General features: G+C 32.6%; 11 protein-coding genes and 2 long non-coding RNA genes across 16 annotated transcripts; 6 read left to right on the forward strand and 7 right to left on the reverse strand.

The window, feature by feature from the left end:
• Positions 1 to 3050: 3050 nt before the first annotated feature.
• LOC126669619 (uncharacterized) lies at positions 3051 to 6364 on the reverse strand. The gene is made up of 4 exons (XM_050363125.2): positions 6065 to 6364; positions 4789 to 5464; positions 3780 to 3851; positions 3051 to 3236 (listed from the first exon to the last, which is right to left on the reverse strand). The coding sequence occupies exons 2-3, from the start codon at positions 5453 to 5455 to the stop codon at positions 3811 to 3813; spliced, it is 708 nt and encodes a 235-aa protein (XP_050219082.1). The 5' UTR covers positions 5456 to 5464; positions 6065 to 6364; the 3' UTR covers positions 3051 to 3236; positions 3780 to 3810.
• Positions 6365 to 21856: 15492 nt separating this feature from the next.
• LOC126670787 (putative protease Do-like 14) lies at positions 21857 to 27061 on the reverse strand. Of its 2 annotated transcripts, none has more exons than XM_050364613.2 (11): positions 26756 to 27061; positions 26535 to 26675; positions 25645 to 25784; positions 25269 to 25570; positions 24871 to 24931; positions 24559 to 24689; positions 23690 to 23810; positions 22578 to 22670; positions 22375 to 22499; positions 22244 to 22294; positions 21857 to 21979 (listed from the first exon to the last, which is right to left on the reverse strand). In XM_050364613.2, exons 1-10 carry the CDS (start codon positions 26796 to 26798, stop codon positions 22261 to 22263), a joined length of 1191 nt encoding a protein of 396 aa, XP_050220570.1. In that variant the 5' UTR covers positions 26799 to 27061; the 3' UTR covers positions 21857 to 21979; positions 22244 to 22260. The 2 variants fall into 2 exon arrangements, with proteins under 2 accessions (XP_050220570.1, XP_050220571.1); XM_050364614.2 differs by having other exon boundaries at positions 22241 to 22294.
• Positions 27062 to 44289: 17228 nt separating this feature from the next.
• LOC126668923 (ubiquitin carboxyl-terminal hydrolase 25) lies at positions 44290 to 51516 on the forward strand. The gene is made up of 9 exons (XM_050362156.2): positions 44290 to 44785; positions 44866 to 45358; positions 45446 to 45521; positions 45627 to 45719; positions 47330 to 47416; positions 47517 to 48292; positions 49007 to 49135; positions 50847 to 50977; positions 51253 to 51516. Exons 1-8 carry the CDS (start codon positions 44605 to 44607, stop codon positions 50950 to 50952), a joined length of 1941 nt encoding a protein of 646 aa, XP_050218113.1. The 5' UTR covers positions 44290 to 44604; the 3' UTR covers positions 50953 to 50977; positions 51253 to 51516.
• Positions 51517 to 58936: 7420 nt separating this feature from the next.
• Positions 58937 to 64846, forward strand: LOC126670082 (protein OSB3, chloroplastic/mitochondrial-like). Its single transcript, XM_050363740.2, has 9 exons — positions 58937 to 59302; positions 59911 to 60049; positions 60327 to 60453; positions 61546 to 61634; positions 61723 to 61861; positions 61998 to 62101; positions 62495 to 62642; positions 64201 to 64265; positions 64336 to 64846. The coding sequence occupies exons 1-9, from the start codon at positions 59046 to 59048 to the stop codon at positions 64471 to 64473; spliced, it is 1206 nt and encodes a 401-aa protein (XP_050219697.1). The 5' UTR covers positions 58937 to 59045; the 3' UTR covers positions 64474 to 64846.
• A 1847-nt stretch (positions 64847 to 66693) lies between these two features.
• LOC126670700 (uncharacterized) lies at positions 66694 to 71076 on the reverse strand. The gene is made up of 4 exons (XM_050364509.2): positions 70833 to 71076; positions 69616 to 69823; positions 67764 to 68467; positions 66694 to 66968 (listed from the first exon to the last, which is right to left on the reverse strand). The coding sequence occupies exons 1-4, from the start codon at positions 70939 to 70941 to the stop codon at positions 66940 to 66942; spliced, it is 1050 nt and encodes a 349-aa protein (XP_050220466.1). The 5' UTR covers positions 70942 to 71076; the 3' UTR covers positions 66694 to 66939.
• Positions 71077 to 72280: 1204 nt separating this feature from the next.
• On the reverse strand, positions 72281 to 79563 carry LOC126668987 (plastid division protein CDP1, chloroplastic). Its single transcript, XM_050362259.2, has 12 exons — positions 79078 to 79563; positions 78878 to 78991; positions 78654 to 78791; positions 78107 to 78211; positions 77888 to 78010; positions 77184 to 77552; positions 76976 to 77071; positions 76701 to 76820; positions 75163 to 75228; positions 74295 to 75080; positions 73581 to 73771; positions 72281 to 72577 (listed from the first exon to the last, which is right to left on the reverse strand). Exons 1-12 carry the CDS (start codon positions 79342 to 79344, stop codon positions 72493 to 72495), a joined length of 2460 nt encoding a protein of 819 aa, XP_050218216.1. The 5' UTR covers positions 79345 to 79563; the 3' UTR covers positions 72281 to 72492.
• Positions 79564 to 94687: 15124 nt separating this feature from the next.
• On the forward strand, positions 94688 to 98173 carry LOC126670570 (ethylene-overproduction protein 1-like). The gene is made up of 3 exons (XM_050364328.2): positions 94688 to 96863; positions 97028 to 97629; positions 97731 to 98173. The coding sequence occupies exons 1-3, from the start codon at positions 95026 to 95028 to the stop codon at positions 97955 to 97957; spliced, it is 2667 nt and encodes an 888-aa protein (XP_050220285.1). The 5' UTR covers positions 94688 to 95025; the 3' UTR covers positions 97958 to 98173.
• Positions 98174 to 101465: 3292 nt separating this feature from the next.
• Positions 101466 to 102556, reverse strand: LOC126668550 (receptor-like protein 46). Its single transcript, XM_056104673.1, has 3 exons — positions 102337 to 102556; positions 102045 to 102293; positions 101466 to 101974 (listed from the first exon to the last, which is right to left on the reverse strand). Exons 1-3 carry the CDS (start codon positions 102554 to 102556, stop codon positions 101466 to 101468), a joined length of 978 nt encoding a protein of 325 aa, XP_055960648.1.
• Positions 102557 to 105920: 3364 nt separating this feature from the next.
• LOC126666637 (flavin mononucleotide hydrolase 1, chloroplatic) lies at positions 105921 to 111406 on the forward strand. The gene is made up of 7 exons (XM_050359467.1): positions 105921 to 106168; positions 106253 to 106328; positions 106782 to 106833; positions 107796 to 107910; positions 107989 to 108059; positions 108711 to 108798; positions 110718 to 111406. Exons 1-7 carry the CDS (start codon positions 105936 to 105938, stop codon positions 110818 to 110820), a joined length of 738 nt encoding a protein of 245 aa, XP_050215424.1. The 5' UTR covers positions 105921 to 105935; the 3' UTR covers positions 110821 to 111406.
• Positions 111407 to 113666: 2260 nt separating this feature from the next.
• Positions 113667 to 121110, reverse strand: LOC126669128 (DNA-binding protein RHL1). Of its 3 annotated transcripts, XM_050362474.2 has the most exons (12): positions 120705 to 121109; positions 120134 to 120244; positions 119965 to 120051; positions 119662 to 119885; positions 119003 to 119084; positions 118598 to 118828; positions 117642 to 117681; positions 117510 to 117550; positions 117313 to 117361; positions 116760 to 116794; positions 115005 to 115046; positions 113667 to 114211 (listed from the first exon to the last, which is right to left on the reverse strand). In XM_050362474.2, the coding sequence occupies exons 1-12, from the start codon at positions 121026 to 121028 to the stop codon at positions 114176 to 114178; spliced, it is 1302 nt and encodes a 433-aa protein (XP_050218431.1). In that variant the 5' UTR covers positions 121029 to 121109; the 3' UTR covers positions 113667 to 114175. The 3 variants fall into 3 exon arrangements, with proteins under 3 accessions (XP_050218431.1, XP_050218432.1, XP_050218433.1); XM_050362475.2 differs by lacking the exon at positions 116760 to 116794 and having other exon boundaries at positions 120705 to 121110; XM_050362476.2 differs by lacking the exons at positions 113667 to 114211; positions 115005 to 115046; positions 116760 to 116794; ... (1 more) ...; positions 117510 to 117550; positions 117642 to 117681 and adding an exon at positions 117717 to 117859 and having other exon boundaries at positions 120705 to 121110.
• Positions 121111 to 125525: 4415 nt separating this feature from the next.
• Positions 125526 to 127865, forward strand: LOC126669698 (F-box/kelch-repeat protein At5g42350-like). Its single transcript, XM_050363235.2, has one exon. The coding sequence runs from the start codon at positions 125884 to 125886 to the stop codon at positions 127621 to 127623; it is 1740 nt and encodes a 579-aa protein (XP_050219192.1). The 5' UTR covers positions 125526 to 125883; the 3' UTR covers positions 127624 to 127865.
• A 473-nt stretch (positions 127866 to 128338) lies between these two features.
• Positions 128339 to 130397, forward strand: LOC130015152 (uncharacterized). The gene is made up of 2 exons (XR_008790146.1): positions 128339 to 129884; positions 129987 to 130397. It is a non-coding gene; the product is annotated as an uncharacterized LOC130015152 (long non-coding RNA).
• A 10679-nt stretch (positions 130398 to 141076) lies between these two features.
• Positions 141077 to 143506, reverse strand: LOC126667546 (uncharacterized). The gene is made up of 3 exons (XR_007638214.2): positions 143460 to 143506; positions 141681 to 141753; positions 141077 to 141276 (listed from the first exon to the last, which is right to left on the reverse strand). It is a non-coding gene; the product is annotated as an uncharacterized LOC126667546 (long non-coding RNA).
• Between the last annotated feature and the right edge of the window lie 141 nt (positions 143507 to 143647).

The following is a 143647-nucleotide window of genomic DNA, read 5'->3' on the forward strand; positions in this document are numbered from 1 at the left end:
TTGCCGTGCAAGAGGATTGCCTTGTTCACCTGATCCTTAACAACAAAAATAAGAGGGCCAAAATTCAAAGAAATAGTTATTATCAGAAGCAAATTGTTGTACCGATAAAAGAGGTTTAGTAATGCTAGGAACATGAAGTACATTAGGCAAGGATAAAAGTTTTTGATTTGAGAGAGATGGATAAAAGGCTTTACCTATATTTCAAATGGACAAGTTTTGACCATTACCATTAACCTTTATATGATCATTACCATGATACGGATGAGAATTAGCGAGGGACAGCAAGTATGGAGTCATGTGATGAGTAGCTCCGTTATCTGGAAACCAACTGCCGTAGGATTATGCAGGTGGTGAAAAATCAGCAGGCAGAGCAGGTTGCAGCAGAGGGAAGTGTTGATGCAAGGGCTACCATGAAGGGTAAGGTCTTGCTTGTGGCATTTTCCATGCCAGATTTTCCAGAGGTGTATATCGGTTGGTGTTACGCGGAACATAATGTCTACGGCAACGGTGTGGTTATAATAGCCACAAATTTGGCACTTTCTTTTGTTGCCAGAGCCAGCAGGTCGGTATTGAGGTGAAGGAGCTGAAGAAGGGTGAGTTCGAGCGGTAGAGCCGTAGGCAATATTAGCCAAGGGTAATTCTTGTTGGCTTTTGAGCAATATTTCATGAGACACAAGCTGGCTATATAATTCCGAGAAAGGAACAGGATCTGGCCTTAAATTTTAACCAAAGATAATAGAGTTAAACTCCATTCCAACATTGCTATATATGATGGCATTAAATTCGGCGGCAGAGATTGGTCTACCTGCAGCTGTGAGTTCATCGGTGAGCGCCTTAGCACGATGAAGATATTGCGAAATAGCCAAATCGTTTTTCTTAAACTCTTGTAATTCAATATAGAGTTTCAGTTGACGATTCTGAGATACAGAACCAAAAGCACTTTCTAGTGCTTTCCATGTAGAAAAAGATGAATGAGATCCAATAATATACGAATAGACTTCCTCGGTGAGAGAAGATAGGATCCAAGATAATAAAATTTGGTCTTTTTGAAACCGGTTTTCATAGGCAGGATTTGAAATTAATTCAGCAGGATTGGTTGAAGAAGAAATTGTTGTGGGCGGTGGTGGTGTGCCATCAATGATATAGTTCATCTTTTGGTAATTTAGTAATGGAAGAAATTGAGTTCTCCAAGCCAAATAGTTGTGGAAGGTGAGTTTGATAGCGAAAGAATATGTGGTGGAAGGAATGGCTGCAGATGGGTTGTGTGTGGTAGGGATCATGGTTGGTGTGTCTTTTGTTTTAGAATGGCTCTATACCATGTAGAGATTATGGTTTGATGAGTAAAATTCTCAATCAATATATTTATAGTGTTAACTTACAAACAACTTATAAGTTGTGGTTTAAGACTCTAATTCTTCTTATATACCTATACAATTGATATATATATATCAGGTTCAATTTCGTATGTCTATATATAAATCTACGAAAAAAATTCATTCAAATATGTTTATATCCCTTAATTAGTAAACGTCTTTGAGAGAGAGAAAATCAGTACTATGTGTTTCTTTTTCTTTATTCGGCGATATGTCTCTCACACAGTCTTGACCTTTTTACATAAAATGTTTGATAAAATATGTTGATACTACATGCTCAATCATAGTTTCTTTGCGTTTTTGAATTCTAATCCTATTTTAAGAATAGGACGAATATAAAAGAAAAACAAAGATCGACATCAATCTTATATTTCATTTTTAATATTGTAATATTTCGATGGTTCCTTTATTGCTTATAATTTTTCCTTTGTTTAACAACTGTTACACTTTTTATGTTTATTTTGTTGCTTTTTACTATTAACTTTGAATTGAAAACTTATCTTTAATCAATTTAATCAAAGGAATTAGCTTTTTGCGAATTGGGTATTGTATATTTTTACTATGACATTATCGAATTTCAGTTCTTTCTAAATATATACCAGTTATTAAAAAAATTAATCTTTGTGAACTTTATCAACTTATGATGATTCTTTTTAAATGTGTGGTTGCATGAATCATATTGCTTTTTACTGTTACATTTAAATGGTTGATGATTTGTTTAATTGGTAGATTATATTTTGTATAAATAATTTCATTAGAATTTGAGTAATTGTTTTTATTATAATGATTAAAAGTTATATTTATAACTACGATATAATGAATTTAGGCAGTGAAAACTCTAACTTACTGTTCTAATAACTAATAAATTCAGTTATGTAACCAGATTCCAAAATCTAATCTATATTAATACATAGAACAATTTCAATAAATGTAATTTATAAAAATAAAAGATATTTTAAAAACAATAAATATATCTTATTTAATCCTATTTTATTACAACAAAATAATATATATAATTTAGGGTGTGTTTTAATTGAACATTATTTATATATAAAATAACATTACATAAAAAAAAGTCTAATTGTGAAATTTTAAAAGTTATTTTATATTTTTAATATTTTAAACTATATAATATGAATTTTTTTTAAGATTTAATTAATTAATTTAATTTATATTTACATAATTTTATAGTTATTAATTTTTTGAAGAGTTCTTGATATTTAAAAGTTATAAATATTATCAGTTTTAATATATTGATAATTTAATAAGTCATTGAGTATGAAGAGTTTTATAAAATTTAATTAACATTAATAAATTTTATTATAAGTTATAGAAATAAATTATGTTAAAAATAATCAATAAATTATATGTTCAATTTAAATTAATTATAAGAATTAATATTCAATTTTAAAGTACTTCTTATATTAATAATACTCCAAAAAAAATTAAAGTATTATTACATATAACAAAAAAAATTGAAAAACTGTAAAATTATTTAATCTTACCCGCGCAACGCGCGGGCATCGACCTAGTTGATATATATATCTATAACTAAACAAGAGATAATGACAACTATGCGGTAACTTAGCTGACAAGGTAGAAGAGTTATATTGAAACTCTTATACGTCTAACAGCAATAATATATAACATGCATGTCCACAGTGTAACATTAGTTAATTCCAGTTGAACATCTATAATCATACCCACTGAATTTCAAATGTATGCAAAATTCATTAATCGGATAAACTTCGAATACAAATGTAACTTAGCTAAGTTCTACAAACTACTACAATTCAAGAGTTAAAACATTTCATAACATACACTTATATTAAAAGATAGTTTCCAAGACATCTTCAACAACTCCTGAAAAGTGGGGAAAGCAACAAATTAGTCGAAATTGAGTGAGTTCATTTTATACCATCAACTAAAAAGTTAAAAATCAAAAACTGTTCAAAATTTTAGTTTAAAGAATTTTAGTGTTACAGCAACAAATAAAACTATAGTCCATAATTCCATTACTATAATCATGTATCAAATTGTGATCTATATCTAAAGATCGTGAAGCTCAAGAGATAAAGCTACACTAAGTAAACATACAGTCGAGAGCAAATGCTCCACCATGCAAACCATGAATACGAGAGAGTAAAGACTCCATCAAGCAAACCACAAGTACTCGAGAGCAAAGGCTCCACCAAACAATCCATATCTCATATTGTATAACAATCATATAACATACCTGAACCCAATCAATAATTGTGTTCACACAGTGTTATTACCACCCAACATGTAGCACGTTCTAATGATTCCATGACAATATTTAAAACATATTAGGAAACAAGTATCAAAAACAGTTTATGTATTTAAAACATTTCAAGTTAACAATTAAAAGTAATAATACAAACTCACAGTTGAAACGCTTATAAATCAACAATAGCAGCTACTGTTGTCTCGATCCCGAGGCTTGTGAACTCAACTGGTCTGAGAACAAATTATAAATTAAAATATGAACTATGAAATGAAACAATTAAGCCTAACTCTAGAATACATCTAGACTCAATATACAACAGCACAACCAGACAAGCATTTTACATGTTAAAAGATCAATATAATACTACAATCAACAAATTAATAAACTATTGGTATTTCAATGTTTACAAGTATCGATTATGTGTTCCAGATCTAAAACAATTTTCGGTTATAAACTATAAAATTAGTATATCTGATTCATTAAAATAGAACTTTACTAAATATGATTTTATTATCTGGAAAAACTAAATAATCACTGTATCGGTCGAATCTCCACTCAAACTCCAATAGAACAATTCACAAAATAAACAAAATATCGGAAATTGCTTAACTTCACCCTCTCAAAACATCAATTCTGAAATTTTAGAAGTTATCTTATGTTTAAAACGCACAATGTTCACATTTGTAGGAAAATCGACTTCTCTCTTCTTAGAATTTTCTTTATAGATTTTTCTTAGTTAACTGTCCACCATCATTTAAACCATTATAGTTTATAAATTATTATAATAGTCTAGAATTATATATGCCTTGTATAAATAAGGGCATGGTCATTTTATTTGTGTACTGAGTCATAAGAAGAGAGTTGTAGTGCGTCCATAAAAAGTGTGATTAGTATATTGTGAGCATTCAAAAGAGTGTGACTGGGGAATGCTATTGTTTAAAAGTTCTCATAAACATAATAAGAAAAGTCTTCTTAGTTCAGTCATCCGGTTAATCTGAAGGATTACCTAAATGAAATCTATAAATTGCATCAAAATGAAAGCATGTTAGTAAGTACAAACATAGTAGCAAAATCACCACATGAACCTCATTTATTCAAATCAATACTGATGATAAATTGCAGCAAAAAACTAATGATTTAAATAGACTATTAAGATAGTAAACTTACTTATCGAGTCCTTGATTCGACTCAACCAAACTGCAGGTACAACATAGTCCAATCCCTTATGGGAACTTACAATCATGCCGATCACCAATCCTTTTGAGTTAAAAACCGGACAACCTATTGAATGCAGATTTTCCAGGTCACTTTGAAACCCATTAATGCATAATAAATCAATAGCATCATGACAACTTCTTTTATATTGGCCTAAATGCCCTAAACCTTCCATGTTTTTGTTATAGCTTTCAAAACGGGTCGTCAATTTACCAGCCATAAAGGTAAAAGGGAGGTCGTCAGGATGAGTAATTCCAAAAACATCTAATCCGGCATGTAAACCTATATTGTCCCCAATATAAGCATAATCACACTGTCTATTTATTTTGAGAAGTGCAATTCTAGAATCACTACATATTTTTCTTAGCTGAGCCATAATGTAGCGATCATCATTTAAACCACGGACATACACTTTACTAGCCATATTTAGATGAAATGCAGAAGTAAGGATATAGCCGTTCTTTTCCACACAAAATCCTGTGAATATCTTCGTATCATCTCGTTTGACAACCTTGACCATATACACTACATGCCTCATGTTATTATAAATATTTTCATAATGGGGTGGTTGAATTTTCGCATTCACATCCAATTCAGAGTTGCAAGTTTTCAATGCCATTTTTCCGATCTGAAAATTAAAACCAAAAAAAAGAGAGATCAATTTGCTATCATATACTTGATAAACATAAAATAAGGCCCTAGCAAAGTGTTTTACTTTTTGGTACAAAATTCATTAAATTAGTTAGCATCAAAATCATTTTAAAAGTGAAATGAAAATTATATGCTCCAAAGCCATATATCTTAGGGGGGGAAATGATTAACTATAAAATTTTGCATGTTTGAGAGCATTTGGTTCTAACTTTATTTAGTCTATAATACGACGGTAAATTTATAAGTAACAAATATCAACAAGTGTCACATGATCAAAGTAAATTGAGAGACTTTTGGAATCAAGAACAAACACTTCGTGTCTGTTTTAAGCCAAGGATCTGAAACGAAACCTGATCTGTCATGTTTCTTAGTTCAATCCTCAAGCTCCAGTAGATAATATTCACATGCTTGTCAATGAAAACAATAACAAACAAACCTCATTTACATAAGAGCTCCCCTAGCCTAGGCCTTATTAAATCGTTTCAAAAATTGTATTTTAAAGTGACCTGAAAATTAGACTCAGCTTTAACAAACAATCAACGCAAATTTTTTTGACGAAAGAAAACAAAATTATTACCTTAACCAGATAGAGCAAGAGGCTGCCGACGTGTTCCAGAATTAGCACTCACAGGATCAAAGTAAACTGAGAGACTTAATTTGAAATGCAAACAAAAAACTAACAGTTCGCCATCAATAAGAGTTTTAGCAGCGAAGAGAAATTTGATAATGCAAAGTAAAACCCACTAAATTATAGAGATGGATAACAGTTATCAAAGTTCTTAAATTTACGTACAGATGTTTAAAAATATATTCTGCTTACCAGCTACTTAAACACACTGTACTTGTACTTGACATGGCTAGGGTTTTTTGTTTTTTAGACAATGAAAGAGATGGGAGTTTTCCTTGCAACGCAATAAATTTTGGATAAAAAGCTGCATGGTAGATGATAAGAGGAAAACGACAAATTTCCCTTTTTTCAGGAAAAAGACAAACTCTTCTTTTTTTTCTTTTGTGAACCATGTGTTTTATTTCATCCTCAGTTTTTAAGTTGTCTTTGTCATGTTTGCCTCCAATAATTACGTCACCTTTAATTGATGCGATTTTCATATTGTGATATAATTATTGTAATTTTATTAGACGAGACGGAAATTGGGTGGCGACGAGACTTTTTGTTATAATATTCTAGCCCAATCGGTGTGGCTAGAATCGAGACTTTTATAGTCGATTTTCATTAATGAAATCCTATCTTTCGGTAAAAAAAAATATAATTATTAAAATAATAATTAATAAAGTTAGTAATTTTAAAAGTATATATGATAAAATTAGAATTTTGTATAAAAACTATGAATTATACGAAATCAATCTTTGGATTATTTGCATATTAATTTTGGGCTTTTTACTCAAATATCCAATATTTATGTTTAATTTATTTTTATACCAACACATATTTGACATTTTAAAACTATCATGCAAAAGAGAAATTATTATTTTTATACCATCCATATAAATAGAACCCTAATAACACAAATGCTCATAATTACAATTATTTTCTCGCACCTCAAATTTCTCTCTCTTTGTTTTTCAATTCAACTTTCACACAAATCTCACATTTGTTCTTCGCACCAATATCTGCCTCCGCCGTTTCGCCGTTCCGCCTTCGTCTTGCTAACATCTTTCTTTTATCGTTTTGATTTTAGATCTGAAATTTTTAGTTCTTTTTTTTCATTTTCAGATCTGTAATATATTTATTTTTTACTGTTGTTCTCACCATTAAACATGTATAAAGATTATTTTTAAAGAATCTAATATTCATTTGATGTAATGTAGAATAATTTTGTGATTTTATGGAATAAAATTCTGTTATGTCTGTATTTTTCTTGTGTTTCTACGCTTTTTTTTATTCTGCAGAACGATTTATTGATGACGATTGATTGCTGAATTATTGTAATGTTACAATGTTGTTGATTTTATGTTGACTTTATGTTGATATCAACTGATTTTTTTTATTTTTACATTGACAAATAAGATAATATTGTCTGTGAAATAAATTAAAATAAATTAAATTGAGACTAGATAATGATATGCTAGTATAGGAGAAGAAGACATATAATGATGTTGAATTATTGTAATGTTACAATGTTGTTATGGTGTTGATTTTCGGTTGATATTTTGTTGATTTTAGCATCGATGAAGAAGACAATAATGATGTTAAATTATTATAATGTTACATTGTTGATCTTATGTTGATATAGTGTTGACATAGTGTTGATTTTGGTATTGGTGAAAAATATAAATAATGATTTTGAATTATTATAATATTATAAATTTGAATTTATGTTGATATTATGTTGATTTTGTGTTGGTATTTTAGATAGAAAAATGATGCATTAATCTTTGGTTAATTTAATGTTGATTTAATGTTGATATATATATATATATATATATATATATATATATATAATTAAATATATGATAAATAATAAATTTCGATTAATTATTAGAAAAAATAAAAGTAAATAAATATTACAAAGTATTAAAAAAGATTTATAAAATTAATAATATCCAGTTTATTAAATGTTGTTAATATTGTGTTGATATTAAAACTGACAAAAAATGTCAACAATAAATAATGTACACATATCTTACACATATTGATTTTATATTGATTCTGTGTTGATTTTGAGTTGATATTTGATTAATTTTAATGACAAATAGTATACACATGTTGATTTTATATTGATTTTGTGTTGATTTTCAATTAATTTTAGCGATATGCGCATGTTAATTTTAGGTTGACATCAAGTTGATTTTGCGTTGATTTTGATTAATATAGCTTAAATAATTGTACATCAATAAAATCCAATATTGATTTTATAATAAAGTTTGTACGTAGAATATAATATAAGGAGAAAAAAACCAACCAAATTCCAAAATGCCGAAATGAATTTAGCACCCGCAAATTGCAATTAGCGAGAAGAAATGTGAACATTCATGAGAGTATTTTCGGAATATTTTTAAATTAAAGATTGGAATTACATTATCTAATTCCTTCAAAATCCAAAATGTCAACTAGCAGCAAACTATAACTGTTATGTCCATGATAATATTTACAACAGAAAAATGCCATTGACATTCCAATGAAATTTACTATATTACAAAATACTCTTCAACTCTAAAACCAAGGATGCCATCTAGGATCCATCATACCCAAAACAGTTTAATGTCAAACTTTTACCATGAAGATAATCCTCAAAACCAAAACTATCCAAAGTTCCCGTAAGAGCTTCAAATCCAAGCATTGAAAATGGAATTGCTCCCGTTGGTCTCTGAAATCTGCAAAATTCTCAAAGAAAAGGAGAGAAATATAAGCATATCAATACATTCTAACAAATTAACACTCTAGAAAATGGAAGTTATAAAAAAAATGGCTGAATACCAATAGCATATATTTATGTAGGGAATGTTAGAAAGTTTATCGAGAAAAAAACACAAAGAGATCAATCATTGAAACAAACATGTGCACTACACATTCCATCCTGCTGCTTTTCAATAAACATCTATTCCGCAAACTTACAGGAGGTATTTATTTCACAGACGGTATTATCTTATTTGTCAATGTTAAAATAAAAAAAATCAGTTGATATAAACATAATATCAACAAAAAGTCAACATAAAATCAACAATATTGTAACATTATAATAATTCAACAATCAATCATCATCAACAAATCGTTCTGCAAAATAAAAGAAAACGCATAAATACAACAAAACACAAAAAAATGCAGAAATAACCGAATTTTATTACATAAAATCACAAAATTATTCTACATAACATGAAATGAGTATTAGATTCTTTAAAGATACCTTTTTATCCAAAGTTCCCGTAACATGAACCAAGCGTTTAAAAACGTTTAACTCTGAATTAAATTCAATAATCTTATACTTTTTTATCTCATCTACAACTTTCATTAAGACCAAATTTCATTTCGACATTTCTTTAATGTCCGAAATCGTCCTCAAAGTTGGCTACTAGCCATACTTTTACCCTTAGGTTAATGCATTTTTTCAGCTCGTAGTTGAGCTAGAAAAAAAAATTAGCTAATCCAATTGAATAATGCCATGATCAAATTATCCAAATTTGATCTATGTAATGTCATTTACTTATATCCATTAATTTCGATTAAATATCATCGGGTTTCGGGGTCCGAACTTCGCCCGAAACATAGCCTCGTGGGCTAATTTGGAACGATGTTCTATCGTCGCCAATTCCAATTTACCTTGCCTTGGATATTCCTTTTAACATCTCTACTTAATGTGCATTTATACTTTTCATATTAAGTATAAGGTTGATCCTTTATCTTATCTCGCGCATTATTCCTTGATATTCGAGTTACCATCTTTGTTTGAACAAAACAATACGTAACTTATTATCTTATACTCGATTAACGTTGTTCCTTTACTTTTCCTTCTTAATCTCGATTTACTTCTCAATATGTTATAACCACCATGTGCTCCTTCTTCCAAATTAATGTCTTTCTTTGTCCTTTTGTTGTTTGCGTTCTTTAATATCCCGTATTTTTTTGTGGCTTTTCCAATGAGATTTCGGTAATTATTTGAGTCGTTCGTGGTTTGATTCGTGTCCGATTTATACTGGGTCGGGTTGGTAATGTTTTGTTTAATTTCTTGGTTAGGCCAACGTATCCATGCATGGTTTGAATTCTTTTGGCCCATGAAATTATTAAGCACATGCAAGGGAATTAGCTTGTTGCCTATAACCTGCTCTATTTTTATTATTTCAGCGTGCTGCATATTTTGTTTTTCTTGTTTCCTTAATTGTAGGTCTCATAATTAAATCATATTTTTAACCCTAAATCATTCCCTCGTTCACTAAACCCTAGCCGCTTTGCACTCTAAAACGTCATGTGTATTCCCCTTCATCATTCCTTTCCGTTCTCTGCAAATAATTGTGTCATGGTGAGTTCGTTCTCATTCACAATCTATCCAAATAAATCTCTGGATTCGACAAGGCGTAATCGTTCATCGTTTGTTAATCGGTACGTCAAATTCTTTTGATTTCATTGTCACCATGGTTCTTATTGCGTGACTGTGTTCTTGCTGAAAGATTCTATTTTCTTATTACAGTAATTGAAGTGATTCGTTGAGATAGTTTCAATTGTTAGTTTTAATGCGTTCTCGATGTCGTTTCGGACCCGCTGTTATGATTTAATATCTCAGCTGCCATTAATGAGACTCTGTTTCTTGTTCATGTTTTTGATGTGTTGCTTATGATCTTGTTAATCTTTTGATTATGGTCACTGTTATGTTGATGCTAAAGAATCATGGAAGCTTGTTATTTGAAAGTTTGCTGTTCATGTTTCTGTTTTTGGCTTATGATCTTGTTAATCTTTTGGGTTATTTGTCTTGAATGTAAGTGATGGTTTAATGTCTAATATGGTCCTTAAATTGTTTTGTTTTAAATCAATTAATTACTTAAGTTAAATTGTAATTAATTACTTATATCTATTGTTAATTGATTTTGATTTTAATCTACGGAATTAGTTCCGACTTTTAATTTGGCAATTTAATCATTAATTGCGATTTTTAAATTACATTGGGCACCATTATTTTAAATTGGGAATTTATATTAATCTTATTATAATTTAAATAATTTTAGATTTATTTATTTATTTTGACTATATATAAAGGGAATTGGAGATTTCATTTTAGTTTGAAAGTTTATCAAATTATTAATATTATTTTTAAAACCTAAAAAAAATATTTGAGTTATTTAAAATTAAATTGATAATTATTAATAATTATTATTTAATTGATAAATTAAGATTTTTGGCTTTAAATACCAATGTGATTAAATTTATGTTTTTAACCTTTGGTTTCCGTTTCAAGTTATAAATTGACAAATTAAAATCGAGGATTATTTTATAATCTAAATTTATATAATATATAATTACTCGGGTAATTATATTTGGTTTTAAATATCTTTTGGTTGTAACTTGGGTTACTTGAAGTTAAAGCTATTGGGTTCCGTTTTAAATATTTGGTTATTATTTATCAAAGTTATTTCTTTGATTATAATCTATGGTTTATAATTGAATATAAATATATTTATTTTATCAAATTTATTTTTGGGAATTATAAACTCTGAATTATATTTTTGATAAAATATTTGGGTCGGGTTAGACTTGGGTCACCGACATGTGAGGTAGCTTGGTAGTTATTGATAACTCGGCTAACCTAATATCTAAGGAAATGGATTTAAGTTATTATTTAAAAATATTATTTAAGTAATATTTTCCAGAACGGATTTTAAAGCGGAAATCCAATAGACTTGGCTTATTTATTTATTTGAGTATTGTCTTACTCGATGTGGTTTGTTTTTGACTCGGGTCATTACGTGATTAATCGTTCATTCTATTCTGGCTTCATTTATACTTGACTCGGTATTGTGCTAGTCCTATGTGGTGTCTAGTACTTTCTAGAGTTAGGGGTCGATTTTAATATTGTTTTTACTCTGTTCTTAGACTCGTCGACTGTGCGTGCTTCGGAGTCGATTCAGGTTTTGTCGCTTGCCAGGTTTTCACGTGGATTAGCAAGCAGTGAGTTTGTAGTGCTATTTACCGCTTTATTAAGTACCGCATCATATTATATTAGTATAAAATGTTTTGATTTAAGGGTTTTAAACTTAATAAATGTAAATAGTATCGCGACCTCATCTCAGTATATCTGACCCCGTTGTTTTCCCAAATTTTTCAGGTTTATGATTTGAAAGCTGGTTCACTCCGATTCTTTTGTTTCTTCGGAGGTCTTTATGATATTTAAACTAGTCATTGTTTTCGAACTCTTAGACCGCAGTAGAACTAGTTTATATATTACATTTATTATTACACTTTGGGATTGTCGACTTGATCGATTATTTATTATTGGCATGATTACTCTGGGATTCCCTTCACATGAGCCGCGTCCATCTTTCATGGCGCAACTCTTATCTCTCGACCTTTACACTTCAATTGTCCACATCTGATTTGTAATACTTTTACCATTGTTCGATGTGATACTTTCCTTTCGTTATTATGTTTCTCGATTATTTCATCATTCATATTATAATACTTTTTTATCACTTTATCCATCTCATTTCAATGTACATGTTGTACATGATACGTTTTCGTTCTTACAAATATATGACTATTGATTCCCTTATCATCGTCCGTTGAAGTTATTGTCTTCGTCTTATCGTATATTTTGATCTTCTTGTACTTCTTGTTTCGATATCTCTAATAGCGTCTATAGATAGGATTACAAATTCCTAGTACTATTATTGGTATCCTAAACCATTAAAATAAAACTTGCAGTCAAAATTCACACCAACCAATCCATTCACAAAGGCAGGTAATCCAATTTTGCTTACCTTTGCCTGGAGGAGGAAAGGTAGATGGTATAGCAAAGGCATTAAAAGCTGGCTTTTGAGCCGCAAAATCAGAGAAGTTGGTGCCGGTAGTTACCAACTTAGGAGAGCCTACAAAAATCAAAACACAAGTACAGTCGACCCTCTGATAATTAATACACATGGTGGATCAAAAATTTATTAATTATTAGAATTATTAATTTATTTAATTTGTATAAAAAAATTATAAAAGATATTTTAAAGCATCTACATTAATAGACCTAATATTAATATTATATTATAAAAAAACAAACTAAATACACTTTACAATCACTCAATTTAAAAGAAACAATTTTATATTCAATTTAAAAAATATCAATTGATATCAAACCAAAAAATAATTATTAAAAAGTTGTATTTATAAAGAAAAATAATTTTTAATATTTTTTATACTAGAAATACTTTACTTACTTTCATTTATTTATCTAATAACTTCTTTTGAAATTTCTCAAAAGAATAAGAAAGTCATAATTTGATGGTATTTTAACTTCTACTTTATGAATTAAGGTTAGTATTGCCTCAAATAAATCATCAATTGTTATATATTTCTTTAAAAAAATATCTCTAATAATTAATATTCATGTAGAATATATTTTAAATTTTATTAATTATTAAATAATAGAATTATTAATTATCTGACGTGAAACGAAGTTGGTTCTCTCAATTTTCTATTAATTATTAGAATTATTAATTTATACGATATGAACTATTAGAGGGTCGACTGTATATTCAACCATTCAACAAACAAAATGTATCTGAAGTTTTAAAAATCAACCCTTACCTGTTGAGAGGGTTATAGTTTCTTTCAAAAGTTTAGTCACTACATTGGGTTGGCAAGGTGGTGAAAATAAGGTACCTAACAGAGAGGTAAAGGACCAATGGCTTTTTAGAAGCCGAAGCGAGGTCTGAAATTAATGCCAAAAATTGTTCTTGGAACTAAGTTAAATTTGAATAAATAAATTCAATTGTTTAACCTCGAATTAAACCATTAACAATTAAACTTAATTGTTTTAGCATCGAATTAAATGTTGAGCAATTTAATTCAATTGTTTAAGATTGAATTAAAATTTTTGAGAAAAAGTCACAATCTTACCTAATGAAAAAGTCAAAATCACACCACAACGGCTAAATTTTAATAGTTTGAAGTGAGAAATCATACCTGCCGCGGTTGTCGGACGTGGTACTGCTGCCAAAGACGTCTCAGAGATACTGAGTGTAGTAGTCGAGTTCGGAAGAATGGCCGAACCCGACGCCACCATAGGTGAGGAAGAGTTTGCTACTGACGAAGCCGCTGCCACGTTTGAAAGTATTGTCTTTGGAACCGTTGGTGGAGGCGAGTTGTGAACTGCTAGAGGCGAACCGCTGCTACTGAGAGAGATGCGCATTGCCGTTGCATCACTGTCGCCGCTAGATTGCCGCTGAAGAAGGACGTCACTGTTGTTGTTTGGCGATGGCCCGCTGCTGATAGCGTGAGATGTTGCAGCGGGTGAGGTGAAGGCTGACGGCGCTGAGATGCTCTCCACTGCCGCTGAGGATTGCAACTGCTGGAGAGAAGCGCCGAGTTGCTGCTACTGGGCACGCAGCGAGGTGGACGCTGGATCTGCCGAGCTGTTCGGCGGTGGCAAGGAGCTGTTGCACACTACCGTTGAAGATGGTTCCGCGGGCATAGAGACGAACGGCTGAGCGCGCAAGGAGGTTGCTGGGCTGCGGACTGTCGGAAGCGTGGTGGTGAGCGACAGTGGGCTGCTGGGCGCCGGTGATGGTGAGGTGGCCGGCCTTTACTTCTTTTCTTCAACTAAATTTTTGCTAATTGATAATGAAGAAGAAGGTGAATCAATTTTAATTTTGGAATTAGGGTTTTGTGTCATGATTTTTGGGGAAGAAGATGGACTTGGATTCTTTTGATTTTCTAAACCCCTTCACCTCTTGGACTTTTGTTTATTTTTGAAACTTTGAAATTCTTGTTTCTAATGGATTTTCATACCTCCAAAAAAAAATTATCAATTTCAATAAATAAAACTTTAGACTTAACCATGGTGAAAGCTAAAATTTTAATTTTGGCTAAAAGAATATATATAAATGGCTTTATTTCTAAAAAGCCAATTATACAGAGGGCATTGTTTGCACCAAAATTAAAAATATGGACCAAAGGGCCATAAAGCCCATTTTCTTTAAAAGGGGATTGGACTATGATTAATTGGTCAAAGGTTGACTCCAGAGGTTGATTTGACTTTAGAGGCTGACTCCAGAGGTTGATTTGACTCTAGAGGTTAACTTCAGAAGTTGATTTGACTCTAGAGGTTGACTCCAGAAGTTGAGGTCAGAGGTTGACGTCAAATGTTGACTCCAGAGGTTGATCAGTAACTCTAAGAAGATTCAGAAGGCCCAAGTCCATTATCAGAAGATTAAGCCCATATTTTATATGGCTATTAAATTGTGTTTTAAATGGTCCATAAGCCTAAGGATATTTTTGTCAGAAGAATAAAGCTAAAAAGCATGTTGATGCGGTTGCGGAGACGGATTTTGAGTTTATTGAGAAAAGGGAACGCAAAGTGACGTAGATTCTGCCGAACCTGAAAAGTGTGTGATATGGGCGGTTCCGGAGTCTAAGTTTATTAGAAACGGGCCAACGATCGATCTCCATGGGCTTTGCCCATGGGCTACGTCGCTTTTAGGCCGAATTCCATCATCTGGGCCTTCAGAATGGTGTTTTTGTGATTTCGACAGTTTTAAGACTTATTAGTTTATTTCATTTTACACCCAATTTAGGGTTTTTATTTTGTCTTAGTATTTAAACAACCTTATGAGTTGTTGTACGGTAGTTTTTGATGTTTTGAGATAATTTGATTCTTTTATTGAATTAACAGGTTTTAGAAGTTAATTGCTGGCATTATTTTATAATCAACAGCTTTTAAAGTTATCTTATTCTTTATTTTGACTTCCGCTACATCACACGTGCTTTTGAGAAGCAACAGTTCAAAGACCACAATTTGCAGTTTCTTAGAGGTGGGAAAGGTGTTTTCAAAACATGTGCAGTCGAAGATGACAAACGGTTTCTGCTAAAGCTAAATGCTATTTATAAGAGAGAAGTATGAAGAAAAAGCCCCCGATCAATCATCCAAAAAACAAGCCCGAAGACAAAAATCCTCAAACAACTCTGCAATTTAATTTTCTTCAATTAGTAAAGAACTTTACGATTGAACTTTTGCATTTTATACTCAAAACACTGTATTTCAATTTTCTTCAATCTGTAAACACTTTTACGGTTTAAATTTAGTATTTTTCATTCAAGTTCTCAGCATTACTTATTGGAGTACTTATTATAAGGTTAATCAAACCCCAATTGCTTGTTTAAAAAGTCAAGTTCACAAATTGGAATATGTTCCTGGCACGCCCGCATTCATACACACCACTTGTTACGGTTTTCACTACAATCGCAAAACGCCAGTTACAATTTTAAATTTAAACATGTCTATATTTTTTTAAAAAAATACATTGTACAAATGGATAAAAAAAATATTAGTTTCATTGTCCGATGGGAAAAAAATTTAATCAAAGAATATTATAGGTCAAAATAGTAAATTTAAGTGTCAAATTTGTTTTGTCTATTTCAGTTCGAGTGTCATTTACGCACGGTTTGATGGGTTAAATAGTACAAAATTGAAAGTCTAAAGATTCAATAAAACACAAAAATAGTTTATACGTCACAAAGAGCAATGTGATAAAATTTAGGAATTAAAAAATGTTTTAAGCATAGAAAAACTGACTATACTTAAAGTTATAAAACTGTAAAGCTTCAATGAAAGAAACATCATGAACATACGAAATGCTTAAACAATGATAACAGAAAGATACAATTAATAATTAAATAATAGTCATGGACCTTTGTCGATAATAGAACAACTTATCCCTCCCGAGATTGCTACAAGCTGTACGAAATGAAGAGAGTTATTGGGCCCAAAAATCAAGACAATCTTGGCTACGAGAAGGCAATCAAAATACTGTTTTTTTTTTTCATGCATGTACAGAACATAACATATAAGAAAAAACCGTAACATCTTGGTAATTGCATGTTTTTACAAGAAGAATCTAAGCTTCAGCCAAGCACATTTTTAATCACATAGCGCATAGTTGAATGTAAAGGCAACAAATTCACAAAATTTTACATATTTAACAGTGTGCTGCTAAAAAAACAGTAGTGTGCTGCAACAACAATATCTGACACAAACCACTAATTTTGCATGTTCTTATATGGCTTTGACAATAAAGCCTTTTGAAATTATTCAAAAAGAATATATAATGATGAAGAAGAAAGTCTTCTAGTACTAGACAGCAGAGTGGTGGTGGTAGCTACCAGTCGACACCCTCCCATTTCAAGAATAAGAAAAGGGGTGTCAAGAAGAGTTACCAGCCTTATACTTACAGTCCAAGCAACAGTGGTAGCAGCCGCAATTTGGACGTGGTAGCAACGGAGGTGCTAGTATTCCCTTCTGCCAGAATTACAGACATCGACATCCGGGTGAGTGTCGTTTATCACCAGGAGGTTGTCTCACTTGTGTCCAACCGGGTTACTTTGTTAGAGAGTGTCAGGCATCTAGGCAGCAGATGTCGACGACCAGTGCTCAGCCGTTTCATCATAATCAGAGACCATCTTTCTCTTCGTAGGTGGGGTTTTCCCAACCTGCCGCTTCTTTTGGTGGCCAGCGGGGCCGAGGTTTCAGGAGGGCGAGGTTTTGGTCGCCGTAGTAACGGCGGTAGAGGTTCTATGTCATAACCGTAACCTAATCTTATTTAGAATTCATTAAGTAATCTTATTTAGAATTCATTATACATTGCATATTATGTTTAATTATTATAAAGGAGAAATTGAAATAAGGACATAGGCATTATAGATGTCAAAATTTAAATTGAAAACAAAAGTTACGATTACTTTAATTGAATCGGTATAACTGAACAAATGAAAAGACTCAAGGATTAAAAGATATGGTAAATATATCATTAAGGGCCTAAAAGAACTTTATATTTGGAGTATATCTAGATAGTCTAAATGTCAATAATTCCCTTATGTTTTGATTATCTAGTAATTTGTTAATTAGTATATGTATACAAACTATGTAAGATATTCAAACAAAATTTCATTCATTCAGACCTAAATTAAACCCTAAAACATCCAATTCTCCAATTTATTGAAGTTTAAGAAGGAAATCAAGATCAATTGGTAAGTTATTCATCTTTTTAACTTGTTAATCTAGGGTTTACACAGGAAATAACATGTTCTGTTTTTGAATCCAGAAATTGCACCTTATTGCGACTGATGTATGTTGAGTTTTATAAATCCAAATTGAGTAATTCTTGATTCCTCAGACGCTTTAGAGTATCTTCTACAACTTCTGTTCTTTGAGTTTGATCTGATTCTGTCGTTTTGATACCTAAATTGACCTCGACATTTTATTGCTTCAACTGTGAAAGCAGTTTGCCCTAGCCTCACTAAAACTGGTATAATTCATCTATAAGTGTATATGATTTAGACATGTTATGATTGATTGATTTATATGTTATGAGATGCATGGTTTAGAATCGGTCAAGGTTCATGATAAAATGTATAAAATTTAAGAAATGAGTGTGATCGATTGATATGGAAAGTATAGTACCCGGTTGACAGTGCTATCGGAGTTCATATCAAGTGAGATGTATCGATTGGCGTTATTAACACTACCCCGAAACGTATATTGTGAGTTAAAGCGGCGATGCTTTGCTCTTGCAACTCAAAAATATTTTACTAAAAGTTTGTGTTGGCCTAATTTCCTCTTACATGAACTCTAATTTTAAACATAATAATGGCAAAATTAAACCTTTCAATTTACCTGTTTAAATTTTGAAAAGATGAAATATTTAAAATGTTAGATTAATTGCATATAAAATTATAATCTTTATACTAAATTACAATTTTATCACAAACTTGAAAATTATGAATTTTCATTCACCATCTTTTCTTTTACAGTTATATTACAATTTGAAAATTCAAAACGTTAGCTGATGTGGCACAAGAAATTTGGTGCTTCAAGTAATCAATGTAATTATAAAAAGTTATAGTTGCCTAACAAATTAAAGGCAGTGAATTTAAAACGGTGATATGATTATAAAAAAACTAAAAATCTTATGAATAAAATTAAGTTTTAAAGATGATAATAGAAACCATGAAGTGATGAAAACAAGTTCAGAGGTTAAATTATGTATTAAGCCAATTTATATATATAGATTAAAAGAGAACCCAAAACACTGTACATTGAATAGTGTTTTGTGTTCAATTACCAAAAAGGAATACTTTTTACAAATAATTTCAATAAGGCCAATATAGAACCAGTATCCTTTTTTCGTCTCTTTTCGTAATTTCAGAGCAACTTTCTTAAGAGAACCCAACATTTCTTATTTAATTGCTAAAAGACCTTCTACTTTTTTGTTTTGTCTTTACACATGTTTATTCCATTTACTATTAAAGCCCTTCTTCTCTTATTATTTTCAGAAAGAGCTGCATGAATATATATTTTAAAGTCCATTTCAGTAAAATTACTTTTGTTATCTAGCAAATATCCATACATGACATTTTATTTACAAGATAACCATTGAAAGCTCAAATTACATTGAGAAAAATTCTACATCATCTGCACAAAAGAAAATTTTTGCCACTTTAATTTTGAATTTGCAATAAACAGCGTTACCAGGATAGGCATTGTCATAAAGCTCACTTCAAAATTTAATTTGATAAATCACATAAAATAATTTCCAAATCAATTTAGATTCAAAAATTATAATGTAAAGACATTTTCCTAAAAATTAAAAAAAATAGTATACTAGAATATTTACATGACATAAGAAATATAATTAATATGTCGCAAACAAACTATAGTAAAAAATTGTATGATAGAAAATTGTTTTATAGCAAAAGTGTAGATATTAAATTCGTAATTTTCTATACTAAAAAAGCTAATCACAAATTAAGGAAAAAAGAATATTCATAAGCTTAAAAGCTCAATTAGTTATTACAAATTTTTTCTTCATCTTAGTTATTAACTTAGTTTCAAATCAATGTTTGATAGAGCACTTAAAACACGTTATATTTGTTCATTTAGTACGTTGCACAAATAAATTCTTTTATATTATAATTAGGAGTGTATATAGTTTGATTTGACCGATTTATAATTAATTTTTTAATTCAAACCAATAATACTGGTTCAAATTTTTTTAAAACCAAATCATATTGATGACGAACCGGCAAAAAGGTTTAATTTGGTTTGGTATTTTTTTCTTGAAAACCAGATCAAACCATCAGGAAATTATTATTTTATTTATCATATAAAATAAAAATTTAAATAATTTAAAATTATTTTTTCATCATAAAAATAAATCTTTTATTCATGTAACATTATAGACTAAATGAAAAAAAGTATTTCATAAAGTTTTTATATTAATTTTTTCACATTTTTAATATTATAACAATTTTTAAAATAATAAATATATTATTTTATCAAGTACAATTTTAAAAAATAGTGTTAAAAATATAATTTGTAAGTTATATATATATACTAGTTTCGCATACGTTCTACGAACGTGGCTCGTAATGTGACTCGTCCTATTAATATATGCATCAATTTTATTATAATTATAATTATATTAATTTATTTTATTGATAATCAATATTTGCTAGGAAAAAATATTATTTTTTTATATTTTTTACAATTAATGTACATTAATAAACTTTATTTATAATTATTATACTAATATAATTTATGCATAATTGTATTTAGTTGTTTTAGTTTTTGAATTAGAAAACTATACCGATTTTTAATGATAAATAAGTATATTTTAATTTGTTTAATTAGTAATAACTATTAGAATTTAAATTATATTATCAACAATTTCTAAATAGAAGTTAATTCCTTATTTAAATAGAACTTCGATCATGAAATAAGTATATTTTAAATTTTTCCTTAATTAGTAATAGCTATAAATTTATAAGTTATATTATCAGCTAATATTAAACGTAAAATATAATTAGGAAAAGTGATTATAAATTATGCAATCCGTAATCAATTTAGTCCCAGTTAATGAAGAAGAAGAGTTAATGAAGAACTCAAAACAAAAGTATTATGAACCCTAGATATGATTAATGAAGAAGAAGAGTTACCTAAAAAACTGGGTGATTAATAATTATGGAGTGTTTAAGGGTTATTGTTAGAGATTTGATATGAGAATGAAACCCTAAAAATAATGAGACGGAGAGAATCCAGAGAATTTTTTAAGAGATTGAGATTGAGAGATTTAAGGTTAAGCTCTACCTATAATTTAGCATCAGTATTAAATTGAACAATCAATTCCTATACAATAGAACTATATTCTAATTAGAAATCTAATTATAATACATATTGGATAATTAATTAATTAAAAGACTATAAAACCTTTATTTAATAGCAAATTAGAAAGGATTATTTGGTAAATTTGCCTGTCCCCTCCCCCCCCATCCGTGCTTTTATATATAGTATAGATATATAGTATAGATATAATATTTAATAAAAATGTGTATGTGTTTATATATATTGGTTGGTTTGGTTTATAATTTTTAAACCACAAACCAGACCAATAATTAAAATACTTCAATTTATTAAACCAATGCCAAACCAGTAGTCTTTGAAACCGTAATATTTGGTTTGATCTGGCTGAATTGGTTTGACTTGATTGGTTTGAATTATTTTTGTACAGCCCTAATTATAATGTCAATTTTACTGATAAAACAAAATACAAATCGTGCATATACTCTATTTTTAATTGAAATGTTCATAATGTCTGTATATATTTCATTTGAATTTAAATTTAATTAATTCCGAAGCGAAGCGAGGGTTATTTTACTAGTTAATAATGATAACAGAGAGATACAATTAATTAATAATTTAATAACAATCATGAACCTTTGTCGAAGATAGAACTTATCCCTCCCGAGATTTGGAGATACATAGCATTGACATATAAATATAAATAATACTACCTCCGTTCTTTTTTAGTTGTCCATTTAGTCAAAATTGCACATATTAAGATAGTGGGATTTTTGTCTTAAATAATAGAAATAATACTAATATAACCCTATTATATAATAAATGTTTTGTAAATTGAGTTATAGAGTCATTTATTAGGGAGGGTTAAATTTGGAAAATAATAGCTAATGTTATCTTGAAATTCTAAATGGACAACTAAATGTAAACAAATTCATTTGGCTAAATGGACAATTAAAAAAGAACGGAGGTAGTAATAATTAAAATTCATCTACCATAAGTCACGTTCTTCCGGAAGTGGCCAGCTATAAAATAAAGAAATAAGAATAAGGGGTGAAAACAGCAATGTATATGAACGTAAAGGAGAAATGTGGATGGTGTTTACCTATGTAATTGATCTGCGTGGACGGCACCAACTACCATAGATAAGCCCAAACGAGCACTATTGCTTGCTCTCAGCAAAACCAAGTCTACCCTTTTACCAGCCTTGTCCCAAATCATTTCAAATAACTGACAATCAGAACAAAAGAAAAAGAAATTAACCCAACATATCAGACCGCGTGCACTAGATGTGGTCATATACGATACCTCCAAGCAACTCCGGACATCCTTTCCACCAAGTTCAACTATTACATCATTCGGACATATGCCGGCAAGTGCAGCAGGCGATCCCGGTGTAACCTATGCGTAGTTTGAAACATAAACTAGATAAGCAATCATAATTCAATGCAACATTTGCTCAAGTGAAATTGTTATCATGAAAAGGTCCAACTATGTGCTGTGCTAGGAATGTGAAAGCATGGCTCTCTTTTCTTCTTCATTGAAGCTTAAAAGTTCTCATTTACATTCTCTTTGAAGCTTGTGCTTCAACTTTGCATTTTGTCTACTTCAAAACATTTTGGATGTTTGTATGAGATAAGCATGTCAATAAGGAGTCAGGATAGTTTCAATTTAACCCAAGATGTCCACCGTAAACAGATATGGTTCATTGATTCAAAACTTACGTAACAAATAAACATTGTTCAGTTTTTCTCAGTAAATTAACAATAATTTCTTCATACACAGCTTCCTTGAAGATTTACTAGCAAAACAAAAAGAGTCATACCATATGTATTTCTCTTATGCCTAGGCATTACACACCTAAATTGGATGGTGTGGTTGCACTGGTAGTTGAATCAAATAAGTCGAGATCATTTTGCAATAATAGAAAGTGGTGAAAAGATGATCACTATAAATGCATTGTAACTAGAGACGGGAAACTTTTCACCTAAAAATCTTATCAAGAGATCACTTAACTGAAATTATCACACTTAAAGACAATAAACTAGATGCAAATATTAATAAAAATCATAAGAAAATCCTAAATTATGACATCATGTGAACCTGACCTTTCTAAATCTAGTGAGTCATTTAAAACCTGAAAATAAGAAAAAACCGTAACATCTTGGTAATTGCCTCTTTTTTACAAGAAAAATCTGAGCTTCACTCAAGTACACTTTTAATCACATAGCGCATAGTTGAATGTAAAGGCAACAAATTCACAAAATTTTACATATTTAATAGTGTGCTGCTAAAAAAACAGTAGTGTGCTGCAACAACATCTGACACAAACCACTAATTTTCCATGTTCTTATATGGCTTGACAATAAAGCCTTTTGAAATTATTCAAAAAGAATATATAATGATGAAGAAGAAAATACCTTCTCAACAATAACGCCATTTGAAATATCCGGAAACTCCCGTACAATCTTTTCAACTTTATCCACCACAGCTGCAAAAAGCCTTTTTACTTGTATTCCTAGCAAAGGTGGATCATATTCCCTATGCAAATTCCACAATGAAAGCACCATAAAAATTTAGCACACACTAAAAAAATAGTCAAACGACATTCATTGTCTAAATGCAATAAAGAGGTTAGAACAACCCTAAATTTTAATCTCTTAACTAACCTATGTAAGCTAGAAAATAATAAATACTTTTTCTTCCATTTCACACGTCAGGAAAAAAAATTGAAATATTTAGCTGACAAACATAATACACAAAACGAGGGTAGCACTCGCGGAATCAAATTTCTGCTCTCATCCTTCTACAAACAATAACAAAAAGTTGAATACAATTAGCTAAGTAGTGAGCTAGTTATACCTTATGGCCTTATCTTTTAATGTTTCCGACTAAACTCATTCCAGTTGACAAATAGTGAAAATTTTCAAATTAGATTAGGATAAGAATTTCATATATCATAAGTTAGAAAATTTATTTATTAACAAATAAGTACACTTACTCATCAACTTGCATTTAAGAGAACATTCATCTATAATAAATGACTAAATTGATTCATAGATACTAATTTAAAAATACTTAATAAATATATTAAACTAAAGTTTCCAACCAAACACAATCAATTTCCCTTTCCTTTCCCTTTTCATTGTATCTTTGTATACAGATTATAAAAATATAAAAAACAAATTCAGTATCTAACAACTTTTATCTAAGCCAAGTGCAATCAATAGAACCAGGCAAACATGTAACAGATTCATTAGATAGTTAAAGGAAAACAATTGGCACATACCTGCATCTCTTAAGATGCTCCCACCACTTGCAGACCACATTTGTCGGTAGAAAAGGCGTACAGTTCTGAGCGTAAAAATTAATTCCCACAACTTCCCCATAAAGGTTAATCATTGGTCCCCCAATGCCGCACTATTAAGACATAGTCATGTCAAGATATTTTGGACCATATACAAAATTTATTAGAAGAGAACAGTTACAACCATTATGCATAACTAGACAGCATATATGGATATTATGTACTTTTTTGTTCATAGAAATGCATTCATTTCATAATTAGTACTAATGTAAAACAAATAGGGAAAACTTTTACCTTAGTAGTTATGCAATTTACTCTGAGGAGTTCTTCACAATCTAATCTGCAACTTTCAACGCTACAAAGATAGAAAACAAAAATTATTGACTGCAATGTTCAAATAAACTACAAATTGTATTATGATCGGAGACACTTAATGTGATTTCCAAGAGTTTGCATTCTCTTGACTTAACTAAATTGAAACACATATGACTAAATTCAATTATTTACTAGTGTAAAAACAAAAAAAGCATGTGACTTAAAAAGAAAACAGCAAAAAGAATTTATATTCCAATGGAAAACATTCTTTTCTATTTCAATTTATAATTCATTTTTTTTCTTTTGCCTCTAAGATTCAAATATTGAATATCATAATGGTAATTCTAAAAGATATTAAAGGCGGCACGTTATCTCACCTAAATTTACCAGGAGCAGTCATAATCTCAAAAGATTCACCATGAAATCGGCCCAAAGCTACCAATGTATCACCCGGAAACACTTTAAATAAGTTGGAATGTGGACGAAGCTCAAATGTTTTCTTCTCAAGAGAAGAATGTCCACTTGAACCATCAAAAGTGATAGAATCATCTAAACACCTTAGATTAGCAGTAGGTAATGGAGCAGTCGATTCAATCTCAATAGCACAAATATTAAAATGTTGATCATAAGCAATAATATCGCCGCAACATAAATCACCGCCAGGTAAAATGACTTCAACCTAAATAAAAGAGCTTGATCTTAAATTTAATCTCAAAGAGAAACAAAATCTACATCCAAATAAATTTAAAAAACCTTGAATTTTCCTGGAAGACAGTTTTTATAGGCATCAAGTCTAAGCGGACTTGCGGACGTCAATATAACACAGACAAATGCACCATTGACATTATCACATTCTATGACAACCCCTGAAGCCCAAAAGAATTTCTCCTCCCCTGGTAAAGAAGATTGAAAACAAAAAAAGCTGAAATTTATCAATGTAATATGATTGAAACACGATTTACACAAGTGAGGCAGTGTCACAGTTACTTTCATGATAATATGATGATGTTTTAAAATTTTCAAATTCATATTCAAATTAGAATCAAAATTCTCATTCAAACACTCAAAAAAGATATCCCAATGGTGCCACATATGAAAGTTGGTAAATAATGGCCTAACCTTTCCTTTTCTTTTAGCAGGTTCAAGCTGAATTCCATAATGCGGCATCATTTTGTTCATTATGAAATGGCCGGCAAGAACTTGCCAAAAAAAAATGAAAGCTTAAAGCGCTTAAATAAGAAAGGTGAGGCTTTTTGATGCAAGTATCCCTGAATTTAATAGTTAGAGAATAGAGGAATGGACAAACCATAGACATAGGTAGAAGAAAAAACTTCAATGGGCTCAATTAGATTAGGGAAACACAAACAAAAAGAAAACCCATAATTTTTTATGTAAGTTCAAAATTAGCAACCAGTTCAATAAAATCTATGATTGACCAACCAATCCTTACTCGCAAGCATGTTCACCGAGACAGTCTAATACAAACTAAATAACAGAACTTTGATAGTACCACTAAGAACAACAGCTTTATTGTTCATGAACAAGTATACACTACTGAATTCTGCTTTTAGAGAAAACAAAACTTTTCAAATAAGCAATGAATTCAATTTGCATAATAAAACTACAGCAATAATAGTATGTACCTGAAGAAAAGATAATGCTGACAACCGAAGGAGCAACCGCCAAAGCAGCATTTTTTACGCTTAAGTCCGTGTAAGTGTTGTACTCCAAAAAAGTAAACCTTGAGTGAAACGAATTTTGAGAGATGGAGTTTCCTGAAAGATCTGCAGACAGAGGCAAAAATGTAAAATCCAAATATACAAAGAAAAAAAGTAAAAAATAATATGTGATTTCTTCTTCTTACGCAGATAATCATCCGTCAGCCTCCATAAGTTGATCGGAGCCATTTATTAATAAGTAAGACCTAATGTCACTGATTGATTGAACTAAATAAAGCTCAATCTGCTTCTGAAATTTACCACTCCGTCACTAACTTCTTCGAACAACAAGCTGTGAAAATTCAAAATGATAACACAATTTTGATGTTGGTTTACAGGTTAAGCTTTCTATTAGGGTTAGCAGTTCCAGTTACAAAAAAATTGGATTAGCACTAGCAGTGTTGTGTGTAACTGTGTATGAACGGGGGAGCCGGAGCACTCCAAAATTTGAACAAATAGACTAATATATCCTTTTAGGCTTAATTCTGTAAAAAAACCTCCACCTTGTTTTTTTTCGTTTATACCCTGATTTTGTAAAATACTATTTGTACCCATTTTTGAGTTTTTATGTTTTATCTCTAGTCAAAAATATTAAATTGTAGGGGTGGGCAAAAAAACCGGTCAAACCGATTAACCGAACCGAAACCGAAAAACCGAACCGAAAAATATAGTTAACTGGTCCAACGGTTTAGGTTTAGGTTTTGATTTTTAGTTTTTATGGTTAATGGATTAAGTTTAGATTTTGGATTTCTAAAAACTGTGGTTAATCGGTTAACCGGTTTATATATATATTCATATATTTTTAATAATTAATAAGATATATTTTATGATCTATAAAATAATATGGATTTTATAATATACACAATAAAATCTAAATATAAAAATATATTGACAGATATTTTATTTAGGAATATTTATATATTTTAGGAGAATTTATATATGAAAATATTTTAAAAGAAAATTATTTTCCTTATTTAAATATTTACTTAACAGAAATAGGAATATTTAAGTCTATAAATAGTAGAAAGTGGACGTGAACAGTACCACAAACAATTCAAAAAATACAAACCTAACTTTAATGTTACTCGTAAATTTTATTTGCAAATAATAATAGTTTTAAATATTTGCATTGACTTAACTATTCATAAGATAGTTTCGATTTATATTTTTAATATAATTTAAATTTCTATAGTTTTTTTTTTGTTTGCTAAAAAATTAAATAAAATTAAAATTTTATCTTTTTTGTCTTTAACTTTTTTAATGGTTATATGGTTAAAAACCGCAAAACTAAAAAACCAAACCTTTTTTGATGGTTAACCGATTTACCGGTTAACCGTTTAAAATTTTAGGTTTAGCTTTTTAATTTTAAAAACCGTATTACAATGGACCGGTTTACAAATCACCCGCATGGACCGGTTAACCGGTCCATGCCCACCCCTATTAAATTGTACTCTTTTCATTTGAAAAAGAGTTTAAAACAATCTTTCATTTTTAACTTATGTATTAATTAGATATTAATGTTATTAATAGTACAAAAATACCGTCTTCTTCAAAAAAAAATTAATTTTTTTTTAAAATATTTCCGAATTCTGTTTTTAATTTTTTTAATTTTTTTTAGTTTTTTTTAAAATATTTCCGATAAAAAAATTAAAAATAATAATAATTTTTTTTTATAAAATTAAAAAAATTAATTAATTATTTGGATGTATTTGATTATTTTTTAAGTTTAAGGATTTATTTGTATTTTAAAAAATAGAAAAAAGTATGTTTTAAACTCTTTTTCAAATGAAAATAGTACAATTTAATGCTTTTGGGTAGGGATGAAACATAAAAACCCAAAATTAAGTACAAATGGTGTTTTTACAAGATCAGGGTATAAACGAAAAAAAATGAAAGGTGGGGGTTTTTTAAGAAATTAAGCCATTCTTTTATTATGGTGTCCACGCCTTTTTGTTCCATCCCCTTTTTTCCTTGTCAAATAATTTCATGAAATATGATGTGAGAAATGAATGAAGAATCACTTTATCCCTTGAATTTGATATAAAATATCAAAAACGATTAAATTAGCAAAATCGGATCATGTTTACTTTGAATTTGACAAAACCGGCTCAAAAACACTTTACTGATATAGCACCTTAATTAGAGAGTGAAATTTAAAAATTTAAAATTTTAAATAATTAACTCTAATTAACTTAATCTAATTAAACATTTAACTCTAATTAATCTAATTTAATTAAATATTTAATCTAAATTTTAAAAATAATAAATCCATCGGGTTTTTTACACCACCCAAAATCCATTAACCACCACCCAAAATCCATTAACCACCATCCAAAACCATCAACAAACACCAGCCGCGACTGATTCGTGTCCGTTGAGAGTTCGTCTCCGACGGAGACGAACTGAGAGACGGTTCGTCTCCATTTCTGGGTTCGTCTTCAACGGAGACGAAGCTCTTCGTCTCTGACAGAGACGACGATGAGCAGCCGCCGGGAAAGATTCCCGCAGCTACTCATCAGAATTAAAAAAAATAACTTTGTTTTGCAAAAAGTACAAAAAGATCCTTTATATTTTTAGTTAATATAAATATGATATGTAAAGTTTTAAAATTAAATTGTTTTTTTAATTATTATATATCAATTTATACAATGTTAAAAAAATTAGGATCATTTTAAATCTTTTGCCATCAAAAACCAATTAGAAAAAAAAACACCAACATAACCGAAGAGTGTATTTCACTCTCTTGAGTGAGAGGGGGGGTGCGGTTGTACCAATTTTGCCAAATTCAAGGTAAAAGTTGTCCACTTTTCTCAATTTGGACGTTTTTGATATTTTGTGCCAAGTTCAGGGGGTAATATTAGAAATACATAAATGAATGACTCCTCAACACATTTGAGTGACCAATTCATAACAGAATGATGAAAACTGCATAAATGAAGGCTAATCCCTTAAAAAAACCCACCTTTTTAACCCAAATTGAATTGCACCCTTACATTGCAAAACCACCAATTTTACCCAAATTACGACCTTTCGCTTTCAATTGCATTCTCAAGCATCAAATTGACCTTTTTTCACTGGAAAAATATTTAAATTAATAATTTATATTTTAACATGTATTCTAAATAGTGTTTAATGTTATATTTGAAGTAAAAAAATACTTCTTTTAAAAATTATAAAACTTAATACTGTTTTTTATTTAATATAAATAATATCATGTTAAAAAATATTAATTTTTTTTATTAATTATAAATTTCAGTATATTAAATCGGTTTTATCCCTAAATAAATAATTTCGAAACTTTTATTTTTACCATCGCTGTTTCGTAGTCACTCGTCTCAGAGAAGACAAACTTCTCCATTAGAAAAGATGAACATATCATCTTCTCTAATGGAGAAAACATTGTCTTCTCCATATGGAGAAGACGACCTTCTCCGATCGTCTTCTCCATGAAGAAGACGAACCCGTGTTCGAAATTAATTTTTTTAAAAAAAAGTGGATTTTAAATTAAATTTAAGTTAGTTTTACGGAAAAAGAACGTTGAGGTCTAACGAGAGCGGAGGTAAAAAAAATTCAATATAATATTATTACAAATTAATTAAATTACTATTAATTTTAATGTTTTTAGGAAAAATTGTATTTTTATTTTAATAATAACATTAAGGACTATTTAGAATATTTGCTAAACTTTGAAGTATTGGAAAAAAGGTCAAGTTGATGCTTCAAGGTGTAATTGAAATCAAAAGCTGAGAATTTTTATATTTGAGGGTGCAATTGAAAGTGAAAGGTCGTAATTTGGACAAAATTTATAGTTTTGCAACGTGAGAATGCAATTGAATTGGGGATAAAAGGTGAAGTTTTTTAATGCGATTAGCCATAAATGAATGACTCCTCAACACATTTCTGTATATTTTCTAAAAACTTTGTTTTTATAATTTTATAATATAATCCTTCTTTGCCCCTAAGTATTACCTCAGTGCCCTTTTAACAAAAACATTAAGAAATTACGTTTCAACCTCATTTGAATATCGAAACCGTAATGGCTAATTAAGATTTCAATTCGTTTGAAAATGAGCAACAAGATACCGAAACAACTCCCGAGGGAAAAAAATTTCTTTTTTTTAGCTATTTTTGTTCTATTTTTTCAAAAAATATTCTGGACGGACACATGAATTGTGTCGATCCATGAAAAGTCCACACTCTAGGGGGACGTTTTGTGGAAACGTCTCCCCACTAGCGGCGACGTTCATCGGAAGTCGCCGCTAGTTAATTTTTTTAATTCTTATTTAAAATTAATTATTTGGGTTAATTAAAATTAATTAGATTAGACTTATTATTTAGTTTTATTTAATTAGTTTAATTAGTATTAATTTTGGATTTATGGTTACAATTAGTTAGTTAGTTAGTTAGTTTAATTCTATTGTTTAGTTACTTATTAATATTAATACAAATGTTAATATTAGTTATTTATATTTTACAAGTTCGATTAGAAGATTTTGGCCAGTGCTAATATCGATTATAGTGAACAGTTTTTACATGGAAAAATGTTTGAAAGTGATGCAGAACCTATTTACTGGACAAAAGGCATTGCTATTCGTATTGGGTTTGAGTTGGTTATTTTTTACGGTGTATGGTACAGAGTCTGAAATTGCATCATTGTATGATTATGGTTGAATAAGTAATTGATCTTTTTCATTAATGCTTGTGTTGGTTGTAGCTGAATAAGTAGATCTTTGATGGTTTATGAAGATACCTTTAGTGTCATAGTACTCTAAAATTGTATTACGTTACAATGAAGACGTATGAGAATGAGGTTATCACAATGAGGAAGTAGATCTTTGATGGTTTATGAAGATACCTTTCTTCGGACAAATAGAAAAGCGCTAAAAAATTAGAGCTTCCGATAATAATTTTCAGAGACATTTAACCAAATAACGAGCTAGTGATTTGCTTGACAGAATTTACGACTACTAGATTGACGTAAAGAAATAAACTTGAATCACTAAAACATATTTGTCACAATAATCTATAAAACCTAAACATCTTCTCCTAAACCTAACAGCGCCGCACCACTCACTACTCCCATGGAAGCTGGTTTTTGGCTATTTTTCGCCAAAAATCACCTCCTCATCCACTCCACTCCCTAAATTTCTCAACTCTGTCATAAATAATTTTTTTTAATATGTATTGTTAGTGTTTTGTCTTCTATATTTCTCCCTCCCCATGGTTTCATCTATCCTTTATGGGATTTTATTCACCCTAAATGAGTTGTTCCTTTTTCAAATAGAAAAATTTACAAGATATTTCTTCTTAATTTCCAGGGGAAATCTTAAAATTTACAATCTGACGTTTTGCATTCACTCAAATTGTTTGGTGATTCTTCGTATAGAAGTCAATTAGAACAAGTGGTGCCGACAAAGTTTGGATTTTTTTTCTTCTGTTTTTATTTGTAAGATTAGTTTATAATTTTAATTTTTGCAGCTTGATGTTTACTACGAACGATCCTTATCGATCTAAAGATTTCTTGGTGTAATTTTAAAGTTGTAAATTTTATGTCATTTAGCTAGACTTATTTTTAGATCTAGATTTATGATGTTTTATTGGCAGCCATATTAAGTTGTGTTAAGATAAATTCAACCTCAGTTTATCAATTTTTGAAGATCAAGCTAATACCTTAGGCATGAAGAAATCTCAGCAAAGGAAGAAATCAGATGATACAACACGTGACTTAAATAAGTCAAGTCTGTTATTTAGATAAGTTAGTTACAGAATAAGTTAGTTAGATTTCTGATAAGTTCTGTTAGTCAGTTACTGTTAAAGAGTAACAGAATCAAAAGTGTATAGCTGTAATTATAAAGCTATACATATTGTAAACATATGTAATTGTTTTTCACTTAATGAGAATTATATTTTCCTTTCAAAATCTATTATGGTATCAAAGCAATTTATCTCTGAAATTTCCTAAGCAATCTGAAGCTTTCTAAGCAATCAAGCAATCTGCATAAATTCACAATCTTTTCTTTACTCAGCAATTACTTCAAATCAGAACAGAGCAATTCTTAAATCTTCCGCATCAAAATTCAATTCATTCCAGGTTTTATCATCTCTTTTTCTTAATATTTGGTTAGTTTGTTCTTGATCTTTTTGTCACGGCCCAATTTATTGAGCCGAGACCAGCGCTAGAGAATGGGAATATTAGCTCCGAAACCCGTAGCAAGCCTAAAACCACTAATAATTTTTCGCAAATAAAAGTATAATATATGATATATATTAAAACATTTTCGGAAGAACTCTTTTAAATAATACACTTATAGATATTAAAATATCATATCAGAATTTACAATATAAAATATCATTTAAAGTTAAAGCGTCTATCTAACACTGACAACTACTGACTACTGCAGCTCTAAGAACTCATACTTGTGGAAGTCCAATGACTTCTGGCACAGTGGAGATGGTTTGTCTGATCCGACTCTGTCTACCTGCAAACATCAGAGTGAGGGGTCAGTATTTGGAAAAATACTGAGTGAGTTTGCAAGTTACCTATAGTATTATCAAAATATAGCGTCACACGCTTAATACATATATAAATTTATGATACAAGCAAACATTATTAATTTTAAAAGTGTGAGTCCAACTCACTAGATACGGGGACTTCCAAACTACACCGTAGCCGAGTTCTCACTCGTATCGAAATTATAAAGTGTGAGTCCAACTCACTGGTGGGTTTAACCCACTGGTGGGCCCAGCCCACTAGATACGGGGACTTCCAGACTACACCGTAGCCGAGTTCACTCTCGTATCAAATTCATATCATATCATGCATAAATATATATTAATTCTTAATCACAAAGTCAGGTACTCTAGACTGACTCGCTAATGATCATGCAGCCTATTGACACCCAATAGGTAGTTGGTCTCTTCGGACCGCACATTAGACACTTATCTCCAAAACAACGAATACAACAACATTCATATAATCACATCTATTAAACAAAACATCTTATACGATCAAATCATATAGATACGAGATATTTAATAACAATACTCATAATATAAGAAAATAACTTTTATACTAATAATACGCGAAAGTAAATTTGCCACTCATAGTGACCGCTATCCAAAACTGTATTATTATCACCCGCACACGTAGGCTCCGTGCATTGTTCGATCTCTTAGCTACTCCAGCTCATCGGCTTGATAACTCGTCGATACGTCAGTTAATTAGTCGAGTTTCATGTACGTTTAATCCATAAACGTAGGCTTAATATCAAAATCCTATGTTATAAACTTAGGTTAATTCAATCGTATTTCAAATACGATTCTTAACTTTAATCGTACTCTAATACCTAATCAAGATATTTGATATATCTCTTATTCATCGATTTATAAACTTAGGTTTCTTATATCTAGAAACCCTAATCGAACACGTTATGTTCGATATCCAAATTTCTCGTTTTCGGGGTCCGTATTTCACTTTTAATATCCGACGTACTTGAAGTCGGAAATCTATGTCTAAACGGGTCAAAACATTCAAACAGGCGCGATAGCTGGCTGTGCGAGCGCACGAAAGGTCCCGTGCGTTCGCGGTCCGATGTGCGTTCGCACACCCGCGGCAGCTCCCGGAAAATCCATTTTCCGGGTGCTTCGCCGCTCGCCGGCACTCCCGACATGCTCCCACTTCATTTTAACACATATACCAATCCAATTGTCACAAAAAACGACTATAGAAACGCGATTACGATTCGTTTAATTCGTTAAAACGAAATAACCCTTATTTACCAATTATTACAATAAAAACGTCAAGCTTACCTTGATTTGAAGCTTAACGATGATAGAGAATCGAATTCTGAACGAATCGATATGAAAAACTCGCGATTTGGACGAGAAACGGCGAAACGGCGGCGGATCGTAATCGTTCGTTACTTTTCTCATTTCCTTCTCTGATACCTTCTTCCTCTTTCTCGATCCTTCATTTCATTCAATCCTTATATATATAATTGGTCAATATGCTCTTTTAATCCTTCATTTCTTTAACTTAAACCATTTCTCTTTTGAACTTTCTAATTTAACAAAACGGTTAAATTATCCTTTTATACGTATTATTTATATCCAATTAAATAATACTTAGCCCAAAATTATTATTTTCCGTCAAAAATCTTTTAATTGCTATTATCGAAGCTTAATTGGCTAATTTACGTTTTGGCCCTAAAACTTTTCAAAAGTTACAATTTAGCCCAAAACGTATACGCGTCCAAATTTTAAAAGGTCTCCGATTGACCCGAAATTTTTACCACATATACTATAAAACATTTCGCGGACCTTGGCGAAATAATTTCCCTTTTTCGGGACTTAACTGGTTAAATTACCACTTTAGTCCCTAAACTCTAGTTCGGGACTTTTCTTGACATTTTCTCTTTTAATTTAAATTCCAACTTTAGAATTGAAATATAATATTAAATTCCTTTAATTTCTTGAAAATTATTTCCGATATCGCTACCATGGCGAATCAGAACTGGACACTTGGTCCAATTAAATACTTAAATATTTTGGGGTATTACATTCTTCCCCCTTATAAAAATTCATCCTCGAATTTTCATATTCTTTTCTTACTTTAATCCCCTTTTGTTTAGTAGGGATACCGTGTTCGTCTTACAACACTGGTCAGCGCAAGGAATCGTTATTCCAATTTCTGTACTTTTTGTACTTTGATGTCGGTTATCACTGACAACCTTACTTCTAGTCTCTTCTTTCTTTTCATCAATCAGTCTTATTCTTCATAATCTTGGATAACTGTCTTTGTTATCCTGTCTTTTACTTTCTCTTATGATCCTTGCTATCATCTTTTAAAGATTGTTAGTCTTACATTATGTCTCTTTACATCACAGTTGCCTGTGCATTAATACTTAATGTCCTTCAGGGAAGAGATGTTTAATCCCTTCGCGAACCTTCTTAGTTCAGACGCAGCTGTTATGTATATGGTCTTCGTACTAGGGGACAACGATTGTTGCCGCATTGGAGTTTTATTCCGATTTGTTCGATGTATCTTGTTTACTCATTCCTAATGAGAATCTTTAATTCTTTCATCTCTTGTCGTCACGTATTGTCTTTTACAGTGTTGTCACTGTAATCATCTTTATCTATCACGTATGTCTTTCACTAATCTTCTAATTCGTTAATCCATTCTCTTACTTGCCCAATTTCTGTTCGCACTTTTGCGAAGCTCTTTACTTATGCTTATTATAACATAACTATTCTTTACGATTTTCATGATATACTAACTCTTATGATCATTATGATATTCAGATCCTCGTTGCCATGTTGGCACCTTACAATTTCTTCTCAATATTACCTTCTTTTAGTGAATTCTCACTATCTGTCATGTTGTGATCTATCTTTTGAAATTTAAATAATTACCTTAATATTAACCCTTAGGTTACATTCGTCCTTAACTCCTTATTTACCTTCTCACTTCTTCTCATCTATATTCTTCTTTCCAATTCTCAATCTTAGGTGGCTCTTAGCTTTCAAATCATTTCCCTTTACTATCATGTAGCGTTAAGCTTACTTCTCATTACTATCCATGATCTTGTTACCTCACTTGTCATTCCTACTTTTGTTTATATCGTAGATGTACTTCTTTGTAATTTTTCTTTGACTTCTTGTCCTTAGTCAACCAATAGGATTCATAGTCTAAATGTTATGATCCTATGGCATTCTTCTTGCATTCTTTATTTACGCTTTTATCGTGTCCATTGATTATCCTCCATTGCATCCCTTAATTTCCTCCTCAATGCATCTGGTATATCATATACTACCTGCTCTCAATATCCACAACATCGATCATTAATAGAGAGTTATGGCCTTCTTTATCTGAATTTCCCGATATAGTGTGCTCCCAATCGTATACGTATCGTCTTATCGTATTTGCACTGTCATCATAGCCGTCTATAAGGCCAATTCTATATTGATATCATCTCTATCACGTTTCACATGTCCGATATTTCTTGCTTCGGCACTCTTAACGTCGATCAGTGACTGAATAATAGGTTACAATCTATTTGTCTGAATTTTCAACGTAGTGCACTTTCGATTACTTACATATCGTACTATTATACCTTTACTGACATCTTGACTGTCAGTGGATCCGATTCTATATCTCTGTCATCTTCACTTTTCTTTGTTTCTATAAGTTCGTGAGTACACAGAGTTGCCTTTCTTTAATCTTTCTGTCTGTTCTCCACGTAACTTCTCTTTTCCTTACCTCAATCTCTCCAATAGAGTTCCTTGTGATATACGCAAGCTATTCACACTTTTTTAATGCTTATCATCTTAAATGATTTCTTAATATCCTTAATCCCTTCTTAGTTCTCGTCGAATGTATATCTTATACCTTTAGCATACCTTACTTTCACATCTTATTTTCTCGTTCGATTTATCTGATATTACTTTCTTTCGTATGGCTCAATTCCAATATTGAGTCTCTGCTTTACATTCTATCACTTATTTCAACATACTAAACTTTAATCATATATCTGACATATTCGATATCATATACCATCTCTTAACCGTTCATATATTATATCTACACCTTCCTATAAGAGTTACTATTAACCTTATAGATCAATCGCACTATTCACTTTACTCCTTATTAGTCAAACTCGAAACTTAGAATCATGTACTTCGCGTACATCTATCATACTTATATTTATTCTACTCTTTTCATTTGTTTTATAATTATAACCTGTGGTGGAGATTCTAACTTCTAGTTCACTTATTACAACACTTGTCGTCTATCTCTTGATCTTTCTTATCGTGTACCTCCAACTATTCATTTTCATGTAACTCTGACGTTAACTGTATCTAGTTAATCAAATTCTCTACTCTGTCTTTCGTATTCTCATACACGCCCTCTTGGCTCATCATCCTTATCCATATATATCTTCCATTGATACTCCTATTAAACTAATTCAAGTTTTTAACTCAACGATCACAGCGATTAATACTTAGATAATCATCTTATAAACGTCATATTCCGATATTAACCTGATCCAACAGTTTAATTCAAAGTCATCATAGTTTTACAAAACCTTTATAGGTATCTCTTTCTTCACGCTAATATTGTCTTTATATCCATCATCTTATTATTGGCACACAATTCCTTGTATCAGTTGCTTTTACGGCTAACAGATTCATGATGACGTGGGCTACTGCGATACTTCTGATGCCTGTATGTTCCCACTTACTTTGCTAAGTTCCCGTTGTCCTTTATCTCGTCTCTGGCCTTTACTGACCAATGGGAGTAGATTGCATTCTCTTTGGTTACCTTGATCTTCTTCTCGCGCCTCATGTACTTGCTATGCAACAGCACGCGTTTGCACAATTCTTTATTCATAGTGTAGCGATTATATAAAGGAATACTGATAAATTCCTAAAAATATAGCGCTTATTAGTCATCACAATTAATCGCTTTCCACGTAAGTTGGACGTTAGGAACGTCTCCTTCCTTTTGACCTTCTATGATTACGTTGCTTATTGCTAGTCTTCTGAGTGTTCTAACTCATTGTAGACTTAGCGAATTATGAAAACATATACTTTGTGCTGTATATGTTACGCGCACATTACTATCGTAACTATAAGCATCTCTGTTGACCGGATTCAAGAAAATCAATGTCCCATAGATTTCCTTGATTACGTATTGTAACTTAAGTCTTGTGAGCATTCCGCTCACATGGACTTAATCAAACATCAAAAGTATTAAAATATGACATACATATCATACGTTATTAATCGGATATGTTTTATTATCCGAACACATATCTACTATCCAGGCTAAGTTCATTAGCCAGAGGCATAAATCTTATGTTCTCACAACTATACGTATTCATTCACATCGTATCCTTGATCACAGCTTGCTCGCGAGCACTTCACTTCAGTCATAGAGTTCTGGTCTAGGTATACTTACATAAAAACAAAACTCTTGAAAACTCTTTCCAAATAAAACGACTCATTTGAAAATTCCATTTAAATCTTAGCAAAATTGTGCACTAGGGTGATGACGTCTCTCATCCCCAAAGAGTTGCCACATCTTACCTCTTCGTCTGAACATAATGCATATGATGCATGTCCTATTAATGCATGTATTGATGTATGTAGTGATGCATTTCTATCAATGTCGTGGCAATCATATATTTCTGTATCGGGTCTAGGCACAATTATGCTTTGAGAATCGTTAAACAAATAACTTTAACAAGTTATAAACTTTACATTTTGTAAGTTCTCTAGACCTTAAAACTCTGTGCCTGGCCAGTTCTTCCACTTCTGTAACTTTGCATTTCTTCTTCACACTCTTTCTAAAATTTCGATCGATCGAATCCTATAACATCTCTCACGTTATCTGATGCTAAGCACACACATATATATGACATCAACTCACAATCACATCAATTATATTCTATTCATAGGAGGCAATACCTTTCCTAGAAAATTCATTTCAAAAAGCATATCATTCTTAATCTCATTCGTCTGACATCGATAGCAAAGCCAATCGATGTACCCTATCTGCCTGACATCGATATCGAAGCCAATTGATGTATCCTATATGTCTGACATCGATAGCAAAGCCAACCGATGTATCTGATTTAATTCACACAAATCAATCTTATCAAAACAAATTATATGTATATATCCCGTATATACATGTCACGAAAAGCAAACAAACATTTCACAAGTCAATCTATTATACTTATCATAAAACACTTTACGTAGACGACTGGGATCAGACAAAGCTCAACTTTATAGCTGCAGTAGCTCCTAGGTTACTTAGCCAACAAACGCATCTTAGCAGAGGTAACTGGACCAACTGTTCTGATACCACAATTGTCATGACCCAATTTATTGAGCCGAGACCGACGCTAGGGAATGGGAATGGTAGCTCTGAAATCCCTAGCAAGCCTAAAACCACTAATAATTTTTCGCAAATAAAAGTATAATATATGATATATAGTAAAACATTTTCGGAAGAACTCTTTTAAATAATACACTTATAGATATTAAAGTATCATATCAGAATTTACAATATAAAATATTATTTAAAGTTAAAGCATCTATCTAACACTGACAACTACTGACTACTGCAGCTCCAAGAACTCATACTTGTGGAAGTCCAATGACTTCTGGCACAGTGGAGATGGTTTGTCTGATCCGACTCTGTCTACCTGCAAACATCAGAGTGAGGGGTCAGTATTTGGGGAAATATTGAGTGAGTTTGCAAGTTACCTATAATATTATCAAAATATAGCGTCACACGCTTAATACGTATATAAATTTATGATACAAGCAAACATTATTAATTTTAAAAGTGTGAGTCCAACTCACTAGATACGGGGACTTCCAAACTACACCGTAGCCGAGTACTCACTCGTATCAAAATTATAAAGTGTGAGTCCAACTCACTGGTGGGTTTAACCCACTGGTGGGCCCAGCCCACTAGATACGGGGACTTCCAGACTACACCGTAGCCGAGTTCACTCTCGTATCGAATTCATATCATATCGTGCATAAATATATATTATTTCTTAATCACAAAGTCAGGTACTCTAGACTGACTCGCTAATGATCATGCAGCCTATTGACACCCAATAGGTAGTTGGTCTCTTCGGACCGCACATTAGACACTTATCTCCAAAACAACGAATACAACAACATTCATATAATCACATCTATTAAACAAAACATCTTATACGAGCAAATCATATAGATACGAGATATTTAATAACAATACTCATAATATAAGAAAATAACTTTTATACTAATAATACGCGAAAGTAAATTTGCCACTCATAGTGACCGCTATCCAAAACTGTATTATTATCACCCGCACACGTAGGCTCCGTGCATTGTTCGATCTCTTAGCTACTCCAACTCATCGGTTTGATAACTCGTCGATACGTCAGTTACTTAGTCGAGTTTCACGTACGTTTAATCCATAAACGTAGGCTTAATATCAAAATCATATGTTATAAACTTAGGTTAATTCAATCGTATTTCAAATACGATTCTTAACTTTAATCGTACTCTAATACCTGATCAAGATATTCGATATATCTCTTATTCATCGATTTATAAACTTAGGTTTCTTATATCTAGAAACCCTAATCGAACACGTTATGTTCGATATCCAAATTTCTCGTTTTCGGGGTCCGTATTTCACTTTTAATATCCGACGTACTTGAAGTCGGAAATCTATGTCTAAACGGGTCAAAACATTCAAACAGGCGCGATAGCTGGCTGTGCGAGCGCACGAAAGGTCCCGTGCGTTCGCGGTCCGATGTGCGTTCGCACACCCGCGGCAGCTCCCGGAAAATCCATTTTCCGGGTGCTTCGCCGCTCGCCGGCACTCCCGACATGCTCCCACTTCATTTTAACACATATACCAATCCAATTGTCACAAAAAACGACTATAGAAACGCGATTACGATTCGTTTAATTCGTTAAAACGAAATAACCCTTATTTACCAATTATTACAATAAAAACGTCAAGCTTACCTTGATTTGAAGCTTAACGATGATAGAGAATCGAATTCTGAACGAATCGATATGAAAAACTCGCGATTTGGACGAGAAACGGCGAAACGGCGGCGGATCGTAATCGTTCGTTACTTTTCTCATTTCCTTCTCTGATACCTTCTTCCTCTTTCTCGATCCTTCATTTCATTCAATCCTTATATATATAATTGGTCAATATGCTCTTTTAATCCTTCATTTCTTTAACTTAAACCATTTCTCTTTTGAACTTTCTAATTTAACAAAACGGTTAAATTATCCTTTTATACGTATTATTTATATCCAATTAAATAATACTTAGCCCAAAATTATTATTTTCCGTCAAAAATCTTTTAATTGCTATTATCGAAGCTTAATTGACTAATTTACATTTTGACCCTTGAACTTTTCAAAAGTTGCAATTTAGCCCAAAACGTATTCGCGTCCAAATTTTAAAAGGTCTCCGATTGACCCGAAATTTTTACCACATATACTATAAAACATTTCGCGGACCTTGGTGAAATAATTTCCCTTTTCGGGACTTAACTAGTTAAATTACCACTTTAGTCCCTGAACTCTAGTTCGAGACTTTTCTTGACATTTTCCCTTTTAATTTAAATTCCAACTTTAGAATTGGAATATAATATTAAATTCCTTTAATTTTTTGGAAATTATTTCCGATATCGCTACCCTGGCGAATCAGAACTGGACACTTGGTCCAATTAAATACTTAAATATTTTGGGGTATTACACTTTTTAAGTTTTTTGTATTCTTGAATCATGTCTGATCAAAATATGAGTTTTTATTTTCCTTCAAGTCCTTTTTATTTGCACCCAAATGAAAATCCATCTTTGATTTTTGTTTCTTCATTATTAAATGGTCCAAAATTTCATTCTTGGTATATATCAATGAGAATGAATTTATTGTCTAAGAATAAACTGAAATTTGTAGATGGTAGTATTCATGTTCCATCAAAGAATGATCAGATATATCCAATTTGGGAGCGTTGTAATACTATAGTTTTATCATGGATTATACATTTTTTGTCACCTTCAATTGCTCAAAGCATTTTATGGATTGACAATGCTTTAGATGTGTGGAAAGATTTAGCAGACAGGTTTTCTCAAACTGATACTCTAAGTATGTCAGATTTACAAGATGAAATTTATGGATTTAAACAGAATAATCTTTCAGTGAATGATTACTTTACTCAATTTAAAATCTTATGGGATGAATATCTCAATTTAAGGCCAATTCCAGTTTGTTCTTGTAATCCTCAATGTCATTGTGATGCATTGAAGAAAGTAAAAGAGTTTCAAGAAAGGGATTATGCAATGAGGTTTCTGAAAGGTCTTAATGAAAATTTTTCAGTTATTAAAACTCAAGTATTGATGATGGATCCTTTATCTAAAATAAATAGAATTTTTTCACTTGCTGCACAACATGAAAGGCAGATTACTTCTAATGTTGGTTCTTTACAAATTCTTGAACCTTCTATGTTTGCAGCACGATCAAATTCTTATTTTCAAAGAAAAATTCTCCTTATAGACCACCTAATTCAAACTTCAATTCTTATAGACCACTTGTCCAAATCTTAATACCGGATCTCATTTTCGTCCTCAGGGGGGACAAAAGAGGTTTTATTCATTGCCTAATAATGGAAAGCCTATGTGTAGAATAGCCTATTCAGTTGTAATTTTCTAGCATGTTTTATAGCTAGATCTGAGATTGTTGTAGTCGATTTATAATCTATAGATGAAACCATCTTCTGATAAAAAAAATAATCTATAAAAAGTCAAAGAAATTGTGATGAAAATGTAAAAAAAATGAACTAAGTTTAAGACTTTAGGAGTGTATGGGGCAATATATGGGTTTAATTAATGCATTTACCATACGTTTCTCAGGTATCATTTCTGTGAAAAATATCGATAACATGCTGAAACCATAATGAATCCAGTTAAGTTTAATTTTTTTTATTGTTTTTAGAAACTAATTTTTTTATTGGAGGGTATAATTTAGATACTTTCAATATTATTTCAATAAAATTTGAGCAAAGAGTCATTACAATTTATAAATATGTCCATCGAGATGAATTAACTCACAACTATCCATTTTAATTAATTAAATACTTTTTAGGTCAATTAACTCCAAATAATACAAGTTAAAGAAAAGAAAAAAGAACAAAAACTCACTCTTTCTCTACATTTTTATGCTCTCATATCTCTCTAAAATAGTTTATTTTTCTTCATCTTTTTTACTAATTATTATAATTCTACTCATATTACTAATTATTATAGTTCTGTTTGTTTTAGTTTAATAAGTCTTAGTTTAAAGGCTAGTTTTTGATTTGAGTCTTGTTGTTTTTTTTGTTGGAATAAAATTTAAAGCCTTTTATACCTACATTGTTTATAGTTCTTAAATCTCATAAGAAATATTAGTGTTTGTTTGAACTTTAATTTTAAAGTCTTATAGATATAAAAAATTAAAATATTATGAATCCATCTCTTCAAAATTTAAATGAGGATGAAGATTGAAGATCGAAAATAGAAAGTTTCAACGGATCAAGCGAATTGAATAGAAAATCGGAAAACAAAAATATCGAAACACCCTCTCAACGGAATCGTTGTGTTAAAGTTCGGAGATTTATATCTAGAATTTTCTTGTTTTTTTTTTATGTTTTGCTTGTATTTTTATTTTTGCCTATTATTTTATAATTTAATCTTTAAAAGATTATATATACATCCTTTGTTATATGTTTCATTCTTTATAAGTTGAATCTTCATAATAAATTCTATCTTTGAAAGAAAAACAACTCCAAATAATACAAAATGAACTTATTAGAGAATCGCAATAATCGAAAGTTAATTTCTTTAAAATAGAAATTATTGTTTAAATCGATTAAAATATAAATAATTTATTTTAAATTGATTAAAATGATTAATGACGAATTAGTTGATAAAATACAAATTTAAAGATGGGGATGAATCGTGGTTTAATAAAGTTTTGTCAGGTAAGGATTTATTTTGGGTTTTTAAAGGTCAAAATTGAATAAAAACGTCATTATAGTCCAACTTAAACTCCGAACTGAACATTAGGGTCCTAAATGCACCTTTAGCCCCTCCATTGTTTTTAGATCGGGACGTTACCATTTACCAGAAACCCAAAGAGGGAAAAAAAGAGAACCCAAAAAAATCCCTCGCGAATTCTTTCATTCAACAACTGAAAATTAGGGTTTTGCTGTCAATTTGAAAACAATTCAATTAAAATGCCTCAAATTTCATCTACCTTCTGAATCATTCATTCATGCTTAGCGATGCAACTGGGATTATGCTTAACCAGGCAACGGTGCGGCGGCTCGAGAAGAAACGACGAAGTTTCAGATGAAGAAGAAACAATACCGACACCATCAAATTGTTACTGATGGTGTTGTTATGTCGCTGTTGTTATTAATGAATGGGATTTCAATTGCAGATGGGTTGGCAACCGAGTTTGCTGAGTCAAAAAAGGAAAACTCGTCCTCCATTAGGCTTAAGAAACCTCGGCAATTCTTGTTACCTTAATTCCGTACTGCAGTGCCTCACTTACACTCCGCCTCTCGCCAATTTCTGCCTCCGCTTTCAGCACTCTTCTTTCTGTAAGCTCTCGTTCATCATTATTATTATGGATTTTTTCGGTGTGCTTGGATTAATTGTGCTCTTGTTTTTGTTTTTATAGGTGATTCGATTTTGAACGGTGAGAGAAAGCGAGAGTGTCCATTTTGTATATTAGAGAAACGTATTGTTAGGTCTTTTAGTCTAGATGGAACCCTAGATACGCCATCGAAAATTCAGAATTGTCTTAGGATTTTTGCCGAACATTTTAAGTGCGGTCGACAAGAAGATGCACATGAGTTTTTGCGCTATGTTATTGATGCTTGCCATAATACCTGCTTGCGGCTTATGAAGCTGCGGCGTAAGGGGGTTATAAACGGTAATAATAGTAGTAGTTATGGTAGTACTGATGATAATACTAGTGTTGTTAAGGAGATATTTGGTGGTGCTTTGCAAAGTCAGGTTAAGTGTTTGTCCTGTAATTGTGAGTCGAATAAAGTTGATGAGATTATGGATATTAGTCTTGATATCCTGCATAGTAATTCACTTATTGAAGCGATGCAAAAGTTTTTTCAGCCTGAGATTTTGGATGGTAGCAACAAGTACAGATGTGAAAAGTAAGCAACTTTTTTTTTGTTCCTTTTTTTTTTAATAAAAATAACTGTGTTTTGTTCTACACAAAAATGAGACTTTTGCTTGTTTAGGTGTAAGAAATTGGCTGCAGCAAGGAAGCAAATGTCAGTAAGTCAAGCACCTAATATCTTGGTAATTCAGCTAAAGGTCTGTCATTTTGGTTTCTTCATGTTTTCTTGATCAATGTGTTACCTGTTACTGTGTTGCTTTCCTATTAATTTAACAGACCTATTGTTGTATATGGTCTTACAGAGATTTGAGGGCATATTTGGTGGGAAGATTGATAAGGCTATTCCATTTGAAGATATTCTTGTGCTCTCGAACTTCATGTGCAAAGGAAGTCAGGTATGCTATTTGGGAAAGCAGCGAACAATATGTTTGGACTTGGTTTGTTTATGTATGGATTCTATGGAAGCATGCTTTCTTTTCAATACGCATCCATATGCACATTCTTTATCTTAAAATGACATGTCTTGAGGATGCTCAAAGTTTATATGTAGATGATCAAAGTAAAGTATTAGATGATAAGTGAAAATCTTTCTCATCGTGCTATGTATTCTCTGTAGGTATATTTTTGTAGACATATTTGTAAAAACTTGCAGAGCATGTTATCGGTTAGGATTTCCTTTGTAAAATTCCTGTCTAATGGTTTGAATTGTAGTTGGAGAAATTAAGTCACATGTAAGATTTGGATTAGTTTGTGATAATAAATCAAAAGTTTCAGTTTGACATCCTAAAGTTGAACATCACTCACTATACAGGTCTCTATGTTCAGAATCTACTTTAGTATTACCACCATTAATATTCCTGAAACTTTTCTGGAAAGTTGCTCATTTCATGCGGGTTCTGTCTCTCTTCATTCCTTTGCTCCTCTGTTTTCCTTCTTTTGCTCCTCCGGTTTCCCTTCTTTTCTCTTTCTTCTGTTTGAATCAAAACTGACCTGTTTATCTCCCTGCTTGTTTGTTTTCGGGCTATCTTATTTTTTTTGTATTAAAAATTACCACAGTAGAACCAATGGCCAATTGAAAAGAAGCAAATATGAAAAAGTTAGTAATTAGAAATTTTCAGGTCATGTAGATGTTACTATCACTTGAAAAGAAATGAAAAAATTTACCTCAAGTCAGTATGCTTATGGTTGGCCTGCATGTGAATTATGACTTCCGGTAAACAGAAATCTTTGAGCTCTATCTATCACCATGTAAATAATGTGTGTATAGATCAACAAAGAGACAAGTTTTTTGGACTTATGGTTATTGTGAGACTGCTATGTATCTTTGTTAATCCTGATATGTTTAATGATTTTATACAATCCTATAATTCTATAGGATATTATGTTTTCTTTTGCACTAACTTCTCTTGGCTGTGCCTTGTACTTGGGTTCTAAGAAATTTATAAACGGAATGTCCATAGTGCATCTTGTTCCTTTAAGAACTGTAATCTCCTTGAAAATTTCTTTCCATGAAAAGAGTGGTCTTAATTGCCACAGCCTGGAGAGATTACCATATGAAATTTATCCTTGAATCACATTGGTGGCTTTAAATCATTTTTATACAGCAACAACAGTATTGCAGTAGGCTCTGTACTTCTTGCTTCAATAATGTTTATAACATCTGTGGGGGGTTTGGGGGATTCGGGGAGCAGGTACTCTACGCATTTTATGCCGAATCTAGTATGTAAAGTCTTGGCATTTTATTCTTCATGAAGTGAACATTGTTGCAGTAGACAATCTTACATGTCAGCTTTATACAATTTTGCCTGGAGTCAAATTTATATATAATTGTCTTATCAAAATTGCTCATATGATACCATGATTATGAGAGACATTTGAATATTGGACTTTTAGTTCATCTCGATTAATAGCACATTCTAAATGCTTAATTATGTTTGGCTTGCAATATTTTATTCAGTCGTGTCTTTCATGTTTGTTTTGTTTTTAATTTTTCTCCTTGTCGTAGGATCCGCGACCGGAGTATAATCTCTTTGGCACTATTGTGCACTCAGGCTACTCACCTGAATCTGGACACTACTATGCATATATAAAGGCATGCTTTTTTCTTTCTCTTTTCTTCAATAGCTTATTAGTAAGCTTAGAAAAGTAACTAAATCAGCAGCTTGTTTTTGATTATGCTTATGCATGTGCAGGATGCTATTGGTCGCTGGTATTGTTGCAATGATTCGTGTGTGACACTTTCAACTCTACAAGATGTCTTATCCGAGAAGGTCTACATTCTTTTCTTCTCTCGCAGTAATCAAAGGGCGGCATCTGCAGGGGCCACTTTTACTTCCATTGGAGAGAAATCGTGCAATCCTAGTGGCAACGAGGTATCCGAAAATCAGAAGTTTTCTGTTCTACCTAAAGCTGAATCTTCAAAGTTCTGTGTTGAACATTCTATAGGCAACGATATTGCATCTGTGTCAAGGGTTGATAAGGTGCCTTCCAGTCCACGGATAAAGTTTAATATTTTTCGCAACTCTGTTTCAAAAAGGGACTCATCAAGTGTTGTTGCGACGGTTAATAGTTTTAAGAGTCAAAATTCAGAAATGAATGGGAATGTAAAAGACACAATATCTACAGAGAAACAAAACAAAGATATGTCTTCAATAATTAATGGAAATGGCTGCTACAAGAACATGAAAATTGATGACGGTGAGAGTCGCCAAGCAATCAGTATAGCAAGCGAAAATTGTGCTATCCAGAATGGTGCTATTGATTCAGTAAAGCCGAGTCCGTACTACTCTAATGGTACCAGGGGCAGGGAATCAACACAAAGCACGTCTGGTAACCATAAATTGCAAAATGGTGGAGTGAGTTGCCGTTCTGCCATTCCTGAGTTGAAGAGAAAATTAAAAGAGGATTGTTGCATTTTTCTTGCACAGGATGCGCAGTCTCAAGCGAAAGTCGAAGAGTTGAAAGAAGTGTATGTTAAATTCTCTTTCAAGTACCTTCATATTCTTGCTTACCCTACTCATGCTAATTTGGATAAACTGTAGAAAAATTCATGATTTGCTAACTTGTGTGTATATTAGCTTATTGTTGAAGTATCAACAAATGTTCATTTTGCCTTTCAACCTTTGGGCAAAAGATCACAATAGTTCAAGTTCATAGTTTTGGGGAAAAAACCCACAACTTTGTCAATTTTGGGTTAGTTTGCACCGTACCGTCAGTCTTGATGGTCAAAGGTGTAAATTGACCCAAAATTGACAAGATGTGGGTGCTTTTGTCCTAAATGAAGAACTTGGACTCTTTTGATATTTTGTCCCAAGTTTGAGAGGCAAAATGAACCCTTATTGATTGAATTATGGTAATTAACCTTTTAGGTTCTGATTCCTTCTTACCTGCGAGTCATGTAAGCTTGGGTATAATGCCGGATTCAAAAAATTTGTTATGCCTTTTTTTGGAGAATTTAATCAGTTTTGAATCATGCCAGACTATCAAGCTTTTCATTAGAAGGCAAGAGATATTATATGCATTTGGTGAACATGTTGTTGGGTTATTTAGAGATCCACTCGGGTACTAAATTAGTTGTTATGTTTCATTTGTTAAGACTATCAGACTCTGTGCATATTAGCTATTTGATTAGTCATGTTTTCCTTTATTTGTTTGTTCATCTTGTGTTCATTTGATGTTTCAGTCTTAAACAAGAAGCTTCTACAGTTTTGCAATCATGTGGTTGGTCTAATAAGGTATACAGCTTTATGTGCTCAAGGAAGAGGTTGTGTGTGCGAGAATTGGGAAACTTGCCAAGTGATGCTGATCTAAAGTAAGTCCATTAGCTTTATTATTTTTTTCTACTGGTGCAATGCAATATGGACGCCGCTTGTTCTACATGTGAACTCACTAAATTCATCTAAAGCTATCTATCTTGAATAACATTTTTTTATGTAATTTAATTTAATACAATTCAGTATATAACACCTAATATTTTTGTGGACCGTAAAGTTATTGATTATTAGAAATATTAATCTATTGAGTATACTAAAGATGAATGGATGATCAAGATGAAAAGCATATTTAAATCTTAATTTCAATTATAGAATATGTTTTAAGAAATGAAATGCTTAAAAAACTCATATTAAATGCTTATTTTTCAATTCAATTATTGCAAAGCTAAAAGTTATGCTCCAAACGACATTCTAATAGCATTTTGGCATTAATAACAACTGTTGGTCTGTTACTGATTATGTATCCTAGGTTTTCATATAGTATTCTCTCTATCAAATATATATATATGAAGAGTTTATATTGAGTTTATCAATTATGGATTGTTAGTATTATTAATTATACAATGTGGAGCATAGTTGGTTTCTCAAAATATTTATTAAATAATTTAATATTTAATTTTGTTGAAGATAGTTTTTAGAGTGTCGATTATTTTTTTATTATTAAGGATTTTTTTTCTTTTTTGTCATCAACCACTTAAACCTTCTTTTAGTGTGTCGCTGTATAATGATCTCAAGTGTCATATGATGAATTTTTGTACAGTTAATTTGTGCCGACCTAATTCATCACTTTAATATTCTATTACTACAAGAACACTATATTGTCTTAGTTGATGTGTAATGTAGGGGATGTTCTTAATTTTACAAATATTTTATTGCTAATTGAAGTGAAAACAATAGTCGAGATTAATTAAAAATTAAACTCTTTTTATTAATTTAATGATGATTGGTTAGTAGTGCTATTCTACTACTTTTTATTACCTACTGCAATCTAAGAAATCTCTTCGTTATGCAACTATTGAAGCAAGACATTGATTTTCGTCTAGGTTCATTTCTTGTAAATGTTGAAACTTTTGTTTTCTTGGCACTTGTAATGGCTTCTTCTTTGTAACTTCTAAATTTTAACTAATTGACATCTAAAATACTCGACATTCATCTTTTGTTTATACTAATTACATTTAATTTTAATTTTCTTTTTCCAAATAAATATTTTATTAATTAATTAAATATGTTTGTTTGTGTATTCGTTTTTTTTATTTCAGTTTATATATGGAATAAATATTTATGTCAAATAATCAATTTATCTATAAGGTTAAGCTGTTCGGCGAGGGTCAGGTTGATTTTGCATCAACTGCTTGCATTTTTAAGTTTTCAATGTCCTAAAAAATCCATATTAGCTATATAACTTTGGGCGTATTTGTATGTGTTCTTATAGTGGTCATTGCAAATGATTTGCTAATCAAATTTTGATTTGTGAAAATGAGATGAGAGAAAACGTACTTAATGACGGTGTTAGAAGATATAAACCAATTAATTAGTGCTGCTCTGGAGAACAACTGTTGTTTATACGTGAGCTACGTTTGATTTTACTGAATCATTTGTGGATAATAGTAAATAAGCAAATTGAAGTCACTAAGATTCTCTATTGGGTGCCTTGAATTTGTTAAACTGAACCTTGTGTCAGTTATCTAGGGCTGTGGGCGCTTTGTCTGCTTTCTATGCCTTTGGTAATCTCTTTGATTTTGGTTGTAGGAAATTGTTGATTGCAGAAGCCAAGAGAACCTTTATTTCACAAATACCCGAGTCATTGAAAGAGGATCTAGTTAATCGTCTCCAATCATTTAGCCAGGATAAGTGATATGGTGGTCAACTGGTAAATTGAGGTAGTTCTATCCACTTCATCACTTTCTCTTTAAGGAATAATTATTACCACCCCCTTACGGTTTGGTCAAGATTACTGTTTTCCCCTGAATTTTAGAAACTTACTGTTTCCTCCCGGACTTTTTATTTCAATTCAACTGAAACCTCCGTAAAGGTGTATTTCAGTTATCTAATATCTAAACGTCGGGAAAATAGTAATTCTGACTTAATCTTGGCAAATTTGAGATCTTTGCTAGGTTTATGACACTTAGAATACAATTTACTGATTCTTTTGCAGTCTTTACATGGTTGTTGGTACAAAATGGATGACCGATCGACTGACGACAGCATTTTAACCTGTATTTGGTTAAAATTGCAATATGTAATTGGGGACATTGAGTTACTTGGCTACAATCTTCTTCCTTGAGCCTGTTAAGATGGTAAATTTTGTACTATATTCTTTTTGGCAGAATTTTTTAGCATATACCAATTTTCCGCTTAGTTGTAAATGAATGCCATACTTGAGTTTATCCTCTAAAATTTAACTCCTTTTCTTTTCTTATGTTCCTTTCCATCTTTTGGCCCCTTTAATTGATTGAATATCTGCGCACCCTATATTTTGTCTAATTTGGTTACTTTTTTGTTTCTGAAAACTTCACAATTCTCGTAGAAAAATTGCAAATTGAAGTTTAAGTTTTTACCTTGGAAATTTTATTAATTTAATTAAAATTAACTTTTAAAATAGGAACACTTGAAATACTTGTAATAAATATGTGAACTATGAATATTGTGATTATGATTTTTGGTTGGGGTAGATGATATATTAGAATAAGGAGGGCAGTATGGTACAGGTGCTGTTTAGAGCAGAGAGTAATTTCAAGAACCATTTTTTACAATCCAGAGCTATTTCTTTAGCCTCTTTATTACGTCCGAAGCACTTTTTTTCCTTTGCTTTTTTCTTTCTTTTCCTCACATTTAAAGGCTAAGTGTCTAGAATATCATGTATGGATTCCGTACCTTTGTTAACTTGGATAGGTTCGATGTGATTAATGTCAAACATTTTATGAAAATGTTCAAGTAAATGTAGATAGTGTATAAATTACCAATTGAAAATCCCAGCAAGAGCTTTTCTAGCTTTCTTATGATCCTTGATTTTCCTATTAGTTGATGAGCTCTTGGATATTTTCCTTCAAACCACAGTCGTTACTTGAGTAAGCAAAATTTCGATAAATGTAAGGCCTTTGAGTTTTGAATCTTGTTTCTAGATGGTGTCCCCCCAATCTTGAGTGTTCGACTTGGTTTCCAACCTTTAGCTAGGCAGTTATTAGGTTAACAATTTTAGACTTTTATATGAAATACTGTTTTTTTTCTTTCAATATTTACTTTTCTACTACCCCTTTTAAATTTTTACATTTCATACCGATTTTCTATTTTTTTATACTATTGTTTTTTTTTTAAAAAAAAACATTACTTTTTATATTAACTTCCATTTTTTGATATTTTATTTCATCATTTTTAAATTTATTTCTTCACCATTATTATATTCATGCACTTAATATTTATCACATATTTTAATTTTATTTTATTTTTAAAAAATTGATTTTTTTGGATTTTGAAAATTTTTACTGTTTTTTCGTCAGTATTAATATTAACACGAAATCAACACAAAATCAATACATGTAATAAATAAACACAAAATCAATACATGTAATAAACTAAGTAATTTAAATTTTTCAATCTTTTTTATTTTTATTTTTTTCAATATTTTTTCAATTTAATTTCAATTTTTTAATTTTCTTGCACATATAATGTGTTATTTTTCGTTAATGTTAAAATCAACTAAATATCAACATAAAAACAACATTATAACATTACAATAATTTTTTTGGGTACAGGATCCATAAGATTTCCTGCACAGGTTTCAACTATGAGACGACACCTTTAAGCATTCCACATTCATACTAATCCCCACTCGAGTCATGTAGGTCCCTTGCGGGAGGCAAACTCTGGCCTCAAGTTTTAAACGGCTGCATACATGAGTACGGTTCGAACCCGCGGCCTCATTTAAGCTAGAAGAGCTCTCTATGCCTTAGGGTTTACATTACAATATCATTATTGTTTTCTTCGCCAATGCTAAAATCAAGAAAATATCAACCGAAAATCAACACGATATCAACACTGTGACATATTACAATAATTCAACATCTTATTTGTCTTCTTTTCCGATGCTACCAAATCATTATCTAGTCTCAATTTAATTTACTTTATTTTACAGACAATATTATCTTATTTGTCAATATTAAAATAAAAAAAATCAGTTGATATCAACATAAAGTCAACATAAAATCAACAACACTGTAACATTATAATAATTCAGCAATCAATCACCATCAACAAAAAACAAGAAAAATGCAGAAATAACAGAATTTTATTCTGTAAAATCACAAAATTATTCTACTTAACATGAAATAAGTATTAGATTCTTTAAAGATACTCTTTATACATGTTTAATGGTGAAAAAACAGTAAAAATTAGACAAATTACATATATAAAAATGAAAAAAAAAACAAAAAAAATCAGATTTAAAATCAAAAAGATAAAAAAAAAGATGGCGGCGAGACGAAGACGGAACAATGAAGGCGGAAGAATTGTGTGAAAGGTGAGTTGAGAGAGAACAGAGAGAGAAATCTAAGAAGAGAGAAAATATTTTTAATTATGAGGGTTTGTGTTATTAGGTTTCTATTTATACAAATGGTATAAAAGTAATAAATTCTTTCTTGTATGTTAGTTTTGAAATGTCAAACGTGGATAAGTATAAAAGTAAGGTTTAAATGCACAAAAAATCACCAAATTTCGCGTGTTTTTGTTATTTAACATAATCTTTTAATTTTGGTATATTTAATATGAATTTTTTAATTTTTTTGCAATTAAGACCACGTGTGTTTTTCTTTAAAAAACCGTGTCATTTTACATCCAAAACGGCGCCGTTTTAATCCAAAACAGTGTCTTTTTACATCCAAAATAGTGCCGGTGTCTTTAATTGCAAAATTTTGAAAGTTCATGTACTTTTTTTATCAAAATTAAAAGACTATGTTAAATACCAAAAACACGCAAAAATTGGTGATTTTTGCTGCATTTAATTCTAACAGTAAATCAAACCTGTATGTTGGTTATTTGAGTAAAAAGCCCACAATTCTTTTTGCCTTGTTATCCGTTACAAATTTGGGCTTCGGCCATTGACTGATAATTTTTCAAATTTTTGAGTGAGCGTTTCATCCATTCGTTTGTCGAATGTGCTGTTCACCATGAACTATTTATGAATGTGCTGATAAAATTCCCGAGATCCATTTTTCTGGCACAAGAATGTTTGATTCTGTCACGATCGAAATTCATGAGCCGCAACCGGCGTTAGGAAATGGAAGTTTGTGGCAAGCCTATATAAAACTTTTTCGCAACACAAACACTACACAGGACACAATATGAAGTAGAAACACAGATAAAACTTACTTTTATATAATACACACGAGCATATAACTTTCATACCTCGTACATACTAGCTTAACCATGATTATATATAATAGCTAGTATATATATGTAATCAACAGAGGAAGCAACGACCGGAAGAGCAGCGGTTGCTAGTGTGGCACGCCTCCATAAATATTCGCTAATGAAATCAGCATAGGATCGAGACTCCTCGGTATAATTAACTATAATACGCTCCATCAAAGCATGCTCCTCCGCATATACCTCTATAGGGTCACTGGGTTTGATGTGCGAACGCCAGGACGCAGGCCCAAAGGAACGAGTAAGGTGAGCAATAATAAAAAACTTGCCCTTCCATTTTTTCAAAGAGTCCGGAATGTCGCCAAACATCTTCAACCCAAAACGAAAGCCTAAAGTGATGAACGGAAACTCCTTACGACAGTATAGAGAGTTCATCCAATAGTGAATACGGTTAAGGGTCAGCCGCTCACCATGAGGATGATAAAGTGATTTTAAACAAATAAAGTACATATAGCATTAGAGTGCAGTTGAGATAAAGCAATACCTCAATTATCCAAAAAGCGGAGTAACAACGCGTGGATATTAAACTCTGCAAATCACTATCCTTTTCTCAAATTACAGAAAGATAATTAAACAATTTTTTCTTACAAAATGGTCACTGAACTATACTTTTTGTTACAAAGATGTTTTTGTTGTTACGAAAAGATCACTAAACTTTTTGTGAATTACAAAAAGGTCATTGATTTATTTTTTTATTATAAAAAGATCACTGAACTATGTTTCTTTTTGTAATTTCAGCTTGCCACGTAAGCAAAAATGTAAAAGTTTTGCATGAAAACGGTCCGTTTTTAATGGGTGTACCCTTTTGTAACAAAAGATATAGTTCAATGACCATTTTGTAAGAAAAGTTTATTTAGTGACCTTCCTGTAATTTGAGAAAAGTTTGGTGACGTATAAAGTTTAATATCCAACAACGTGTCTAGTGGGAAACGAAGACCAGCCAATAACTGTTCTTTAAAAACAAACGAACGACCAGGAGGAAGGCGCAGATTCACAAATTGACCATCGACGAGGAGATCCAAGAGATAATCATCAGGGATGCCATAAGTCTCCCGAAGCGAAACCAACGACTCCTGGGTCAAGGAGTAAGGCCACTTCTTCAAAGAAGCAACATTTTTTGGGTAACCTTCATCCATAATCAATGGAGAAAAAAGGTAGAAGGTCCGACAAGAGAGTAAAGAGCGAGAAGAGAAAGAGAAAAACAGGAAAACAACGAGAATAAAAAGGAAAAATAGAGATAATTTAGGCAAATTTTGAAAATAAAAGAGAAATAAAACAATACCAAAAGGCGCAAGACGCATTAAGTGCAGCATAACAAGTTGTTAGAAAGGCACAGAAAAAGAGAAGAAGGAAAAATCGAACAGGCTACCCGACGCACTAAAGCCTGCTTCGCGATATAGACATAAATATCTATACTAAGCGGGAACGGGGGTTGGGGGGGGTGGTGGTGGTGGAGATTAATGATGGAATAAGTCTACAAAGCTCATGGGACACACATATCCAGCATCGCCTAGGATAAGCAAAGAAGACACACTCGCCTATAATTAAGACCAATCCCAAACCAAAAGGGAGATTCAGACATTCAGACACCTCACTATCACATACTAGATCCGAAGCTCATACCTTTAATCCAAATATGTATTAGAAACCTCTTATAAAATCTCCACATCCATCATGGGTCCTCGGAGGAATCATTGTCGGTCATAGTTTCTGTCCAATAGACATTATGTGCACCTATTCTTAGAAAATGCATGCATTTGAACATGGGATAGCCATGCCCATGCAAGAGGCATGCACTTATTCATGATAAAATAGAAGATTTTGAAGGTTTAAATTAATGATTTAACACCCTAGTATGACATATCATTTAATTTAGTCTTAGTGACCTTGTTAACCCATAAGTCAGTGAGGGTCACTAGATCCATTTAGAAATTTATTTGAATAAATGCCTCATTCAAACAAGCATGCACGCATGATAGGAGAGACATGCTAGTGATGTGCACTAGGTTAATCATGTTTCACCATGTATTAATTTTATCATTTTTTGTATAGAAAAAGAGGTACTTTCATTTATCATTTTATATTATGATAAATTGCTTGAATGATTAATTTTTTCTAATATCATCAAGTATGTGACTTGATAGTATAACCTTTTATATTTTGTAAAGAGTTATACTCAAATCCTGTCATTATAGAACATTAAGACTAGTATAATATTGACTGATGATTATGTGTTTACTGATCATGTACATGAGACATTAAGTCAAATCATAGGTGTTATTTGAGAAAAAGAACCCTGAATGACTCATTATGAGAATGCTATATAGATCACTTAAGTAGTTCTCATTACCGTAATATTAATCTAATCATTTTACCTTGAAATCAACATGAATTTCTACATAATTGTTTTGTATCTTGATACATTTTATCATTGTCTTTAATATGCTAATGGAATAAATTGTCGTTGATATGAAATTACCTATATGAAAAATTTGAGTGATTGGAAAGGATTTTGTTCCTTATTTAATTGAGTAAGATATCTATGGGTCCCTTGAAAAGATATACTGAAGAAACTGCACGGTCATGCTAAGAATTGATAAAGAGTTATCGTTTTCAGTCTACTTGCAACCAGGAAACGAATGATTGAATATTATAAGAATGACAATTATGCTTTATATTCAATTTGGATATCGTGAGATAAAATGATTAAAATATCCAATGTAAAATATTAAGTTGGATTATTGATAATCATTTGACTTGAGTAGTCATATTATCTTGGTAGAGAGCACTTATGACTTTTGAGCAAAAATAGGAATTTCGGCCCCACTATCAATATTATATGAACTTATAGGTTCACATGTTAAGGACATGCCCAAAATAAATATGGGTTTTATAATACTAATGGAAAAATTAATAGAAAATAAGCATTTAGCGACGGAGTACAGACAGATTAAAATCATGTAGCCAAACGGTTAGCGAGGGCAAAAAAAATCCGTCGCTAAATTAACGACGACGATAAATTAATTAGCGACATATGAGATATTAATTTTTAAATAATTGGCGATCATTTAACGATGGATTAGCGACAGATTTAAAAAATATATTTTTAATTAATTCGTAAAAGATATTAATTTTAACTATTAATCCATCGATCATCGACTAGGTCACTCACCCCAGATCCTTCTAGCTTCGATCCAGACTTGTTTTCGCGTTTTCGAGTTCGTTTGAACTCGTAATTGGGCCCCGTTTGAGCCAAAAATTATATAATTGGTTGTAGAATCATAATATGTATTGTAATGGACCTGCCCCAATTTATTTCGGGTCTCGAATCCCACAATTATAATATGTAAGCAAAGTGGGCCTGGAAGCCCATATCCGATGAAACCAGCAACTTCCAAATACTATTCCGGGTTCGTTCAAACTTGGAATCAACCCCGGTTTGCCAGAAGATCTATATTGACGTGACAAAGAACTTCTGTATTTTGATTGAGATTTGATTTTGACCACCTCGACATCCAAATCGCATCGAGTATTAGACACTCTGGTCTACAAGGTTTAAAAGTATCTCTAACTTTATATGTATCTCACCCTTTATGTATATGGTTATACTGTTTATCGCTTTCTAAAAGCATGTCTAATTCAAATATTAATAGGATAATGGACCTAATTACGTTAACTTAGTAATTAAATCCAGCAAATCACTTAGAATCATAAGATTTTCATGAAAATGTAATTAGTGGTTGTATAGGCATTCAAGATGACTAATAATAAAATGAACCTCACTTATACATTCAGTTTAGGATTTGTGCATGCAAAATGGTAAAGACCCACCACTATCTGATACGTGATAGAAACCAACTTGATTAAATGATTGTTTAGGAGTACATGCTACATGTTTCACATGTCAGTTCAGATCGGGTTATATGCGCGTCTTATGTGTTTACTGCTTTTAGACATATTTATATTTTCAGTACTATATCCTTTGGCCAGTAATTGATTGTTGAGATGAGATAACCAGATATGCCATGCAAACATACAATGTGTTTGATAAGCTAAGTATAAATTTTTTGGTAGTGTCCATGAATCCGGTCTTTTAGTCCGATGTAAGGTGGTGTTATCCATAAGTGTGACAGATCTATCCAGTTGGTGTGAAAGACATTTACTAGCTGAGATAGATAGCGATTCAGCCATAAGTCTGAGCAAGCAAACCCCACTCTGGTCACAAATAGCATGATAAATTACATAAAATAAGTTTATAAAAAGATTATGATACCGATATGATAATGATACTTATATGATAATATAATAAATCATAATTATTTTAATACCGAACATGTGAGATATTTTTTTGTAATATTTTCGTGTTAAGGTAAAAAATACAAATATTTTATTTTTTTAAGATAAATACTTAAACTTCCCATACCCCCAACCCCTATAACCCAACAATAAAACCCAACCGATAAACCCTGATTGTTCAAAACCCTCAACAAAATCATTCTGCTGCCTATTTAGAATGCCTAGAAGACAATGAATTCAGTGTATAGAGCAGTCTGTTCTTCCCGGAGAAACTCTGCCTTCCGATTTCTCTTACAATCATCGTCTTCATTTTCATCATCATCATCATCATCATCATGTGATTGGCCTAGACCTAAAGAGATTCCATTTCAGACTAAGGTTGCCAATTCTGTTCATTTGATTGGTTACATAAGCGAACATATCCAGTTTCATGCTGATAAATTTGTGGCTACTACAATTATTTCTCAATCTGACTCCCCTAATTTCAGGTATTATATCAATCAATTCTTGTGTGTTTGGTTTGGAGTTCAGAGATTAATTGTTTAGTATATGAGTTTTTGTTCACTTATGGTGCTCTTAAGTTCAATTTAGTCCTTTTTTTAGGTAAAAATAAAGAGGTAAAGGAAAAATCAGTTGTTTCTTACACTTCTTGATGGTTGAAATTTCAATTTTGTATAATTTTGCAAATGACTGTTTTCTATAGTAGAACTTGATATTGGTGTTGTTACTATATTAGCGATGATGATTTCTTATCTGGTTTTATCAGCCTGCGAGAGCGTAATTTGATTTTTTTCCTTCGAATTTTTGGCTGATATTGCAGTTGGAGTGCTTTTGTGGATATGGCGTTTTCATTAGTTGAAAATAATTATCAGATGCACAGCGAAGAAGTGCATCTTACATTTACACAAATTATGTCTCAGTAACTCTTAAATAATTTCACTTTTTTCACCTTAGGTTATGGATGTTTATGTTAAGTTTTCCTGATGTTTTGGTGATTTTGGAAACAAAATTGGGGAGTTCTTGAGTTATTTCTCATGGCTGGTTTTGTTTCTTAGTAATACGACATTTTGATATTTTTGATTTCATAATATATCAGGATTCCAGTTACATTTGAAGGTGATTTGGCTCATGCTGCTGCTTCCCATTTGAAAAAAGATGATCATATTTACATAGCTGGACAGCTTAGTGCAGAACCCCTTCATATTGATGTTTCTCAGGATCAAGCCCCAGTTAGGGTAAGGTCATCGGTCATTGAAAAGCACAGGAAAATAAATATTAAATTTACGTATCTTAACGAATATTCAATGAACGTTACTTACTTTATATATGTGTATGGGTTTGGGTATTTGATAAAATTCTTTTAGCGGTTTGATTGAGGAGGGATATGTTTCTCGTTTATCATATAGCAACATAATCAAATTGTGAGACTATGCATTGTGTCGATGTATGTGTAGACAAGCATAGAGGCTTCCCGAATTATGACTCAGTGACATTCAAATTTCTTCATGTTAGATTACGGTAAACAGTATCAACTTTATAGAAGGTTCTTCACAAATTAAGAAAAGCTGGAGGCATAAGCAGAAAAAAGAAGACTATTTGCCTGAGCAACCTGAAGAAAAGGAGCCCTTAAAGGATTTTGGTAAGTTCATATTCCAAACCTTTTCATGCCTTTTTTTCTTGCCCCGTCTCATATTTTTTTTTGATAATAAGCTATATTAACTAAGGATAAGATAGGGTAAAAATTGATGATACCTTGTTTGTTAATTGTTGCTAAACATGCTTAGGAATTGTGAATAACATTTAAGCTGAAAAGGACCTAGTATAGGACTCTTCTTGTAATAGGAAATAAGTCTACCTGTTTAAGGTTACTGGCAGGAAGCTATTAGTTTTAACTTATGTTCGCCAAAGGGATGGCAGGGCAAGGTAAATGAATTAGCTTATAATGTTTGGCAGGTCTTTGTGATTGGAAAAAATTATGCATTCATTACCTAATGCCCTCAATGTGTTGTTTGAAGAGCAGTTGTGGAATGTGTTTGTAGAAAAGAAAAATCAGGCCTCATACTGAAATTTCTAACCCTCGAAGTTGTTCTGTTAAAGATTGTTCACTAGCTATTTGTGAGAGAGGGTTTCCAAGAAACCATGGAAACCTTCTTTCACCATTTTCATTGACCTTATCCTATACTAAACAAAGGACAAGGTTGAAAATCCCATCCAAATAATATGTTGGTCACACAGGTACTGTCTGCTTGTTTTTCGCCGAGTCTCTTAATTTCCTCTCTCATGTAGTTAGTTTGTCTAATTCCTGGAAAGAATATGAACAAATTTGATATCTCAAAAAAAATTCAATACCAACAGCAATTGACACATAAAAACATATTTTAGACATCATAAATTAAAGAAATTTATTTTTTGTAAATCTTTTTGTAACATTGTCTAATCATTTATGAAAAATTTATGCAGTCATAACCTAATTATAAATTTTTGGATCTAACTTTGCCACTAGTTCACAATTAGTTTCCTTGTATAAATTTAGTATGCCATTTTATTTGATGCACATTTTGTGTCTAATATTGCTTTAGTGAACATACTATATGTCGCTTGAGCTTATGGGAATTTGATTCCATCTCACATCTCGTTTCTCAGTCTAGTTCTTTTTAGTGCATATTAAATCACTCTTTTTCCTGTTACAATCATTGAACTCGTTCACCAATAACTCTTTTTTTTGTTGTAGCAATTGCAGAGGATGATTTAAAAGCTGAACAGTCGTGGAAAGATCTTTTGATGTCACCCCATGAATGGTGGGACGTCAGATCAGAAGCGGTAAGTTTGATGTTCTCTATCTGAATTGAAGGTAGGGTGAGGAACAATGAACTTCTAAATTGCATGCATTCTTTTGTCATTTGAGTAGGGCAATCCAAAGGGTGCAGTATTCGAAAGAAAGAATAATAAAGAATTACTTTGTATTGACCACACCACACCCAAATGGATCCGAGAGATGCTAGAGGCTGTGACATTTGATACGAAAACCACTGCGAAAGGCGGAATAGGTAAACAATTTATCGACTGGGAGTTTGGATATATGCTTTTCTATCTTTTTTGTGCTTGTGCTTCTTTTATTTGCCTTGTATCTCTTAATTTTTTTTCTTAGGTGGTGATGTAAATTGTGTTTTACTTTTATTTTAGATTACATGATAAAAAATGGTGATTCTTTGTTAAATTCCTGGAGAGACCTCCTCAAAAATCCAAAAGAGTGGTATGACTACCGCAGTAGTAAGCTGAATGGATCGGTAATAACTTCATCTTTTCTACACATCTTATTTAACGCATGACTGAAATATTAATTTACTCCATGAACTTGTACGTAATAAAATTCAAAATAATATTTTAATCAAGTAGTACAGTGAATCTGTAAATTTTTATCAATTACCTTAAATTATGATCAATGATTCCAACATTTTGGTCAATCAGCTCCTTACTGTTATCTTCAAAATTGATATTAAGTCTAATTAATAAAAATTGAAAAGCTCAAGGGTCTAATTGACAAAAAAGGATTTTGGTGTTTATTGCTCATTGCGTACAAGTTTAGGGAGCAAAGTGATTCTCAAGTCTAACTTCATATTGTCGTACACGGGCTGTTAAAATAAAGACCCTGTTTCAATTTATTATTTTAATTTAAACAGGTGAATCCAAAACATCCTGATTTTAAAAGCAAGGATGGTGGTCTACCGCTGTGGCTTAATATGGCACCAAAGTGGGTTGTGTCAAAACTTGAAATGGTGGAGTTTGATGCGCAAATTCCTAAATCAAAACAAGTGAAGCAGCATAAAGGTATCAAAGTAACTGTTATGATATATATGTACGTTCTTAATTTTTATTGGCGGAATCAATACTTGCGTAGCACAAAATATAATTTAACTAACATAAAGAGTACCGAGGCAAGATAAACATCTAAAGTGGTTTACCAAGATGACTATATTGCTCATACCTATATTTTTTGGTCAATAACCAAAAGAGCTAACATTGATCTTAACAAAATTTCAAATACAACTGTCTTAGTACAGACAGTGCATGAGACTGTCAACAAGCTTTACTTGTCAAATACAATAAACTATATAGGGGTGTACCTATTTCAAAAAATGAAATAAAAGCATAGGAGTGTAATCGATTTGGGTCAACTCACAAGCTGATTGAGATTTACTAAAAAAATTTCGAAATTAATTTGACTAACATCGAGTCAAGCTCGATTTCAAGCTACTCCAGTCAATGGTCGAGACGAGTTCGAACATCACAATATTCAGCCTGACGTGCTCACGAGCCTAATCGGATTTTATTCATCTTTAGTTCTTTATAATACACATTTACAATAATACTTACCTTTATACTAAATTTAACTTTTAAATATTTATACAGATATAATCAAATCGAGCTGACTTGAAATCGATTCACAATTATTCTACTATGGTCGACCTCAAGTTCGGTTTCCTAAAATAAAACTTGATCCAGTTTGAGTCATGTTTCAAGTTTGAATTTTAGCATCAAGTGGATTTCAAATTTGGCAATGATTCGACTTGATTACACACCTGCTGACCTGCAGCACACCGTGAACAAAACAATCATGTACTATCAGAACTAGGGATTTTGACATTGAAACACTTAGTAGCATTGTTTCCTTGATGCTTAGAAGAACTATGCCTTTATAAGGAACAAAACATTCACTTATTTTATTAATTTCTAACCATGAGAAAAGCAATATGTGCAGAATGCAATAATTAGGATTTTTCATTGTGTTGCCTTACTGTCTGAAAATTCAGAGATATTTAAGGTAATCCCAAATTCCCCATAATGGTAACTTCTTAATGGAGTCACAATTGTACGGTATCATCACCATTTTATGTACTAACGCTAACGGGCTTCAACAAAGATTGAATTAGTTGAGCTTGACAGTTTTAACAGTCTGTTACCCTCTTTGAATACAAGTCAAAATATTATAAGGTCCCCGAATCATGATGAGCTACGATATTTGGTTATGGTGTTTATTGAGAATTAAGGTCACTGCATGGATTGTGAACAATTTTGTCACTTGGTTTGCTTTTCTTGTTCGACTTGTTAGTAAGAAAGCAAAAAAGTAGGTATTATTTAGCCTTCAGTTTGTGTGCTAGATTGAGGTGAATTTACCTTGTGAGGATCATGAAGACCTTGATTTATCCAGTTGTTAAATTTTCTCCTTATTTTTTTCTTTGAAGTTCTCAAACTGCCTCTGCTTTTATGAGTTACTTGTTTATCCTTTTTCCTTATAATTCCTATTGGTATCTATTTTGTCATTCATAAAGTTGGTGCGTCCTGGTGAACTAATTATTTGACTAACATGTATAGTGGCTGATTATAGGTGATGAATATTGGACGGAGTTGGTAGAAAACCCGAATAAGTGGTGGGACAACAGATCAAATAAGGTAACTCTTAATTAAATGATTTATTTATTTGGCTATGTCCATCTTTTGATTTGTGTTTTGCTATATTTAGAGAAATGTGAAAGCTCCCGACTTCAAGCACAAGGAGACTGGTATAGCACTGTGGCTTACTGATTCACCACCTTGGGTCATCCCAAAGTTGCCACCCTTGAAGGATCAAAATATTGGTACCACCGCAATGCTTTCTTGAGCCATTCATCCTCTCCTCACCTTTGTTAGCTGCATTGCTATTTCCCTACTTCACTGCAATTCTAGGAAACCCTCCTGTCAGACAACATGCTCGAGAATCTGTTGAAACATATGGCACTGTCGAACCAAATTTCAAGCTGTGATTAAAGCCATCGAATGATCAATCCGTACCAAAGTTTGCTATTCATAGGTGGAAGAAATCAAAATATACCCTCTATGTTTACTCTGAAGAACATGTAACCCCTTTGTGTAATTTATGGAGCAAAAGTACGCTCTCTATTAGTTTGTGTCTCTGCATGGCAAAACAAAGGGCTGTTGTTGAGACATACCTATTTAAAATATTTATCAGCAAAAAGAGCACCTGGCTTGTTTCATTTTCTTTCCCCACCAAAAAAATTTATCATTTTATCTTTTACTCCAAACCACGTGAATTTCTTGTATTTTAGACATGTGGGAGTCTTTTTGTATATTAGCCATGTGGGGTCTTTTTATATTTTAGCCATACAGAGTCTATTTATATTTTAGTCACACGAAACTTGTTGAGATAAAGTGAAACAATGTAAAATCTTGTGAAACTAAATGAGACTCAGCAAAAATATATGAAACATTTCGAAACTAATACAAATCATATAAAATTTTATGAAACTAATTAGAATTAACTATTATGAATCATAATGAGGCATTTTGAACGGAAGTGAAACCTATGAAAACAAGTGAAAATGTGAGACCTTATAAAACTATATGAAACTAAATGTAATAACTAAATAAAATTATATAAAATTTTGGAGTCTTAAAAATGACTAGCGTTATTAAAGTGGAGCAAATATAGCCCTAACGTTATCAAAGTGGAACAAATATACTCGCCGTCTAACGATAGAGGGTATATTTGTTCCACTTTGATAAGGTTATGGTCATTTTTGAGACTCAAAAACCATTAAGGGGGAATGTGAGCCACATGGTAAACATTAGGGTCATTTTTGTACCTTCTCCCTTAATTTTACTTTAGAAGTTTATTTTTTAGATTATTAATAAATTAATTAAATTAGATCAAGTTAATTTTAATATTACATTGTTTTTATATTAAGTTTACACTGATCACCGCGAAAATTTAGATAGTTTACTCTCAATTTACTATTACTTTATTTGTAACTTTAGAAATTTATTTTTAAATTATTAATAGATTAATTGAATTAGACCAAGTTAGTTTTAGGTTTATAACAATTTAAAAATAAATTTGCATTAAGTTGACATTTAGTTTATATTAAATTTACATTAAATTACACCGACCACCACAAAAACTTTGCTAATTTTACTTTCAATTTAGTATTAGTTTAGTTTTCACTTTATAAATTTACTTTTTAAATTATTAATAAATTAATTTGATTAGATCAAGTTAATTTTAAAATTATAGTAACTTACAAAAAAGTTTACATTAAACTAACATTGAATTTATATTAGGTTTACACCAGACACCACCCTCAATAATAGGAGACAAGGTCTAGAAGCCAATAAACGGCATTCACTGTCATTTAGAGTTGTCAATGTCGAAGAACATCGAACTCCTTCGGAATACCCAACAAAACAGCGATAAAACTCGTCTATCAAATTGTTGTGCATAAATGCCGATGAAACCAATTCGACCAAAACATTTTATGAATGCAGTAACAATCATGATTTTATGCTTCCGGCGTGACAAAAAATCAAAGTATGGTCGAATGGTCAATATTGCCATAAAAAAACAACTCAGAAACAAATATAATGTGAAGCACAATACAATACTATATATAAATAAAGAGACAAAACATTAGATGTTATTACAATTACCATATATAACCGTAATTAGTAAAAAAGAATAATATTTTAAAAATGATATGTGTGAATATTTTTGGAAGTAATCTAATAAATACTCAGTTTTAGTAATATCTGCAAAAAGAAATTCAAATATCAAATAATTATATCCAATGTGCCGATAAATATACTAAATATTATATTTTGTATGTGAATGAATAGTGTAATTGTGTATTAATTGAATGGGATTAGACCAAAGGGAATTCATTCATTATTTCATAATTTGTTTAAGCCATATGCATATGATGTGCATTTATAAATATAAGTGAACAAAATATCAGCCTGCAAAATAGTTCCATGGGAGTTGTATCAAGGGAAAGAGACCAGTCTGTACATTGTTTAGAGCAGAGACATTCCAAAAAATACAGCACAATTCTAAACCAAGATCCCACATCAAAGTTTAAAGATTTGTATTGTATCATACATGAAACCCAAAAGAAAATAGAAAAACAAGTTCAATGCAAAACTAAAATTCAATTAAAGATTCTACAGCCCAAAACCAATATACAGGTTGAAATTTTAAATTACCATCGAACCAATGTCATCTAACATCATTACCATCTAACAAAATTGTCCATTTGGATTCACCTCCGCTGCCTAATCTTCACCACAGTCCACTTCACCTACAATAACAGTTTTCATCCTCACCTGCAAACACAGATAGAATGCAACTGAAATGTCAAGAGAGATGCGTCAAATTCAAGACTAGGTGCAAGGGAACAAGTAATCAATTTTCGGTATTGATTTAGGAAAAAGCCGCATCCCACAACCTCTATTTTAAGGTACAAGTTATATTTTATCCGTAATGCATTGCAGCAACACATGAGAGCATATAATATTGGTTAAAACTGATAACTATATCGCTTCACCAATAAAGACAAGGTGCAAGAGAACAAGACCTTGCCATTCATGCAACTTGTATATAGAAAAAAACACGAGTCTAATGTGACAAACTACAAAATCTATTAGAAACAATTCAACCATCCTACAATTTCATGCTACTTATCATCCCATTTTAATTTTCAGAATATCATTTACCTTTTGTTTTGTAAAATTTATAATAATGACACAATAGTGTTGAACGAATAGAATATGGTATACACTAGTTATATTCATAATCCCAAATCACTCAGATTGAGCTATGAGTTATCAATCTTCTTAAAACATGATCAAATTCAATCTCCAAGATTAAATTAAATTAATAAAACTACCAATACGAAATGTAAAGAGACTGCATAGTTTAAAACAATATAAGAGTAAAAAGTGCACTGGAGATCTCCTAATAACAAGACAACAAAGCCAACTTCTAAATGTATAAAAGTTTATGTATTTCGAGGCTGCTTAACAATGTCGGACGAAAACTTTTTATTAGTGAGACAACAATAATATATCAACTGAAGAAATTAAAGAAAATAAGTCATAATTTTTAATTTGCAAACTTACAATAATATGTATAGTTTTGCCTCTTTCCTTTTGCTCCTTGTCTTGTATATCGAGGCCGTCCTCCAATGAAGGATTTAGTTTGTCCGGGTGTTGTCGCATGCGTGTCAGATGAGACATCTCGTGAGGCGGGTGGAATAGGAAGTGAAGAATATCCAGAAACATACTCTTTCAAGACATTAACATGAATAGCAAAATCGAATCCTGCTTCTTGAAAGCAAACTAGACCTAAAACACCCCCAACAGCATTGAACACCGGGGCACCATATCCCTCTTCAAACCCAAAACTGTTACTAGTCCTATTTAGTTCCCTTGAAGCCCCTAAACTAGCAATTTGAACTAAACACACTTTTACACCAAGATTTTTTATCACACTTGTTGTACCCTCAAAAATATATTCTAATGTTCTATACCTAGGGTAAATATCTGGAGGGTCGATATCACTGTCAGGCTTACAGTGATAAGCCAAATGACCCCTCAACAGCATCGGAGAAGAACAGCCGCTAGGATAAACAAAAGAATACACATGAGGTCCAGCCACATGTTGTGTTTCTTTTGTAAAATCTACAAACTCAAAAGTTTTACAATGCTTAGCCCTCATCAAAATCAGACCCCTCTCATTATCATGATGAATCAAATCTACTCTAGAAAAAGTTAATTCACCAGGACCTTGAACAGATATATTGACAGATTCAGGATTAAAGTACCTGCACAAATGTAATAAGCAGCTTGGTATCTATCTTTAACTTAATTTTAAAGCTAATTTAATACACAAACAACAAGGCTCAATGTTAGCCAACAAGCTGCAACAGGGCATGTGGTAGCCTAACAAGCTGCCACACATGCCTCCTTGCATTCCGGTTAAATGGTTAAATAACCATTTTAATGATGGGTTAATTAGCCAATTTAATTATTATAATTTTACTTATTTTATTACTGTTTCTTTAGAATAGTTGCTACAAATAGACATCCTTTCACATATTCTTTCGTTTCTTGAACAATTAGGCTCAATGTTATACATGTTGCATATATTATCTAATACTCTTAATCTTCTATATTCCAATGCTAGCCAAGAATGTAACATCATCAGACTCCATCTATGAAAATAGCTCAAATCTACCCTTCACACCACCATGTGTGCATTTCATCACCATCAATCATGACGTTCCCACAAACACTTCTTTTTAAGGCATTCAGCAAACAACTTCTTAGCAAAATTCACATTCCCATATTTTGCAAATAATTCAATTAGACATGTTATCAGAGGCTCACATATCAATTAGACATGTTATCAAACGGATACTGCAAGACAATCCCATTATTTCCATAATCTTTGAATCCAAAATCCCATCCAAAGTAGAATAGATTAAAGAATACTTATGGACTAAAATCAAAGAATTAATCACTACAATATTAACAAAATTCAGTTTTAAACAATGCCCATGTTTTAATTGACCGGGTAACAAGATTCAGAACTTGACATTTATTCATAAATTTAAATCATTTTGCTCATTGATTAAGAGCACTATTTGAATAATATCAACCAAATGGCACCTTAGCCTCTAAAACATACAGATGAAGAAGCACAATCTAATTAATTTTGTACAAATGTCTGACAATCAATTTGCTGCTAAGTTAATATAGGTTGAACTTCTTCAAAACAAGTGATTACATGTCTGACTTTTCTGTTTGAATTCATCACTCAATGGTTTCGACTACGGGATACCACATTGAAAATTCCAACAAAACTCAATTTCGGAAGACACGCCTTTCAAACATTTTCAATTAGAACTTGAAATGCTCCTTCAGAAAACATTTATATTTAAATTAGTATAATAATTAATAAATAGAATACCTGGACAAAATTAATCCATCGGCTGAGATGCAAAAGCCAGTGAAATAGGTGGTCAGCGTGATTGTCTTTCCTTTTTCCCCTACTTGTTGTTCTTTTTGCATACGGATTTTAAAAATCGTCCCTTGCAACCGACTATAGAATGCATCCATCTCTTGAGGACTGAGACTCGAATCTTGTTCGAGTCCATGCTCCAGAAACGCGGATGCCACTGGAGAAAAGAAGGCAAAGGAAGGGTTAGAAAGTTAATTAAGCAGGTCGTTCTATAATACCACTAACTTATTGATACCAATGAATTTTCTAACCATTAGATCAAATTCTAATTAAACTCTACCGTTGATTAAAAGGTTGTTATAACTTATTACCTGCTAGCTCAGTTACCAAATTACCATATCAATTTTCACTTGTTCTTCCTTTTTTGTACGTTTCTTTCCCTTCCTCTCATTTATACTTCTCAAATTCAAGGCAGAAAAAAAGAAAACCTTAAACCATATAGCTAATTGTTCTCTTATTTTAAAAATTACGGAATCAATTATGTTCGCAGAATGCATTTTTTGCCATACTAAACAAAAGTTTAATTTGGTCATCTTTTTCAATAACGAGTATGTACTGTTAATAACTTAAAAAGTAATGTAATTCAAATTTTTCTTTGAGAAAGAGAAACAGTAAGGACTCAAACCAAGGAGTAATTTTGAGTTGATGTTTTCCTCTATCATAAATGATGCAAATTAAGGATACATCATAGAGAAATTATGTCAGTTTCTTAATTACTTCAGTTTTAGAAAATTTTATCTCTCTGAAAGTGATGTATTTATAGCTGCTAGTTAGTTGCTGTCATAATACTTGATTTTAATTGTTTTTCATATGCCTTTTCACTTACTTTGTCAACAATCATATGGTTTACGTAAACAAAAACAAAAAAATCCCTAAAACGAAGTTGCTGTCGATTTGAGTTCACTGAATAAAACAGATAACCATAAAGTTAAACAAACAAAACAATTCCCATAAACGGCAGTGGTATCAAGTGTGGTGTGCCTGAAAAAGAGATATGGTAATGGCTAGGGTGATGGTGAATCAAAAAAAAAAATTACCCTCTTAAGCTATTGATTAATGGCGACCTCATATGTTTTGATTTTTGCATTTCTAATGATTTCAAGGACATCAGACATGATTACAGGTAAAGAAAATAAATAAAATTGTGATGATATCGAAAGATTTACCTGGTACTGCTACTCGACGAGCGCCTGCCTTGGCCAAAAAACGCCCGAACCTGGAAAAAAACGTCCTGCGTCGCTTATGTTGCCGCCCCCTGGGCAACTTAGGTGGCATCGTGTGGTAGTTTTGAGGGAAGGGTTTTGAAATGGATTGTATCAGTAGCCGTAGCAGTATGATGAAAAGAGACGGGCGGCAACAAACACAGTGACCCTAACCTAACATTTAGAATTCATTACTTTTTTTTGGATATTATATTTATTAAGTACCTCGGCGGTGTAATGCTCGTCTGTGTTATTCTTGGTTCGACTCGTAACCTTCCAACTAATTTCTTTTAGTTAGAGAATAAGAATAAAAATATTTATTTTAAAAAATAACTTTTGTAAAATTAAAAATATTTTCTAAAATAAAAAAAATAATATTTTAAATTTTATTTCAATAGACTTTTCAATATAAATTTTTTATTTTATTTATTTTTATAAAAATAATATTAATTATTAATTATATTAATTTAATAGACTCTCTAATATTAACTTTATATAGTTTATAAATAACAATATAAATATTAAATGTTAATAATATAATTTTTTATATAGATTTTAAATTTATAATTCGTATTATATACGGATTATATACAATAAAATTGTGTATATATATAATCTGATTTATACACCAAATTTATACTGAATACATATAAAATTGTATATTTGTATACAAAATCGATTTTTTATAGACAAAAAGATAGTATTTTTATATATATTTTTAAAAAGGTAATATTGTTTGTAAAATAAACTTTGAGATAGTATTTTCATAAATATTTTCTATTTTTCCGGTATTATAAAACCCCCTTTTTTCTCAGTAGTTCACAAAATTGAACTTAAAGATCATTGAACTTTTAAATTTTTTTATTTCAATCACTAAACTATTTTTTTTATCATTGAATTTTTTTTTATTTTCCGGCCACAAATGTTTAGGTGGCAATTTGAATTTATTCTTCTTTAACCTAAAACTTGCCATATATGCATAATTGATATAAAAATTCATTTTCAAAGTAAAATTATATGAATGTGATAAATTTTTAAAGTAAAACTAGCAAAATTCCACTGTCACATGTCAACTTTCAATTGCCACCTAAGTATTTTTGGCCGGAATAAAAAAAAAATCAATGATAAAAATAATAATTAGTAATTAAGGAATCAATTACACACGTAGTTCCTATCCTACAAAACATGCTACCAGTTCATCCTTAGAAGTTACTAAGTTAGAGTACAATTTTACACCTGTCCCATATATCATTAATGTCCTTCCACCTTCGCATTTTAATTCAATTCCCCAAACCCAATTCAATAGTAAAGTAAACACAGCAAGTCACCAATTGTTCAAATGTATATTCTTGATGTGGTTTTATTATTGTGCACCCAATCTGAGTTGGATTTGAAATAAAAATGGACCAGGATAAAAAATTAAATTCCAACTAAAAGCATCCGTTACAACCACCATTAGCCGCAATCAGAACCCTGCTCGGCTCTCGCCATTCAATCTACCACGTTGGAATCATTAAACCCTACTGATTTACAAACCTAAAGTCGACATTTGACAATTAAAAAAAAACGTTAGCAGGAAATTAGTAATCATTGCTGGCTCATGCTTTGCAGATCGACTTCCATGTCATAATTGCTTCTGAATATCACTTTCACAGAACTTCCATGATCCGTCATCTTGCCTTCTAAGAAGATAATGAATTCTATAGATGCTGCATTATCAGTCACAATTTTAAAGTAATAAAATGTCAGGAATCTGATAGAACATTACTAACCTCTAAATTTAATATCAAGTGTTTGCTGTGACAAAAAGGAATGATTGTATCTTTAAGGGACACATACAGAGATGTAAATTGTTGTTGTATTCTCATCCCAAACATACTAGCCATCTTGATTTAATATAATTTCTCAAGCATTTGACTATAAAACAAGGAACCACGTTTTCTACCACATCAGATAATAGAGGCTCTATGACGGTGTTTGCATTGAGGTCTAAGAAAGTGTTTCTAGAAAAAAAATCAAGTTTTTAGAGTTACAAAATCTGTTTTATTATTTAAAAGCAAGTAAATTGATGCTTTTTCAGACAACTGATTTGAAAAAAGCAGTTTAGACAAATAATATATATTTATCAATAATTTGTTAAGAAAATACCAAGTTATCCAACTTTCTAGGTATTTAAATAACATTCTTAAAAGGCTAGAAAACAAATCACAAAGCAACTAACTAGTGACGTAGAATTCAGCTGTGAGGGTTCTTTCCTCATAATAGGGTCTAAACTCCTGATGTCATAGTATTTATAATCAGATAATAACTTTCGCAAAAAAAAAATGCATTGTGGAACTCTGAGTCATTAGAAAACAATAATCAGCAGACAAACTGAACCCATGTCCTATAGAATATCCATCAGGTGAACCCATTTGTGCATCACCAGAAAAATCTGGCATGGCTTATCACTAGAATTGACATCATTGAATGAACACAAACTAAAAGCAAGACTTCTAAAATAAAAATAAAGCTGACGCACCTTTAAAATAACTGTGATTTATACAATATATATTTATATACTACTTTTTCAGAGATATGCAGAAAACTAACCAAAAATTTAGCTACTGTTAGTTCTCTTAACTTTATTTTTATCAGTAGCAGCAAACTTTTCACATATTAATTTACCAAGATTCATTAATTCAATAATATAAATGCACAAACTTAGCTTACCTATAATAGTTTGGATTCTTATTTTCAGATTCATCAACAAGTTCAGCAGCTTCCTCAAGGATAACTTCCATTTCTGCCATTTCCGCACCATAGCCATCTGATGAAATGTAAGCTTGCAAGACAGACAACTGCAGCAAAACAAATCTCCAATAACAAGGCTTGGCTTTTGCTGCATTAGCCAAAGCTTGCCACTGCAAAATCATAACCAGTCAAAGTTAATGATTTGATATCAACTTGAAATCTTGAACCTTAATAGTATAAATTTGTAGGAACTCAACATTTGTAGTCTGCTGATATATTCCTCCACCATGTGCTCAACAAAGTTGGGGATTAAGTATATAATGGAAAGAATTAGGACTTCTCTCATTCCAATAAAGCCACCTAATTTTTTTATGCAAATTCATGACATTGTTTATCTCCATATTTAAAGTTTTCATCTTCGCTTAAAATTCAAACAGTAGTTCGGACCACATGCATGCAGTATAACAGCTGAATAACATTAAACCACCTCTCATGCCCAACCTACCAATCTAGAATGTTTAAGCTCCAGAAAAAACAATTGCATGTTCACATCTAAATAGAATGCTCCTGAATTGGTAGCTTATTATTAGTACCATAAAAGTTGCTCCTTAGAGCCATTCACTAAACCACAACAAATCATGAGATAGACAACTCAAATGCCAAAATGATGTTACGACATTTTATATACTTCACCTGAGCAAGCATCGACTCATCAAGGACATCAGAGAGGCTATCTATATTGTGACTGGGCCCCAGAGCTAAAGCTTTGATTGCTTGCCATTGCTTAATAAGTGTTTCAGCTTCTTCGGCAGGCATCTGCTTCCTGGATACTGTTGCCATACAAGATGATAGATTAGCAGCAAGCCCAGCGGTCTTCAGTTTTCCCAAATCTGACTGTTTCTGAAACTGCTTTTTAACAATTTCCAACAGCTTCTTTATCCTGCCAGGGATGCTATTTTCCATTATGTAAGCAGACCCTACATTACTATTAAATGAGGGATCTGTTGTGCAGAAAAGGGAACTGTTATTCGTTTTAGTTCTACTAGAAGCCCATTCAGATGTCGTTCTTATTCTTCTTAAATTCATACCAGACAGCTTCAAGGTAAAAAACAAAATACAACCCAGCAGAGCAACAGATGCTATCTTCCCGACCACATCGGTACCGGCCAACCAACTCTCCCAATTTCTTCTATTATGTTCACCAAGATTTCTTTGCAATTGAACAGATGGTTCACTAACATGACCTCCCATGTTATTCATCCCTAATATCAGTGAACTTCGCAGATCGGTTGGAGACAACTGCTTAACAGCAGATCGAAAATGTTGAGTTGAGTTCATAATTGGAAGAGATTCTTCACAATCCATTTGTTTCAAAGAAATATCAGATACTGGCCTCTTATCTAAACCAGGAATAGTTGGTGAAGATGTTTTATTTTTCTTGCTTCCTAGAACTCTCTTTTCATCACTGAAAAACTTGACCTGTTAAAACATGTTTTTTAAGGTATAATTCATACCAAGAATGGTGGTAACTATTTGCTAATAATCCATATCCATATCTCACCATAGCTGGGGAGCAATCTCTAGTATCTGAAAAGACAGCAAGCACAGCATCCTTCAACCACGTTTCCTGGTATAGTTCAACAAGCAGTCTGACATGAGAAAGTGCCAAAATTCAAATAATCATTGAGCAGTTGATGGTTTAAGTCACCTGCAGTGCCTCATTTGAAGCATGTATCTAAAACTAGTTAAATTTCAATTTGTATCACAAAACTCCTTGTATTATGATTGATAGTAAAATCCTTTCTCTAAGCAGTCTTACATGAGAAAGTGCCAAAATTCAAATAAGCATTACGCAATTGATGGGTTAAGTCATCTGCAGTGCCTCATTTGAAGCATGTATCTAACACTAGTTAAATTTCAAGTTGTATCACAAAAGTCCTTGTAGTATGATTGACACTAAAATCCTTTGTCTAATTCCAAAAAATAAATCATGACATATAAGGTATCATAGATTATTACAGATTTAATAGGTTTAAAAGTTTTAAAAAACTAGTGTCGCTTTACGTGTTTCACACGTGACTCGTAGTGTGACTCGTCAAATTATGATAATTATATTTATTGTATTAGTTAATACTCTAATTCTAATAGATATTTTATAATTTATTAATTAATAATTATATTTTGTAAAATATTAAATAAAAGAAAAACAACATAAAAAATCATGTTTATGCATGCATGAGACTTTAATTTGTATTCAAATAGTAAATCTGGAGAATAATGCATGAGACTTTAATTTGCTCTCAAATAACAAAACTGGAGAATAATGCATGAGACTTTAATTTGTACTCAAATAGTAGTAAATATGGAGAATCAAAAATATATATTTATATTAAACACTTCGTAAAATAGTAGTAAATATGGAGAATCAAAAAACTAAATTATTATGAAGGATATTACCGTAAATTTTCCTGTCCCCCCCCCCCACCCACACTCTGTACTTTTATAAATAGTATAGATATAGATTTATAGCAGCATATCACAATACATTTAAGTAGAATTCTACTGGGTGTAAAATTTTACTCCTGACATAAAGAAATCTATTCTGAATTACCGATAGTACTAACGCCGCCGTGTCCAAAAATCTACTCATGAATAAGCTACTGGATTTATTACATTACAGGAAACAATCTACTGATGATGGAGGCTTAAGTGTTAGCAACTAGCTAGACAATTTTGGTGATTAAATTCTAGTATTCAAGATGAGGAATATAGGGGTCTACACTCTAGATATTAATGACTTTATATCTACAGCTTAATTCATGGAATTAGCAAGTGAGCAAAGTCATATATAATATAATCTGTTTGACATCCAAACCTTGAGATACATGGTAGTGAAGCCCAAAACTACCCAGGTCTCTTGCAAATTTGATTTTAACATAAAAGTGTGATGTTACAGAGTACTATCTGTATCACTACAAGATATATCCAATTGAAGGAATAAGGACTTGATCACACATCCTAAGTCTTTTAAAATTAGATCCCCACCTAAAGTTGTTTCAACTTCGTATGATCAGAATACAATATATAAAAAAGGCATACCAATGATGGTCTTACGTGAGAATCGTCGTTTATCTCCTTCCGTGAAAGTAAACTCCGTGAAGCATGATTTCCATTCAACTGCAGCTGATAAAGCTTTTCAACAGCCTGGGCCTCATTACCCTTGAAATGAAAATTTAATTCTTATTCAGTTTTACATCTGAAAAAAAAACTAGAGCAAACAAGAAAATGGAATAGAAAAGGATATACACTGTAGGCAAGTAGAAATGGAGTTATACAATACTACAACAATTACAGGAGACCGAAATGAAAGTTACCTCTCCAAGAAGAAACATGCAGAATGCTTCCTCAAATTTTAGATCCATACCTTCTGATGTCATCAAACATTCACATATAACCTTTGCTTTGTTGATCTATAGAATTGACAATAACGTCCGCATGAGCAAGGTCAAAGAAAAAAACTGATTGACCTACATTTATCATATATAAAACCAAAACAAAAGGAGTAGAATCTTCAATATATACCAACTCTTTTTGCCTGCTTGAAAAGCCAACAGCTATATGAGCTATTAGTGCCACATAAAAACAGTTGAAATCAATAACAATCCTTTGGTTTTGTGATTCAAGTGATTTCTTATTCTTCCTCATGAGAGCTAAATCATCCCAAGGAATAAGATCAACTATTTCTGAAGCCATGAGCCTATTCAGTGCTTGGATCAAAAAGCATGGCCAATCCTGAACTCTGCACGAGCTTTCTACATCAAGGCCCTGCCTAAGCAACTCACGCAAGGCTGCAAATGAACCTCGCCTCCGTTCAGCATTTTCAGGAGAATGAGGCATCCCTAATAATTCCAATGTGCAAGCAGGTGCCAGCTCTTCCAGAGATTCTTCTATCTGAAAATGAAGAGGAACTCTATAACATAAGATAGGCAATAGATGAAACAAAAAACAGAAGAATCACAGTGAATAGAAATAAATTTGAGGCATGAGTTTTGTACATTCCACCTGGATGTAAATAGTTACCTAAAACTAAAAATGCATTTGTAAACTTGTCTGTGTACTTTAGAAACCCTAGAATAGTACTTCCTCCATAAATAAGAACATGAGCAAACTTGACAAATTTGAACTTGCATCATCAGATGGCACAAGCAACTTAAGTATGAATAGTAAATCAAATATGCTATAGGTCCTCAGACAGTAGGAATACGTGACTACAAAGCTAATATTACCTGAGATAGCAATGCCATCTTCCCAAGAGAGTTTTTACTCCTAAGCAGATATTGAGCCCGAGCAAGAGCTTCAAATCCATGAGAAACTTTATTCTTCTCAAAACCAATCTTTGCAATTGCACACTTCAAGAAAGCACCTATGATAAGAGGAGGAGGAATAACAAAGCTGCTGCTACAATCTGCTTCTTTTTTTTAAACCTTTTAGCTAATTTGTCTTACCTCTGCTAGGGCCATAGATAGAAGTATATCATGAGCAAATGGCTTAGAATCGGGATGATGAAGAGCTTCTGTTCCAATATTCAACACTAGCTTGTCTTCGCCAGCCTGAATTGGAGAAATACACAGTTCACTATGTTTAATGTTTGAAAACGGAGTCCATAAACAGATATGATGCTTCATATCATCATAAAGAAACTCCTCTAAATACCAAAAGTGAAAAACATTACGTAACAGAATGATGATAAAGTGATGCCAGAATTGAAATTTTCTCCTTGTTTAAAAAATGTTCATTTACATAAATGGAATTGAATCAACTTCTTGCAAAACAATATCATTTCTCATAAGATTTTTCTTTTCTAACATGCATTTTTTCCTTATCTGAGTAAAGTTAAAAGAACTAAATTGTAACAATATGACTAGCACAAACATGATATTTGACAAAATTATCAAATTGTATAAAGCTATAGCATTTTTCGGCATTCTTTTGAAGTAATAATAAAACAATCCTTCCTGATTCACAAAGGAGTAGGAAAACAAAGCTACACACCTCTTGAAGTAAGCAAAGAGCAGCAGGCAACCAAGGCCAAGGAATTCGAAGAGAAGATTTTGGAGGAATTTTGTCTCTCACATTCCCAGCATATTCAGGTTCGAAAAGAAGTTTATCTCTCACATCCATTAGAAGGTTCTACAAAAGCACAACAAACATATCATTCATTAAACAGAAAAAAAATCCAAATCATAACAGAAAAAAATCTCCCAAACAAATATCACCTGACGAGAAACAACAGCATCCATAGTATAACCTTCGTCAACTTCACAACTTTTCAATTGCATAACTGACTTCACAATTTCATCTTTTTCCGCTTCATTACCAACTCTAATAATCTAATTACACATTTAAACAAAATACAAATATTCAACATATATAAATCAAAAAATAAATTAGTTGTAATTCAGTCCGTCATTACTACCTGATAACAAGTGACGGGGATTTCGACGGTAGAGGTGGCGTTGGGAGTGCGATTCCGAGATGAGACGCTGTCATTGTTGTTGTTGACAATGGTGGTGGGAGTACCGACGGATCGAGCGACGGTAACATTATTATTATGATTCAATCTGTTTACGAATACCCTAGAAATTGAAACGTAAAGTGAAAGAGAATCGGAGATTTTTGTAGTGCAAAATTTGTGATTTGGAGAAGAAGGAAGGAGAGTGAGTATCGGGGTTTTCAATGCCATTATTCTTCACCTTTCAACTGATATTTCAATCTCCATTACTAAATCATCAAATCATAAACTGCAGATTTTTAGATGCGCTTTTTGATGTTTTTCTTTTCCTTTTTTTTACTTTTATTTGGGCTACTTAACACTGTCCCGCTGCGCTTAACCGTTGCTCTTTTGTTTAGAAATTATGTCGGCAGAATTCATCACTTCTTTGAGTGGAAAGAGTAAATCACGTTATAATATTCATTACAATTTGAAAATCATTTTTATATTTTAACAAAAACAAATCTTCAAACTATCATCAACTCGAATACGAAATAGTTATATTTGTGAAAAATTTAAGATAGTTCGAAATCCGCTCGTGATAATTTAAAACGGAACGAATGTATTGCAGTAATACTAATACACACCCCACTTGATTCACAGATCACCTCACAAAAATAACAGACAAATTTAAATATGGCTTCGACAATTCAAAAAATAACTAACTGATGGTTCTCCGAATGATGAGATTTTCTCTTGATGACCTGAGATCACGAACACATGTCAGAATGAGTGGGACGTGTTTTGTCCGACCACAATGCCTAAGTCAAATATTTCGTATGTTGAAGATAAATGAACTAGTCTAAAGAGACTGAATTAGCGTTTACCTTGATCTCCAACCTCTATTTATAGGGTTCTTGTCGAAATTATTGATTTGTTGTCATCTTTCTGTGGTTGTGTTTCATTCGGACTTTATTAAAAAGATAAAGATTAGATCAATCCCTATTCTTTTGGATTTTGAAGAGTATTTCAGTTATAGACTTTGTCCTGCTATTCTGTTTCTACTGACTGGTTTCTACCGTCCGGTGTCCGTGTACTAATGTCCACTATCTTCTGTATGTTTTGACTTTCTGTCCCGCTGCGCTTAATCGTTGCTCTTTTGTTTAGAATTGTTGTAAGTTTTGTTTTTAAAGAGTTATTTCAAAAGGCAAAAGTCCCACATTGGAAGTTTAAAAGACTATACATGAGTTTATAAGTGAAAACCCTTTATGGGCTTATAAGTGTGTTGGAGGGAAGGGAATGGGCTCGCCCCCCCCCCCCCCCCCCCCCCCCCCTCTTCGGAGTTGGACTTGGGTGTGGGTGGATGTTGCAAATCAAGTGGACTTAGTCCAAGGCTTGATTAAATTTTTTTGTTACCCGAAATTAATTATTTTTAATTTTATGATTTAAGCCTTATATGAGAAGGCTATATTTTGACTAAGTAAAAAACAGTTTTGGTTAATGCCTAAAAAATCGGAACAAAATTGGACTGAGCAATTAAACACGTTTAATTAACTTCTAATTAGCTTTAACCTCCATTATCTCCACTCTCGGATTTTTAGCAACCAAAAATATTTTTCTATCTGTTATTTTAAATTTAAACTTGCTGGATTAGGGTTGATCAATTTGGATCATATATTAACCACTGCTTCTCCTGCGCCTACAATTTACGTAGAAGAGCTGTTGTATCCTGGAGTATACTTCGATATACTTTTAGGGCAGTGACATCACGCCTCGAGCTTAAATACACTCTGTTCATTCTAAATATTGTACAACAATCTAAAAATATATTGCTATGTCTACTGGTACGATGAATACGGGTGTTACATCTACTGACAAGAACGACGCTCCACCTACGGTTGCCGTTCCAACTGGTGTCGTTCCGCCGACCTTAATGGCTGCCGTTCCATACGCCAAACCTTTTCCAGACATCTCAAAGATACAAGTCTTTGACGGTGAAAACTTTCGGCGATGGCAGGAGCGGATCTTCACTGTTCTCGACATGCATGGTGTTGCCTCTGCATTAACCGAGGCAAAACCACTCCCTACTGCTGTCAAGGAGTCCGAAACATGGCTTTATGCCAATAAGGTTTGTCGACACACAATAATCAGTACATTATCTAATGAACTTTTTGACGTTTATTGTGCGTACAAGGAAGCAAAACAGATATGGGAGTCCATGATCAGCAAGTACACGGCTGAGGATGCTGGCAAACAGAAGTTTGTAATTGGCAACTTTTACAAATGGACGATGGCCGAGGATAAGGATATGATTTCGCAGATTAATGAATACCACAAACTGCTGGAGGATCTTAAAGGAGAATCGATTGCACTCCCTGAGGAATTCGTTGCTGGAATTCTGATTGAGAAACTGCCTCAATCGTGGAATGACTATAAGCAGAATCTGAAACATAAGCATAAACAGCTTACTTTGCAGGAACTGATCACTCACATCATCATTGAGGAGACGAACCGAAAGGAGATCAAAGCTGCCCGAAATAAGGCACTAACAGCAAGGGCAAACATGGTGCAAAGCAAGGGGAACTTCAAGAGGTATGATCAAAAACCCCCTGTAGTTGTGAATTCTGATTACATGCCCAAGGTTGCTAACTCCACTGCTTTTAAGAAAAAGAGTACCTGTTTTGTGTGTGGAAAGCCAGGTCACTTTGCAGCTCAATGCAGAAAAAGAATGAGAAATGGCAATCCTCCTAAGCCAAATGCGAATTTGGTTGAAGGAGATGACATAGTTGCTGCAGTCATTTCTGAAGTGAATCTGGTGGCTGATGCGAGAAACTGGGTGGTAGACTCTGGTGCTACCAGGCATATCTGTGCAAGCAGAGATGCTTTTTCCTCCTACAAACCAGTAGGGGATGGAGAAGAACATGTGTTCCTTGGTGATTCCCGAACAGCCCCTGTTCTTGGAAAAGGAAAGGTTCTTCTCAAGCTCACATCAGGGAAGACATTGGCTCTGAATGGAGTACTTCATGTACCAAATATTAGGGCTAATTTGTTGTCTGTTGCACTAATGGGTAAGGGTGGAGTTAAAGTGTCATTTGAGTCTGACCAGATTGTAATGACAAAAAATAATGTCTTTGTGGGAAGGGGTTATTGTAATCAGGGTTTATTTGTTTTGAATGTTGCTGAAATAATAAAAGAGACTGCATCTCCTTCTGCTTATATTATTGACTCTATTGATTTATGGCATGCTAGATTAGGACATGTGAATGCTAGCTATATAAAGAAAATGCAATCAATTGGAATAATTTCTGGCATTAATAAAACGAATTTGGATAAATGTCAAATATGTGCTGAAGCTAAATCAACAAAGAAAACCTGTCATTCCATTGTTAGAGAATCTGAACTACTTAGTTTAATTCACACTGATTTAGGAGACCTAAAACAGACCATGACTAGAGGTGGTAAAAAATATTATGTGACCTTTATAGATGACTGTTCTAGGTATGCTAGGGTTTATTTGCTAAGAAATAAAGATGAAGCATTTGATATGTTTTTAATTTATAAGGCTGAAGTTGAAAACCAACTTAATAAAAAGATAAAAAGAATTAGATCAGATAGAGGAGGAGAATACATAGCATTTAATGACTACTGTGAAAAAGAAGGAATAATACATGAAGTAACCCCTCCATATTCCCCTGAATCTAATGGTGTAGCAGAAAGAAAAAATAGAACCCTAAAAGAAATGATGAATGCACTATTAGTTAGTTCTTCTGCTAGTGACAACTTGTGGGGTGAAGCAATATTAACTGCCTGTCATTTACAGAATAGAATACCCTATAAGAAAACTGGTAAAACACCTTATGAACTGTGGAAAGGTTATAGACCTAACCTGAAATATTTAAAAGTGTGGGGGTGTTTAGCTAAAGTAATGTTGCCTGACCCTAAGAAAAGAAAAATAGGTTCTAAGACCTCTGATTGTATGTTTATTGGGTATGCTGAACATAGTGCTGCATATAGGTTCCTTGTTTTGAAAAGTGATGTACTTGATTGCAACACTATAGTTGAAACTAAAAATGCTGAGTTTTTTGAGAATGTGTATCCACTAAAGACTGAGTCAATTTCTCAGATGCCCACTGTTAATGAAAATGAAACTGAAAATATAACAGTGAACTCTACTGAGGAGTTGAGACGGAGCAAAAGACAAAGAATTGAAAATTCTTTTGGAAATGACTTTTATACTTATTTGGTTGATAATGAACCTCAAACTTTTAATGAAGCTGTTTTCTCTTCTGAATCTGTTCTCTGGAAAGAAGCTATTAAAACTGAAATTGATTCAATTAATCAAAATAATACTTGGGTTTTAGTTGATTTGCCTCCTGGCGCAAAACCCATTGGCTGTAAATGGATTTTTAAAAGAAAAATGAATCCTGATGGTTCAATTGAAAAATATAAAGCTAGATTGGTTGCGAAAGGCTTTTCTCAAAAACCAAACATTGATTATTTTGACACTTTTGCCCCTGTAACTAGAATTGCTTCAATTAGAGTTTTAATTGCCTTAGCTTCAATTCATAAACTTTTTATTCATCAAATGGATGTTAAAACTGCGTTTTTAAATGGCGAGTTAGAAGAAGAAATTTATATGACTCAACCCGAGGGTTGTGTTGTTTCAAAACAAAAGAACAAAGTTTGTAAACTTTTGAAATCATTATATGGTTTGAAACAAGCTCCTAAACAATGGCATGAGAAATTTGACCAAGTTGTGATTAGTGATGGATTTTCCTCTATTGATGTCGATAAATGTGTTTATACTAAAGTGACTGAAAGTGAGTCTGTCATCATTTGTTTATATGTGGATGATATGCTTATCTTTGGTACATGCCTTGGTATAATACATGAGACAAAGTCTTTTCTTGCTTCTCAATTTGATATGAAAGATATGGGTGAAGCAAATGTAATTTTGGGTGTTAAAATCATAAGGAATGGTGATAGTATTATGCTGTCACAAGGACATTATGTTGAGAAACTTCTTAAGAAGTTTGGACATTTTGATGTCACACCTGTGAGTACTCCTTATGATGCTAACACTCAATTGATGAAGAATAGAGGAGATCTTGTGGCTCAAACTGAGTATGCTCAGGTTATTGGGAGTCTGATGCATCTGATGAATTTCTCTCGACCTGACATAGCTTATGTTGTGTGTAGATTGAGTAGATATACTCATAATCCCAACCGTGATCATTGGAATGGCATTGTCAGACTAATGAAATATTTGAGAGGAACCATGAATTATGGTATCCTATACAGTGGATTTCCCGCTGTACTAGAAGGGTATAGTGATGCTAACTGGATCTCTGATTCAGATGAGACAAAATCCACTAGTGGTTATGTGTTTACACTTGGAGGAGGTGCGATTGCTTGGAGATCATCTAAGCAAACGTTAATTGCCAAATCTACTATGGAGTCCGAATTTATAGCTCTGGAATTAGCTGGCAATAAGGCTGAGTGGTTGAAAAACTTCTTAGTCAGTATTCCTTTGGGAATAAAACCAACTCCTTCAGTGTCTATGCATTGTGATTGCCAAGCGGCAATAGCCATTGCTAAGAATAAGGCTTACAATGGAAAGAATAGACATTTACGTCTAAGACATGATGTGGTAAAGCAATTGCAAAAGGATGGAATTATGTCCATTGATTATGTGAAGTCAGAGCTGAATTTGGCCGATCCTCTGACTAAACCTTTGGGAAGGAAAATGATCCTTGAAACATCGAGGGGAATGGGACTTGTGCCAATTTGAGTATTAACCGTGATGGTAACCCGACCTCTGTGATTGGAGATCCCATGAATTTGGTTCATACGGGTAATAACAAGTCATGTGTTAGTCCTGCTAGTACTAAATTTTGATTTAGTTCATTCCTATGGTGTGTGTTGTACTAGAAGCAACTATTGTGAGGTTGAGTTTGTAATTCTTAATGATTTCATAGTCCTTACGGATAGTTTATATTTAGTTGCTATATAAACTTGATGAAATCACCTATATGAGTGTGGAGTGGGGCCGCTCCTATATGACTCGTGGCTAAGTCGTTAGAGCACTCATGAATAAACAGGTACGCGCACGGCCTAAATGCGCACAACCGCGTTGAGTAGCAGTTTGTGAAAGTATAATGTGATTGTTGAGAACTATAACTTGCAAATGGAATTCTTGGTTCATAGAAGTTTAAAACTTCACCAGGCTTACCGTGAGTTATAACTCTACTTTTCAGGTTTTGGTTCATAGTCCAAAAGACACCGAAACTGATGCATTTATATAAAGAATCTAGTCCAGCAAGCGTTTTGAAATAAGTGGGGGATTGTTGTAAGTTTTGTTTTTAAAGAGTTATTTCAAAAGGCAAAAGTCCCACATTGAAAGTTTAAAAGACTATACATGAGTTTATAAGTGAAAACCCTTTATGGGCTTATAAGTGTGTTGGAGGGAAGGGAATGGGCTCGCCCCCCCCCCCCCCCCCCCCCTCTTCGGAGTTGGACTTGGGTGTGGGTGGATGTTGCAAATCAAGTGGACTTAGTCCAAGGCTTGATTAAATTTTTTTGTTACCCGAAATTAATTATTTTTAATTTTATGATTTAAGCCTTATATGAGAAGGCTATATTTTGACTAAGTAAAAAACAGTTTTGGTTAATGCCTAAAAAATCGGAACAAAATTGGACTGAGCAATTAAACACGTTTAATTAACTTCTAATTAGCTTTAACCTCCATTATCTCCACTCTCGGATTTTTAGCAACCAAAAATATTTTTCTATCTGTTATTTTAAATTTAAACTTGCTGGATTAGGGTTGATCAATTTGGATCATATATTAACCACTTCTTCTCCTGCGCCTACAATTTACGTAGAAGAGCTGTTGTATCCTGGAGTATACTTCGATATACTTTTAAGGCAGTGACATCACGCCTCGAGCTTAAATACACTCTGTTCATTCTAAATATTGTACAACAATTACGCCGCCAGAATTCATCACATCTTCGAGTGGAATAAATCACATTATAACAATATAATATTATTCATTATAATTTCAAAATAATTATTGTATTTTAACAAAACAAATTTTCAAACTATCATCAACTCGAATACGAAATAATTATATTTGTGAGAGAACTAAACCAAAAATATCAAAATTCATAGAGTAATAGAAAAAACTTCAAATTTACTTCCAAAACAATTATGAAATTTGAATAGTCTATCTCATGAATCTTCAAAAACTTTGAATCAAAATCGTATTGAAGGGGTGTTCTGACTCTGCCATCATCATGATCTTTGTGTATAAAGGAATTGTGGTTTGCTTTTCGTAAAGAATTACTTTGCAAGTAATCAATCATGGAAAAAACCTAGGGATTTATGAATAAAGTTATCAACTGCAAGGTCAGTTTTTTAAGGATAATCCATATTATCGTAAAGGATATTCATCAGGTATGTGTTTTTATACTATTTTTTCAATTTTTTGTTATCTTGAAACATCATTGATTTCTCAATATTATATAAAAATTTATCAAATTCAAAGATACATGCTCTTCATTTTCTCTATTAAAAGTTCAATTATGACTCAATTGTTGTTAAATTTTCTCAAATTAGTTGTTAGATTACTTTCGATTCACTCTATGATTGTTAAGTGCTTTATTAAATGTTTGGATAATTGTTAAAATATAAAAATTTAAACTTCAATTTAGATTTAAATCAAAAATTTATTCAAATCCTTTAAATGTTTGATTGATCTTATCAATGTCCAAGATAAATTTGTAATTTGAATTTATTGAACATTTATTTTTAAATGTGCTATATTTCATTAATTAATAACTGCCAAAACCCGTTTCCATTTTTTTTTTTTAAAGGATATTACACAACTGCTTCTTCCACCGCCCCCTTCACCATTGCCCCTTCTCAAATCACTATCTTTACTCTTTTCAAAGGATAATAACTGCTTTTATTGTTAATTTTTTAAGTTATCATCATTTACATGAATTGCCAATAATAAATTAAAACCGGACAATTTTTTTTTTAAAGTAACTATATTAGATTTGCTGCAAATTATTTTCTTTCTCACAAATTATCCACTTGAATATTATCAACTTTCATATAATTGCTTCAATTTTACATAATTTTTTTTTAAATCAGTAATTTTTTTAATAAAAAATGTGTTTTTAATTTTCAATTTTTGAATTCTTATTTTATATATTTCATCATTCATTGTTATTTATCAAATGCACAAATATCTTAAACTATTATAAGGCGAATACTAACGAGAATATTGAATATATTAGTGTATTCCGTTTGAACTTTTGTACTCCTTGTGAGGTTAATGTACTCCTTGTGAGGTTATTGTACTCCTTGTGAGGTTATTATACTCCTTGTGAGGTTTTGTACTCCTTGTGAGGTTATTGTACTTTTTGTGAAGTTATGTATTTCTTGTGAGGCTATTATATTTCTTATGAGATTCTGCATTAATTGAAATAATTTTTTGGATTAATTGACAATTTTTTAGTTTAAATAGTATATTCAATTACCTTGTATAATCATACTACTTTCTTATCAACATATTCTGATGGTACCCAATTTATAACCAACAACTGTAAAACATTCTCTTGTGTAAATAAATGAATATAAAAATCCCAATTTCTAAGCCAATTATTAGCATCAAAATGGTCATTCACCAAACTGATTGTACTTTTCATTTCTGATTTTCTTAATTAAATTCAAAATATTTAAATTCATTCTTAAAGTTGACGGCTTCTCTTTACTGTTCTTTACCAATGTTTTGGTTTTGGGACCAGATTATCCTCAAGAGAGAATAACCATTTCATGAATTAGAAACCGATTCGTATCTATAACCATTAAGTGGTGACAAAATTATTATTTTCTTTTTCATAATTTGGTACTAAAATTATATTGTTTTTTTTATTATTTATATATTGACTATGTAAAATTAGTATAAAATTGACTTTTTCCATTCAATTTTTTTTTAATAAAAATGTAACATCTAGAGTGTTTTGAAATTTGAAAAAACATTTTTAAGTATCATTATAGTAAGTGGTCTTTTACAGATCAAATTCATTTGAATTATTATTTACTAGTTGGTGTTCTTGATTAATATATTTGTTTTCTCTATATATCTTATTCTGAATTTTTTTATCATAAACATTATAGACGATGGAAATATATTACTAAATTTTGTTATGCTCATGAGAGGTTAAATTTAATGAGTTTTTAATTTATGTCAAAATGAGAAACATGGGTTTTAGAATGTGGGATGATAACAAAAACAAAATTTCAGAATTAGAAAACATTTATTATCTATATGTTTTTTATTACATTTCATCCCTAATATGGGCGATTTTCTCTCCCTGTGTGGGTGTTTATTTTCTCTACTAAACTCCTATATCACACTTATCAATAAACTTTTTAAAATAACTACTTATTTTAAAAAATGTGATAACTTAGTTAAAATAATTATTTAATTATTACTTAAGTTTTTAAAACGAAACCTATTTCATAAGAGGGGCCTCTCAATTGGCCCCTCTAACTTCTATTCTCGGTAGATAAATCGAGAAGACTCCTTCAATATCAGGTATGATTATATTAAACTATTATTTTATTTTTACGAAATAAATGAACAGGTACACTTGGGAAATTCTTTCTGGATAGTTTTTTCAATCTACGCTACTACATGTTACAATAAACTCACAAGGTACTACTATTATCATATCATTTTAACTATTGGTACGTATGTTGATCATCTTTAATATTGTCAATTTATTTTATTGTTCTACCGTTTGTTTAACAAATTATTTAAACTATGGTTTATATATATTTGTTAAATAAATGTGTATTTGGATGGCTCATATTGTAGCTACAAAGTCCACTTATTATTATTTGTTTAAAGAATGACTCATTTCCTTCATGGGATGGTCATTCTTCTATATATTAATATATTGTTATCTCTGGCAAAAAAAAAAAAAAATTTGTGAGAAATTCAAGATAGTTCGGAATCCGCTCCCGATGATTTAAAGCGGAACAAATGTATTACAGTAATACACACTCCACTTGATCAGCGATGGATTTGTTAGTCGTTAAATTGCCGAAGGAATCCGTCGCTTATTCGACGAGAAACGAGTCGCCAAAAACTACCGACGGATTCGCTAATTTAATGAGAAACAGAATGCCACAATTTTTGGCCGAAAAATAAATACGGATTGCAAAATTCATTAAGAAAAGCACAAAAATATTGCTATTCAAATCGCAGTTTACAGAAATACAGACCAACCATATAACTTACATTCATAGCAAAATTTGGTATAAGTTTACATCTTCTATCCAAAAACATTTAATAGGAGACATGTGTCAATTTTCTAACAAACATAGGGTTGTCCCTCTCTCTGTGCAATTAATCTTTACGAACAAAATGCGTCCCTCCACATCAGCGCATCAAATCACCAAATCAGCTGCAAACAAAAAAATAAATGCAAAAGAGAGAGTATATGCAATTTTTTTGATTTCTTCATCATCATTACCTGTTTTCATATTAATAAATTGTATATATACACAAAACAAATTTTTTAATCTATAGTAGACATTAAATCGCCATTGTTGAAGAATAATCAAAAACACTTCTGGATTAAGATTATGCGAGAGATAAGCATTTGAAAAAAAATCACTAATACATTATCTGAAATAACCATTGTTAAAGATTTATCTACATAACACAGACAAACAGTAAGAGGTAAGCATCTTTAATTTTATTTATTTCATATAATGATCTGAAAAGATGATAGGATTATTAACATCATTTAATTTAAAAATTATATAGAGATGGAATATGTTCTTGTCATGATACAACACAATGAAAAATGGATAGAGGAAAATAGACGTCATGAATTTAAAGTTATTGGAGTCGTGATACCACAAGATTCAACATATTTGAATCTTTTGAATATAATATTAGAAGGGCTGAAAATAAATTTAAGGAATAAGAAAATTGAGATAAGATATCAAGTCAAAATTCAATGTCCACCACTAAAGATCATTGATGATTCAAGCTTCAAATTTTATATAAAAATCAAGAGAAAAGAGATGGATTTCACTATGTGATACTAATGAAAAACTTCAAGATCTCCTCTCGAGTCTTTCCTTCACAAGAACAAAGTAAGTTCAAAGGACCTCAATCTGATGTTGCTTGAAAGTCGCTCCGATCCTTAAGTCGTAAAGGTTTTCTGGTAGATGATGTGGGTGATAAGTATTTTGGGCTAAAAAAATGAATACCTCCTCAAGCAACGTTAGATTTCTAATTATAGGGCCTTTGATGGCAAGTTATCCTGCATTAGATTGTCGTTTACACCAAATCCTGCATTAGATTGTCGTTTACACCAACGATATTATACTGATAAAGGGTCACGTTTCACAATAAATACGGTTAGTGGGAGAAAAGGGCTGGTGCGTCTCTCTATTTCGGTTATATAGAGAACTCCAACTTTAGAAGGCGAAGCCTCTACTTAGACTAGAGAGGACCAAAAGAATGGCGTTCTTCAAGGTCTGGAGGCGAACCAAATTTATGAGGCGAAGCTCGGAGTTGATATTTCTAGATCGGTATTAGAAGCCACGCCCCCCCCCCCCCCAGCCGAGGTTAGCCAGTCAAAGATTTTGGGCGGTTCTTTCGTCGTTTCCGATTTCAAATTTTGAAACTTGAACTGTTTGAATTTCAAACGTTTTGACGATTACTCAGAATATATAGAGTCGCGTCTCTTTAGTTTCTACAATGAATGATTTGTCTGAGAAGATGTGCCATGTTGTCACGCACTCAAGTGCCTAACTAATTTGTGCGTCTATAAAAGGAGGCAAGTAAATTCTTTCGTCTTTTTATCACTATTTTGTCAACTTCAATCTTTCTTCTCATCGGTTTCCATTTTGTCTCTTGCCTTCTTAGGTTTCTTTTTTAACAAAGCTTCCGTCCTTCATCAACAATAAGTAATTCTGCTTTTCATATTTATTCTTGTTTTTTCCTTACTTTTTTCTCTCTCCCCCTTATATATGTACACGCTATATTTTTACGGTTATTAAATAGTATCACGTGTCCTAATTCAAACGGACTAAAGAAAATTAAAAAAATAAAATAAAGAAAAATAAGAATAAAATAGAATAAAGGTTCCGGGTTAATTTTATTTATTCCAAAGTTCGTTATTTATTGTTAAGAAATTATCGTCAAAATTTTGTTTAATTAAAATTTTTTTGGATGGTTTTGGACAATAAAGGTTAGTGTTGAGATGAAGTGTTTTTTGTGCTTAAGTTGCACGACACTTTTGCCCATTCACACATAGTCTTGCTCACTTCATCTTCCTCCATTTGACTCAACACAACTCAAACACTAAGCATCCATCAACTCCATTGTCGCCAACCACCATCTAAGGATGGCAATGGGGCGGGGTGGGGACGGGGAAGTCATCCCCATCCCCATCTCTGTGTCCATCCCCATCCCCATCCCCATTTAATAAATGGGGATAAAATAATTCCCGTCCCATGAATTTTTGTTTTTTTGAAGATTCTCATATCCTATAAATTTAATATAAATTTATAAATAATTTTATTATTTTTATAAAATATTGATTTTTTTATTATAGAAAATACTACTACTTTTTATAACATGATATATTTATAACTAAATATATAGTAATAAAAAAATTACAGTAAATTATGTAAAATTATAAATAACATATTAAAAATTATAATATAATATAATTACAAACAGGGTTTCCATGGAAACGGGGATGTGGATCCCCATGGAGCGGGGAATATACTCTCCGTCCCCTCTCCATCCTTGTGGATGGGGAATGATTTTTTCCATCATCATAACCATGGGGGTAATTGCTGGGAATTTTCCGGGTTCCCATGGGAAATGGGAATTCCCTTCCCATTTCCATCCCTACCACCGTCACCAACCTCACCATTTTTATTATTTCTTTGAGCAATTTGGACAGCGGAGAGCGTTTCTCGAGATTTCGACAACCGATTTCATAAATTCAAACTCGGTTTGAAAGTTAACTTAGTCAGAGACAAGGTATAGTTTCTGATTTTGAATTTGGATATAATTTTGAAGGGTTTTGTTGAGTTTAAAGTTGGATTTTCTAGTTTGATATTTGCTGTTTGAGGCTATGGTTTTGAGGCCGTTTTGGATGGTTGATTTGAGGTTTTTGTTGGGTTTTTCAATTTGCATATGATGTGAGCATGTCGGAACGAGTCCTGACAAGCTCGGTTCTGCTCAAGTGAACAAACCTGTTCACTCAAGCAGAATTGTCCTTTAGGTACTACTTGTGCAGTCCTCAATATGCATGAGAAGGTGACTTTCGGGCTAGTTACAGACCCCGAGTGCGTTATTTTCGATCGAGATTAAAATGGAATTTGTTGACAATATTTCATAGAATATGTTTTAAGTGTTAAATTATAACTTGGACAGACTATAAGTGGTGTTTTTAAGGCCTAAAGTTGGCTAAAAACCTAATTTTAAAAGATGAATAAAAAGTTGGTTTTTAGCTAGTCTAGATAGCTAGTTAAATAACATTTAGAATAATGTTATTTAAAGACGGAAAATGCGTATTTTAATATCTTCGATCGATATAGGGATTGGTATGTTTCGAGTACTATGTGTTTATTATTTATACGTTTTTGGTTGGCGTCTAGAATGTCTCTAGAATTGAATTTATTTTAACTACGTTTCATTATTGTATTATATCTAGGTTCGACGAGGCAACTACCGGCGGGACCCGAAGTTCAAGAAGCATAAAGAAGTAGCTTTACGTGTTTGATTTTTGGATAACAAGTCGTGAGTTTGCTATTTATTTTGTGTATTATTTCTGTAAACTATGGTTTTGTGTTATTAGGATATTGGATGCATTGCATGTTTTGTGTTTTTGTGATATGCTAGATTATGTTTTGATTTGAGTTCATTATGATTTCGGTTGTAATATACGAAAGCGGATTATGCATGATAGATATGAGATTTACTCAGTAAAATTGTTAGGGACTCACAACTTGAAATTAAGCGATAGTAGCGGTTAACTAAGGACTGTACTACGTGGATTATTTTGATTTGATAAAGTATAAATAGTTGTGATATGAAAAGTATACATCGGTTGGTTTCGCTATCGATGTCAGATGTAAAAGTTACATTGGTTGACTTTGCTATAGATGTCAAACAGATGAGGTTAAAGGATAAAGTTGATTTGATACTATATGGTATGAGCAAAGTATGTTTTCTTAAGATTAGGGTTCCGATCGGATTTAATGTTGGATTATTTTAAGATATGTTTATGCAATTTATATTTATAATATCTTAAGTAAATGCAAACTCACTCAGTGTTGATTGACCCTCTCATACTGATTTTCTTTCAGGTTTATTTTGCTATAAAGTGATAGAACTTCTTTCTTTTGTTCCGGAAGTCATTATTTTGAAGTACGAAAAGAAAAGAGATTTCCATCGATGGATTTGAAGTGATCGAGTCCTAATATATAATGTTTTCGATAAACGGTTTTGAAATGTTTTGTATAAACTCAAAGATATAATAAGATCGTATACGATTTTTAAGGTTTTGGAACTGCACATTTCAATCAATTGTATGAAAGTATGTTTTGTTTATTTCGAAGTGAAAGTTTTATATTCGTTTTTAGGCTTACTACAGGTTTCAGAGCAACCACTCCCGTTTCCTAACGCCGGTCGCGGGCCACGATTTTGGATCATGACACCAGAGATGTGGCTGACGATGGCCAGCCGGAAGTGATCCTGGTCGGTTTGGGTCGGTTTAATTTTTTGTAAACTTTTTAAATTTTTAGTTATTAATATAATAAATGGGTCAATTTGGTATTTTTATAATTATTATTTTTAAGGTAGTTTTTTGAAAAGTTCTAATATTTTTCTGAAAATCAATTAAACAGATTTAGTCGGATGTAATTTTTTTTATTCATATTAATCTTATCTCTATGGAAAAATTGTTTTTTTCAGTATAATTTTCTATGCCAAGAAAATAATACGTTATTGGCCATGTTTTATATATATGGTCATTTATATTTTTTATCATTCACATAATTCTTTTAAGGCTTAATCACCAAAACCCCCACCTTTTAACCCCTTTTCAGTTGCACTCTGATGTTGTAATTTTGTCAGTTGCATCCTAATTCGCATTTTTAAATTTCAATTCCACCCTCAAAATCAAATTGGACTCCTTTTCACTCGGGAAAAATTCATAATAACCCTTATAAAGTACTCGTTTGAACTCTTTTACACATAAAAAGTTAAAAACAGATGACTTATTTTAACTTTTTTCAAATGGAGAAAAGATCAATTTAATGCTTGAGGGTGGAATTAAAAATCAAAGGTGCGAATTAGGGTGCAGCTGACAAAATTGCAACGTCATGGTGCATTTAAAAAGGGGCTAAAAGGTGGGGTTTTTTTTTGTGATTAAGCCTTTTTTTAATTTGCTATTTCATAATATTTGATGAAATTAAAAATTAAACGCCGAATATGTTAATTCTCTTTATAGTCCCTTGGTACATTTGGTAAGGGAGTTTGGAGGAGTGTGTTACGTGGGATAAAAACAGGAGTGGGTGTTCTGAAACAAAAACATGAACAGATATAGTAAGAGAAGTGAGTCACCAAATCAACCAAAAAATTACCAAATTCTACTGACTACTACTGCTACCGTTAACTCAACACATAAATACAACACACTCTCATCAACTCTGCAAACTGCAAACACTTAGTCATCATCTCAGCTCAGAGGTAACCAACTTTTAAATTTGTTCTTCATTGCTTCACTTCATATTTTATTTCCATCTCTATGTTCCTTTGTTTTCTCTAAATTTGTGTATTGTATTGTGTTGTATATAATCTGTTTTAGCTCTTCAAGAATGCTAGGTCTTAATAAGTTGTTAGATAGATTCAAAAGTACCCAAGTCCACTCTTTAAGCTCTTCAAATACCAACTATGGTCTCCCCACAGCTGACCTTTTAGAACCCACCATAGACCCTTACTTAAAACCAATATACTATGTTGAATCACTTGCTCAACTTTATCGACGCCTCGATGCGTGCTCAATGCCATCCGATAAGTCGTTGTTATGCATTGAGCAGTACTCGCTTTTGCGCGCTTTGGGCGATCCTAAGCTGCTTAGGAGGTGCCTTTGTGCTGCTAGGCAGTTTGCTTGTGATGTGCACTCAAAGGTTGTGCTTTCTGCTTGGTTAAGATTTGAGAGGAGAGATGATGAATTTGTTGGTGTTTCGTCGCTGGATTGTACTGGGTATGTTCTTGATTGTCCTGTTGCTGCTTTGATTTCCGGGTGTGATCCTGTTTCCGTTAATAGCCCTTGTCAATGCTGTTCTCAGGGTGTTAGTACTTCATTAGTAAATGATGATTGCTTGAGTTCGGATGATGATGATGATGGTGGTGTTTCCATTCGTGTAAATGATGAGTTGGTTCATTGTGTTAGATCGAAAATTGCTGCACTCTCTAGCCCATTAAGGGCAATGCTATACGGTAGCTTTGTGGAGTCCGGAAGTGGTACGGTTGATTTTTCGAAGGACGGAATATCTTTGGAGGCAATGAGAGCAGTTGAAGTGTATAGTAGGACTAGGAGAGTTAATACATTTTGTGGTGAGATTGTTTTAGAGTTGCTTGCATTTGCAAATAGGTTTTGCTGTGAGGAATTGAAGTCTGCTTGTGATGCTCATTTGGCTTCATTGGTATGTGGGGTTGAGAATGCATTGATTCTTTTAGATTATGGTTTAGAGGAAAAAGCTAATCTTCTTGTGGCTTCTTGCTTGCAAGTCTTTCTTAGGGAGGAGCTTCCGAGTTCATTGTATAATCGTAAAGTGATGAAACTATTCTGTTCCCCTGAGGCCGGGGAGAGATGGGAAATGCTCGGTACAGCTTCATTCTTACTGTTTTATTTTCTGAGTCAGGTGGCTATGGAAGATAATATGAAATCGAACACAACCATGATTTTGTTGGAAAGATTGCATGAATTTGCAACAGAAAAGTGGCAAAAGGCACTTGCTTTGCATCAAATAGGCTGTGTTCACCTTGAGAGAAAAGAGTACAAGGATGCTCAATTTTGTTTCCAGCAAGCGGTTCAGGCAGGTCATGTTTATTCAGTTGCTGGTGTTTCTAGGGCAAAGTACAAGCAAGGGCAGCAGTACTCGGCTTTCAGGTTGGTAAATTCTATCATATTTGAGTATAAGCCAGTTGGTTGGATGTACCAAGAGCGATCTTTATATGGCACTGGACGAGAGAAGATTGTTGATCTTAATACTGCAACAGAATTGGATCCAACACTCTCATTTCCATATAAATATAGAGCTGTCAAAATGATGGAAGATAAACAAATCAAGCAAGCAATCTCTGAGATTGGTAAAATTATTGCATTCAAGCTTTCACCCGATTGCCTCGAATTACGGGCCTGGTTCTTCATTGCTCTCGAGTATTATGAAAGCGCTGTAAGAGATATTAGAGCATTACTAAGTTTGGAGCCAAATTATAGGATGTTTGATGGGAGGATGAGTGGTGATGAGTTGGTTGAAGTCTTCAGCCATCGGATTCAGCAGTGGAGTCTGGCTGACTGCTGGATGCAACTTTATGAACGATGGTCATGTGTTGATGATGTCGGTTGTCTGGCTGTTATACACCAAATGTTGGTAAATGATCCTGGAAAGAGCCTATTACGGTTTCGACAGTCTCTACTACTTCTACGGTAAGTGCTATAAACTGCAGCTACATCATATAGTTTGACTTATGACCAGTTCATATCATGTTACATGCTTTATATGTTTGTCATGTGTAAATCTCAGTCTTCGATTTGATATTTTGGCTAGCGATTACTTTCTTGTATTCAGTAGAATGAATTTCTTGTGATAGGTTAAATTGTCAAAAGGCTGCAATGCGTTGTTTGCGATTGGCTAGAAAGTACTGCAATTCAGAGCACGAAAAGCTGGTCTACGAAGGATGGATTCTATACGATACTGGCCACCGTGAAGAAGCTCTCTCTAGAGCTGAGAAATCCATTTTAATCCAGAGGTCATTTGAAGCTTTCTTTCTCAAAGCATACATATTATCCGATACAAATCTGGATCCTGGAACATCATCTCAAGTTATTCAACTGCTGGAGGAAGCCCTTCGATGCCCTTCTGATGGTCTTCGGAAGGGACAGGCATTGAATAATTTAGGAAGTATATATGTGGATTGCGGAAACCTGGAGCAGGCTGCGGGTTGCTACAAGAATGCCCTTCAAATAAAGCATTCAAGAGCTCATCAAGGACTGGCGCGTGTTTATCATATGAAAAATCAAAGAAAAGCTGCATTTGATGAAATGAGCAAGCTAATAGAGAAGGCGCATAATAATGCTTCAGCATACGAGAAACGCTCCGAATATTGTGGTCGTGAGATGGCCAAAGATGACCTTAATATGGCAACACACCTCGATCCACTGCGAACATATCCATATAGATACAGGGCAGCTGGTAAATATCACAACTTTTCTCCAATTATCACTTTTAAACTAAGCATTGTTAGGTGTGAAATCCAGAAAAATGTGTTAACAATGGCAATCTCATTTTTGCAGTTCTTATGGATGACGGAAAAGAATCCGAAGCTGTTGAAGAACTAACAAAGGCCATAGCTTTCAAACCAGAGCAGCAAATGCTACAGCTTCGAGCAGCGTTTCACGAGTCAATGGGCTATTTCTCTGCTGCTCGTCAAGATTGTGAGGCAGCTCTTTGCTTGGATCCCAATCAAACGGACACATTTGATCTGTACAGTAAGATACGTCACAGGGCTGTTCATCAGTGACATTCTGTTGAGCAGAAGCAATGAGATTGCCTATGTAATGTATATATGGCATAATGGATTGATGAAAAATCAGAAAATATACTGTAATTACTCCTTTCCAAGTGTATAGTGAGAGTTCATACAGATTTAAGTTATTTCTTCTTGTTCCTCTTCAACAAAATAGGTTTATACTTCACTTGTAAATCAAAGGATATGAATTTACCAAGTCCTTCTTTTGTTATGGATTTCATTTTTCTACATCATCCATTCTCTATTTTTAAATACCATTGCTTCTGAGTCCTAGTACGAGTGTGTAAAAACCGAATCAAATTAAAAAATGGAATCATACCCGAAAAAAATCTTTGGTTCATTTTGAATTACTAGTTTCGCATTACGTGCTATGCACGTGGCTCGTAACGTAACTTTTCAATGAACATATTAGTAAATTTATTATAATTATATCAATTTTTTATTTATAATTAATATTAAATTAGTTTAAAAAAATTGTAAAAGTAAATATAATATATTCGGTTATTAATTTTTTTTTCATACTGAATTTATTCTTCTTTTGGTTTTATAATAACCATAATTAAATAATTAACTTAATTTTATTAATAATATCTTTAAAAATAATAAGATAGAAATTTAAATAATAATATATTGACCAAATACAGTATTTTAATTTTGTAGTTCAATCAAACTAAAAGATAGGTATTTCTACTAATTTGGAGACAATTTAGTTATTTTTTACATACTAAAAATTAAATTGGAGAAAATTTAGCTACCTATTCTAATTAGGACTTTAATTACAATAGTGATTAATTAAATAACTAATTAGTTAATGACTATAAAACCATTATTTAATAGTAAACTGAAAAGGATTATTCAGTAAATTTGCATGTCCCCCCCCATCCGTGCTTTTATATATAGTACTAGTTTTTCGCCACGCGCTACGCACGTGAGCGATATTTATATGACCCGTTAAATATTTATTATTAAATAAAATAATTTAATTGTTAATAAAATGTTATGAATTATTTTTTGTCGATATATGGAATATATATGGGTGATAATTGTTTGGTCCTTTATATAAATATCAATAAAATTAGCCTATTTATTTCACTTTCAATTGCATCACTTTTTAGAAAGTTCATATCTTGATCTTTATTACTTTCGACTCCACTTTTGTTTGAATTCCTTATATTGTAGAAAAAAATTGAAATATAAAGTACTTTTCGTCACGTACTATGCACATGAGCGATATCATATGATCCGTTATTCAAATAATTGATTAGTAGTATAAATATTTATTAGCAATCTATATTTTTTGACTTAAAATTTCTTTTATTTAAATGCCAAATTCTATTTTCATTAATTTTTAATTTATTTATATATATTTTACACATGGCTCTCGTAATTTGACACGTTAATATATATTTATTAATATTTTATTTGATATATATTTAAAAATATATCAATAAAGTAAATTGAAAAAGATAATTTATACAATAAATTATAAATATACAGTAGCAAGCTAGTAATGTGACCCGTTTGTATTAATATAAAAAGTTAAATTGAATAAATTTATAAATTAAAAAAACTCATTCATAAAATTTAGTATTTGACCACGTGCATAGCATGTGGGCACAATTTATATGACATGTTATTTATATAAAATATTAATTAAATTATTATATAATAATTTTGATTTTGATAATTTCTTATTTAAAATTGAAACTATAGCTCGTGAGTTATAGTTACACGACCCATTATATATATTAAAAAATAATTAAATTATCATTTAAGTTTAGTATTGTTGTAATAATAAAATATTAATTAAAATTTATTAAAATACACAGATTAAAGCTTATTATAGTCCACTGATTAACTACATGTCTTTACTAAAATTTTATATAAATTAATTAAAGTATTAAAGATAATATTTTAAAATTATGAAAACATAAATATTTATAGGAAGCATAAAAAGAGAATTTCAATGGCACAAATACGTTGGTTGGTTCATCATCATATATACCAACACTTTAGCTTTAGTAGAAGCATTTAGTTTATTTAGGTAAAGCCATATATATTGTTTATAACATTAAAAAATAAAAACACTTGACATTTTTCGTAAAATAATCAAAACATAAGTAAAAAAAGAATTGTTTGCCTATTAAATTTGTAGTGTTTAGTATATATCTGAATACTTCTATTCTTATAAAAGTTTGATTTACATTTTAACTTCTATTATATTATCTTATTTAAATTAAACTTCTATTAATTTGATTTTTTAATATTAATCATACCCTCAATGAAATTTAATATCGTAATTTTGCCTGCCCCCCTCTCCCTCCCTTTCCCCTCTCCACATATAAAATAGTTATAGATAGATTAAAAACATTTGGCTTTTTGTTTGTTTTTCGAATCGATTCGATTTAGTTTTAGAAATAAAAACATTTAAGTTGACTGCTTATAGTACAAACTAAACCTAAAAATAAAAATCGAAATGAAAAAATCGAACCACAATCTTTGGTGGTGATGCATGTATAACTATTTTTATTATTGAATGCTTTAGTTTTATAAAAGTTATTAGGCAAAAGGTACAAAAAATTTCTCGTAGTTTTCACAAAAATATAAATCAACCCTTTTACTTTTTTAGGGTACAATTAAGCCCTCTTTATTTTCAAATAGAACAAATAACCCCTTTCGTGCAACACCATTAGAAACACTCGTTAATATCTGACATGTCTCTCATAATCATATAGGAAAAAAGTTCAAAAATAATTTTAATGTTTAAAATATTTAACCAAAATTTGAGGGGTAAGTGTCCTAAAATTAAACTAAAAGGGTTTATTTGTTCGATTTTAAAACAACGAGGGTTTAATTGTTCAATTTTTAAAACACAAGGGATTAATTTTGCCCAAAAAATAAAAGGGTTGATCTGTACTTTTGAGAAAAAATCGAGAGTTTTTTTATATCTTCTGCCAAATTATTACAAGAAGACTGTTTTATAGTATTTTCACAACTTTTCTTGATTGTCATTTGAAATACGAAAAAAAATCATTAATATATTTATTTTTACTATTAAACAATATCTTTTTATAGAAAAACAATCATCGATAGTATCAAGTATTTCATCCGAGATAGTAAATTTCTGGTTAAAAATTAATTTCACATAAAAATTAGCAATTTTACATAAAAGGTGATATAGTTCATGTAAATTTGACTATGTTTCATATATTTACGTGAAAGTTTGAATTTGTTACTGAATGTTTTTAAGTTATAAAACTTACTATTACACTAATACTATTCTCTTATTTAAAATAACATTTGTCAAAAAATGTTACTATAATTATGTCGTAAAAGATTATTTTTGTTATAGCGTGTGCAAGTTAAAACGAGCTAACAAAATTTCTATAATTATAAGATGATAACTATGCTTATATCGACCTTTTATAGGTGGGGGAAAATCAAAAATAAATGTTGTTATCATAGCGAGGGAGTACATAATCTTTAAATATAAATAATACTAAGCACCTCTCTTGATATAATATCTTCTCCTACTGCGCTTGGGTGCAATTTGAAAGTAACCAACAACATATAAAACCAATATTGTAGAGAAAAATCCAGCAGGAAATGCAATCCCAGCCAAAATCCATGAAAACCATGTCTCCTTGCTCTCATCGTCATCGTCATCGTCATCTTCCATTGGCTCTGTTTTATCACTCGGAACCTGAATTTGCATCCCACAAAGTCCACTATTATTAGCATAAGAATCCGGATTGTTGAGTCTGTCCATTTGAGGACCATTCGGGATATGACCGTTGAGTTTGTTGTTGCTCAAGTCCAAAACACTCAGTGTCTGTAGGTTCCCGAAACTCTGTGGTATTTCTCCAAAAAAAGTGTTATGTGACAAGTCTAAACTCTCCAAATTATACATTTCTCCTAAAGCTCTTGGAATTTTTCCTGACAGATTGTTATATGACATGTTTAGCACTCTCAAACTCTTCAAACTCCCACAGGTTTCAGGAATTTGTCCTGACAATTGATTATTGGATAAGTCTAAGAACGTGTACATACTAAGATGTTGTCTTGGAAGATCTCTTACCTCGTTTTTCTAATAGACTTCGAAGTTGTTCAGGTAGGGTGATCGTATAAATTAATGAGATGTCAGGATTGGGATTAATCATTCCACGGAGTTTTCCCAAAGTAGACGGAACATCTCCGCTAAATTTGTTGCCAGAAAGATCAAGAATTTGAAGACTTGTAAGATTTGATATATCGTTTGGGATTCTCCCTTGGAAAAAATTATTTCTGAGATTGAGAACTCGAAGAGACGAAAGTTGAGAGAGGAAATCTGGAAATGGAATTGTCATGGAGATCAAGACAAGTAAGATTACTTAAACTCCTAAATTTTTGAGGTATTGTTCCAGAAAAGTTGTTGTGACTCAATTGAAGCACCATAATTTGTGGTGAGACAGTCGTAGGAATGGCACCAGAAAATTTGTTGAAAGAAAGGTCGAGATAAAACATACTAAAGATAGGGAACTTATCATGACCTAACGGGAGTTTGTTTTTTGATAAGTCGACGAATTTCAGCGATGAATTTGAGATGGACATGGGAATCGGACCGGAGAACTGATTGCTAGACAAGACGAGGGTGTGAAAATGTGAAGGGTTACTAATATTTTCCGGCAAGCATCCTGACAAATTATTTTTTGGGCTTCATTTTCAGTTTGAATGTACTGAGGCTTGAAAATATTTAGGAAACTCAATTTAAAAAATTAGATCTTTAATGTGTTTAAGTGGACAAATATGAAGCTATAAATAGGGCTCGTGGTATGCAGCTGCTGCCATTTTAGGTGTAGGATTTTTTCTAAAACAAACACTTATTAATGTTTTTTTTATTATAATGTTACGTTCTTATATTTAAGAGTATTTTAATTAAAGATTGATGTAATAAATACATGCATAATACATTTATTAATAAATAATCAAACATAAAATAAGGTATTTGAAAAATATATTTAAATAGATTATCGTCAAATTTTATATAATGAATATATCTCCAATACATATTTGATACATATTTGACCGTTTGAACCCTCTTTTTTGTTTTTTATATGTTTTATTTTTTGTAATTTTATTACATATTTTTTTATACATATTTGATTCATCTCTAATATATATTTGATGCTCTTGAAATGCATCTTTACTCCTTGATATAAATACTTGATACATTTTTGATACATATTCAATATAACTCAGATACATAATTTATACATAATAAATATATTTTAAATATAATTAATAGATACGTCTTTAATACATAATTTATACACGATAAATACATTTCAAATGTAATTAATAGATACATGGTTGATACATAATTTATATATGATAGTAATATTTTTTACCATAAAATTTATACATGATAGATAAAAAAAATTAAATGCACTTAATAGATACATTACTGATACACGATTTATATATGATAGGTACAATTTTTAAAATTAAATGGACATATCATTGATAAATAATTTATACATAATTCGATAGGTTCATTTATATATTTATACATTGCGGATACATATTTTATACATGATAGATATATTTTTTTAAATGTACTTTATAGATACATCGCTGATATATATCTATATAAGATAGATACATCTCTAATATATAATTATATATGATAAATAATTTATTTATGCATCACACTCGTGTTCGGTATGTATGAATAATGTACCCGATAAATAATTATAAATTATATTTTTTAAAATTGTATTATTTTATGTTTTTGTATGTTTTATATTTTCAATATTAATATTTTTAAAATTAAAATTAAATTTTAAATATTAAATAAACATATAATTTAATTAATTGTTTTATTAAAAAACAATTAGTATAAACTTAATCTGCCTACGATTCTTCACTCAATTTCCAATTCCAGCCTACTTGACCTAAATTTCGTAATTTATGACACGTGGCACGATTTAATACCTTAAAAATTTATGGGTTATTATAGCTAAAAAGGCGAAAGTCAAATGGGCCTTGATGGCTCTTACTAAGTCTAAACTTTCTAGCGAAGAGATTCAAGACCTTTCTTTTAGATAGATTTTCCTCCTGAATATGGTGTTAGGGAACTTGACCATCGGATGCGGGCCTTCAGGTGTCCCGATTCGCCTAGGAAGACCGTTATTTTTTTAAGAACAATTAGCCATAGGTCTTCGATTTTCCTTAAATCCTTTTATCATAAAGTTTTGTAGTGAAGCGAAAATAGCTGTAAGAGAACTTTACTCTGAGACAATTCAGATTATATTAGCTTTTATAGACACATATAAGGTTCGGGAGCAATTTCCCTTTTTAAATGTATTTCATCATTTTGTAGAGTTGAAAAAATGTGACGAATGCTTCGTTTTTGCTCTTGGTAGGAAAGATAAATCTGTTATTTATTTGTCCTGCTTAGATAATGATTGGCGAGCTAGGTATTAAAATTTTTTCCATTTTAATTTGAATAAATGGCTAGAATTAAAAATAAAAAAAATTAAAATTAAAAATTTTAAAAGACGAATCCAAAAACAAAGAAAATCAAGAGTAAAATATTTTTAAGGCAAAAGGTACAAAAAAAATCATCGAATTTTTTCAGTTGGTACAAATAACCCATTATATTAAAAAAAGTACATCGTCTGAATTTGATTTTTTGGTACAAATAACCCATTTCCGCTAACAAAATCTTAACTCTGTTATAGTTTAAAGTATAAGATACAAAAGAACCATCATACTTTTTAAAAAGAGCAAATATGATCCTATAAAATATGAAATCTTATACTTTTTTAAAACATTTCTATCATTGCCTTAAAAATGCTATATATCCGTTAATTTTAAAAAATACCATGTAAATTATATATATAGTATTTGAAATATAAAAATATTTTTTATTCACTAATGTCTTATATACATTACTAATTTTTACACATTTTTAAAATATCTATTTATATACTAATATATTATAAATGTATATAATATTAAATTCTAAAAATATAATATATATTTATATATATATATATTATTTTATATATTAGTATTTTAAAAAATATTTAAAATTTATAATTTATATTTAACATTGATTGAAAAATATTTTTATATTTTTATACACAAAGGCGCACGCACACATATGGGTGTATAAATAAAAAAAACTAATCATATGTAAATTTTAAAATAAATTTAAATTTGTACTAAAATATTTCTAAATTTAAATTTAAATATAATTATAATAATATATATTAACATACTAGTCATATGTAAACTTAATATTATATTATATATATCTTTATAATTGAGGAAGTGGGAGCGTTTTTGAGAGGAATTGAATCCACGATCTTGACAGTTTTGTTGTCCAACGCTTATAACATTTGAGCAACAACTCGTAGGTTATTACATAATATTTTTATTAAAATAGTTGTAGTATATTATTATTATTATTCTTATTACTATTATTATATTCTTAGAAATGATATATTTATAATATATCAGTATATACATAGATATTCTAAAGAATGTATAGAAATTAATCATTTATATCTGTTATTATTGATTGAAAAATATTTTTATATTTCAAATACTATATATATATATAATTTATATAAAATATGCTAAATTATAATGAATAAGATAATAATATAATTATCTAAAAAAATAAATATAAGGTTTAATGTTTTATAGAGTTATATTTATCCTTTTGAAAAGTATGATGGTTTTTTTGTACCTTGTACTTATGAACATAACGGAATGAAGTTTTTGTTAGCGAAAATGAGTTATTTATACCAAAAAAATCGAGTCCTAGCTGTTATATATACTTTTTTTTAGTATAATGTGCTATTTGTACCAATCGAAAAAACTCGATTTTCAAGCGATTAAAGCTCAAATAAATGAGAAGTGGAATATAGTTGGATAAATAGGGGTGAATATAAAGTCAAAATTGTTTAGGATAGGAGAAATGGGTTTGCTTGTTAGAGTAGCAACCACTGCGATCCCATTCTCTTCTTCTAAGCTCTCCACCAAAATGAGTTTCCCCCATAAAACAACCATTGCTTCAGCTTCTGCTTCTGCTTCTGCTTCTGCTTCCTCCACTAACTCTAACAATGGTAGAAAACTTCCGATTCTTCTTTTCGATATAATGGATACAATCGTTCGCGACCCTTTTTACCATGACATCCCTTCTTTCTTTGGGTACTCCTAAATTTTACTATTGTTCCCGATGGTTGCCTAATTCTTATTCTCATTTCAATTCTCGTAATTGTTCTGTATGTGCAGGATGTCGTTTGAGGAATTGATAGAAAGCAAGGACCCAACTGCTTGGATAGAGTTTGAAAAGGGGATTATCGATGAGGTACTCTACATTTCACCCTTATGTTATGCTACTCTGTTGCTGTTACATCAGTTATGAATAGGTTGTGGTATAGATTTAAGCTCGATGTAAAACATGTTGTTGTTTTTTTGAAGCAATGTGGAACATGTTTTTGAAAAGCCATAAAAAGAGAAGGCCTTACAATAGAAGTTAGAAAGCTTTTTGAATATTTTGGAGTTTGACTAGATTAAACTGTAGTTTTGTATGGTAATAAAACTGTCTAATACATAGAGGATTAGTGGATTGCTATAACAAGTCATTTGTTGTGTCCATTTTCTTCCTCATGTTCTCTCAGATGCTGATGACTTGCGATCCTAAAGATATTGCCTGATCTTAATGTATCTTAACATGCCTACCGGCTACCAATATATTATTAATTATCTATTTCAGTTATGTCAATGTTTGAGCAAGTTTTTTTTTCTTTTCCTCCTTCAGATTGAGCTGTCCAAAAAATTCTTCAAAGATGGAAGACCTTTTGATTTGGAAGGTTGAGTACTTGACTATAGGAGATTTATGTTTTATTGGTCTTGTTAGTGTTGGTTAGCTTTTCTACCTCTCATCTGATTTTTCTGACCATGCAGTTGCATTGCTAGTTCGACTAAATATCCAAAGTTTGCATAAATATTCAAGGTGTTCTAAATTTTCTTTTTTCTTTTGATGATTGGAGATGTAGAAGGTAGTTTGTTTATCTGTTTTGAAGTTCACATCACAATCTAACTCTTGATCAGTTTTAGTTGTGGCATGATTTTGTATTCTAGGACTTATGGTCACACTAGGAGTGATAACTGATTTAGGATTTTGTGGTCATGGTCACATGCTTCTAAAGTTCCTGGTTGGCATTGTTTGTAAAGGGTCAGTCAGTCATGGTCTCCCATACTTGTAAAGTTCAGTATTCTACACTAAAAGAGTTGCTTTCCTCACCATTACTAGGGAACGCTATTAGTCAAGCCAAATCCTATTCTGTTTCAATTGTTACTTTACTTAATTTTTATCTGTGTGCTTTCTGCCTTTTGACCATATTTTCTGTTACATATGATATGCTTGATGTTTGCAGAATATGTAGGCAATGTTGATAATGGATTGCTCAATAAGAACTTTTCAATTTTTAATTTATATTTGAATTTTTTTGAAATACTTTGGGTTTATGATGATAGTACTTTTTATAAATTTCATTATGAATTTTTTTATGACCATTACTGGCCCGTTACCGCGATCACGACTGCAACTTCATAGCAACCGTTACCATTATTTAATTCCACGATGTACCTTATCTAGTCTATCATGCAAAATTAACTTCAATCTTCTAAAAACTTGTGGTTCTGATGTAATTTTTTTACTTTGTATTTTAGCTTTGTAAATCAAATGAGTGCTATGTGTTTGACATATTTAATTTCTCCACATTTACTTACATGTCTATAAAAGTGGTAACTTCAATGTTTTTCTTTACAGGACTAAAAAATTGTATGAGGGGAGGCTATTCCTACATAGATGGTGTTGAAGAGCTGCTTAATGATTTAAAACAAAACAACCATGAGATGCATGCTTTTACAAATTATCCCATCTGGTAGGATTAAATGAATTTTTTGTATTATAGCTTATGTGGTGATATGGCTTAGCATTCTTTTCAGATTGTGATTCATAGGCATACAATAATTGAGGAGAAGCTACACATTTCAAAGTACTTATCGTGGACATTTTGTTCATATCTATATGGTATGTCCAACAATTTGATATGATTATCTGCTCTCTCTATCTGTGTGTGCATGTCTGTAACTTTGCCTGTATACAAGTTGCTGAGGCAGAATTTTGGTTTCTTCTACTGATCTGCGAAGTTATTACTTCTGTATCAGTTCAAAATTGGTTGCAAATGTACATGTCAATGTCCTTATTTGTTGATGGTTTACCTACTTAAGTTGATTGGCTACTTTCAAGAGAGGATAAAAATGCAGCTCCATTAAGTTAGAATATCTCTGATTAAATTTTTTTGTTACATTACACATAATTGAATGTTCATTATTGCCCCATGTATATGAAATATTGACGTGCATTGACATTTGTTCCTACTGCCTGTGGAATTTCTTCGTAGATTTTCTCATGGTATACTGTGCTTACATGAGTGCACCCCGCCTAAATTTTGGGGTCCATGAAGAGTAGATTTAGGCAAAAACTTTTTGGGTGCATGATTCCGATATTTTTCAATGCGACTTGAATGCTTATTTTAGAAGATTGTTGTTAAACATGGCTTTTTTGAAGCATTATTTCGATGCAATTTTTCTTTTTTTATTTATTTTGTTGCAATGGTTAGATTTCCAGTTTATTTCATTACATGAAATGTTGAATTGAGCTGAATACTTCTCATTCTAGGGAAGAGAAAGCCTGATCTTGATTTCTATTTGGAAGTGCTGACACACCTTAAAGTTGATCCAACAAGCTGTATCTTTGTTGACGACAGGTTTTAATTTCTTCCCTCAATTGCTTCAATTTTATGTTATAGATGATTTTAATTCTTATTAATGTTCGACTAGTATGATTGGCATATGCTCAAGAGTGGTCATAGAAAAGATATAGACAAAATAGTGAACAAGGATAGAAGAAGCCTCACTCTTCTTCCTTCACCCAGAATTCTAAACAAAATTTGTTAAGCACCCAAACAACAATGAGTGGATTATTTTATTACACATGTTATAATGAGGCTTGTGGCTCCACCTGAGTACCATACACCGCAGAAGTAGTTACTTATTTGGCTGGTCTATACCAAGTAAACAGACATTGATTTGGCAGGTGTTAATTACCAAATTTACCAAAGTATAGGTTGATTAGCAATTGTAATTAATAAAATAGCCGGCAGTAGTAATGGCTATTTTATTAATTACAATTGAAAATGAAATATCCATGTAACTCGTAAATCGACGATGATTATTATGGTTTTCTAACTGCAACTCCTTTGAAGGTTTGTGATTTTGTGTCATCAATTTGTTGTGATGGTTTGGAATTCCTTAGCAAATTCATATAAAAGCACCCTCCCTTGATTAAATATTATCCAATTTGATGAGGCACATTCTGCTGCACTAAGCTAAACTAGGTGAATTAAGCTGCTTAATATATCTCATGCTAGCAATGATCTCAAAACTTTCATCCTTGCCAAGAAATGTTGTTTGTTTAGAGAACAGGATAAGGGGCCTTTTGACAATGAAACTCAAGTTGATATTTTATTCTATAGGCCTGACACAGAACAATTGACCAAATTTGTATGCTTGCTTCACTAGTGATTTGCTAAATGTTGGTTACAGTTCTATGGTGTGATATAGATTTAAGCTTTTTGGGTTGGGAATCAAGTCAAATGCAATCTGAATTGTTCTTAAATTATAACAATTATGTCCAAAAATAACCTGACGAATGGTTGGTTGCTCTAATTTGGACGACTGACCATATGCATATGCTTTGAAGTGAGATTTTATCTCTGTATTTTTGGTACAAGGGATAACTAGTGCTTAAAAGTTAAATTTCATTTAGTTGAATAAAATTGAAGGTGAATCCTAGTGCAATGTTAGCCTCAATGGGGCAGTCGTTAAACTGTAACCTAAAGGTTACGACTGCTTTCCTTAATCTGGAAAAAGAAAGTTCAATGTGTCTTTCTATTCCCACAGCCTGCAATGGAAGATTTCTGCTCTAGTCATCTTTTCCTATTTGTATTTCTTAACAGAATTTGAGTATTTGATTGTTGACATAGTTATGATCGAGTGGATTAAATTTTTCTTCAGTAGATAACACAAGTAACCATAGTTATGATCATAGGATTAGCATAGTCGAACAGAAATACGCTGCAAATTTGTGCAATGATGTCTGTTTTTGGTTTAGTATTTTCAGACCGTTTCAACCTTTGCATTTCTTTTTTCTTTTCTTCCTTTTCAAAGAATTAAATGAACCTTCCTATGTGATAATGTTTCTTTTCAATTAAATACAGTTCTTGCAGTTTGATCATTAATGTGATAGAATGCTGTGCTTATTTTTTTATTTTATTTTTTTGAGAATTGAATGCTGTGCTTTTAATTTACCATCAAATGTTGTCTTTGAAAAATAAAAAATGAACAAATGAACTTGTTTAAACTCAACAAATTTTGTTTCATTTCAAGTTTTAATGAATAATGAACCAAATTGATAGAGCGCAGAAAGGGGGAACTTTTTGCCAGCATTTTTAGTTCTTGACTAGGATTTAGATTGACTAATAAGATGTCCATTTTTGTTGAGTATGTTTCAGCTGTTATCATAGTTCAAAATGATATTGAGAACTACAAGATAAAGATGACAAATAAATTATTCAACTTGTATAGGTGGTGGAATGTGCATTTGCTAACTGCAATATATATACAGGTTGAAAAACGTGGAAGCTGCAGCTGAAGTTGGGATAGTTGGCCTACATTTCAAAAATGCCAAGCTACTGCGAGAAGATCTCTCTCGGATCTCAGTGTTATAGGACATCACAAACCACAAGATTAGCCTATATCTTGTGTCACGATGAATCACTTTTCACTTCATCGCCTGAAAATCACCATCTCATTTTTCTCACTGTTTATATGCCATGATTACCATTGTTATTGTTCAACAGAAACAAACATAACTGCGTGATAGGCAAGGTTCCAAAGGACAGATTTTTACTTTCTTATTAATTTATATCAAATGAACGTAAAAAGTTATCATGACTTTGATAAGATCGACAAAGATGTTCCATATCATGAAGAAAAAGAGCATGAGCGTCGTTCTCAAGTGCCATCTACCGATATTCCTCTTGTTAATCAAGTATTTGCCATTTGAAAGGTTATAATGCTCCCCGGCAAGTAAGTTTTTCAACTGGCTTTTTGGCTTTTCATCTAGTCTCATTTGTAAAGTCCATTCATAAACTACTCGAGAAAGTTATGACTTAGCTGATAAAATACAGTTTCTTTCGTGTTTGTAGATAAATCTAGTCAAACATACACTTGCCCACTTTTGAATAATGAGTAAGAAATATGTCATGTAATATGGAATTGAATTTTCAATATGATTGTGGGTTATCTGGAAAATAGTTTATTTGTGTGCCCTCCCCATCAATGATTTTTAGATTTCATTAAGGTGAGCAGAAAATAAGATAGAGGGTATTATTTGTCTGTTCTTTTGCTTTTATAACGGGTGTGCATGGTTCGGTTCGGTTTGGAGTGCAAAATGCCAAAACCGAAGCAAACCATACCTATAAAAATAAAATTCAAATTCCATAGTCCGGTTTATGGTTTTTTCAGTTTGGTCCACCGAAAACTTGGGTCGGGTCAGTTTACTCCGGTCGGGTATTTCGGTTATTAAAAAAAACAAAAAAACATCAATTTTCGATAAATCATCATTAAAATTATATTTACAATCACTATTTTTACTAAATATAATGACTCTTAGTGATAGTTAACGTTAATTTTCAATAAAAGTGCAAAAGATTAATAAATTTAGTATTTTTATATAATTTATATATAAAATTAATAAATAAACCAAGGTGGAAGCTTGGTTTGGTTTGGTGCCTGAGCCTTAAAACCAAACCGAAACTGAAAACCGTAATTTTTACTAATTCAAAATCAAACCACTCCGTATTAATCATTTTCCATTCGGTTTGGTGCTGTTCAATTTGGTTTTTGCTCACCTCTAATAACAATAACTTCTATAGTTTTCATTAACCATAAAACTTTCCAATAGATGATTCAAAAAGATATTCCAATCATGACTTATATTCAAAAATCTTGTACTTACCACTTGACAACTTCATATACCCTCTCGACAGCCCTAATTTGAATGCAAGCTCGAACCAAAGCGTGGACTCAATCACACATTCCATAACTATCAATAGATGCATCTAAATCCTCCTATCAATAGATGCATCTAAATCCTCCTAAGGGATCTTCCATATTACAGTCATCAAAATCCTCGTAGCAAAAAGTGCATCATCGTCGTTTTTCATATTGAATAGCATATGAATTACAGTTCAAGAAAGACTATGGAATGGGAAACAATTTTTCTTTAAGACCCTTTTGTGAAAACTCTAAAGCTAATTGGGTTGAGTTTTGAAGCTTGTATTATATTACATGACAAACAGAAGAACATGTCATTTTCTCAATTTAAGATTAATGCAAACTGACCTGGGAATAATAACCATAATGTAGTGTTTGTGTGCAAAACAGTACTCCTCTAAAGTTGGAAGGCTAAATCAGATGTTTTTACTTTCGTCATTGAAAAATTGTATCATGCTCCCGCAGTTTATTATCTCGACTTGGATACATAAAAAGATTATTATTATATCTTTGGGAAAAAAAACTTAAATTTTGAGCAGCTAGTCCACAAAAATAGTCCCAAATAATTGCATTACGATACATTTCATTGACATATCAAATTAAAGTAACAAAACCAATCCATTATTCCTGTAATAATAGGTAATACGTAAAAAAAATTGAGTTGGATAAAAAGATGTTTGTAGTACATATATCCATGCTTCATAAGTACCTTGCAATTTTTTGGATAATTCATTTTTTTCGTGTTGTTTTTAAATGCATTGATTAGATTAAAGAAAACATTCTTTACTTGTATTTTTTATTTAATTTCTAGCTAAATATTATACATGCATCTGCATTGTTCAATATACAATGTTTTTTTTCTCTCGCTTTTCCTTAATAGATAAAACAGATATAGAAAATTTCTACTTTAATGTTTTTGTTTTACATATTTAATGATTGAAAGAGATAAGTAGTCAAATATATACTTAATTCCTATTAATATATATGAAAAGAGTTAAATAAATATTTATATATGCTTATATATTTTTGTTAACTTATAATTATAAGTTGGTTAGTAGTATGAATTGATTGAATAAAATATAATATCTGCTACTAAATTTGTATCTTATTTCAATTAACCCGGCTTGCAAACTTAGCGTGATTGTATAATATTGGCGTTTTCTCGGTGAACTTTACAGATTTTTGTGATAATATTTAATTCAAAACTTTAAAAATATGACAACTTCTTCCTTAATATAAACTGATTCCATTGCATCAATGTAGAATATTTTTAATTAAATATTAAATTAGCAAATAATTATCTAATGTCAAATGGATGTGATCTAAATCTCTCTATTTCATAGAGTTGCAACGGATAAAAAAGTCAAGTTGAATATATTTCAATATGTCATAATAACAACCTAAGGAGTTAGGTTCTCTGATCGTAAATGGACTAAAAAATAGTTGATGGGTTTTCTATAATTACATTGTTTTATTTTTTCATCAAGGTGAAAACGATTATAATCAATACAATATATGAATAAAATAACAAAAATAATTACCTCAATTATAATTTTCTCAATTCAAACTGAAGCAACATAATTTAGTTCTGATTTGAAAACTACTGTTCTATGTACAAGCGAATTAACATAAAAACTCCAACACAATAAATCACACTGATCTCTTAACATCCCACCTATTTAATATAGGACTTCAAATTAGGAACTGATAGTATCACCATCAAATTCTTCAACACAACTTATTTTGATCTAATTTTTCCTCATTAAAAAAAGGGAAAACAAATATATTTTGTATCTAATTTCTACTATTTTTCCTGAAATCCCGAAAACTTTAGGGAGTATTTAATCCACTCGCTTTCTCAGTAAGTGTATAGCTTATGAAGGAAAAGGAAAAACCTTTAGACAAACTAAACCGCCAATTCTCAGACCATTTCCTCACCTGCATAGATACATTCTCCGCCGTAAATAACAGTTTTCGCCTTTCCGGAGATTTAGGTTGAATATTTTCATACATGCAGTTCAAGTCTCAAGCTTCCCAATCTTCATCACTTTCTTCAGTGCCCTAAGCAAAATCAAACCACAAACTAGAGAATGAAAGAAAATCATCTTTACCCTGTGCATACGATATTATGTAAACAACTCTCCAAATATCAAATCATAATTGGTGGAAACCATAACTTTTTTGAATTAATTGTTTGATATTTTTAAAACAGTTCTTTCCAAATCTGCTTTTTGAAAAAGAAAAAGCATCTATTTGGCTGCCTTTTATTTTCAAACAGCAGTTTACAATACTCAAAAAAGATAAAAAGTTGAAAAAATGAGTTTTTTAAACTACAATTCCGAAACACCCAACTGGAATGTTCAATTGATTATCCTGAGAAATCACACATGCAGGTCTACTGAGAAACCAAATCATTAAAGACAAATTGTGGCATTTTTATTTTATTTTATTTTCTAGTCCAAATTTATTCTCTTTCTCTGAATTAAGAATTACCAGCACAGTGTAGAAAATGCAGTGGAAAACCGAAACGGTAGCCAAACAGGTGTTGCCACCGGTTCCCGGTTCAAGCATTTGAGTAAAAATTTTAAAAAAATTAAAAGAAATAGAATTAGCGACGGATTTTTCCGTCGCTAATTCTCGTTGTCCCGGTTCGACAAGCGGTTTGCGGGTTCGACCACTGGTTTAACTACAGGTTCAATCCAGTTCTTACGGTTTGATCCGGTCCAACTGGAATTCCGGTTTTTTGCAGTTTTTGAACCGGACAACTGGCCAGTTCCCAGTTTAACCAGTTCGACCGGCTGGTCTGGTCCAGTTTTTAAAACACTGAGTAAATGTTCACAGTTCTTTGTAATACCTGAGTTGAGCTTGAGAATTCTTCAATGTCATCTTCGTCAACCTACAATGTCCATTAACACAGTTATTCACTAAGTGAAATAACAGTAACAGTTTCCGGGAAAAAAAAATAACAGTAACAGAAACCTTCAGCCTACATCCAAACGATTGGCATATCTGTTTACTGTTCAAAAACAATTACTAGCATTGTGATTTGTGTATAACTAACTGAAACAAATTGTCAATATTGAAGTGAATAACAAATTGTCTCTTCTTAGTTAAGAAAGAAAGAAAGAAAACAATATGGTATGTATATGCACAATTTAGAGGTCATTATGGTTTTCCTCAGAATGTGCCAAAGAACTTATGCAGTACATATCAAACTGAACCTTCATAAGAACTAGAGAATCTTAAACCGTCTGATCCTGTATCTCAAGAAAAAATAATTCACTCATCTTTTGATGCTCTAGACAACTAAATGCCAAATGCTTTGTCCTAAAAAGTTCCAGGTGATGCGGACATTCTTGCAAGTTCCCACTATCTTAGCAGTCGCATGAAAAGACCCTGCGTTATATCTCGGTATCTTAATTTATCATATATAAATGTAACTAATGTATCTCTTTCGTAAAGGATTTCTCCAACTGGGTATAATCAGATTCAGCCAATAACTGGTATCTTTGAGAATATGGAAGCTGCAATTTTGTCTCTAGATCCTCACAATTGGCATATACTTTGTTAAGCGAGATTACGTACGAACTTCTTTTCAGTGTTCGTGGTTAGATGGCAACATCCAAAACATCAAGCCCCAGTAAGTATTATCATGGTCCAATATTCAAGATGGACATGTACCCAAGAGGCCAAGAGTATGTTTATCCAATTTTTCAATTAAGGTTATACCCGATTATCAAACTACAATCAGCATGAAGTGATCAAGTGACGATTTTATGGACTAGTTCATGCTTCAGAGCACAGCCAGACTGCCTTGAAGTGAGGCTTACACATAGACCAGAAAAGATTAATGTCTCCCTAGGGACTAAGGCAGAGACTCGAGCTTGACTGCAAAATTAGACACCCAAACATACCATTTAATTAGCACGGAAACTCGTGGACAAAAAAAAGTGCCATAGCCAAGTTTAATATAACACATCATGAAAATATATAGAAAAGGAAGTCCTGAAGCCAATTGTTCTTCCCAAACACAAATTAAGAAAGCTCCAGTTGTAAGAATATAGACAGCAAACTCCAAGTACAAGCAATTCAAAGAGTAAATGGTTTTGTTTTTGGAGATCACAATAGAATGTGTTTCCTTATCATCTAGAAAATCACATGTTGACTCTCTCCATTTGGGGTGGAAACTATGGATTTTTGCATCCACGTATGAGAAAGGAAATATAAAATGGTGAGCAAGAAAGGCCAGGCCTGAAACTACATTGGTTCAGGGGCAAGGTTTGTCTAAGTTCATTTATCAATAAATACTTTTGCAACGGGAATCCGAGGACATAAAGATCTACATAACCAAAAAGATTAAGAAATGAGACGAGCTATATGATTGTTCCTAGGGAACTTTTCCAACTCTCTTTCTCCATAGCTCGCAAAAAAATTCCTTGTGAAGAGTAAAAAATATAGCAATAGCTTGCAAGATATCAATAGTATCAATCAAAATATAGTAACATGACTATAAAATTCACATGAGATTAATGAATGTAGATATAATAAAAAAGACATTTAGGCACCAGTAGTTCAAAGTAGCACCATGGTCTTAAGATATAGGCTATACCTCATATTTTTTCTTCTTTTCCTTAGTTCCTGTCCCTATAATTTCATGTAAATAAATTTTTAGCTAATTGTGTACAATAATGTAAAAAAATTCTAACTACTATGCATGAGTACAAATGAATGAATGCGTAAAGTTTCGTTTCAAGAATTCTCATGTAAATTACACTTCTACATTGCAACTCATTGCAGAAAATTCAAATAAAGAGGAATTTGCATGCAAAATGCATTTGGTAATTGGTGTATATTTTAATAATTGATAAAGGTGGGTACTGTTTTTGACAGACAGCTACTCTGAGTTTGCAACAGCATCAAGGAAAAAAAAGAAAAAGTTTGAACAATTCTAAGTCAGCAACTCAACAAAATTGACAATGCAAAAAGAAAATCAACAATAAATTTTGCAATGTCTTATTCTGTTTCTTTTCTTTTTCTGTGACAGAAAAAAAAAATTCCTCAATACTATTTATCACAGGCATATCCTAAAGTTTTAAGTTTAAAAATTTGCTAATGCAGCACAATACATATATAGTATATACACACACAAGAGAGAGAGTTACCAGTTTTTCTCCCTTCAGCCAGTTTTCCTCTTTTGAGAGGTTCTCGGACCTGCGAGAAGATATGCTAGTCAGCCAATCAACTATACGTGGTCAAGTCCCACCCATCTTTAGCAGTTGAAACTAAGAAAAAAACACGGAAGTATCTAGGATCTGGAATAATGAGTCAAAAAAACTTGAGAATAAAAACTACCACTCACCTGATCCTTCTTCCTACCAGGCTGCAACTTTTGGCCAGAAACTGGTAAAATGGAAAATAATTATTTTACATAATCTTCTTATACCTATGAATTTGTAAGAAAGAAAAAAGTAATACATAACAAAGTAGTTACCTTTTGAGGATAAGGACTTCCTTGAATTATTTGGCTCATTCTATACAAAGCAAGTAAAAGACAATTGTAATTTATCCTTCCATTAGTAAAAGACGTTGCATTCAAGAGAGAAATAAACACAACAATGAAGAAAATTGTGGGTAAAAATGGTGATGTGTGCAGCAGCATTTATCTACTAGATTGTTCTCATCATATTTGTGTGTATTTCAGGAAGCCCTCTGCAGTGAGAACATATAACTACATTGAAATAGCTAATCAGGAGTAAAACTTAGCAGTACAAAGAAAAAGGCAGATATTGACATCTAAACATCAGTAAATAGTAGAATATACATCATATGCGATTAAAATGTTTAAGATTATTAATGTAGAATATTCATTGTCTTATATCAAACAAAGACATGCAAGGGGAAAATTGCAACAAATGTAGACAAGCGAAATGAGGATGCATAAATTTCTGAACATAAGTAACGACACTATGTTATCGAAATAAGTTTCTCAATTGTGGAAAATTATGTACTTTTTCTCTTCTGTAAAACAACAGGAACTATGTATATAAAAAATGAATAAGGTACTGGGCCATATATGAAGGACAAATTTGCTGGTAGGTTTTCATGACATGGACCCAAACTGTTAAAGTAATCTATTTCGAAACTCCAATTTTATACCTTTACAATAGCAATGTTGTACAGATTGTGATTTAAGACAATAAAGATTTTAACGTAATTATAAAAGCACAACCAAATATAACATATGACACAAAAATCCTGCTCTCTGCACTGTAAAGCTTCCGCTAGAAATGACATTTTTGCGGTAGTGAAAAACAATAGGATCCTTTAGAAAATCAACAAAATTAACTCTTAACATATTACCCCAATATATTTTCAATATGCATGATAAAAAGTTTAAGATTATTAATGTAGCCCTTTCGCCAAAAAATTCGAATTGTTAAGCCTCACCTTTTCTTCCCCTTTCTTTTTATCATTAACTTTTTTGAATAATGTCGATATGGTAGCTTGAACTAGTGAACCATGATTAGAGTTCGAGTCTCCTTTAGATGTTTTTGCTGAGACAACAGGCTCATTTAGCTTTTCAGACTTGATATCCACCTTGGCAGATTCATGATTCTCTTCGGTGGAATTCTCATCGTCAAAATCAAGGACTATGGTAGAAGAAGTAATAGTTTTTACCTGTGAATCAGGAATTAAAAATTGTTATGAGGGAGGATTTATTCTGCAAATATGAGTCCAGACACAAAACAGCAATATAATGGCAGCAGAGACTTAGACAACTAATGATATTCCTACATTTCTAGAGTCAAACTACATAAAACTGAGAAATTCCAAAAATTATTGTTTGCCTACTTTCTTTTCCTCTTCTCCTTCCATAGTTATATCATCTGTATCACCGTCAACGGAATCTTCTCCAGAAGAAACATCTGCAAACCTGATTCAACAAAAAGCCAAAAATCAAACGAGCTCAGAAAGACCATTCTTAGGTTAACTATTTTAACTGAAGAAAAATATAAAACTAAAGTTAGAAAGGAAGAAACAGAGTAGCCAGATGGAATAAACTAGAGTTTTTTACCAAAAATATGGGGAGAAAAGAAAGAATACATGCTATTGAACAGTTATTATTTTCTTCTTTTTTTCTCACGGCTGTGTCCAAGGAAAAGCACAGACTCATAACATATCATCACAAAATATTTATTTTTTTGTGCAACTGCCACATATCAGCTGTACTGCATTCTCAGCACAGGCCTGTAAAATCTGATTTGGAATATATAGTCTTCAGGTCATATGACTATGCAATAAATGTCAACAGGCTGTTCTTTTTATTTTAGAAGTTGGCCACTTAGGAGTTTTAGGAATGCCGGTTCATGAAAAAGTTTTACTAAAATCAAATCATTAGGAAACATAGAACTCCTCTCAAAAAAGATATGTAAGAATCCTGCAGGTAAATAACATTTGCAAAAGAAACAAGCAGCATCATGTAGTAATCAAAATGAACGCTAAGCAAGTACTTGAAAGTTTTCGTGGAAGTCCTCTCAGAATGCCGAACTGGTTTTGTTTCCTTCGGATCATTTTTATCATCTGATGAATTATCTTCAAGCTCAGTTTCAGGAGACTCCTCTTCTACATATTTTTTGCCACTTCTGTGAACAACTTGCTTATTTACAGTTGCTGAGACTACTGCACTTGCCCCTGCCCCACCCTTGAAGTCATATACATCTTGTTGTCCTTGTACCTGATCAAACAACCAACTTATGAAGATACAGCAAAATGAAACTCGAGAAAACTAAAGCGATGGAAACAAAGGAACAAACCTCAAGAAATTGCTTGGGAAAATCAAGCCGAACTTCTTCTGGATTTTCTTCTTGCGTACCAATCCACCATGCTTCAGAAAACACAATCTGAGAATCACGAAAAATGAAACTTACTCCATAGATAAATCGCCAAAATCAACAGTCGAAAAATTGAAGAAAAATAACAAACCATGTTGTCAAAGTAATCTTCACACACAACATTCTTGCCACCTCTAGAGAATTGCAAGGACAAGTACCTATTCTTAGGATAAGTAATAGTTCCAAACAGCTTCAATTGACCCTTCAATTCCATCAAAAAATTGAAAGTCAGATACCCAACCCAATAATATAAAAAGAAACACTATCAATAACTTCCACCAAAATGTGACAAATGCTGACATTTTCTTTTTCTAACGAGGCCTCACTCTACCAAGCAAAAGCCCAGGATCACGGTCGAACTCCGTAATGTGGATCACCCGCGAGCCCACGTTCCTAGCAAATCCAGGCTATAATGGCCGGCAGCCCATTCCCAAATGGAAAGGGCATGGACGGGGTTTGAACCCGCGACCATGATGACGCCCAGATGGCCGAACCTTAGACCACTAGATCAAACCCGTACAGGCAAATGCTGACATTTTTGTTCGAAACCATGTAATAACTTCTAGCTCATTAAGTCGACTCATACTAAATTCGACAGCATTCGAATAATTTGATTGAATAATTAAAGTTAATGCTATAAATGAATAAGTGAAAGTAGTTACCAGGGGAAAATGGAGGTAGAGAATAGGGTTTTTGGTGCCTAAATCTTTGAGTTCGCCAATCTTGCCACCGGAAGCAATGGGAGCAATCAGACCGGGAAATGAGAAGAGGAAGCGATTCTTTCTCTGGGATTTGCGCAGAATATCAGCGCCGTGATGCTTCAAGAGAGCCTTGGTGGGTGGCAGCGGCGAATAGGTATGAAGTGGCGGAGGAGTGGAGGATAGTAAATTGTTGGAGAAGGCCAGTTTCTTCAATCTTTTTCTCTCGATGGCCGCCGGTGGTTCTTCTGTAATTTTGTTGGTGTTTTTAGAAGACGGTCTCACCATTTCTGTCTTGCTTTAACTCTCACTTTACCAAATTCTTCGCCATGCTCGTTTTAATAAACCATTTGATTTTGATAAACAGCAGTATTTAATTTTTTTATTTAAAATTTAGGGAAAAGGGTCATTTATGCACCTAAGGTTTGCTTACAGGATCAAATGAGCCCCTAACGTCCGGAAAGGTTCAAATATGCCCCTAACGTCTTAAAACGTGAACAACCATGCCCCTATTTTGACTTATAAATGAGACGGTAGGGGCTTGTTTGTCGAAATTGGAGGGTCTGTTTGTTCATTTTTTAAGACGTTAGGGGCATATTTGAACCTTTCCGGACGTTAAGGGCTTACTTGATCCTCGAGTCAAACGTTAAGGGCATAAATGACCCTTTTCCCTAAAATTTATAAATAATAAAACAAACCTTAACAGTTAGGTCTAATAGTATCAAAAACACCGATGAGCTGTAGTTCAAATGGTATAAGCGCTAAGCAGCAAACTGCTAGGTCATGGGTTCGATTCCTCCCACAAGCGCTCTCCCCTCCCTAAATTATCAAAAAAAAAAATAGTATCAAAAAACAACTAAAAGAAATGACTTTAAAAATATGTCTAAATTTTTTAGCTAATAACTTTTTTTTTCCGCCACCGCTTCACCACTACCCCTCTAAAATCCAACAATTTCCAATTAACTACATCTCCAAAATATAATCCTAATTTTCTTTTTTCTTTCTTTGCCATTTTTAATTGTTTATTCAATGATGAATTTGGGATGAAATTAGTTAGAATTTTACCGATCTCTTTAAAACACAGTCAGATGCTTGATCACTTTTGTCTGAAAGAAAAAAATGAATGTTATTTATCTACTTAATTTTTGTTCAATTAAAAGCAAATAAATATTTGTATTTGGGTGTATTACGAAATATTGGTTCCTAATCGATCCAATTATAAAACATGTGGGATTTTGGTGGATAAACCTGGGATAATGAGTAAGAGGTTCACAATTAGCTTTTCAACTATATTATTTTAATAAAGGGAAGAAAATGAGAAAAAGATGGCAAATTGCTTGCAATCGGAGGTAACCCTTCTCTGTTCTTCACTATCAATTTGCTCTTGAATACTCCATATTTCTCAAAAATAATAAAAAAAGAACATCAAGACAGTTATAAAATTCCATTGAATTTTTCTTACTTGATTAAATAACGAAAATTTCAGTTATTTCAACTACACCAAACGATTCAAATACCAATTTTAGGTCTTCTTCTTCATTATATACAAATTTCAGTACTTAAATTTTAAAGTTATTTTGTTTTAAAGATAACAATTATTTAAAAGAAAAAATTATTATAGAATATCAACAATTTTTTTAATTGGGGCTCTGGTTAATTTTTTTTTTTCTTCTTTTGTATACTTTCTGAATTTTTAGTCATTTTTTGAGAAAAAATTCATCCCCAATTGGGTGTTTTCTTTATCACGTTTACTTATGTAAGAGGAGCTTCTCAAATAGCCCCTTTAGCTTATGGCATCTATCGTCAGTTGGTGAAATCCGCTATTATCAGGTAAAATTATATTGGTTTATTATATTATTGTTGTTTTAATTTAAATGATTAGGTACGCTCTGCGGGTGAGTATTGTTTTGAATGATTCCGATATTTCAATTTTGCGCATTCTACAAAATTAAGGTAATATTTATATTACTTTAGTCGATATCAGAAGTAAGTAATTTCAACTTTTAAATTTTATCATTCTATGTTGCTATCGTTTGTTTAACAATTTATTCTCACTTATAATTTGGTAAACAAATGTGTAATTGGATGGCTCAAATAGTAGCCGCGAAGTACACTTTTAGATATTTTGTTTTGAGAGGGTTCACCATCTTCATGAGATGGCCTTTCTTCTTATATATTTATATATTGTTATCTTTGGCAAAAAAAAAATCAACCATGACACTATTTAGGGGGTACTATCACAAAATCTCCTAAACTTTTAAAAACATCACTAAACCTCCTAAATTTTTAAAACCATCACTAAATCCCCTTCAATTTTACCTAATGGGCTAGTAAACTCTTTTTGCCCCAAAACTGCCCTAAAAAACCGCCTCTATCTAAAAAATGACCAAAATACTTCTAAAGTCAAAAAACAAATTAAACAAACTTCATTTAATCAAATCTAAACACACTAACCCACTCATCGAATCAAATCAAACATAAACCGATCATCCAATCAAATCAAACCTAAAAACTGCCACCCACCGCCACCACCTTTTTCCGGCCACCGCCATCCATCTCCAAAAAAAAATCTGTTCAAAAATTAAATAAATAACTAAAATAATTTTTTTATATATTAAATAATTTTTTATTTAATTATTTAAGATGTAAAAATATTATTTTTAGTTATTTATTTAATTTTGGACGGATTTAAAATTGAAAAATATATTTTTTTTATTTAATTTTTGGTCGGAAATTTTTTTGACCGGAGGTCGTAAAGGTGGTTTCCGGCGGGTGTATAGTAAATGATGGGTGAGTTTTGAATTTAAGTTTGATTAGATTATTTTAGGTTGGGTAGATGGTCATATGTATCAGTTTATTTAATCTATATCTATACTATATATATATAAGCACGGATAGGGGGCATGCAAATTTACTAAATAATCCTTTTCAGTTTATTACTAAATAAAGGTTTTATAGTCATAAACTAATTAATTATTTAATTAATCACTATTATAATTAAAGTCCTAATTAGAATAGGTAACTAAATTATCTCCAATTTAGTTTTTAGTATGTAAAAAATAACTAAATTGTCTCCAAATTAGTAGGAATCCCTATCTTTTAGTTTGATTTACAAAATTAAAATACTGTATTTGGTCAATATATTATTATTTAAATTTCTATCTTATTATTTTTAAAGATATTATTAATAAAATTAAATTAATTATTTAATTATTATTATAAAACCAAAAGAAGAATAAATTTAGTATGGAAAAAAATTTAATAACCGAATATATTATATTTTCTTTTACAATTTTTTTAACTAATTTAATATTAATTATAAATAAAAAATCAATATAATTATAATAAATTTACTAATATGTACATTGACGAGTTCTCGTTACGAGCCACGTGCATAGCACGTAATGCAAAACTAGTTTTATAAATGACTGATATATGTACAAAGAGAAAACTACATGAAATAATCTCAAATATAAATTATAATACATATATAATTAAAAAATTACATTCAAATATCTCATATATATATAGCGCCATATACAACAAACTAGTATTTATAAAAGGTTATTTAGTAATTTAAATATAGTTTTAATGATTTTTATTAATATTTGTGTTTTTTGCAATCTATTTATGTTTTATTAGAAAATGACATTTAAACAAAAACAGAGCGATCACATTAAATTTTTTTATCAGAGCCCTCTCTTGTATGCACCAACAACACACTAATGTTTCTTCAACATAGATTTTACCTAAATTCTAAAATTAATTAATAATTGGACAGTGAAGATGGTGGGTGAGGTGAGTATTAAGTATTAAATTATTAATCATCAAATTGACTAAAAAGCATGGCTGGGTCCACCGACTGTTCCTTCGTTTTTCATTTGACGGTGTCACCGGCCATCCCTTCCGGCACATACATCCAAAATTTATTTGGAATCAGTGTTTTAAAAATCAAATTGGTGGATAGACTGGTTTTTGACTTAATCGGTTCGACCGGTTTAACTGTCGCTTCAACTAATTCAACAAATAAATTTAAAAATTTTAAAAATAAAATTATCGACGAATTTTAGGTATTTATCCATCGCTAATTCTTGTTGCAGATTTAACCAGCGGCTTACCGGTTTAACTCCCAGTTCAATCCGGTCTAACTTGCTTCGACTGAAATTATGGTTTTTTATAGTTTTTAAACTAGACCACTAGTCGGTTCTCAGTTCCGTCTAGTTGGTCCGATTTTTAAAACATCAAGAACAATCCTATCATTTCTCTACCGAACCCGTTCTTTAGTATTCTCTATCTCATCACATCCGTCTGGTTCACACTCTTCCACACCAACAGGCTTAATCAGTAAAACTCTTAAACAAACTTAATTCACTAATAAAATTATGAAAAGACCATCAATTTTATTATAATAAATACTTTCCTCAAAAAAATTATGATAAAATAATCAATCAATTAGCAACAATTTTAATGAAAATATTATTAATTAGTATAATATTTAAATAATTAGTTAATTCACATGTCTCTTAATAAATAGATTAATTTGCGATCCTACATAATAAAATAGTTTTATACAAATATATTTTGGCTCACAAAAGCCATAAAAAATAGATTCACATCATTTCATTTTAGAAAATGAATGTTAAATATAACTTATAAAACAACAAAAACAAATATTTTTTTTGTCCTAAAATTAAGAAAAACCAAAAATAATACAACTAAGAAACAAAAGAAAAAGAGAAAAAAGGAAAAGAAAAAAAAAAGGTGATAGGTGGGTTTTTATTAATGAGAGTGAGTGGGTGGCTTTGTTACCTTTTGTTCTTCTTCTGTTTTGCTTTTCTTTTCATTAACTAAAAATTGATTGAACTGCTTCAACTCATTACCTTAGATTTGGTTTTGGATTTTGTTGCTACTTCTGTATCAAATCTCACCTGGGTAAGTCTTATTTCTCTTACATATCAATCTCTGCTTACATTTGAGCAACACCCTTATCATAGTTATTGGAAAGAACCCTGCTTTATCCTGAATTAGGGCTCTTGTAAACTGAAAGTCTGTAGCTTTTTGCATTATTGTTCTAGGGTTGTTCTGCTGTGTTTCTGTTGCTTAGCTAATATGATGATTAGGGTCTATAACGATTGTTAATAGAATGTTTTCTAAGAGATTGAATGGAGATGCATCTTCTCTTAATACACATTTTGAGGCTTTAACCGTCTCGCAGCGCCTCGTTAGAAGTGTTAGTCATAAGTTGAGTAAAAAGAACAATAGATGTGAAGGAGAGGGTGATGGTAATGTGAAGGGCATTTCTGTTAGATGTCTTGGTAGAGATGGAGGCTGTAAAGTTGGGGTTGATACCAGCGATGAATGTGGTGATCCCGCCAGTAGGAGAAGGTCGTCGATTGCTAGTGAGGAAGGAAAGGGATATAAGCCACTTTGTGGTAATGATGAACCGGGTTTTGATTGTTTCTCATATGGGGTTAGAGAGAAGTTTTGGAGGAAATATAATCGAAAAGATTTTGAACTTGAAGATTCCACACAGAATAGCCGGTTGCATATGTTTGTTCCTGATGATATATTGGAAATGTGTTTGGTGAGACTCCCACTAACCAGTCTTATGAATGCTCGACTTGTGTGTAAGAAGTGGAGATACTTGACAACCACTCCTCGATTCTTGCATATCAGACGGGAGAGTTTGTATCAAAATCCATGGCTGTTTCTATTTGGGGCCGTTAAAGACGACTACTGTTCTGGGGAGATACATGTTCTAGATGTATTTCAAGACCAGTGGCATAGGATTGATTCTGATATTCTAAAAGGACGGTTCATGTTCTCTGTTGCTAGTATGCTGGATGAGATTTATATCGTTGGAGGTTGTTCTAGCTTGAGCCATTTTGGGAGAGTTGATAGGAGCTCATGCAGGACTCACAAAGGGGTATTGGTGTTTAGTCCTTTAACTAAATCTTGGCGCAAGGTTGCTTCCATGAGGTATGCTAGATCAATGCCTGTTTTAGGAGCATCAGAAGTCAGCTCTGATTATTCAATCAGTCATAGTCGTCAGCACCGGCAAGAAAGGCGTTTTCCTAGGTCTCGAATTGGCACGGCGTCAGAGGTTTATGAGGATCCTCACCAGCTTTCTCTAAGACGTCATTACAGATATGCTTTTGACGAAAACGAGGTTTCAACATCGCATAGCAGAAAGTCACACAAGTTTATAAGACAAAAAAGTAATCAGCCAAATGCTAAAAGCTGTAAAAGGTTTGTTTTGATTGCTGTTGGAGGTCTTGGATCTTGGGATGAGCCTTTGGATTCTGGAGAAATTTATGATCCCATTTCAAATAAATGGACAGAAATCCAGAAGCTACCGATAGATTTTGGTGTTGTGTGCTCCGGGGTTGTATGTAATGGAATATTTTACGTTTACTCAGAGACTGACAAGCTAATGGGATATGACATAGAAAGGGGCTTCTGGATAGCAATCCAAACGTTTCCATTCCCCCCTCGTGTGAACGAGTATTACCCTAAACTCGTATCTTGTACTAATCGATTATTCATGCTTTCAGTCTCTTGGTGTGAAGGGGATGGTCAGATAGGCCAGAGAAACAAGGCTGTGAGGAAATTGTGGGAGCTAGATCTTATGTATCTTACCTGGACCGAAGTTTCTGTACATCCGGATGCCCCGATGGACTGGAATGCTGCATTTGTTGCAGATAAAAACCTTATTTTCGGGGTGGAAATGTTCAAAATCTTTGGCCAAGTGCTGGACTTTCTGACTGTATGTGATGTGTCGGACACAGGGACAAACTGGAGTCACATTTCGAGGAATCACATGACTCATGAATTGGATGCTTCTTCTTGCATTACTAAATCACTGGCTGTGCTTCATCTGTGAAGTCCTTGGTGAATACTGTCTTGTGCAGAAAACTCTAGGTGTTCATAGACCAACATAAGGCAATTTTTGCGGTCCATTGCGATTTCAGATTTGAGATTCAAGCTTTGGACAAATCAGTTTGCACCTGTCTGGTTTCTTCCGTTTATTTTCTTCTCTACTGTTCATAGATTAATCCTGTATTCCCAATCTTGTTTACCTGCTTACAATTTCATTAATAACGAATTTCACCTGTTTTCGTCTAATTTGATGGATGTGGATGTTCGAGGAGGCGTCTGAGATTGAGATTGCTGATACTGAAATATGAACTAACTATAGACGAATGGCTTATAGATGTTTGTAAAAGAATCCTTGATTTCATTGCATCACAAATTTTCGCTCTTCTTTTCCACAAATCGGTATGCTAGCTTTATCTTTCTCATGCTTTTTATTTTAGTCTGCTTGTAATTCTGTCACAATGCTCAAATCATTTTTAGTAAAATTCATGTCTGGTTTGATGATATTTTTGCTTACTTTTTTCCAGCAAAACATCAGTCATGAATTCATCATTTGTAATTGGGTTAAGCATGTATTTATGTCTACTATGCCTACTGCAGTGTTGTTTATTCGATTTTTTTAAAAATTTTAAAGAAATAACTAGATATTACACTGTGGCTAAGTTATTTACCAAAGTATGGTGTGCAGCATTTGAAAGTTGAGTTTCTATGGGAGTTGATAACATAGTACATCACTTGGTAGCAAGTTCTGCGGGTACTTGGTAAGAAAATAGGAATCGTAAATACTATATTGGTGTTAGAAACTAGAAACGCTAATTCCATATAACAGATGATTAACCAGGAAATAGACTTGCATGTGTTTGGTCTTCTTTCTTTATTTTTCTTTCTCAATCTCATGACGATGTTCATCATAGAAAAAACAATATAGGATTGATGAGCTTTTGTATGTTGCTGAATTATGTTTTGTTTCTGTTCAGTCGGACTTATAAAGATTAGTTGAACTTATAAATTCTAAAACAGCTTATAGATTGGCTACTTGAACGTGATTAATTCAGTATGTTTGTTGTTTTTGTTTGTGTATAAAATCCTACATATGGTCTTTATTTTGATCAATGTTTGTGGTGATTGCGGTAATCAAATTTTGGTTGATAATTTAAATAATAGACTGGCAGGCAAAAGTTGATTGCAATTCAAAGTTCTAGGATAGGATAGAAAAGTTACATATTTATGTTACTTTATGAATATGTGAAATGGGATAATTTGTAATACATTTAAAGTTCTAGGATAGGATAGAAAAACTTTTTTTTTCTAGGATGAACTTCAGGAACACAGAGATTTATCAAGTGAACCTCTGTAGCTAATATATGCGAAGGATGCTTAAAAGGAAGTTACTATTTAGCTGATTAGCTTTATTGCTGATAATCCAAAGGAAAAACGTTACGAAATGGTTGAGTAGCTTTACACGTAGTCGATTAGAACAGTTTATGTGCCTATTATGCCTTCCTTCTATTGCTATTGTTGAGCAAGAATTAGACGATTTAGGTTTTTCTTTGCTGATGTGTTATGTGTTTTTCTTATTCTTTTTCTGCGGAAAGAGCTTGAAGAACATATAGATTGGTTTTGATATTCAGATGACATAGTTGAGAGACACTTTATGTTCTAACTAATTTCTAGCTTATAAAATTATAGATGTACTACTCTACTCTTTGTACTTTAATACTTGTTTGCAGTGGACTAATTATGTGTAGATAAACTTATTTTCCAACCGTAGTGATCAAAAGTTATTAGATTGATCTAAAATCAGATGTCTAGATTAGCTAACTAATTTCGAAGTTATAGAAATTCGTGTGTAGTTTATTAGAGTTATGTAATGGTGAATTGTCTTTGTTTGAGCCTCTTTGCACTAGATGAAATACTCAATTTATATACATAATTTGAGGACTCACCGCTTTATGCATCTATCCGGTTAGCTATATGCTATTGCATTGTAAATTTGATAAATCTAATATGTTGTTCTGGATTAATTCTAATGAAGAGTCTATTTGATTTCTATGAGAGCATTGCTTTATATTCTTCATTTCCATTTCTAATTTACATTATTTAGTATTGGAGATTTGGTGTATTTGCATATCAAATTTAAAATGTGTTTTAATCAGTTTGTACTTTTGAATTTGATTTGGGGTCTTACTTGTTGAGCTTTCCATTGCTGTTTTGAGCTCAAGTAGTGGGAATTTTCTGTCCTGAGAGATCACAAAACTTGTTATGAAGGTATTGTTTGTTTAACACATGATTGTTTATGTTTGTTATTGTGGAGTAACAAAGCTTGTATAATTCTAGAGATTTACAATGTTTTTAGTATCTTTTTTGCAGTTTCGGGAAACGCTAATCACTTGGAGTCTTTCGATATTAAGGTGAGTGGTTTCTTATGAGGTTTTCATACCGGATTACCATTTTTATCCCATCTTTTTCTTTTGCACCGACTGTGTTGCATCTCCATCTTGCTACTTTTCGTGCTAGATTGTTGTAAACATTTTATCTTATTCTGTCCCACATTACCTTAAATGATTAAGGTATATCCCTTGACGAAATGTCTTCTATTTTTGTTAAGCACATCCGGTTAAAAATCCTCTACATATTTAAACCAGCGACAAGAGATTGCTCGGTGGTTTCTGGATTCGGCCACAGTAACAAAACTATACAATGTAAGGCTGTGAGATTGATGCGCAGCGTGGATCTTACTATAGTAGCTGAAGCATGCACATTAGGGACGATTTTTCTCTATCCAGTTTGATCCGTAACCTCCATAGCATCAAACGTTATCCGTTATCCATTTTCGCGCTAGTTTCAAGCGTATAAGTACTAATCAACAAGCAGCCACGAATTAACAGATCTCTTCCGCAAAGAAAATATCAAAGACGAAGTGCACTGCATTGAAGAATTAATCAGTTAGAACAAATAGATGATTTAGCAGATGGTATTAACAATAGAAATTTAGAACACTGTAACTAAATTTCAGACCAATGCACAACACAAAATTCCTTAGTCCCTTAAGTAGGGGATGAAATGGGGCTGAATACATAGTTTGACCCCTGAACTTGTACCCTTTTATCCATCTAACCTCTAAACTTAACGTCTCACCTATCGAACCTCTGAACTTGTTAAATAATCCGATTTGACCCCTGAACTTGATAAAAACGTAAACATTGAACCCCTCCGTACACAATTTCTTCTAGAATGTTTCAAGTGACAGGTGGCACGGAGGGGTTCAATATTTACGTATTTATCAAGTTTAGGGGTTAAATCGGATTATTTAACAAGTTCAGAGGTTCGATAGGTGAGACGTTAAGTTTAGAGGTTAGATGGGTAAAAGTGTACAAGTTCAGGGGTCAAACTATGTATTAAGCCGATGAAATGGTGTATAAAAACCTTACTCTGAATTTAAGATCACATGTACACATACAAAATTTATGCTAAACTTTTAACTTTACAATTGGAACTTAAGATCCGATTTTTGAAGCAACCATTTCCAAAGCGTAAGACCATAAATTCAGAGAATTTCATAGTATAGCCAGGCTTTCATTAATTTTAACAATTAAGTCTAAGAAATCCTGAAAAGAGATGATTTAAGCATTAACCTGCCAAAGAGAAAAATTAAATTCTAAAAGAAAATATGGTTCTGCCAATGATCATTCCACATGGTTATAAATGTAAAGAGGAAATTAAACTTTTGTTAAATTTTTTGACATAAAAATGTCCAACTTTTCAGGAGAAATGATAAAAATAATCCTAACATTTAGAGGTTATAACGAATCAAATTCTATCAAATTTTTTATAACAAAATGAATCCCAACGTTTGAAAACACCTAAAAGTGGACGCTTGGTCAGAAATTGTACCAAAAAAAAAATTGCATTGGCTCCCTCGATTTATAATAAAGGGCCAAATTGATTAAAATTATATCATTTTAACAATTTAATCCATAATTTTAATAAAAATAAAATATATTATATTTATATGTAAATTTAAATTTTATACTATTATCTTAAAAGAAAAATATAATTGAAAAATTGAAAAGTATTTACTTTTAGTTATTATGCTTAATAAAGTATTCCTTATCTCTAAATCTATAATTTTATAATTCAATCTTTAATTTTTATTTTGTTTTAAACCTAAAAAATTGTGAATTGTGCATTTAATGTAGATTTATTTCTCAAACTTAATTGATTTCAAATTTTATACTTTTAGTAAGTATGAATTATGCATTGTTTATATATTTCTTTTGTAAGAGAGTATTTTATTGATGTTGAAAAATATCTTTTTAATTTACATCAATTTTCAATATAGAACGTTAAGGTTTTTTTTTTATCTTATTTGTACATGTTCAATATGTAATGTTCTATATTTTATTTGAAATTAATTATTATAAAATTTAAATCATAAAAAATAATTATTTTACTTATTATGTGATGGAAATTTATTTCCACATACAATAACGATAAATTGAGTCCTGATGGAACAAGCGAATACAATAAAGTAAAAGGAAGGAAACAACAAATCTCACATCGACTAAAGAAAGAAAGAAAAATGAAGCCCGCTGTAAACACTATAAAAGGACCACAACTCCACCTGCTAAAGGGGCCGCTCATCAAACCTATCATCACATGACAAACACATGATCCGAAACTCAACGTCCCGACTCTTAGACTGACATCTGACATCCAGATCCATCATTTGACGTCGTCTATGAGAAATCACAAGAATAAATTTTTTACTGATCGGATTGAGCCTGGATGTGAGCAAGAACGCAACAGAACTAGTGGTCAAGGAAAAGGGCACCTTACCCGGTGTATCAGAGATCACGGAGGACAGTCCACGAACCCCCATAGCTCCGGGAGCAGTAGGAAGATCATAAATCTTCTTTCATGGATTCGGGAGTTTGACACCCACAACGGAAGGTGGGTCCAGCCAGGATTTCCAGGAAACCCTTGGACTGACAATGAATGGGGTGATGAGGTGTTTCAGAGAAGAGGTGGTCACGGTGGTAGAAGAGGCGATAGAGTCAATTAGGTTACAGACACCCAACAGCAGGACCCGGAACCTGACCGATAAGAGGACAAGCGGAACAGAAAAGTCGCACGACATAGCCGATGACCCGGAATGGACGAATCCGGAAGTAGTTACGATTAAAGATGAAGAAAAGGAAGACGGAACTGCCCGTTCCCAGGCGATCTGAGATGGGAATGGACAACGTGGACCTGAAAGAAGTTCGAAGGCTCATCTCAGAAGCAATGCAGAAGGTAGATGAAGACAAGTCAAGAGCAGCAGCATGACAGATGGAAAATCACCTCTGTCGACGAGCGTATTGTCCGAGAAATGCCCGGAAAGACTCAAGATACCCAAATTCGACAACTTTGACGGCACCGGTTGTCCAGAAAGCCACGTCACCAAATTTGTCACGACCCAATTTCGTGGATCGTGACCGGCGCTAGGGTATGGGTATGGTCATACCAAAACCCGTAGCAAGCCTTGCGGAAAAACAATAAACAATATAAATAACTTAAATATCTGGAAAGTTTAACAGCATGCCTTATATATAAAAATAAATAATCCGGAGTGAACATGCCAATAAATAATCGAGCAAATCGATAATCCCAAAGTATAATAATCCAATGAAATAAATAACTAGTTCTACTGCGGTCTAAGAGTTCGAAAAATAGAAACTAGTTTAATAACATAAAAACCTCCGAGGAATCAAAAGAATCGGAGTGGACCAGCTTTCAGATCATAAACCTGGAAAATTTGGGAAAACAACGGGGTCAGATATACTGAGATGAGTTCGCAATACTATTTACATTTATTAAGTTTAAAACCCTTAAATCAAAACATTTTTATACTAATATAATATGATTATGGAAAAACAGTATTGAAATGATCCCAGCGTAAGTATGACATAGCATACCGATAAACCCAGAGTGGACGGGAACAAATCCTCGTCAAATAAATATACCAGCGTGAGCAAGACTTTAGTCTGCCGTTTTCCAGAGTACTTACCGGTGCACACAGTCTCGATACAAGCCTATCGAGTAGCTCGTTTCAATCCAGTTCCATAATCCGTAAAAACAGTTCGCAAACATTTATAATATTAAAATAAATTGCGGTACTTAATAAAGCGGTAAATAGCACTACAAACTCACTGCTTGCTTATCCACGTGATCTTGGCAAACAGCTAACCCTGCGTAGACTCCGAAGCACGAGCAGTCGACGGGTCTAAAATAATAAATAGGTTAAAATCCGTTGACCCCTCTCTAAGATCACTAGACACCACGTAGGACTAGCGCAATTAAATAACCAGATAAATCACAGAGAAATACAATCCTCAAATAAAATGTAATGCCGTAATTAATTCAAGACTATTGAGTTCGTATTTAAATTCAATCCGAAAATATTATTAAAATAATATTTAATTGATAAATAAAATCAATTCCTCAAATAGTGGGTTAGCCGAGTTTTTCAAAAACTACCAAGCTAAACCCACATGTCGGGCGACCAGTCTAACCCGACCCAACCATAAAACCAGAGTTATAAACCACAGTTTATAATTTAATATTTAATAAAATATTAATCGACATTAAAATAGAACTCAATAGCTTGAAACCCAAGTAACTAATTATTACCGGCAAATATCTCAAATAACTAAATAACAAAATAAAGTAAAAATATGACCTTAATCTCAAAGGCATTCTAAATCAAAATCTTAAATTATCGATTAATTAATAATTAATAATAATTATTAATTAATTTTTAAATATTCAAATATTATTTTTATGCCTAAAATAATATAATCAATTTGACAAACTTTCAAGTTAAATAAAATCCCTAAAACTTATTTAGTATAGTCAATATATAATATTCAAGTATAAACTATTATAAAATTAATATTTAATTTAAACTTAAAATATTAATGCCCGAAGTATATTTCAATTTATAAATAATAATATTATTTAAAACGTTAATTAATAAGTCAAAACCAATTTCGTAATTTAATATTTAAAGATCAAAACAAATTATTGCTAAAATAAGCTTAAGAACCTTTTAAATTAAGTCACAAGAATTTAGTTACCAAAACCATCAATTAGCCAAAATAGAATTCAAAACAGCAAATTATACACTGACACACCATCATCTTCTCTTTTAAACATCCCAAGGCACAATCTCAATTCCTCACTCACAGAAGCTAATGCCCACCATAACTGATCATCCTCACATTCAATTTTCTTAACTCTTGAACAATTTATTACAATTTTTCATTAACTAAACACTTGATCAAGGTTATACGAACCCAACAATCAATGGTCTGATAATCATCAAGCAATAACTCAGTGCAAAGAAAAGAAGGAAACGGCAGAAACTTCACATTCAAATTGATCAAACAATACGCATAAAAACGGTGAAACGGCATCGATTGTTACGGGTTTGTTTACGTACCGTTTGACGAACGAAAGGTGTAGAAACGTAGATGCGTGAGTCTACTTCCATGGGAAACAAACGGAATTGATTTCGACCTCCGAACGGCTGCCAAACGAATCAAATTTCAGACGGGTCGAATTAAATTTAAAACAGAATATCCAGAAAACGGTAAAACGGCGGCGATTGGTACGAGAAATATAACGTACCGTTCTTCAAAACAAAAGTTGGGATTTGTAGATACGTGAGTCTTCTATCTCTGGAAGGAAGCGGAACCTATTTCGGTTCAGAAACGAGATAGAAATCAGTGATGAACGGAGAGGTCGTTTTTGAACAAAATCTGAGATTGAATTAAAACTTACCAATGATTTTCACTAAACTTTGGTTGATGATAGCGGAAAGGATTGTCAGCGAAATTGAGTACGGAAAGCGGCTAGGGTTTGTATGAAGCATGGAGAAGAGATTAGGTTAGAAGTTACGTTTTTAAAGGCTTCTGAAAGGAGTGAAAATAAGCCCCAAAGTACCCTTCCCCGCTGCCAAAAGAAAAAGGAACGTCTCGTTCGAGACTTTCAAGTCTCGAACGAGACACTACGTATTGATCAGGTCTCTTTTGAGACCTGGTTCAATACTGATGGTTCAACCATTTTGGTTGAACCAAAAGTAAGGGAACCAAAACCCGGACCAAAAAAAACCGAACCAAAGATCAAACCACAAATCGAACCACCAAACCGAAAAAAAATCTGTAACTTATAAAATTAAATATCGAAATTACGGGGTATTACATTCTCCCCAACTTATTAAAAATTCGTCCTCGAATTTAACACAATAAACACATAGCACTTAAGATAACACAAAAACAAATAAAGCTCACAAAATTTCACACAACAATTAATTTTCGTACCTCAAGGAAAAAGAAAAGGATAGCGACTCCGCATATCCGACTCGGTCTCCCAAGTGCACTCCTCAACAGAATGGTTCCGCCAAATAACCTTGACCATCGGAATCTCCTTACTCCGTAACTTACGAACCTGCGTATCAACAATCTCTACAGGCTGCTCCTCGTAAGATAGCTCATGGTCAATCTCAACACTCTGGGGTACTATCACGTGAGAAGGATCAGAAATACACTTCCTCAACATGGAAATGTGAAACACTGGGTGAACCAACGACATATCTGGTGGCAACGCTAACTTGTATGCCACTGCTCCAATACGCTCAATGATCTCATACGGACCAACATATCTCGGTGCTAACTTCCCCTTAACACCAAAACGCACAACGCCCTTCATAGGCGAAACCCGAAGAAACACGAAATCTCCAACCCGAAACTCCATGTCTTTCCTCTTCGGATCAGCATAACTCTTATGCCGACTAAACGCTGTCTCCAATCTCCGCTTGATCAACGGTACCTTCTCTGAGGTAATCTGAATAATCTCTGTTCCCGAGAGCTTGCGCTCGCCAACCTCCTCCCAATAGATAGGAGATCGACACTTGCGCCCGTACAAGGCCTCATAAGGTGCCATCTCGATACTAGCGTGGTAACTGTTGTTGTAGGAAAACTCAATCAAAGGCAAATGAGTATCCCAGCTACCCTGAAAATCCAGAACACACATCCTGAGCATGTCCTCCAAGGTCTGAATAGTCCTCTCAGACTGACCGTCAGTCTGAGGATGAAAAGCAGTACTGAAATCCAATCTCGTACCCAGAGATTCCTGCATCGCCTTCCAAAACCGAGAGGTGAAAACTGAACCTCTGTCCGAAACTATCGACACTGGTACACCATGGAGACTCACAATCCGATCGATGTACAACTGTGCCAACTTCGAAGCCTGGTAAGTAACCTTGATCGGTAAGAAGTGAGCTGACTTGGTCAAACGGTCAACTATCACCCAAATCGAATCATACCCCTGTCGGATACGTGGCAAACCAACCACAAAATCCATAGCGATTCGCTCCCATTTCCACTCTGGAATAGGTAGTGGTTGCAGATATCCAAATGGTCTCTGATGCTCTAACTTTACTTGCTGGCAAGTCAAACACTTAGACACAAACTCTGCAACATCCTTTTTCATTCCGCTCCACCAGTATGTACCCTTGAGATCATGGTACATCTTGGTAGAACCCGGATGAACACTATAAGATGACTTGTGCGCTTCCTCCAGAATCTGGTCTCTCAAACCATCCGAATCCGGAACACACAGTCGAGAACCGTATTTGAGAACTCCGTCCGCCAGAACAAACTCAGAATTCCCATCCAGATGGATCTCATCCATAATTCGTTTCAATTGTGGATCCTCAGCTTGTGAAGCTTTGATCCTTTCAATCAAAACCGGTTGCACTTGCAACTATGCCAACAAACAGCCTCTCTGCGAAACCTGAAATCTGTACCCCGAAGCTAACAACCCATGCCACTCGCGAATCATGGGCCTCCGCCCAACCTCAGAAATATGGGCCAAACTGCCCGAAGACTTGCGACTCAACGCATCGGCTACCACATTAGCCTTGCCCGGATGGTACTGAATAGAACAATCGTAGTCTTTCAGTAACTCCAACCATCTTCGCTGCCTCAGATTCAACTCACGCTGATCAAAGATGTACTTCAGACTCTTATGATCAGTAAAGATCTTGCAAGTCGCACCGTACAAGTAGTGCCTCCAAATCTTGAGAGCAAAAACTACAGCTGCTAACTCTAGATCATGAGTAGGATAATTCACCTCATGCTTCTTCAGCTGGCGAGAAGCATAGGCAATCACCTTACCATGTTGCATCAGAACGCACCCCAAACCGATACGAGAAGCATCACAATACACAGTGAACCCCTCAATGCCAGATGGAAAAGCTAACACAGGAGCTGTAGTCAGAATCTCTTTGAGCTTCTCAAAGCTCGCCTCGCACTTGTCAGTCCACTCAAACTTAACACCCTTCTGTGTCAGTTTAGTCATCGGTGCAGATATTCTGGAGAAATCCTGCACGAACCGACGGTAGTAGCCAGCTAACCCCAGAAAACTTCTGATCTCGGTAACTGACCTCGGCCTCTGCCAATCCATAACCGCCTCAATCTTCGTCGGATCAACCTTGATCCCATCCTTTGACACCACGTGTCCTAAGAAGGTAACTTGATCCAGCCAGAATTCGCACTTCGAGAACTTAGCATACAGCTGATGCTCACGCAAGGTCTGCAGTATCGTTCTCAAGTGGAAAGCATGCTCCTCCTCACTCCGAGAATAAATCAGTATGTCATCAATAAACACAATAACGAACTGATCCAGAAAAGGCTTGAATACCCGGTTCATCATATCCATAAACGCTGCTGGTGCGTTAGTCAACCCAAAGGACATGACCAGAAACTCGAAATGCCCATACCGCGTTCTGAAAGCAGTCTTAGGCACATCGACGTCTCGAATCCGAAGTTGATGATACCCGGATCTCAAATCGACCTTTGAAAAGCACTTAGCACCCTCCAACTGGTCGAACAAATCATCAATACGAGGGAGAGGATACCGGTTCTTGATAGTAACCTTGTTTAGCTGTCTGTAGTCAATACACAGCCGAAATGACCCATCCTTCTTCTTGACAAACAACACCGGAGCACCCCACGGAGAAGTACTTGGTCTGATAAAACCACTATCAAGCAATTCCTGTAACTGTTCCTTCAACTCTTTCAGCTCCGCAGGAGCCATCCGATACAGCGGTATCGAAATAGGAGCTGTTCCAGGAGCAACATCAATACAGAACTCGATGTCACGATCGGGTGGTAATCCAGGCAACTCCTCCGGAAACACATCAGTGAACTCATTCACTATCGGAACACTATGCACATCACCACTGTCACCCTCTAAGTCACGAACAACTGCTAAAAAGGCCTGGCAACCCTTGCCCATCATACGCTTGGCCTTGATCGCCGAAATTAGATTCTTAGGCGCTTCTGTCTTTTCCCCTTGGAAGGAAAAAGGCATATCACCCGGAATCCCAAACAATACCGACTTCCCTCAACAGTCGATAGATGCAAAATGGCGTGAAAGCCAATCCATCCCCAAGATGACATCAAAAGTCAATACATCAAGCATAATCAAGTCAGCACTAAGCTCTCTACCATGTATAACCACAGAACAAGAAGGATAGACCACATCCACCACAACACAGTCAGACAAAGGCGTAGATACAGATAAAGGCTCTAACAACCTAGATGGTGTCACACCCAATTTAGCAGCAAAACTCGATGAAACAAAAGAGTGTGTAGCACCCGCATCAAATAAAACCAAGGCATCTACAAATGAAATGGGAATAGTACCTTGCACCACGGCGTTTGATGCACGAGCATCCTGAGGAGTTAGAGCAAATACTCTGGCCTGACCCTGCCCCTGCTGCGGTGCCTGAGAAGAACTGTAACTACCCGAGCCTCTACCACCGCGACCAGATCCACGGCTATTCCCACTGTAACCCGAACTGTGAGAATACGGCTGATACCCTTTTCGAACACCTCCTTTCTGACTCTTGTACTGGGAAGGCTTGTGGTGATAGTTGCTACTACCACCCTGCTGCCCACCACTCGCCTTCTTCGTCTCAGTCATTTTCCCAAAGTGCAGCAAATTTGCCTCCATCCGACGGGCACTGTCCACTACAGCAGAAAATTCCTTGGTCGTCTCAGTCACAAGACTAATAAAGTCAGCACCCAGACCCTTCACGTATCTATCGTTCACCCTCTGTTGTTCAGTCTGCAGATCTGGGGCAAAGCGACTAAGTCTCACGAACTCAGTAGTGTACTCGTGTACCGATCTGTCATCTCTCTTCAGAACCAGCAGTCTGTCTCTGAAACCCTCTGTCACTGAAAACGGCAAGAAGAAAGCTCTGAATCTCGCCACAAACTGAGCCCAGGAGATGGTAGCCATGTCAGCATGAACAGAGCTTCGAAACCAGTCCCCAGCTGAACCCTTCATTGACATCTCTACCAGAACGACGGTCTGACGCTCTGTAGCCTGTAGTCGCCGAGCATTCTGCTCAACCTCCTCGAGAAAATCCAGCGCGTCTCCGGAACCGTCAAACTCCGTTGGCTTCAACCTCATGTAAGCCAATACCAGCTCCCTGTCAGTGGTTCCAACACCACCAACCGCAACACCACCAGCCTGTGGTGCCTGTTGCTGCACGATCTGTCCCAGCATAGCATACTGGTTCTGCATGGCGATCTGTCCCGCCTGCAGTTGCACTTGATTATTCTGGAGTGCAGTGATCCCAGCCAGAAACGTCGTGAAGTCAAATGGATCGATAGGAGCTTGTGGTACACCTGGTGCCTGGACGCCTGCACCACCACGTCCCCTACCTCTACCTCCAGCAGCCTGACCTCTGCCACCCCGACCTCTGCCAGCTCGGCCTCTACCAGCCGGAACTCCACCTGCACGTCCCCTGCCAACTTGAACCCCTGGTTCATGTTGGTCGACCTCAATCGACATAGCGTCATCAGCTTCAGCCTCAGCCTGAGCTGTAGCACGCCTACGAGTATTCATTCCTAAGAATGAAACAAACAATTCTCAAATAATGCCCACTTGGCAACACCCAGAGTATAATTTAAACAGCTCAAAAATTAACAATTTATCTAGAGTAATAACACAAACATTCCAGAGTAAAGCAAAAATTTCGCAAAGTAAAACATTAGTAACACATAAGACCGACTCAAACATCCCTAAAGGTGTAGGTAGAAAGTTTTAAAAAACAAAAGATGACGTTTCAAAAGACAAAACTTAAATCCTAATTCCGCAGTAGATCCTATGACACAACTATAACACTTAACATGCCTTAAAGCGATAAACACATAACATGCAAAAATTTGACCTTAGTTCGAAACTAAAGCTCTGATACCAACTTTGTCACGACCCAATTTCGTGGATCGTGACCGGCGCTAGGGTATGGGTATGGTCGTACCAAAACCCGTAGCAAGCCTTGCGGAAAAACAATAAACAATATAAATAACTTAAATATCTGGAAAGTTTAACAGCATGCCTTATATATAAAAATAAATAATCCGGAGTGAACATGCCAATAAATAATCGAGCAAATCGATAATCCCAAAGTATAATAATCCAATGAAATAAATAACTAGTTCTACTGCGGTCTAAGAGTTCGAAAAATAGAAACTAGTTTAATAACATAAAAACCTCCGAGGAATCAAAAGAATCGGAGTGGACCAGCTTTCAAATCATAAACCTGGAAAATTTGGGAAAACAACGGAGTCAGATATACTGAGATGAGTTCGCAATACTATTTACATTTATTAAGTTTAAAACCCTTAAATCAAAACATTTTTATACTAATATAATATGATTATGGAAAAACAGTATTGAAATGATCCCAGCGTAAGTATGACATAGCATACCGATAAACCCAGAGTGGACGGGAACAAATCCTCGTCAAATAAATATACCAGCGTGAGCAAGACTTTAGTCTGCCGTTTCCCAGAGTACTTACCGGTGCACACAGTCTCGATACAAGCCTATCGAGTAGCTCGTTTCAATCCAGTTCCATAATCCGTAAAAACAGTTCGCAAACATTTATAATATTAAAATAAATTGCGGTACTTAATAAAGCGGTAAATAGCACTATAAACTCACTGCTTGCTTATCCACGTGATCTTGGCAAACAGCTAACCCTGCGTAGACTCCGAAGCACGAGCAGTCGACGGGTCTAAAATAATAAATAGGTTAAAATCCGTTGACCCCTAACTCTAAGATCACTAGACACCACGTAGGACTAGCGCAATTAAATAACCAGATAAATCACAGAGAAACACAATCCTCAAATAAAATGTAATGCCGTAATTAATTCAAGACTATTGAGTTCGTATTTAAATTCAATCCGAAAATATTATTAAAATAATATTTAATTGATAAATAAAATCAATTCCTCAAATAGTGGGTTAGCCGAGTTTTTCAAAAACTACCAAGCTAAACCCACATGTCGGGCGACCCAAGTCTAACCCGACCCAACCATAAAACCAGAGTTATAAACCACAATTTATAATTTAATATTTAATAAAATATTAATCGACATTAAAATAGAACTCAATAGCTTGAAACCCAAGTAACTAATTATTACCGGCAAATATCTCAAATAACTTGATACCGCCCTAATAATATCAGAACTCCAAGCATCGCCTAACAAATGCTATGCTCGCCCAACGGGTCTCCAAACCTCCCATCGCCCAGCGACAGTACGAGTATCGCCCATGTCTGTCTCGGGCGGACTCATCCAGGTCTGCCATCTAGACGACCTCATCCACTCCGTTCCCTGACACCCACTACCCGGGATAATCGGGAACGTGCCTTCACCATTATCAATAATCGTGGGACAAACCCACGATTTACCAGATAACAACCGCCTTAAACTCATTATAAAAGGAAGCCACCGAATGCTGAGAAGGGTAAGCACAAATCAGACTTAAATACTTTTACACTCATTTACTTACCAAAAAACCCTCTCTGACTTAAGCATCGGAGTGGCTTTCAGGCTGAGCAAACCTGAGCTCCTTTGAGCTTATATTTGTTACTTGTGCAGGAAGAGCAAACAGGCGATCTCTGTGACTCGACCTGTATCATAACTAAATAACAAAATAAAGTAAAAATATGACCTTAATCTCAAAGGCATTCTAAATCAAAATCTTAAATTATCGATTAATTAATAATTAATAATAATTATTAATTAATTTTTAAATATTCAAATATTATTTTTATGCCTAAAATAATATAATCAATTTGACAAACTTTCAAGTTAAATAAAATCCCTAAAACTTATTTAGTATAGTCAATATATAATATTTAAGTATAAACTATTATAAAATTAATATTTAATTTAAACTTAAAATATTAATGCCCGAAGTATATTTCAATTTATAAATAATAATATTATTTAAAACGTTAATTAATAAGTCAAAACCAATTTCGTAATTTAATATTTAAAGATCAAAACAAATTGTTGCTAAAATAAGCTTAGGAACCTTTTAAATTAAGTCACAAGAATTTAGTTACCAAAACCATCAATTAGCCAAAATAGAATTCAAAACAGCAAATTATACACTGACACACCATCATCTTCTCTTTTAAACATCCCAAGGCACAATCTCAATTCCTCACTCACAGAAGCTAATGCCCGCCATAACTGATCATCCTCACATTCAATTTTTCTTAACTCTTGAACAATTTATTACAATTTTTCATTAACTAAACACTTGATCAAGGTTATACGAACCCAACAATCAATGGTCTGATAATCATCAAGCAATAACTCAGTGCAAAGAAAAGAAGGAAACGGCAGAAACTTCACATTCAAATTGATCAAACAATACGCATAAAAACGGTGAAACGGCATCGATTGTTACGGGTTTGTTTACGTACCGTTTGACGAACGAAAGGTGTAGAAACGTAGATGCGTGAGTCTACTTCCACGGGAAACAAACGGAATTGATTTCGACCTCCGAACGGCTGTCAAACGAATCAAATTTCAGACGGGTCGAATTAAATTTAAAACAGAATATCCAGAAAACGGTAAAACGGCGGCGATTGGTACGAGAAATACTCCCTCC

This window comes from Mercurialis annua, linkage group LG2 (genome assembly GCF_937616625.2).
Source record: "Mercurialis annua linkage group LG2, ddMerAnnu1.2, whole genome shotgun sequence".
In the NCBI taxonomy this organism is placed as follows: domain Eukaryota; kingdom Viridiplantae; phylum Streptophyta; class Magnoliopsida; order Malpighiales; family Euphorbiaceae; genus Mercurialis; species Mercurialis annua.

Bases quoted from the DNA above. Each gene is read 5' to 3' on its own strand.
- LOC126669619 (XM_050363125.2), bottom strand. From the start codon at position 5,455: ATGGCATTGAAAACTTGCAACTCTGAATTGGATGTGAATGCGAAAATT. The intron at 3,852-4,788 runs GTAAGTTTACTA...ATTTGTTCTCAG, and splicing joins TCGAATCAAGGACTCGATAA to ACCAGTTGAGTTCACAAGCC.
- LOC126670787 (XM_050364613.2), bottom strand. From the start codon at position 26,798: ATGGCTCCGATCAACTTATGGAGGCTGACGGATGATTATCTGC. The intron at 24,932-25,268 runs GTGAGATAACGT...CTATCTTTGTAG, and splicing joins ACTGCTCCTGGTAAATTTAG to CGTTGAAAGTTGCAGATTAG. The intron at 22,500-22,577 runs GTATCGTATATG...TCTGATTGTCAG, and splicing joins ATGTCCGGAGTTGCTTGGAG to TTATTTGAAATGATTTGGGA.
- LOC126668923 (XM_050362156.2), top strand. From the start codon at position 44,605: ATGGGATTTCAATTGCAGATGGGTTGGCAACCGAGTTTGCTGAGTCAA. The intron at 45,720-47,329 runs GTATGCTATTTG...TCCTTGTCGTAG, and splicing joins TCATGTGCAAAGGAAGTCAG to GATCCGCGACCGGAGTATAA. The intron at 47,417-47,516 runs GCATGCTTTTTT...ATGCATGTGCAG, and splicing joins ACTACTATGCATATATAAAG to GATGCTATTGGTCGCTGGTA.
- LOC126670082 (XM_050363740.2), top strand. From the start codon at position 59,046: ATGAATTCAGTGTATAGAGCAGTCTGTTCTTCCCGGAGAAACTCTGCC. The intron at 59,303-59,910 runs GTATTATATCAA...ATAATATATCAG, and splicing joins TCTGACTCCCCTAATTTCAG to GATTCCAGTTACATTTGAAG. The intron at 64,266-64,335 runs GTAACTCTTAAT...TGCTATATTTAG, and splicing joins GGGACAACAGATCAAATAAG to AGAAATGTGAAAGCTCCCGA.
- LOC126670700 (XM_050364509.2), bottom strand. From the start codon at position 70,941: ATGCCACCTAAGTTGCCCAGGGGGCGGCAACATAAGCGACGCAGGACG. The intron at 68,468-69,615 runs GTATTCTATTTA...ACATTTGTGCAG, and splicing joins GATGGATTAATTTTGTCCAG to GTACTTTAATCCTGAATCTG. The intron at 66,969-67,763 runs GTAAGTTTGCAA...CTGTGTTTGCAG, and splicing joins GCAAAACTATACATATTATT to GTGAGGATGAAAACTGTTAT.
- LOC126668987 (XM_050362259.2), bottom strand. From the start codon at position 79,344: ATGGCATTGAAAACCCCGATACTCACTCTCCTTCCTTCTTCTCCAAAT. The intron at 78,992-79,077 runs GTAGTAATGACG...ATGTGTAATTAG, and splicing joins TCCCCGTCACTTGTTATCAG to ATTATTAGAGTTGGTAATGA. The intron at 75,229-76,700 runs GTATGCCTTTTT...GAACTATACCAG, and splicing joins CTCACGTAAGACCATCATTG to GAAACGTGGTTGAAGGATGC.
- LOC126670570 (XM_050364328.2), top strand. From the start codon at position 95,026: ATGCTAGGTCTTAATAAGTTGTTAGATAGATTCAAAAGTACCCAAGTC. The intron at 96,864-97,027 runs GTAAGTGCTATA...TTCTTGTGATAG, and splicing joins CAGTCTCTACTACTTCTACG to GTTAAATTGTCAAAAGGCTG. The intron at 97,630-97,730 runs GTAAATATCACA...TCATTTTTGCAG, and splicing joins ATATAGATACAGGGCAGCTG to TTCTTATGGATGACGGAAAA.
- LOC126668550 (XM_056104673.1), bottom strand. From the start codon at position 102,556: ATGTCCATCTCAAATTCATCGCTGAAATTCGTCGACTTATCAAAAAAC. The intron at 102,294-102,336 runs GTAATCTTACTT...TTCCATTTCCAG, and splicing joins TCAAAAATTTAGGAGTTTAA to ATTTCCTCTCTCAACTTTCG. The intron at 101,975-102,044 runs GTAAGAGATCTT...ATCAATTGTCAG, and splicing joins AAGTCTATTAGAAAAACGAG to GACAAATTCCTGAAACCTGT.
- LOC126666637 (XM_050359467.1), top strand. From the start codon at position 105,936: ATGGGTTTGCTTGTTAGAGTAGCAACCACTGCGATCCCATTCTCTTCT. The intron at 106,169-106,252 runs GTACTCCTAAAT...CTGTATGTGCAG, and splicing joins GACATCCCTTCTTTCTTTGG to GATGTCGTTTGAGGAATTGA. The intron at 108,799-110,717 runs GTTTTAATTTCT...ATATATATACAG, and splicing joins TGTATCTTTGTTGACGACAG to GTTGAAAAACGTGGAAGCTG.
- LOC126669128 (XM_050362474.2), bottom strand. From the start codon at position 121,028: ATGGTGAGACCGTCTTCTAAAAACACCAACAAAATTACAGAAGAACCA. The intron at 120,052-120,133 runs GTTTGTTATTTT...CGTGATTCTCAG, and splicing joins AAGATTACTTTGACAACATG to ATTGTGTTTTCTGAAGCATG. The intron at 117,551-117,641 runs GTAACTACTTTG...CCATTTTACCAG, and splicing joins GAAGTCCTTATCCTCAAAAG to TTTCTGGCCAAAAGTTGCAG.
- LOC126669698 (XM_050363235.2), top strand. From the start codon at position 125,884: ATGTTTTCTAAGAGATTGAATGGAGATGCATCTTCTCTTAATACACAT.